General features: G+C 35.5%; 20 protein-coding genes, 1 non-coding gene and 1 pseudogene across 32 annotated transcripts; 12 read left to right on the top strand and 10 right to left on the bottom strand.

The window, feature by feature from the left end:
* Positions 1-101: 101 nt before the first annotated feature.
* LOC130725607 (nuclear transcription factor Y subunit B-5-like) lies at positions 102-551 on the bottom strand. The gene has a single exon (XM_057576822.1). It carries the CDS (start codon positions 549-551, stop codon positions 102-104), a length of 450 nt encoding a protein of 149 aa, XP_057432805.1.
* Positions 552-3366: 2815 nt separating this feature from the next.
* Positions 3367-6043, bottom strand: LOC130726726 (uncharacterized). 5 transcript variants are annotated; one of them, XR_009014958.1, is made up of 6 exons: positions 5523-6040; positions 5206-5400; positions 4919-4948; positions 4488-4548; positions 4266-4321; positions 3367-3546 (listed from the first exon to the last, which is right to left on the bottom strand). XR_009014958.1 is itself a non-coding variant. In XM_057578025.1 (5 exons), the coding sequence occupies exons 1-4, from the start codon at positions 5739-5741 to the stop codon at positions 4537-4539; spliced, it is 456 nt and encodes a 151-aa protein (XP_057434008.1). In that variant the 5' UTR covers positions 5742-6041; the 3' UTR covers positions 3367-3546; positions 4488-4536. The 5 variants fall into 5 exon arrangements, 2 of the variants coding, with proteins under 2 accessions (XP_057434008.1, XP_057434006.1); XR_009014959.1 differs by having other exon boundaries at positions 4259-4321; XM_057578025.1 differs by lacking the exon at positions 4266-4321 and having other exon boundaries at positions 5523-6041.
* Positions 6044-16543: 10500 nt separating this feature from the next.
* On the top strand, positions 16544-18859 carry LOC130723787 (F-box/kelch-repeat protein At3g23880-like). Of its 2 annotated transcripts, none has more exons than XM_057574917.1 (2): positions 16544-17880; positions 18474-18859. In XM_057574917.1, the coding sequence occupies exon 1, from the start codon at positions 16679-16681 to the stop codon at positions 17861-17863; it is 1185 nt and encodes a 394-aa protein (XP_057430900.1). In that variant the 5' UTR covers positions 16544-16678; the 3' UTR covers positions 17864-17880; positions 18474-18859. The 2 variants fall into 2 exon arrangements, with proteins under 2 accessions (XP_057430900.1, XP_057430899.1); XM_057574916.1 differs by having other exon boundaries at positions 16546-17880; positions 18484-18859.
* A 146-nt stretch (positions 18860-19005) lies between these two features.
* Positions 19006-21799, top strand: LOC130723788 (uncharacterized). The gene is made up of 2 exons (XM_057574918.1): positions 19006-20628; positions 21156-21799. The coding sequence occupies exon 2, from the start codon at positions 21161-21163 to the stop codon at positions 21797-21799; it is 639 nt and encodes a 212-aa protein (XP_057430901.1). The 5' UTR covers positions 19006-20628; positions 21156-21160.
* A 109-nt stretch (positions 21800-21908) lies between these two features.
* On the bottom strand, positions 21909-23310 carry LOC130723786 (protein FAR-RED IMPAIRED RESPONSE 1-like). The gene is made up of 2 exons (XM_057574915.1): positions 22350-23310; positions 21909-22263 (listed from the first exon to the last, which is right to left on the bottom strand). Exons 1-2 carry the CDS (start codon positions 23261-23263, stop codon positions 21909-21911), a joined length of 1269 nt encoding a protein of 422 aa, XP_057430898.1. The 5' UTR covers positions 23264-23310.
* A 14597-nt stretch (positions 23311-37907) lies between these two features.
* Positions 37908-39389, bottom strand: LOC130723616 (uncharacterized). The gene has a single exon (XM_057574725.1). The coding sequence runs from the start codon at positions 39235-39237 to the stop codon at positions 38089-38091; it is 1149 nt and encodes a 382-aa protein (XP_057430708.1). The 5' UTR covers positions 39238-39389; the 3' UTR covers positions 37908-38088.
* A 2006-nt stretch (positions 39390-41395) lies between these two features.
* LOC130723266 (uncharacterized) lies at positions 41396-43545 on the bottom strand. Its single transcript, XM_057574245.1, has one exon. It carries the CDS (start codon positions 42895-42897, stop codon positions 41710-41712), a length of 1188 nt encoding a protein of 395 aa, XP_057430228.1. The 5' UTR covers positions 42898-43545; the 3' UTR covers positions 41396-41709.
* A 95-nt stretch (positions 43546-43640) lies between these two features.
* Positions 43641-46538, top strand: LOC130723268 (uncharacterized). Of its 2 annotated transcripts, XM_057574250.1 has the most exons (4): positions 43641-44027; positions 44763-44887; positions 45590-45923; positions 46321-46538. In XM_057574250.1, the coding sequence occupies exons 1-3, from the start codon at positions 43856-43858 to the stop codon at positions 45878-45880; spliced, it is 588 nt and encodes a 195-aa protein (XP_057430233.1). In that variant the 5' UTR covers positions 43641-43855; the 3' UTR covers positions 45881-45923; positions 46321-46538. The 2 variants fall into 2 exon arrangements, with proteins under 2 accessions (XP_057430233.1, XP_057430231.1); XM_057574248.1 differs by lacking the exon at positions 46321-46538 and having other exon boundaries at positions 45590-46293.
* A 59-nt stretch (positions 46539-46597) lies between these two features.
* Positions 46598-50198, bottom strand: LOC130723267 (mitochondrial thiamine diphosphate carrier 2-like). 2 transcript variants are annotated; one of them, XM_057574247.1, is made up of 8 exons: positions 49990-50198; positions 49691-49849; positions 48811-48927; positions 48472-48583; positions 47948-48075; positions 47385-47537; positions 47010-47150; positions 46598-46860 (listed from the first exon to the last, which is right to left on the bottom strand). In XM_057574247.1, the coding sequence occupies exons 2-8, from the start codon at positions 49811-49813 to the stop codon at positions 46642-46644; spliced, it is 993 nt and encodes a 330-aa protein (XP_057430230.1). In that variant the 5' UTR covers positions 49814-49849; positions 49990-50198; the 3' UTR covers positions 46598-46641. The 2 variants fall into 2 exon arrangements, with proteins under 2 accessions (XP_057430230.1, XP_057430229.1); XM_057574246.1 differs by having other exon boundaries at positions 49952-50198.
* A 4660-nt stretch (positions 50199-54858) lies between these two features.
* LOC130724279 (protein SRC2-like) lies at positions 54859-56049 on the top strand. Its single transcript, XM_057575475.1, has one exon. It carries the CDS (start codon positions 55034-55036, stop codon positions 55919-55921), a length of 888 nt encoding a protein of 295 aa, XP_057431458.1. The 5' UTR covers positions 54859-55033; the 3' UTR covers positions 55922-56049.
* Positions 56050-58069: 2020 nt separating this feature from the next.
* On the bottom strand, positions 58070-60355 carry LOC130725608 (serine/threonine protein phosphatase 2A regulatory subunit B''beta-like; annotated as a pseudogene).
* A 4876-nt stretch (positions 60356-65231) lies between these two features.
* On the top strand, positions 65232-65303 carry TRNAK-UUU (transfer RNA lysine (anticodon UUU)). Its single transcript has one exon. It is a non-coding gene; the product is annotated as a tRNA-Lys (tRNA).
* An 8787-nt stretch (positions 65304-74090) lies between these two features.
* On the top strand, positions 74091-74862 carry LOC130723364 (flowering-promoting factor 1-like protein 3). Its single transcript, XM_057574371.1, has one exon. It carries the CDS (start codon positions 74195-74197, stop codon positions 74519-74521), a length of 327 nt encoding a protein of 108 aa, XP_057430354.1. The 5' UTR covers positions 74091-74194; the 3' UTR covers positions 74522-74862.
* A 5779-nt stretch (positions 74863-80641) lies between these two features.
* Positions 80642-83191, bottom strand: LOC130726453 (vesicle-associated membrane protein 724). The gene is made up of 5 exons (XM_057577712.1): positions 82905-83191; positions 81572-81713; positions 81359-81479; positions 81104-81166; positions 80642-81025 (listed from the first exon to the last, which is right to left on the bottom strand). The coding sequence occupies exons 1-5, from the start codon at positions 83092-83094 to the stop codon at positions 80876-80878; spliced, it is 666 nt and encodes a 221-aa protein (XP_057433695.1). The 5' UTR covers positions 83095-83191; the 3' UTR covers positions 80642-80875.
* A 2589-nt stretch (positions 83192-85780) lies between these two features.
* LOC130726407 (uncharacterized) lies at positions 85781-88371 on the top strand. Its single transcript, XM_057577665.1, has 6 exons — positions 85781-86062; positions 86162-86251; positions 86329-86382; positions 87659-87712; positions 87796-87867; positions 87992-88371. The coding sequence occupies exons 1-6, from the start codon at positions 86018-86020 to the stop codon at positions 88112-88114; spliced, it is 438 nt and encodes a 145-aa protein (XP_057433648.1). The 5' UTR covers positions 85781-86017; the 3' UTR covers positions 88115-88371.
* Positions 88372-91994: 3623 nt separating this feature from the next.
* Positions 91995-93160, top strand: LOC130725609 (heavy metal-associated isoprenylated plant protein 36-like). The gene is made up of 3 exons (XM_057576823.1): positions 91995-92042; positions 92158-92233; positions 92445-93160. Exons 1-3 carry the CDS (start codon positions 91995-91997, stop codon positions 93158-93160), a joined length of 840 nt encoding a protein of 279 aa, XP_057432806.1.
* A 416-nt stretch (positions 93161-93576) lies between these two features.
* On the bottom strand, positions 93577-98024 carry LOC130723374 (probable protein phosphatase 2C 40). Of its 5 annotated transcripts, none has more exons than XM_057574387.1 (5): positions 97893-97983; positions 97559-97804; positions 94688-95892; positions 94069-94333; positions 93577-93964 (listed from the first exon to the last, which is right to left on the bottom strand). In XM_057574387.1, the coding sequence occupies exons 3-5, from the start codon at positions 95834-95836 to the stop codon at positions 93837-93839; spliced, it is 1542 nt and encodes a 513-aa protein (XP_057430370.1). In that variant the 5' UTR covers positions 95837-95892; positions 97559-97804; positions 97893-97983; the 3' UTR covers positions 93577-93836. The 5 variants fall into 5 exon arrangements, with proteins under 5 accessions (XP_057430370.1, XP_057430373.1, XP_057430368.1 ...); XM_057574390.1 differs by lacking the exon at positions 97559-97804 and adding an exon at positions 96487-96539 and having other exon boundaries at positions 97893-97968; XM_057574385.1 differs by lacking the exon at positions 97559-97804 and having other exon boundaries at positions 97893-98024.
* Positions 98025-100003: 1979 nt separating this feature from the next.
* Positions 100004-101293, top strand: LOC130725610 (uncharacterized). Its single transcript, XM_057576824.1, has 2 exons — positions 100004-100777; positions 101264-101293. The coding sequence occupies exons 1-2, from the start codon at positions 100004-100006 to the stop codon at positions 101291-101293; spliced, it is 804 nt and encodes a 267-aa protein (XP_057432807.1).
* A 2660-nt stretch (positions 101294-103953) lies between these two features.
* Positions 103954-105534, bottom strand: LOC130726712 (40S ribosomal protein S21-2-like). Its single transcript, XM_057578009.1, has 4 exons — positions 105416-105534; positions 105210-105304; positions 104971-105103; positions 103954-104170 (listed from the first exon to the last, which is right to left on the bottom strand). Exons 2-4 carry the CDS (start codon positions 105257-105259, stop codon positions 104105-104107), a joined length of 249 nt encoding a protein of 82 aa, XP_057433992.1. The 5' UTR covers positions 105260-105304; positions 105416-105534; the 3' UTR covers positions 103954-104104.
* Positions 105535-106663: 1129 nt separating this feature from the next.
* Positions 106664-107421, top strand: LOC130724512 (translocator protein homolog). The gene has a single exon (XM_057575753.1). It carries the CDS (start codon positions 106720-106722, stop codon positions 107224-107226), a length of 507 nt encoding a protein of 168 aa, XP_057431736.1. The 5' UTR covers positions 106664-106719; the 3' UTR covers positions 107227-107421.
* Positions 107422-108333: 912 nt separating this feature from the next.
* On the top strand, positions 108334-110604 carry LOC130723607 (xyloglucan 6-xylosyltransferase 2-like). The gene has a single exon (XM_057574713.1). The coding sequence runs from the start codon at positions 108591-108593 to the stop codon at positions 109917-109919; it is 1329 nt and encodes a 442-aa protein (XP_057430696.1). The 5' UTR covers positions 108334-108590; the 3' UTR covers positions 109920-110604.
* A 1921-nt stretch (positions 110605-112525) lies between these two features.
* On the top strand, positions 112526-119388 carry LOC130724252 (probable histone-arginine methyltransferase 1.4). Its single transcript, XM_057575447.1, has 15 exons — positions 112526-112935; positions 113137-113199; positions 113434-113536; positions 114219-114365; positions 114466-114569; positions 114910-115008; positions 115102-115171; positions 115417-115513; positions 115828-115882; positions 116641-116724; positions 117610-117687; positions 117925-118028; positions 118137-118309; positions 118402-118553; positions 118911-119388. Exons 1-15 carry the CDS (start codon positions 112759-112761, stop codon positions 119010-119012), a joined length of 1608 nt encoding a protein of 535 aa, XP_057431430.1. The 5' UTR covers positions 112526-112758; the 3' UTR covers positions 119013-119388.
* The last annotated feature ends 2508 nt before the right edge of the window (positions 119389-121896 follow it).

Raw genomic sequence — 121896 nt, forward strand, 5'->3', positions numbered from 1 at the left:
TTCTCAAATACAATATAGATTAACCAAATTGCAGTCAAAGATGAAGCAAAACAAGTAATAAATCTTGTTCTTGACACACTTAACAATATTTTTGTTACAACTTAATTAACTCCTCCTCGAGGGTGCAATTTATGTAGTTCATGATCTTTCTCTTCATGATGAGGGCTATTTCCTCTGTTTTCTTGATTACTATTGAGCTGCTTATCCACCTCTAACTCTCTGTACCTATGCAAGTACCTCCTCATTGTATCTGCATACTCATCAAAACCCAGTGTTGTCAGTGCCCAGCAAATGTCCTCACCATTCACCGTCTTCCTCCTCTCCTTCCGGCACTTCTCCGAGGCCTCGCTCGTCACGAAGCTTATGAACTCCGACACGCATTCCTGCATTGTTTCCTTCGCCTCCTTCGAGATTTTCGCGTTCTGAGGTAAGCTCTGCTTCATTATCCGACCAACATTGGCTATTGGCAGCAACCGCTCTTGTTCCTTCACGCCGCCACCATTAATGTCGCTTGAGGAACTGCCTCTGCCTCCGATGTTAATATCAACCATTTTCGATATCCTAGGAACTATTTTTTTGTACTATGATTTATAGACAGAGTATCGAGGTCGGATCAAATCCCACTATATATAGACAAATACATGTATATGTTATGCACATGCACTCCTCCCATTATACACACGCATGAAAATTAAATAATGTTGATGAGTGTATACTATATACATCTTGTTTACTAAAATCAATTATTTAAGATATGTATAACATCTTTCAACTTTAACTCCTAGATACTGAATTACTAATGATATTGAGACAAACATATACTAATACTGTAGATATCAAATAAACATTTGATTTTTCTCTTTATATCTCTTTTATGTTCTATCGTATATCACACCATTAGCTCAACTTTGTCTCTTCTCTTCTTTTTTTATTATGTGTGTTACACAATGCAAATGTTTATCAAACATTTTTCTTATTATGTCTCATTGTTTTTCTTTACCTCTTTTCGTGGCACATTATCAATTCTATCTTTTTTTGCGGTCTCTCTTTTTCTTAATTAAATCAAATGCATGAATAGTTGTCGATTTCAACAAACATTTACATTGTGACTTACATTTACATTCCTCGAGAGGACGAGTAAGGGTCTAAACATGCAACCTGTCTGGTACAAGATTGGTATGGTCCACTTCTTGGCCAATCCACGGGGTTCTCCAACTTAATTACCATTTATCCTCGAGCCTTCTCTCATTCGTCATTCTATTAACATATCAAGTAAAAATTACCATATAAATTTATAACTGTCTCACTCATGTATTTTTTTAATTGACAAGTACATATTTTATTGGTAGGGCAATAAATGTAGACATTATTTAGAAATAGAAGATACAAATGATAGACACATAATTTTCAACAATACCATGTTATGTTAGGTTTTCACATAAGTTGAGTTTGATCAATCTACTCTTGATACGTGTTCACCAATCAATTTCTAATAACTAATGTCTTTTTTTATTATTCTTAAATAATTTTTTATACTTTTAACTAGTTGTGCTTATAATAACTTATGAATTCATTCAAGAATCACTCTCTTATATATTCGATATGACATGTCACTTATATGTGGTGCCAACCTAGCCGGCTACAAGAAGTGGATTCTGATCATAGTGCAGGCAGCAATCAACAATAATCCGGCCAATTAATGGAGTGCACTAAACGTAACGGTCATTTTCCCTAAGCAAAATGTAGATGAAGTCTAACCTAAGAAACCTTTGCATTTCATTGGCATGCAAATACTGTATGCTGAGAAGGCTAGCTTTTGGGGCCATTGAAAAGATCAGTTAAAATGAACTATAAGGAATAACCCTTGGAAAAAGCTGAGATACAAATCACTTGACGGGTGTTATGGTAATAAAAGGTAAAGATTATCAAGAAAAAGTCCATTTAAGTGAACCACCAATAAGGCTGAACTAACATGGTTTAAGAAATGATTAAGACTTTTATGTGTATAAGGGTTATATTATTATTGCACTTCGCCTACAAGGTGGATTGAATCTAACTCAATCTCTGAAAAGAAAAGGGGTGGGGAAAAAATAATCTGAGATGGAAAATTAAATAAAGCAAAAATGTAGAGGAAAGTGAACGAGTGATTGATTTTATTTTAGTTTTTATGTGATTTATTGAAGTTTACGTCATTCTATGCGATAGCTAGCAAAGTTTTTTTCTTTTTGTTTATAGGAATCGTACATGTGATCATTGATCTCCCAGGTTGTTGGGAGCTTAGTTATAACTAGACTAAGACCCGCGCGTTGCGCGGACAAATAAAATTGAGACAATTGTCATAAGTCATCCGGGGTTTTGAAATTTTTTGTTTGAGTAAATCAACCATCATTAAGCTCAAAGTCTGTTGTCCCTCACTTTTGATTGGTTATACGCTCAGTCTGTTATCCTTCACTTTTGATTGGTTATAAGGATTGTGAGTTTGTTAATTATTGTTATTGATTGGTTGAAAAATATTGATATTGAGAGTGATTGGATTGTGAAACAGATGAAAAGTTCAATAACGCATAGTTGAAAAAAATTTGGCGCAATAGAACTTCTTCATAAAAAATAGGCTATTTTATAACATATGCATAATTTGTTAAAGGAAAATTCGAAATTATTAGTAGAAACTTTTGGGTAGGAAAGTTGGGTCTCGACTCTCAAGACAAATGTGATTTAGGCCCCATTTGGGAAGAACTTAATTGAGAAAAAGTTTATGCTGGTAGTGTTTGAAAGAGTTCATAAGTTTGTAAATGTGAATAAGAGTTTATGCTCATCTACAACTTATTTTCAACTTTTTTAAGAAAATTCTCAAATTGGCTTATGGATAAGCACTGATTTGATAAAAAAAATATTTTCATAGACACTTAATTAAGTTGTGTATCCAAATGCACTCTTACTCTTATTTGAGAGAGTACCCCTATTTCATGAAAAATAAGGGCGCAAAAGGGTGATCATTTTTTGTTTATCATTGGAATGGGAAGAGACATTGCACACATTTTGTCAAACTACATGCATTTCCAGTTAATAATGAGTGCAATGTCTTATTTAAAATGGGAATAAGACTGAATTAGAGTTAAAATGGCTAAAATTAGGTCTCGACAGTCACACTTTGTTTACCGCTCTTGAACCATGCAACTTACAAAATATATAGAGTTGAACTGATGATAACTTGAAACTTGAAGTGCATGTTTCAGGGTGCTACTTAGTAGAGGAACAAAAAACATGTTATGGTGTAGATTTTCATAGTAGCTTTGCTCATTTTCAATACTCCCCTAATTAAAATAGCAGAATGCAACTGCATTGGTTACATAGTACAATTTAGGCTGTTTAGCAAAAGTAACAACTTAAAATCAAAGGTCATGTAAATTCATAAGTAAAAAAAAATCAAATATGTAATCACAAGAGAAAAAAGAAACAGTTTTATTTGTCCAACTTCAATACCATAACCCATCCCCATGTGCCTGTCACCAAATGGTAGTAAATGAGTCGTGTATGCAATCAGATCTGCACCAAAAGCAAAATAGATGTGAACATATATTTAGGTCAAATAAAAGGCAACATCCCTTCTCTGTTAATGTACTAAAGTTGAATGCCCCAACAAAAATAATTGAATTAGATAGCCTTGTTCACTTTAGACCTTCTTGTGTGTGAAGATACTTACTGGTCCATCCTGTACATTTTCTTTTGAATGTTATTATATAATATATATATAATAGGCAAGTGAAGAAAGAGCTTATTGTCATCACAACATAAAAGAATGTCTTTTTCAAAGTGAGATTGTGGGATTTAGATCATCTAAAGTGAGAAGTAGACTTTAAAGGATAAAATGGAGGTTAAAATCATTATTTGGAAATCAATTATTGAGATTTCAATAATTCCATAGTTTGAAATATATATGCATGCATTTTTAGACACTCTAAACCGCTAATTTCTCAATCAATGGCTATAGCTATGTTGTTCACCCTCTAAAGTGAACCTTTGAGACAAGCTAAATTCTAAAAAGGTGACGCATTCCTAATGTTTTGGTGCTTAGTTTTTCATTTTCTTTGTTGTTTGGTTTATTTGGACTTGTGTTCACTTTCTGAGATTATGACTATAACTATTTATACCTTCAGAAAGCATGTTAGCTCCATGTTTGACATGATTTACACTGAAGAAAGGGTTGGTAACTCTTTATTGAGATGCATTATGGTTTGTTTATGTGAAGAGATCTTACAACTTACATGGTCAGCTACTATGCAAACTCCAACAATGATATCATACTTCTCCTCTCTCTTCCCTAATTTAGCCATTCAACACAAAATTTGGTTAGAATTTTTAGCTTCTTTGAAGATAAAGATATCAGAAATAGTGTGTGATGAAAATCAACATCACAAATTAGTGAAAACAAATTTAATATATTGAATATAATCCACAATTGGATAATAGGCTAATAGCACACTAACCTGGGAGTTCTGGCACACCACACACATTTCAGAACCAGAAGCTACTATATCATTCATCTTCCTGCACCAGGGAAAAACACTGATGAAAAGAGGTTATGTAGATATATGCCTTAAATGATACATACAAGTTCACTTTACACAAAGTGCTCAAAGAGATAATAGGTATAATAATGTGTCAAGTACTATAATACGAATAACATCCAAGAAGCACCACCCTCTAGCTGGGGACCTATAAACTTTCATGATAAACTCAGTGTGAAAGAGGGATATGATTCATAAGTAAATAAGAGGCACATCACCAAAATAACTGAGGTGGAAAAATTATATCATAGCAAAGAGGTGAGATGACAAAGATGAAGAAGGAACCTAAGTTTCATAAATTATCTAGGCGAACACAAATCCATAAGAAAAAATGGTTAACGTGAACATACCATTTCCAGTTTGTAGCTGATACAGATACTCTGTCCAAATCAAAAGTAAAGGTCAAAGAAAACAGCAGAGAAATTAAAAAAAAATACGAACTGATAGAAATATATTAGCCACAGGGGTGACTAAATAAAATTGTGCAGTAAAAGAAAAACGATCAAAGAGGATTGAAGCCAACTTTCTATAGCCCTGAGTTGATTGGTAAAATATAACACCTGAATTAAAAGTCAATAAAAAGAATGCTAAACAGAAAAGCAATTAGGCATCTTTTTGTATCTAAAGTAAATCTTACTTGTAAGTGTGTTCGTAAATCGCAAGTGAAGAACTTCAACAGCAGAATTATAGACAATTTGAGTACAATTAGTGTTGTTCCCTTTGAACATCCCATGGAAACCTTCAGTTCTCCATATGTAATTATGGCCTGGTATTGTTCCAATGAATATATATTATGACTTATGAGGATTATGAAACTGCATGTAGCAAGACTCTGTGACATCAAATTTAGCAATTAGGATACATTCAAACAAACATGTTCCGATACAATTATTTTGACGACGATACACGAGCAACAAAAACTAATAGATAATGTGAACAACTTATTAAACTAACCTGTAGCAGAATTTTCAATCGTTCCAGTGGAGCAATTCGTTCAGGAAACAACATAAACAATATGCAGGGAGTGGATTTTCGGAGTTTGCCGGAGGTGCGTACGTCAGTAGTGGCCCCATCTCGGAGTCTCCATCTTCGTTTCTGAATTGGATGCTTTGGGGGAAAGGTGTGGCGCCGCTGCTGCTTCGGCGAGAGGTCGCGATTTACAACGATAACCATGGGGTTTGAAGGCGTGGGTGAGCTATCTTCGCAAGAAAGGGTTTTGTGTCGTCATCGTCGGGATGTGCAGCGACTGATATCTCGGCGAAGCGATGCAGGTTCTATAGGACGATGACATTGCAGACGTGGATATGACGGCGGTCGAGAAAGCGTGGCGTGGAGAGGAGCCGACATTGGTGCACTCAGAGCTTAGAGGAGAGATAGATTGATGCTATTGCTGGAGAAGGTTTCGTGATTCAGGATTTTTAATTCTAGTTCTGAATGCTTGAGAAGAATGGAACGTGACACATCAGCCAAAATGCTGAGCTGGACATTGTTGTTAAAAGAATAAATGATGAGGTGTCGCCGTTAGATTGCGCGCTTCACAATTTATATATTATAAATAGATTTGTAACATTGAAAAATGAAAGGAAAAAAAAAACTTACAAACAAATATTCTAATTGATCAACGTATACATATATAAAGTTACATTCCCACCAAGAGTTGTCGATTAGATTTAAGGTTTTCTTAATCATTATATATGGTCCAAGTTGACAGTTACATGCATATTGCATACTAGAATTGTTGCCGTCCTACTTTAGCTTAATGCTCCATTCAAAAAAAAAAAAACTTTAGCTTAATGCTTGGGGGAATTAAATAGTTTTGGTTGAACAAGGTAGTCTCACATTCCATATTTATGAAACTAACTAGTATTTTTTACCCGTGCGATGCACGGGGGATATTCATTTTTTTATGGCGTAAAATTTTAAAATATGTGTTATTATTGTTATATGTATTAAAAGATAATGGACAATGATATTAATATCACCCACACCTATCATTATCCTCCCCCATGTGTATCACACTTTAAAGTGTGTTACATTTTCTACCGTTACACATTAGGGTGGTTGGTATTAATAAGAGTGTGTGTAGTACTTTTAACAATGACCAAAGATAATTTACAGATTAATAAAGGATATAGTTTAATTTTAGATGTAAGAACATATTAATTTGTAAATACTTTTTCATGATAAATGTGTTGGTTTTTGTCTTGCAGAAAAGAAACTATTATATATATATATATATATATATATTTATTTATTTATTTATATGTGTTTTTATCTTATTTATGTTAATCAATAAACATATAAAATGAAATCTAAGAAATAAAAGGGAGTAAAAAAAGAGAGAAAAAATGAAAATATATAAGAGTTTTAAGCTAGGCAAATTTGATGTGAATTTAGATAATTTTCATATAGATTTTTATTTTTTGTTTCATGTAGAATGAAAGTAACCTTCCCCTAAGAGAGATAAACTCATAATGATATGAATGTTCTCGACTCGAATCCTTCAAAGAAAGACGTCTTACCCAAAAAGAAAGTAATTTTCATTTTTCTCTGTGGAGGTAACAGTAGTTTTCATATAGAGTAATTGTTTATTGAGCACAAAAACATTAAAAAATGGAAAATATAAATAGGTTCTGACTCGGGAAGTTTTAATTCAATTCCTAGTATTGTGATCCGTGAAATACATGGAGATATTCATTTTTGTTTATAATGTGTATTTTTTCATATTCTTAGTTATTTTTATAGATTTACTAAAAGAAGAATCATGAATTAAAAGAATACAATTCATTTTAAATATAAAAATTGTTGAATCTGCTTCACATTGGTGCTGTCATGCCTGAAGCCGATGAGTTTAGTGGATGTTCTTGGAAGTTTATGCATCTTGGAGTTCTGGCGGATTTGTTTTGCGTTTTTTTAAGGCAGGAAAAGGTTTTTACTTAGATATCCAAATAACTTTACTATGGAGTATGTATATGAATCTCACATAGAAAAGAAGAACTTACCTAGAACAAATTGGCGCCCTTGACTGACTAAATCCCAAAATAATTTGTGCACTTGGTATTTTCATCATTGCACCTTGAATTAATCTCAGTTGCAAGGTCTTCAGAACTTACACTTAAGCTACTTAACGCTCAATTCCTAATATGCTTCCACCAAACATGGTTCCTTTCAACTGTGTACCCAACCTCGAACTCCATCATCAACATCGCAAGTTTTTGGTCTTACACGGATGAACTAAAACAACTAAAATTTCTTCGTTATTTTCTTGGCTTAAGTACACCACCATCTGGTCTGCGTATAAGCCTCAAAGTGTACACACCAGTTGATTGCCTCTGCAATTTTTATTCTTATTTTAACAAAATAAACCTAATGATTTAGGGGAGTCTAAAAAATTTAATATAATCAATCAATGTATGAAAAAGACTCACGCCGAATCGTGTAGCGCAACATTTATATGCATATTTGTCTTCCCATCCTTTTCACTTTCTATTAATCCACCTTTTTTCAACCAAATGCCCATTAACATCTAACATAAGAAAAGATAAAGATTAATAATAAACTACAATGTGGAGCATGCAATTGCTGTTGTATGAGAAGTAACCTAGCAAGTATTAGTCATTAGCAAAACCCGTTTTGCTAGATTTTTTTAACCGTTTGGTTAGGTTTTGGTTAGGTCTGCAGAATCCTAGAGGGTATTTTTGGCTGGTTTTGCTTTTTGGATCCCCTTTGAGGAGGGTGAATATCATGTATATCTCCTCATCTTTATTTCAATACATTTTCACTTTTAAAAAAAGTATTAGTCATTAGCGGTTGTCTGAATTTTAGGAAGTGGTAATTATCATATTTTGCTCCATAAATTGTGTCACTTGTAGTCTCTTTAACTTTAGAGATGTCCATTAAAGTAATCTTGTATTTATACTTTGTGACTCTACATTTCTTAGCAGATGTTTGAACCATAAAATTCTGAATCATATAAATTTGTCCTTCACACAATGTGTCACTAAACTGTGCTATTTGAATCCGGCCAAAGGTTTCATGGATCTTCGGGTGCTGTTTTATTTTCAAAATGAAAATTTCCAATTATAAAAATTCATGGTTTTGTATGGTAAAAATAAATAGTTTGAATTAGGTACCATGAGAATGGGAAAAACTATTAAAACAGAATACATGTTCATGGATTAAGAGCAACTTAATACTATTAACAACTTGAGATTTTTTGAAATCTCTTATTTCCCACACATGGAGCACACAAACTCTGAAATATTGGATACCTCATACAAAGTTTGGGCCATCAAAAAGAAAATATTTTGTTAGGTGTTTCAATTTTACATGATGAAATCAAGTTGAAAATCATCATGAAAAAAAAAACATGTTAGAACACATATAAATATTATAGGCTAGTACATCAATAGTTACCCCTTGAATATATGTACCTGAGAAAAGGGCTTGAACCTTGTGCCTTTGAAAAAACAAAAACAAATACATAAACAAAGATTATGTGAATAGCACATGTTGAATGAGTATTGACACTTATTTATATACTTTTAGAGAGAAGGGTTATCGTATTATTTTGGTTAGATGTTATTTAATATTAAGTTTGTCTTTTTGAATTTCATAACTCATAAGAAATAAATAATAATAAATTTATTTAAAATATTTTTGAAGTTAATAGTAGAACTCTATAGAATGACATTGATGAAGGAAGTTCAAGAGGAAGAGATATGAGAATTTTTTTTATTGAATGACCTTTAACTTTTAAAGTTTAGTATTACTATTAATTATCAGTTGATTAGAGCTTAAACAAATCTAAACTAATAAAATGTATCTTATGGAATGCCCTATATTTTTTAGTGATATCATATTTAATATTAATTTTGTCTTAAGAAATTTCATAACCAATATGAATTAAATAGTAATAAATGTTTTTAAAATAATATTGAGATTAATAGTAGAAAGTTATAGACTAACATTGATAGAGGAAGTTCAAGGGGAAATGGATAGGGATGTTTTTTTTTTTTCTTTTTCTATCATATGTTTGGGATATTTATTTTTATAATTATGTATATTTTTATTTAATATTAAATTTGTCTTTTTAAATTTCATAACTCATAAACAATAATAAATTTACTTAAAATAATTGTGAAGGTAATAGTAGAAGTCCATAGAATGACATTGATGAAGGAAGTTCAAGAGGAAGGAGTATATGAGTGTTTTTATTTATTGAATGACCTTTAACTTTTGAGGTTTATTATTAATATTAATTATTAGTTGATTAATGTTTCAACAAATATAAACTAATAATATGTGTCTCATAGAATTCCTACTCTCAAGCGGTTAAAACTATAAAGACGAAGAAATGAATTGAACTTGAAACCGAAAGTTAGTATTTAAATAACATTTAATATACTTATATTATGGTTGAGTTATAACATAAAAAATTAAGATTCAAATAATTTAACTTGAATGTCATTGGTCCTTCAATTTCAGTCAAAAAATTAAGGATTTCATTTCAATAGGGAAATGAACAAAAACAATGAAGTACACTCAACCAATATAGTTGATATTTATAAAAAAAAAAACCAATAGAGTTGATAGATAAAAGAAATAAGAAGGCTGACCAAAACCAAAAATTGAAAAAATAATGTAAAATTAGTGCATTTGTAGTGTAAGTGACACCTAAAAATGACAAAATAAATTAAACCTAATGTATTCGAAGAGAAGAAGGACGATGAAGATGACAATACTGTATAAAGTGAAATAAAATAAAGATGACTCTTATTCAGTAGACCAAGTTGACAATCAAACAATTAAAAAGTACAAAAGATGCAAGAAACTTACATACTTTCAAGATAGTATATTGGAAGAACGGTAACAATAGCAGTAAAACCTAAAAGAAGAAAAAATTGAAATGAAATCAATTAAATGTAAAATAAGAACAAAGACTTCATTGTTTTAGATTAGAAGAAAAGAAAATCAGTTAGTTGATTTAGTTGATAATGAAAATGAAAAGAAAAGCAAGAAACTTACATTAACTAAAGATTGAACTGTCAAAGAAATGGGAATAACATCATAAAATTGTGCATGAAAAAAAATGAAACACAATAAGAGAAATGATAAAGAAGAAAACATAATAGAAATTAAGAAAATATCATAGTAATTTTATTAATCCATAGAAAACTCTTACCGGATGGACGATGATGATGGAGAAGAACATCAATGCCTAAAGAATGAAAACTGATGAAGAAGAAGAAGTGACTGATAAAAAAGAAGAGATGAAGTAGAAAATTTTCTAACCTGACAGAAGATCTTCTTATGTAGGGGATGATGCTTTTGGAGAATTCAAATGAGAGGGATTTCTTCCATAGAAATAGAGGTTCTGGAGATCAAGATGGGAAAGATGAAAGGAATATGAAAGTGGAATGAAAATGTGTTTCATATATGGGAGAAAAAGAAAGAGACTCTTGCTATTTTTGTCACCACATTCAAGAGTTACAAAAGCAATAAAGAAAACAACCAAGAATGTCAAAAGGTTTCTCAAAGGGTTTTGTAAGAAAATGATGCACGGTTAGGATTAGAAGCAATCAACGGTCAAGATTGATTTTATAATTAATTATTCACAAATTTACATATATGCCCATGAAAAAATATTCACTCATGTGCATTGATTTATTGAATTACTATCTTACCCTCAAAGTTGCAAAAACTCTCCTTTTATATAGTTTATAGATAAAGTTCTGAGATCATATTACGTGAGTAGATCTCTTTTAATTTAATAATTTTTTTTATACACATTACTCATAAATTGAACTTTAGACTAAATGCTTAAGAAACTAGATATCTATCAACTGTGTATTGGACCTTGTTGGTGGGGAATTATAAAGGTGGTGGAAAGAAATTAATCAAAGTATTGTTTATAAATGATATTCTACTTGTTCCACGGGTTATGGAGGCGCTTGGAGTTTCGGTTCTTCATTGGGTGACTTTGGTGGCAGTGTTTCGACTTTGGCTAGTGGTGAGGTGCTCGTTTTGCCCCCTAGTCAACATGGTTCTATTTTGTTGGCACTCTTTTCTACTTCTTTTGCTTCTTATTTGGTGAGGTATGGAAGATCCAAGTTGCTACTGAGCGTCGATCGCCAGGGTTTTCATTTTAGGCATCTCAAGGTTTCAATTGTTTGCATCTTGCTCGGCATGCCTCTTGTTGTTTCTGTTTTGATGACGCTCCTCTCTTCCTCTTTTGCTTATGGTGCTCTTAGAAACTGCTTTATGGTTTTGAGGTTCTTTTCTTGGGCTTTTTGGTTGTTCTCTTCTTGTCATGGTTTGTGCTGCAAAGAGGATGTTTGATCTTGTTTTTCTCTTTTAGTTTCTTTTTCCTGTCTTTTATTTTCATTTCCTTTGGTGTTTCTCGTTACGGTTTCTTGTATTTTTGGGTCGGCGTCTCGTTGTTGGTCTAGTGTTATTTCAATGTCGACATGGGGCACTGTTTTTGTAGGGTTAGTGTGGCTTGATTGGATCCCGTTTTGGTTGATATTGTCACTGCATCTTGTTCCCCTATAGGCCTCCTCTTGGTAGTTGTTTGGTGCTTATTTTTCAATCCTTGGTTCTAAGGGTTGTTTGTTGGGGATGTAATTAATATGCATGTCATGCTGGTGGGTTTGTGACTTTGAAGGTTTTTGTTTGTGTTTGGCTGGATTTTAGTTTTTTTTATAAGCAATACTTTTAAGTACAAGTGATACTTCAACCCAATACAAGAAGATAAAGAACATAGTTGTTTGCAATTTTTTTATTTTTTGTGCTTTTAATAACTATAAAATTAAAAAAATTATTTTTTCGTAACTTAAAAATGGTTCTTCTTTTCAGGCTTTAAAATTAAAATCTCAATATCTCAGACATATTTTATGTTTCTGTTTTTTATTTTTAAATTACAGTTTTTTAACATTGTAAATCATTTCATTCAATTTTTTTTTCTTTTTCAAAAACAAATTTTTAAAATTGATTTTTTTTAATACATAAGCAAAAAGTACCCCACGATGTCTTTATTTTCCCATTTTTTCTAACAAAGATCCACACGAGTTTAAAGTTTGAGGGGCCAAAAAATAAATTTCCATGGATGATATATTAAAAAAAAATTATATAATGTGTTCTAACTTGATGAGACAAGTCTGACTAAATCGCTTGAATAGTTTTGAAAGTGAGGAACGATAAAGGACTGTGGTTCTTCTAGTCAATAAGGTGCTTCTCCAGGCAAAGAAAATGCTTATTCGTTGTCGTTGATGGGGGGGACCTTTAATGACACGCCTTTTAATCGAATGAGCAAGGTTGAACTCATGTATTGTTGCAAAACCTTCCAGTGTCATGCCTATTCCTTGTAGAGAGTCATTGACTTCAAATGGGAACGTGACAAATCAATGCATGACAAGTTATTCTCTCTGCGTAGATGAGTAAGTAGCCATGAAGACGCAATCAGTTGAAAAGTCGTAACTGGTCGTGAGTAATTGGTGGTGACACGCCCGACTATGTAAGGGGTCCCATTTCCATGACCTTGCGATAACCTATTTCTAAGTATTCAGCCATGCATTCTTAAGGGTCATGAAATTGATCGAAGGATGATCATCAAGATTCAACCGTTAACGGAGTATAAGAGTTGCTGACCAATTCTATCGGCCATGCCTTGACTTGGGGAGAACGGTAAACCTACCCAAGTAGTCATTAATGTAGTATGTGACTTGTTGGTTGTCGAGTCTAGGAATTGCTAATGATTGAGTCAGATCTCAAGGTGGTGATGAAAACCGCTGAATGGTGAAGGTTTCTCATTGTCGGGTGGGTTATGTCCTCTAATCACCCAATGCTTGGACAATATTCCTCTAGCTCTAGTATTCGAGAAGAGGATGTTGAGAGGTATCAGGTTTTCATAGTTGTCAAGTGATGTTTCCTAAGCATACACCTGAGGTATTTTATGGAGTACTGAAACATAACCCTTGAATGAAAAATTAGAAAAATTGAAGGTACAAGACTTTTTAAATTGAAAGTTCTTTATAAAGGAAATAAATTAAGAAGAAAATAAATTAGGATGAACATGTTTGAATGACACTACAAAACTATGATTTTCTTGAATGATTAAGATTAGGTCCATGAAACCCTAACCCTTTCTTTATCTCCATTTCTCCAATAGTGCCACCTTTTTCCCCTTGTGTTTTCCTTTTTTGTCTTGACCAACAACTCCCCCTATATATGTTTTCTAGTATTGTCCACCGAACCTTCACACTTTCCCCCACTCCAACTATTCATCCCCACATCCATATCTCATTCCCTTGTTCCAAGCCCTAAGGCGGTGACCCACAACATCACCATTACCACCTCCACAATTGAACTTCCATCCAAACCCCCACGTTGTCGTAGCTATCCATGAAATGCCAAATAATAACAATGTTACATACACCAAAAACCTCTGTATGGAGGGACCTTCAAGACCCTAAATCGCAAGCCCAAACAACCATGAATCACAGAAATTGTAAATTTGAAGCACTCTAAACCCTAAATGTAAAAAAGAAGAGAAAAGAAAAAACAAAAATATGAAGGAAAAAAAAGATGATTTGTAGCGAGAGGAACATAAGATATAAGGGTAATGGTTCATCCACACCTTTCTTTTGAGGTGGAGAGGTGGAATGATAAAAGAAATAGAAAGAAAAGAAAAAGTAAGAGAGAGAAAATATGAGATGTGATAGATGATAAGATGAGAGAAATAAAAATAAAAAGAGGTGAAAATGAAGTGTTTAAAAAATGATGTGTGTATATATCATTACTCTAAGATTTAATGACTTTCTTTTACTAAAAAACTCTACTATTGCCCTCTCTGCAAATCTCTTTCTTTTCTCTCCATATTCTCATTTCTTCCTTTACCTTCTTTCTTGTTTCAAGGTTTATGGTATCTTGGCCTTTTTGTAAGTTTCAAGTATAACTTCCACTACAAAAACCCTATTTAATTAATTACGGCACTTACTTGTTGTGGGTTAATTTTAAGACCATTTACATCCATTTTAATGTCATCAATTCTGAAAAATACCCTCTAGTTGCATCTTATTTCTAATAAATAATTTTTTATTCAGATTACATCATCTAACAAATATCTTATTTCTTCCTAATCTGACCTGATTAGCTTCATCCACGATTATTTTACCAAGGCAACAGATTATTATTTCCATATCTAACATTCGAAAATTTTCATGATACCACAACAAATTTTTGGTTTTGTATTTTGGGTTGAGTACCCCATGTACTCACATTAATGCAATCTTTTGGCTTATAAAAAAAATCATCTACAAAAATATCATCAAGTTTACCAAGGCAACAAATTATTATTTCCATATCTAACATTCGAAAATTTTCATGATACCACAACAAATTTTTGGTTTTTGGTTTTGTATTTTGGGTTGAGTGCCCGATGTACTCACATTAATGCAATCTTTTTGGCTTATAAAAAAAAATGCATCTACAAATAAATCATCAAGTTTGTGTGCATGTATATAAGAAAATCATGACCCATGATCCAGAGGCAGTAAATTTCTTTAATCAATGAAACCAATCCCTAACATGTGATTGCCTTGATTAAAAGTATTCAAAGAATCAAATGCTGCAGCTAATAACAAACCGAACAGGAACAAACAAAAACTAGGGTTTAGTTTCAAATGTGACCCAACAATGTGCCCGCAGTTTCAGAAACAGAAACAGCAGACGAGTTTGCTGGACCAGAACCACCACACAAAGGTGGAGGAACCTTTGTCACTGTCGCAAACGAAGAAATTGCCTCAAAACATTCGTGTGAAACACGGTTAAGGGACAGAGTGCGTTTGCTTCGTGAAATTCATTGAAAAAATCAGATCGAAAACAGAGGATTCAAAATCAAAGATGTTGCAGAGTTTAAGGGCCTGAACAATCATGAAAAAATCAAGTTCAGACGAGTGAAACTGCTAGATTTGGTTTCGCAAGGATGTATAAGAACATAAGTGACAGGACCGTAGAATTTTCAAGATCCAATCAAGAAGCTGACCTTGCTTTTATCATAGAATCAATGGAGTTTCAAAAACTAGAAGCAAAAAAAAAATTCAAACATTCATAGAGATCAAAGATTCAGAAACACACACAAAGCACTGAGAGTAAGGGATAACAGTTGCAGAGAAACACAACGCTTGTGATCTTTATAAAGGGAATCACGCTAGGGTTTTCTTCATTCAGTGGGCTTTCTGGGCCTGTCATGGCCAATTAATGGACTTACTGGCCCATATTTTAGCAAAAATAATTTGTCCCAAAAATTTAAGCAAAAAGAAAGATTCACAATATTTATAGTAAATTAAGTTCAAAATATCTTTAAAAATTGAAAATAAAATTACCTATTATTACGACTTAGGAAAGAATTGGACTTACAAGTATCAAACAAAACTTCTCCTCTTTTCTTTTTTATAACTAAAAGTTTGGGTGAGTTCAACTTCGATTACCATCACAAGCTAAGATAGTTTTGGCCTTGTCAAATAGTTTTACAAAAGCATGTTTGTAACAATAACAAGGAGTCGCCCTATTGGTGATGTGATCAAGGTAAACTTTGTTGCTTCTCTCCCGACTTCGCACATGGATGTTCTTAGTTTGATTGCTCGTGATTGCAATGGAGGCCTTGTCCCTTGTTTTGGCAAAGGCTCTTGGCTTTCGTTGGGTTTTATCTATTGCATATGATTTATGTTTTTGCCAGCTTTACTTAGAGACGGATTGTCTTCACTTGTTTGAGGCATGAAAGCGTCCATCTCGTAGCACTTCTTATTTTACTTCCGTGCTACGTGATTATCGTGACTTAACTGCTAGTTTCGAAAAACATCATTATGATGTGCAAATTTATAATGACAATCTCAAACCCCCTAAAGTAAGTCAAATCCCTCTATAGATAAGTCCACCCGACTCAACTTGGATTAATCAAATTGCAGTCCTACTCTCGCGTACCAAAAGGCCAAAACTATCATTTGAAATTCAAGTTAATGTTCTTATTAAGAAGCAAAATAGGATTTACCCTTTCTATTTGCAAGTACATATAAATAAATTTTGCTGCAACCGCATCTTTATTCATCGAAATGGCGACACGGCAGCGGTTACTACCGTCCTCTTCCGACGACTCACTCCACGCGCCGCCGCTTCCACCTCTTCCGTTCGACCTTGGTGTGGAAATCCTATGCAGGCTCTCGGTGAAATCGCTGTTGCAACTCCGCTGCGTTTGTAAGTCCTGGAAAACCCTAATCTCTGATCCCAAATTCGCCAAACACCACCTCCTCCGCTCTTCCCCGACGGACTTCACCCGCCACCGCCTCATCTTAGGCTACAACATCCTCCCAAACGACAGATTCAAATTCCTTCTCAAGGATTACCCGCTCCTCTCCGTTTTCAATGCCGCCATGCCTGCACCCGCCACAGAGCTAGGTTACCCTCTTCGTGACAACTTCAATTTGATCATGGACTCTTGCGACGGCATCGTCCTCGTCTGCGCCAATTACAAGAGATGTATTGTTCTATGGAACCCTTCCACTCGGAGATTCAAAGAGTTGCCGCGTTTGGAAATTCCAGAGTCAGAAGTAGAAGGTGCTAGTACTTTCATAACATATGGGTTTGGTTATGATAATCTTGCTGATAGTTACAAAGTAGTTGCAGTTTTCTACTATGAAACTGATACTGGGGGTTACAGAAAAAACAAAACTAATTTTGAGTTTTACAAAACACAAGTGAAGGTTCATACTTTAGGTACTCATTCTTGGAGGGAGATTCAAGAGTTTCCTTCTTGTGTCCCTTTTACTGGAGCAGGAAGATTTGTGAGTGGCACTGTTAATTGGTTGGTTTCTGATGAGTCCAACTGGTTTATTAATTCTCTTGATTTGGGGAAGGAGAGTTATCAAAAACTTTTGCCTCCTAATGATGGAAGTGAGCCTGAGAATTATTTGGGGGTGTTGAGGGATTGCTTGTGCGTCCTGTGTGGAGATTCTAAGGTTTGGAATGTTTGGCTTATGATGGAGTATGGAAATCAAAAGTCTTGGACTAAACTATTCAGTGTTGCCACCGAACTATTCCCCTATTACAAGGGACAGGGACTTGGTGCAATTCATATTTCTGAGGATGATCAAGTACTGGTGGTGCAGTTCTGTTCAGAGTTATTTCTTTACAATTCCAAAGACGGCACTTTGAAAAGTCTCCAAATACAAATTCCCGATGCTTGTATTTCTATGGTCTCATGGGTCTATGTAGAAAGTTTGGTATCACCTTGCTTTTGATATTAGGACGCAAAATGGTATGTTTTCAATCCATTAAATGGACCTTTCTTTCTAATTACTTTTGATCATTGTTTATTGAAATCATGCATTTCATTAGGTGGTCAATTTAGTTTTCTAAAATTAGAATAGGATCTAGATGTGATGCCAACTCACTAGTATGCTTATTTAAATGTCACTTAACTGCTCACAAATTTCATGTTTGCTTCAAATCCTGCATAATACATTATGCACTAAACAAACTAAATCTTATCATGCACATAGTTCTTAATCAGCCTATCATTTACTTTTTTTCCCTTTTTGGGCATAAATTCATAATAATAGCACAAGAACTTGTTTTGATGTTTTTGAATCACTAAAATAGACATACACCTTTCAGTTGATTGAAAAATCTTTTACTGTGGTAGCATATTTTCCTCAATAATTTAGACTGCACAAGTTCAATAATTCAATAATTTTACACAAAAAATTCCCTTTCTTCATGTCATCTTCTTGTGTAGCTTATTATATCCCTTTTCCAGAAATACTACACAAATATCTACCTCCTGAGGTACTTGTTTGCACTTTGTCATAACTAGTAACTGACTAGGAGCTTCTGTTCTGACTTTTCAAGTATTTTTCAGGTGGGACAGTGGGAACTTATTTCTTAAGTATATTTTTTGTGATGACCAAGAGTAGTGGAAGATGTGAAAGCAATGAAGCTGATCCCAGCTGGGGCGACACAAAGTGAATTATATGTTTTTATATTGTCATATCAAAGCAGTTGACAAATGCCAGTTATCCTATTTCTCTTCAATACTAGTTAAGGATCCTTAAATGCCTTTTGTTTGAAACTATAAGTTTTCTTCCATTTATAACTTAGATTGCTTTATTTGGTATCTGGAAATGATTTAATGAGAGGGGATTATGGATTGATCGACAGACCAATGGCCTGCATTAGCAGTGCATTGTATAGTTAATGATAGCCTTCATAGCAATTACCATCTGATTAGAACATAATCTGCTTCGGACATGCTTCTAAGTCTGATTGTGTAACCTTTACTATGATAATTTGAGTTTCTTTGTCTGTAAGTTGCTCTTACTTTGCTAAATACCAGGAAAGCCAGGGGAACTGGATTACAGAAATCATTGAGTGTTTATCTCCCACTCTTGTTCTTGACTATAAAAGAACACTGGTTTGGTGCCAAAAGAACCACTGAACCTCATGCAATTGTTCACTTCAAAAATTATTGAAGTTTATGAGACATCAACGAATGCTATTGCTCCCCAGTCCCCACTTATTTGCCTCTGCTTAAACTGTCCTGCAGTTCATTTTTACTTTGTTGTGCATGGTTCATTATGTTTGCATGGCGCCCCTACTTTGTTGCTCTAGTTTTTCCCGCATCTGAGTTATTTTGGTGTTTTGGTTTAGTTGCGCTCTCTCACATCTGGCAAATAAGAAAAAATGTGCTGACGAAGAGTGTGTTGTTTCTTTTTGGTTTTAGATGGTTTTGATTGTCTTCCAAAAGGGAACCCGTGACCTGCATTTAGCTCCCTTTTCCTTCTATTATCTTACTTTTGTTTGTTTTTCTTTCTGTATTATCATTGTCTTTAGCACTTTAATCATTCAGATTGTTCTTTTGTCTTTCTTTTTTCATCATTACTAATGTTCTTATTCATGTCATTAGCACTAGAAGTTCACGGTTCTTGAAAATCTTAAAAAGAGCTAATTTTTATTATTGTTTTTGGTTTATCAATATTATTTCAAATTGTGGATTCGATCTCTCCTTGTACTTTTCATACATGAATAAGTTAGATTGACACCTAAAGTGGGGGTGGACACCCAAAGAAGGAGAAATGAAGAGAAAAGACCAAAGAAGGAGAAATGAAGAGAAAAGAGAACGTAGTTAGAGATAAAATGAAAATTATGATGTATACAAGGTGTCGACATTATTTGTGTGTCTGAAAAATGAGATTGTTTTGATACATACCAAGCCAATTTTAAGTTATATTTATTTTGTTACTTGTGTATGTCTTCTCTTTTACTCTGCAATATTTGTTACTTTGAATTTGTTCACCATCCAGCACAGTGTTGATATTTTCTTTAGTAGGTTTTCCTATCTTGCTTATATCTATGACACATACATTACACAATACTTTCTTCTACGATACTGTGCTCTTTTGTTGCATATATCTTTTTGTTATTGTTCTGGTTTGCCATTGTGAGGGAGAGTGGCTTAAGGTTCATGTGCTAATATATGTCCGTGGTTTCTCCTGTTGAAACATCCGTGTTCAAATCTCCATTTTTCCTCCTCCATCTCGTATATATTAAATGTGATATCAATAAGTTAAGAGATGAGGCTTTCTATGTAGTAGTACCTTCTAAGCCAAACCTTATACATAATTTTTTGCAGCCTCCGCGCTTCCTTTGTTATGTGAAAGGTGATTCCTCATATGGGTTTTGTGTGGGAGTTGGGTTTGGGGCCCTCTATGGGGCTCCCCGCCCCACTTAAAGTGGGGAAATTACAGGAACGTCCCCCTTTAATAGAATATGGAAGCAACATTTCCGTATTCAATACGGAAGTCTTATATCCGTATTATATTAGTATGTAAACCGGCAAGGGTTTATTCAAACCCATTTCAAACTTCATTCCGTATTTTGCCAAGCTCTTCTCCCCTCTTCAACCTTCGATCTCTGTCGCTCCCCTTGCTTGAACCGTGTACTTGAAAGGTTCCATCATCTCCATCAAAGCTCTTCACAACCCCATTCTCAGAATTGAAACCTAGAGGTAAGGATTTTTGGATTTTCCCCATTTAACTTGAAATTATGTTAATCATTGAACCCTAGGGTAGTCGATTGTTGCTTGTGTAGAGGTATTGTTGGCTGAAATGTCTTGAATGTGGTTTGGGTTTAGGGCCGATAGCTCATTGTCGTTAATGGCGTTTCTGGGTAAATACGGATCACAGGTTTCCGTATTGAATATGGAAAATGGTTTTCCGTATTCAGTATGGAACATGGTTTTCCGTATTGAATACGGAAAAACGTTTTCCGTATTCATCTCAGAACCAAACTAACACTTATAATTGATCCCCCAGAATCAATTATAGAAGGTTTCCAAAGAATTTGTGAGTAGTTTCTAGATGCCATAATTGATTATTAGGAAAATAAAAGTTGATCCAAGCATGCATAATCCACAGAAGATCCGATTATCATCTATGTACTTATAAAATTCTAGGAATTTTCCATTTGCTTGCATCATGTTTCTGTCTATGGCTGAAATGGTATATATAGTGAATGTTTGCTCTGAATATATAGTGAGAATGAAGAACAGAAAGAGGTCTCATGCTTCTAGTGAGGATGTCGGGGCTACTGAGGATAGACACCGGCGGTTACATGCTTCTAGCCGGCGCGGCGATCATGCTGCAACCTCTCAGGCGGTGGAGGCTTCAGCTCCAGTTGTTTCTCCGCCGTCTCCCATGATTGAGGTTCCTCTGGTTGATTATCCGCCGTCTCCCACGGTTGAGATACCTACAGTTGTTTCTCCGCCCTCTCCCATGGTTGAGTCATCAGGCGAGGAGTCCTCAGGCGAGGAGTCTTCCGGCGAGGAGTCATCAGGCGAGGCCTCATCCGGCATGGGAGGATCTGACGAGGATAGTATTCCTCCGCCTACTGTTGATGCTGATGTCCTGCCGCCAGAGCAGGGGGCACAGGGTGGCGAGGAGGACCTGATCCAGAGGTTGCCGCCGTTTTCGGGGGGGCCTGTTGAACTATCGCTCCTCACCCATTATGCTGATCACAAGGCTCCCTGGGCGTGGCATGCACTCCTACGCACAGACGAGCGGTATGTGGACCGTCGACAGTTGAAGGTGGCCACAGCTGGGGGGAAGGTTTGGAACCTTGCTTGTGATGGTGATTCAGACATGCTCCCAACTCATGTATCTGCAACAGGTTGTTGGTAGTATCTGCAACAGGTTCAGGTACATGCTCCCAACTCAGTCTCTTCCAGAATGGATGAATTGACTCATATGGAATTCTTTCATAACCTGCAAGTTCACAAAAGTGTCACTTTCAATAACAAATAGAATTAATTGACAAGAGAGTGGTTGACCGGTGACCTGCAAGTTCACAACCGCAAGGTAGTCCATGAGTCTCTCTCAACAAGCAATCGCATCCGCCGTAGGACTTCATTCTTATATGTTCATCGTCGATGAGCTGCAGGCATTTGTTTGACACAAATCCTCTAATATTTGTGTAAAATGGGAACATGAAAATGTGATCAATTCTGTGAATACTGCGCTCAAACGATGCTAATATTTTAGTATGTCGATTACATGTCAAACTATGCGACGCATCCCATGAAGTGGCCAGGTCACCCTTGCAATCCCGTAACATCTTCTTCAAACTGGCATGTGCACCCTCAGCCCTGCAAACAACAAATAGATATCTTATTAACAACAATCTATCAAATGAACAAACAACGCATAAATTAAGCTCATGTAATTTTTTTACCTGTTACTTGTTGTTGTTCCAAAGTGCATCACATGATTTGTCCATGCCTTGGCGAATTTCTCCTTGTGAACCAACCATGTAGTAGAACAATAGGAGGTAAAGTTGCTGTATTTTGCCTTGCACATATTAAACAATTGCATCCATTTCACTTCAAATTCTTCAACTGTTGCAGCATCCACCACCTCTGCCCACTTCATCATAACCAACTCAGCAAAATCATCTGTGCCAACATAGAGTTTGCACTTTGCCAAAACACACTTGTTGATGTGCCACAAGCATAATAAATGTGTAGTGTTAGGAAGGCTTTGCTTAGCAGCACTCAATAAGGCAAGATCCCTGTCAGTAACAATCACCTTAGGCAACATGGCTTGATCAGCTAATAGAGACTTCATACACTCCAGTGCCCAAACGTAGTCATCTGTGCCCTCATTAACAATGTAGCAAAAGGCTATGGAGTATGTCTTATCTGTGGAAGTCAGTCCAACAATCTCAAGCAAGGGAATTGCATATTTGTTTGTCTTGTATGTGCAATCCATAATCACTACATATGGAAATGTGTTGAACAGTTTGATAGCATTTGGATGAGCCCAAAATACATCCCTAATGACTTCCGATCCAGGCTCATGTCTTTCAAAGTGGACATACTTGTCACCGTCCAACTTCTTCAACAAGTGTTGCATTTCTGTCAATCCCCCGCGGAGGGATTTTCTTAACCTCTTGCAAACACCATAAATCTGAGATATGGTAGTCAAGTTTGAAGGATTGTTTTCCTTCAAAGTCAACAACATCTTTCTCGGTGGAACCCAACTCCTTGTCATTTTTCCCACTTGCTCCTTCTCTCCGGGTTTTAGACGACCAACAAAATTGTGCCCAAGTAGTGACCTAGCTGGTTCATGGTTGTGTATACCTTCCATCACCTTTAGCCGCCAATCTCTATCTATGCCATTTTTCCTAGGTCGTCCTTTTAGTCTAAAAGGACAACCTGTCTTTTGTGATCTCGTCCCTTCAACAAGGTCAGGGTCTCTATAAGGAACATATTTACCATGCTTCTCGCACCCCAACATGACATAAGCTTTTCTGCTTCCATTCCCACCATAATCTGACTTTGTGATCAACGTAACATATCCATTTTCAATCGCAATTCCATGAACCCAATTGATAAGATCATCACGGGTAGGGAAAATCTGTTATAATAATAAGAATTGATTACAAGGGTGATCAAGACATAATAAGAATTGATATATTACACTCTCAAAACAATGCAAAAATATGTTCAAAGAATACCTGATCAGTTGCAAATAAATGCGAGACATCTATACTTATACACGGGGGCACAAATGCTGGTGGTGGCACCTCTGTAGTGGCCTCTTCAGGTTGACCATTGTGAAATCCAGCTTCAATCAATTGTGACTCACCAAAGAAAAATGAATCTGTCATCCCTGGAAGAGAATACGGAAAGTTACATTCCATACTCAATACGGAAATATACTTTCCATACCGAATACGGATTGTTACTTTCCATACTGAATACGGAAAGTACCTTTCCATATTCAATACGGAAGATAACAATCCGTATTATATCACGACTCAGAATTCAAAAACCCATCCTTCTAACTACTTAAACTACTTAATCTAACTACTTAAACTACTTAATCTAACTACTTCCACTACTTAATCCTACAAAATAACAACAAATAAACACATAGACTTACCTCTACTACAACACTTGTTGTAGTGGTGGAGAGCTTGGGAAATGAAGGAGTGGATGGTGGTGGAGAGCTTGGGAATGAAAGTGAGGTAGGAGAGGGTGAGAGAGAGGGTGGTCTGGAGGCATTGAGGAGGTTCAGGGGGGCTGGTGAGGGGTTGGTGAAGGTTGGTGAGGGAGGAGTAATGGTGGAAAAAGGGAGTTGGGTTTGGCACCCCACCTATGGGGCTTGGCACCCCACTTTATCAAATACGGAATTTAAAGTTCCGTATTCTCCATATTGAATACGGAACTTAAAATTCCGTATTGTATTTAAGCATGCGTGTCACATTTTCAACCACTCATTATATACTAAAACAGATACGAAATTTTATTTTCCGTATTGATACGGAAATTTAAATTCCGTATCTATTTTAGTGGGGTGCAAAGCCTAAGGGGTGGGGCTCCAAACCCGACTGGGGAATCCTGTCAGAGTTAAATACGGAAAATACCTTTCCGTAGTCATCAAAATATAATACGGAAAGTATCTTTCCGTATTCAGTTAAATTGAATACGGAAAGTACCTTTCCGTAGGGCACTTTTGGGTTTAAAAAAAAGGGTGGGGCGGCAGCCCCATTGGGGAGGCCCCAAACCCAACTCCCGTTTTGTGTTGGTTTTCCTTGTCAAAATCGGTGTTATGATTGGAGATTTCGTTGATGTCCTTTTTTTTTTCCTGTGAATGAAGCTTTCCCAACCTGGTTAGTAATTTTCTTCTAGAGTATGAGTTCTTCCATGTTATATTCGGAATAAAATTATCTTAATGTGTAATTGTTATTTTGAACTTATTTTAGAATAACAATTATATTTTGGCTTAAAGGGTCCAAAGGCCCCTGAAATTACAAAGGGAATTAAATCCAGACCTAGAAAAATATTTCATCAAATTGGGTCACTAAATTTTTTTTTTAATTCAATTAAGGTCAAATGTTGTCACAGCTAAATTTTGTCCCAGTCAACAATTCCACGTGGCTTTTTTATTTTATTTTTTTAATTAGAAAAATTATTAAAATTTATTTTTTAATTTCAACTCATTTATTTAAACAGAAAAAAAACTTAATAAATTCCCTAATTTAAATAAAATCTCTAATCTAATTAATCCCTAACCTAAACAAAAACCTAATCTAATAATTACAAATCCCTAAATTGAAAACGTGGTGTCAACAGCATCCACCTTCATTCCCGTGACTCTACCACCGAACTCCTTGGTATAATACCCGCAGCCTTCTGCACCTTCAGTCACCAGGAGTAGCTTGGGGTTAATTTGGATGGAATAATCTATACAGGTCTTCACCCTTTGTGAGAAAAGCGATCTCTTCTTCACTTATCTTAATGATATAATGCTCATGATTCACCTTCAAAAATCAAAACCCACTTTTCAAATAAGATCTACTCTTCAAAATCTCGTAAGATCAATATTAAGCATAAGAGTAGAAGAAGAAAACTGGGACCCAAAGCACCACACCCACGACCACCGCACCATACCCATCGATCCCAGAACCGACAACCCCCACCGTACCCATCGCATCCCCCACCCACCGCAACCCAAAAGCCACAACTCGCAACCCCCACCCCTGCCCACCGCAATCCATAAACCGCTACCCCCACCCACCATACCCATCGCCACTCTAGAGACCAAATCGACACAGAAGAGAGGCAAATTATCCATTTTTACTCAACAACCAAGCAGGTTTGAGAGATTTGGGTGGTGATATTCGTAGATCTGAAAGTTGGATTTTGAAGAAGAAGAGATGATGAACAAAGGTGAAGAGTAGATGATCGATTTGAATGGTTAAGAATGAACGAGGGATGAGGGAGAGCAGGGAAGGGAGTGGATGAGATTGACTTGAAAAAGATGATGATACATATGAAGAAGAAGATGATGATGATGATGATAAGGTTTTTAATTATTTTGTTTAGATTAGGGATTTATATTTAGATTAGGATTTTATTAAGTTTTTTTTTTTCTGATTATATAACTGACTTGGAATTAAAATTTTAATTTTAATTAATTTTTCTAATTAAAAATAAATAAAAAAGCCACGTGGTAAAGGTGACTAGGACAAAATTGAGCTGTGGCAACATTTGGCCTTAATTGAATTAAAAAAAAATTTAGGGACCTAATTTGATGAAATATTTTTCTAGGTCCTGGATTTGATTCCCTTTGTAATTTCAGGGGCCTTTGGACCCTTTAAGCCTTATATTTTTTTTTTCATGAATTGATTACATAATTGTGCTTTAGAGAGAATTTGGAAAACAAAGAGTAAGAGCGACACTTCATATTTATAATTGATGCGGAAAATTTAGTATTATGTGACCAAAGTCTATTACAAAATATATTAATGGCTTAATAGTTTTTTTGTCCCTAACGTTTCACGATTTGACAGTTCTGGTCCTTCTTGAAATGTATTAGCCTATAGCGTCCCTCACGTTTACTAACCGTTGCAGTTTTGATTTTCCGACAACTTTCACCCAATATTTAACGGTTTTTATTAAAAAATTAATAAAAAAGAAATATAAAGAAAAGCCAGCATCTTCATCATGTTCATCAATCTTCATCATCTTACCCAGGAAAAAAATCATCAACCAAAAGGTTCAGCAAAAATAAAGAATAAAAGTGTCAATTTTTCGACATCTTCATAATTTAAAAGAGAAAAACATTGCTTATTCAAAGATGTGGAATTCTAAAAAAAAATATGTTGACATAGTTGCCTCTCTTCCTTCTTCCCTCCCACCACCACTCCAACCACCACCACCAATCCCATTTCAACCCCACCAGAACCACCTCAAATCCCCACTCCAAAACTCCACATCAAACACCTGAAGTCCTCAACCTAGAAATAACACTTTTCATTGAAAACACCAAATCGAACACTGAATCATAGATTGAGATAATCAGAGATGAAATCAAACCCAAAAATAAGGAAATCAAACCCTGAAAACAATGAAATCAAATCCCAAAAACTCTAATATGCAACAACCCTCATAGCATGAAATGAACCAGAGATGGGTCGTGCTCCCAAAATCCCTAATCCTCCCCTGTTGGCTCTGGTGTGGCAATGCTCCCTACTTCAACCACATCACATATTTAGCTCATCTTCCACTATTCTGATTTCTGAATGTAACTTCCATTATAATTAAATACAATTAAAATGTATATATAAATCTATGATGGTAATTTAATTTCTTAATAAAAATACAAATAATACATTATCTAATTGATTATGAAATTTGAAAATAATTACAAAAGTATTATTATTATTGTTGTTGTTGTTGTTGTTGTTGTTGTTGTTGTTGTTGTTGTTGTTGTTTTTTTTTTTTTTTTTTTTTTTTTTTTTTTTTTTTTTTTTTTTTTTTTTTTTTTTTTTTTGTTGTTGTTGTTGTTGTTGTTGTTGTTGTTGTTGTTGTTTGTTGTTGTTGTTGTTGTTGTTGTTGTTGTTGTTGTTTTTTTTTTTTTTTTTTTTTTTTTTTTTTTTTTTTTTTTTTTTTTTTTTTTTTTTTTTTTTTTTTTTTTTTTTTTTTTTTTTTTTTTTTTTTTTTTTTTTTTTTTTTTTTTTTTTTTTTTTTTTTTTTTTTTTTTTTTTTTTTTTTTTGTTGTTGTTGTTGTTGTTGTTGTTGTTGTTGTTGTTGTTGTTGTTGTTGTTGTTGTTGTTGTTGTTGTTGTTGTTGTTGTTGTTGTTGTTGTTGTTGTTGTTGTTGTTGTTGTTGTTGTTGTTGTTGTTGTTGTTGTTGTTGTTGTTGTTGTTGTTGTTGTTGTTGTTGTTGTTGTTGTTGTTGTTGTTGTTGTTGTTGTTGTTGTTGTTGTTGTTGTTGTTGTTGTTGTTGTTGTTGTTGTTGTTGTTGTTGTTGTTGTTGTTGTTGTTGTTGTTGTTGTTGTTGTTGTTGTTGTTGTTGTTGTTGTTGTTGTTGTTGTTGTTGTTGTTGTTGTTGTTGTTGTTGTTGTTGTTGTTGTTGTTGTTGTTGTTGTTGTTGTTGTTGTTGTTGTTGTTGTTGTTGTTGTTGTTGTTGTTGTTGTTGTTGTTGTTGTTGTTGTTGTTGTTGTTGTTGTTGTTGTTGTTGTTGTTGTTGTTGTTGTTGTTGTTGTTGTTGTTGTTGTTGTTGTTGTTGTTGTTGTTGTTGTTGTTGTTGTTGTTGTTGTTGTTGTTGTTGTTGTTGTTGTTGTTGTTGTTGTTGTTGTTGTTGTTGTTGTTGTTGTTGTTGTTGTTGTTGTTGTTGTTGTTGTTGTTTGTTGTTGTTGTTGTTTTTGTTGTTGTTGTTGTTGTTGTTTATAATCTCTCAACCCTGTTACATAGTAATTATATGCTCATGCATTGCGCGTGTCTTATTTTAATAATCTATATTAAATCTGAAGTTGAGATGTGGAGCTGCCAAATCAAAAAAATATGCTCTCATTTCATATCACATAAGCAATTTGTACCGTCATGGACTTGGATTGGGCCAAGCGTGCTTCCAAGCAGTACGACCCAAGAACCAAGCAAGGAAGCCCAAGAGGTAGACAACCAAGCATGAAGTGGAGTCCAAATTCATCCCCCTTTTCTCCCCAAGAATAGTCAAAGTAGTTATTATAATTCCCCTTGATTTCCTCCATAAATCATGTAACCTAGTCAACTCATTCAATGCATTTATTACTAGGGTTGTGGGTTCACCATCTATATAAGGGGAAGCTTATGATGTATAATACAGGTTCTCTATTACCGCAATAATACTCTTGAGCTTCTTTGCTCCACCCTAGAATTTTATTCGAGAACACTGGCGCCCACCGTGGGGCCGATAAAACTTTCCCTGGCCCCAAGTCATCTTGACATCGACATACCACCTCCAAGCATCTGCACGCCGCACCCCTTCCTGATCATGTTTCTATGCTGGGTTTTTTCGTTTTCCTCATGAATTCACTCTTGACTTGATTTTTTTTGTTTTGCTGCTTGCTTCATCCTTCTTTATTATTATTACTTAAATAACTAGATGAATAATTTTATTTAACTTCCTCTGGTTTTTATTATGTCCTGGATAAAGAAGAGGGACATATTGGCATGGACGTTGGGAGGAAGATGTTGTTCGACCGCACATCTGTGAGCGGCTGCGGAAGCATAAGTAGTGTGGGGGAAGACCTCCATGGAAAACCACTGCTGGAAAAATGATTGGTTGGCCAACACATTTTTTATCTCTCCTTGATCACATTCACCCATGCTTAGGGACGATTTCAATTTGTTGCCCTGTTGAGGAATTATTTGGTGTCAGCAAAAACAGGTTCTTTATCTTTAATTAAGAATGACATTTGCCCTGGTTTATTATTATTCTTTTATTGACAGAGAAGACCGTAAATATATCTCACTAAAATATTCCATTTGAGGGTATCATTTTATCCGTGATTTGTTGCTTTGAGTTCAGCCACACTAATATTGTAAAACTCTCATTCAAGACAATTAAAGTGAATTAAAGTTGATTGCCACTCATTCAACGGTTACAATAGTATTTTGAAAATTTATTCTGTTACTATTACTAATTGGTATTATTATGATTGCTACCCATTCAGGTTTCACATATTAAACGGTCTTAACTTTTAATATTCATTTCAAATTATTATTATCACACATTGAAGTACATAATGGGTTTCAAAAAAAAAGTACATAATGAATAGCTTTTAATATTTTTCCTATTTCTCCCCTTTATTTTAGTGATTGAATCCATCCATTGCAATAATAATTTGTGGAGAATCATTTATAGCTACTATTAATTATTCGCCATTAACACTATTTATCACAGTCTGTGTATTTTAAACAAAGTTTAACATTTTCGTTAGGTTTTGTTGTGCGTAAGATTTAATTAGAATGCAAATTTTCTCCTCATTAGGACATTTTTAGCATGTTGATAAATGTTTTGGATCTTACAACGTATGGCATGCTTGAGATATTGATCCCACAGCTTGAGAAGGATCTCTATATGACGGCTTCACGCATGAACCTTAAACATCAACAAGTTATTCTTGGCTTGTGATGAGACTAACTTGGAGCTTATATTTTGGAAATGGTACTGATGAAGATTAAGACACATTTGAGGAGGTTGCATATTTAGTTTGCCAAAAAACTTTTATCACCGTACCAAATATGTTTCTATTATCCAATCAATCAACCAAGAGACTGAGTAAGGCACAAAGACGTTCCGCAAACCGGCCGGGATGCCGATCCTCTTTCGTAAAGATCTAACCAACCAAAATAAGTCAAGGCGATCTACACCCCGGAAAAGTGCGGCGTCAAACAAAGATTGTCGAGCTAGCTCACATCTCTCTGTCGGACATCTCACCACTTGACCCCGTGTCAAGTGCGTTTAATCTCCGCCCAACCCCGTGTTGCGCGTCGACCCTCACCACTTGACCCTGTGTCGAGTGCGTTCAATCTCCGCCCCATCCCGTGTTGCGCGTCGAGCCTCACCACTTGACCCCGTGTCGAGTGCGTTTAATCTCCGCCCAACCCCGTGTTGCGCGTCGACCCTCACCACTTGACCCCGTGTCGACTGCGTTCAATCTCCGCCCAATCCCGTGTTGCGCGTCGAGCCTCACCGCGTTTAACCTCCGCCCAACCTCGCGTTGCTCGTCGAGCCTCACCACTTGACCCCGTGCCGAGTGCGCTCAATCACCACTTGACCCCGTGTCGAGTGCGTTTAATGTCCGCCCAACCCCGCGTTGCGCGTCGAGCCTCACCACTTGACCCCGTGTCGAGTGCGTTCAATCTCCACCCGACCCCGTGTCGTGCGGTTAAACTTCCGCCAACTCCGGTTGCGCGTCGAGCCACACCACTTGGTCCTCGACCAGGTGCGTTAAATCTCCGCTGACCCCGTGTCGCGCGTCGAGCCTCACAGCTTGGCCTCATGCCAAGTGCGTTTCAACCTCCGCCGACCCTGTGTCGCGCATTGAGCTTCTTCGCCTGGCCCCATGCCAAGTGCGTTTCAACCTCCGCCGACCCTGTGTCGCGCATTGAGCTTCTTCGCCTGGCCCCATGCCAAGTTCGTTTCAACCTCCGCCGACCCTGTGTCGCGCATTGAGCTTCTTCGCCTGGCCCAATGCCAAGTTTGTTTCAAACTCCGCCGACCCCGTGTCGCGCGTCGAGTTTCACCGCTTGGCCCCGTGCCAAGTGTCAAGTAGGATACGATGCAAATAACTTTAAAGAGGAAAAAACGACTAGTTCATTAAAGACACCTGACTTAAAGCAACATGTGCCCAATTCTAAAGGCTTTTGTGCCTAGTTCCTAGCCACAAGCCTTGGGGGGCTGTGTACCATCATGGACTTGGATTGGGCCAAGCGTGCTTCCAAGCAGTACGACCCAAGAACCAAGCAAGGAAGCCCAAGAGGTAGACAACCAAGCATGAAGTGGAGTTCAGATTCATCCCCCTTTTCTCCCCAAGAATAGTCAAAGTAGTTATTATAATTCCCCTTGATTTCCTCCATAAATCATGTAACCTAGTCAACTCATTCAATGCATTTATTACTAGGGTTGTGGGTTCACCATCTATATAAGGGGAAGCTTATGATGTATAATACAGGTTCTCTATTACCACAATAATACTCTTGAGCTTCTTTGCTCCACCCTAGAATTTTATTCGAGAACACAATTTTAAATAGTTTGAATACTCTCCCCTATTTATTTTTCAACTTCCAAATGATCATTTTCAGTAACATTTTTAACTCCACCAACATCTAATACATGAGCCTCAAATAAGAAAAAAGTTTGAGATATGACCGAATGAATATAATTAACCTTTCATCTAACGACTCTTTAAAATACATTTGCACACATTTGAAGTCACATTAATCTATTATAATATATAAAGTTAAACTGTAAGTTACACATATGACATTCATTCCAAGAAAAACGGGAATTACTGAGAGACAAAAATAGTCGCTAAGCCCTAAAATTCGTGAGTAAAGAAAAATCACTGACGGTTAAATATCCATTGTTGTTAAGCTTCTCAGTAATATTTACCAACAATTTTCAAAAGCCGTAAGTAACTTAGCGACAGCCATAGTTGTTGGTAACTTACTAACAACCTCAATCGTCGTTAAGTTACTGACGACACAGACTGTTAGTGATATGCCAATTTGAACGAAAACAATACATTACTAGGAAAACGGGAATTACCAACGGACAAAAATCGTCGCTAAGCACTAAAAGTCATGAGTAAAGAAAAATCACTGACGGTCAAATATTCATCGTTATTAAGCTTCTCAGTAATATTCACCAACAATTTTCAGAAGCCATAAGTAACTTAGCGACGGTCATATCTGTTAGTAAGTTACTAACGACCTCAATCGTCACTAAGTTACTGACGCCATAGACCATTAGTAATATGCTAATTTGAACGAAAACAATCCATTACTAGGAACGAAAGCGTTTCATCGGTAGAAAAAATTTTAATTTTTAATATATTGCACTCTTCGTGACAATATATTAGAACCTATTTACAGTTTGATAAAAATTACCTATATTATTAAATAATAGGGTTAAAAACTATAACCGTCCCTGAACTTTGAGCGATATTTGAAAACCGTCCCTCGCCGGAAAATTATCTGAAAACCGTCCTCAGACTTTCAAAAACAAATTGGACCCGTCCCTCCGGCCACCATAGCTCCGGCAATCCCCTTATGTGGCATTCCACGTCATTTAATGAGATGACATGTATTTTTTTTTAAAAAAAAAATAATATTTCCTAATTTTTATTCCTAATTAACCCTAAATCCCTAGACCTAAATCCCTAAATATGATCCCCTTTTTCCCCAATTTATAAGTTAGGGTTCAACATTCATCTTCTTCCTCTTCTTCTCAGTTCTTCTTCTTCTTCTCCCATCATTTTCTTCTTCCTCTTCTCCTACGTTCTTCCTCTTCTTCGACCTATGTTAATTTTTTCCCACAGAGACCATCAACAACAGAGGCTCTGAAGCTCTGCTTCGGTAAGAAAGATCGGAGAGAAGAGGAAGAGATCGAGAGAAATTCGGAGACAACGGTGAGAGATCTAAGATGGTGAGATCGAGAGAAATTCGGAGACGACGGTGATAGATCTAAGATGGTGTCTTCTTCTTCTTCTTCTTCTTCTTCTTCTTCTTCTTCTTCTTCTGGGTTTTTGGGATTTTGCTTCTCTGCTCTGGTTCTCTAAAAAAGCTTCAAACTTTGGTCAGGCAATGGATGTTTCCAGGATGGAGGCACAACAGTGTAGGTGAAGGTTGTTCATTGGTATGAATTTTGTGGTTTTTTTTCTAGGGTTTTTATGGATTTGGGGTTTCAGGGTTGAGATTATTGGGTTGTGGGCTTGGGATTTTTGAGTCGTTGTTTCTGGATTTGGGATTTGAGAGTGGTGGTGCGGTGTTGTTGGGGTGGTGGTTGGATAGGGGTTGCAGTGGGGTGGGGAATTGGGGTTGTTGGGACGTGGTTTCTGGGTTGGATGATTGTTTCTGGTTTCTAGATTGTTTATGGGTTGGATGGTGGTGTTTTCTGAGTTTGTTCTTTTCACTAAATGCTTGGATTTTATGTATCAAGACTAGATTTACATTAAGGTGGTGATGGTGCCGCTGTGTATGTTTTGGTTGCCTTTGTGAAGGTATGGTTCACGAAAATCATATATTGAAGAAGCAATATATTGAACGTGGGACAGGAAGCAATATATTGAAGAATGAACATTATTTTCTGGACATTGATGAACATTGATTTTCTGGGCATGGATGAACATTGATTTTCTGATTTTTTGGTTTGAGGAAGTTTGAATTTGTGGGTTTATATTTTTGGTTGGTGCTTGTTTGTTGGGGTTTTGAAATTGAAGTTGTATGATGAAGATGATGAAAGCTTAGATGGAGAAGATGGAGGTTAAGATAAATGAAGATGATAAAATGATGAAGATTCAGAGTTTTACTTATTTAATGTTAATTAATATGTTTTGTATTTTAAAAAGAAAAAATTAATTAATTATGATAAGGAAAATTTATAATTTAAATGAAAAACAAAGATGAAAGGTTTAATAAGTTTAATTAGAATTAATAAAATATAATTAGGATTTATGAAATTTAATTAGTTTAATTAGGATTTGGAAATGATTAAATTTAATTGGAAAAGAAAAAAAATCCAACTAGATTCATTAATTGATGTGGCAGTGCCACATAGAATCGTTAATGACAAATAAGCACGGCGGTCGGACCCATGGTGGCCGGAGGGACGGGTCCAATTTGTTTTTGAAAGTGTGAGGACGGTTTTCAGATAATTTTCCGGCGAGAGACGGTTTTCAAATCTCGCTCAAAGTTCAGGGACGGTTATAGTTTTTAACCCTAAATAATATCATTTGAATATAAAACTTTAAATTCAATTTTTATATTTAATCATTTTTAAATTAATAAAATAATAATAACTACTTAATAAAAAATTTAAAAATAAAATAAAATATTGAACATTAAAATTATTTAATCAGAGTTCTATTTATTTATAATTATAATATAAAATATATTATTAATATTAAATTATTTTTTTACGTATTTATCATATTTATAAATATAAACTCTAAATGTATCTAGACACTTCTAGATTATCTCAGAGTCTAGGTCCTTCCATTCAAGAAACATATAATGCATGTTTATATAACATGCTTATAATGCATGTTTATATAACCAACATATAATACAAATTTACTATTACTATATATATGTGTGTGTGTGCATATACGAATATTTTCACAATATTTTATGAAATGTATACTTTTATTGATATATTTAGTAAAATTAATAATATGAAAATATTACATTATATTTTTCATTTATTAAAATTCTTATTAACTAATTAAGTTTCATTAAAATAATTCACATTTATTTCATATGTAGTTATGTTAATTGCATGAATTAATTTTAGTTCTATTTCTAAGTTAGCTTTTAATTATTGCTAAATACTATTGGATAAAAATCCTGAAAATAGGCCCGCAATAATGGAGGTGATCAATCATCCCTATTCTTTGTTTTTAAACGAAGCTAGCAACCGATTACAAATGGAATCTTATAACTCAACTTCTCTTAGCGATCTGCGTCAACGTAGCAGTTAGGTTTTCAGCAAAGACTGGTTTGTAATGATTTACCAGCAACTTTTAAACATTAGACATGACCCTACAAGCCTTAGATCCTTATTGAGATGCTTAAGGATCAATTATCAACACTACAATATTGCTGAATCGAAGGTTGGAACTCTCCATAAACAATTCTATAATTGTTATACTGACAAATTTCCTGGATCCACATATCAAGGCAGCATTTGGACACTATCCGGACGCGTATTAACACTATTTTGAAAATCGATTTCCAAAGTTATTGATCGACGTCTACGAAGTTGTCTTCAAGCATTGGAAGAACAACAAAGGCTTACAAAGATTTTTTGCAAGCTTGGATTAGTCTTTTTAATATGATTTGTAGGGTACATAACATTGCTCATGTTCTCCAATAGAACTTTTTTTTTTGAAAGATCCAATAGAACTTTCTAAGAACACATGATTTGGTTATAATTAATACTCATGCAATTTTATTATTTTCTCCTTCCACGATTTCTGTAAAAAAAAAAATTGTGTAAAAACACATGTTGTGCATGTGTCGTGCTATATGGCGTCGTGTCATATAACATTGTTGTGTAAATATTATAACTGTTGAAATGTTTTATCGTGTGATCGTGCAGTCTGTATCATCAGTGCCTCTTTCTGTCCTTCCTAGTGGATTTGGAACCCCTCATATGTTAATTATCACATGATCATGTCTTGTGAAAATTTGAGCCTTTAATTCTATTTCAATGAAATATGAGCCCTTAATGAATATATGGAGAGAAATAATTAAAATTGTGCTAGAAATAATATTGTCCATCAGATTTCATTGAAAAAGTAATTAAATGTCTAGATCTTTCACATGACATAGTCATGTGAGATTAACGCATGAGGGAATCCAAATCCCCTTCTGGGACATGTTCCGCTCTTTCACAAATATGTTGCTACTCTTATCTCCATTTGCAAGCTTCTTCAGTTGGATTGGCAGGCCGTGTTGTAGCACACGCTCTGTGGCTGACTTTATGGAAAAGGAAGAAGCGCGAGAGTCTTCAACCTCGGTCTTGTTTGCTCATGCATCAGATGACATCATTTCTGCATTGATTGAGGATTATCGGGGCACCTCGTTTCTGAGGATTTAGTTTGATTCTCTCTGTCTTTTGTTTTTTGTTTTTTGAAGCATTTATGTATTAAAAAAAAAGGTAACCTTAAGTCCTTAACTTTTATCTATTCTACTTGCCAATTTTGTATGTATTTTTTTTTCCCTCAAGACATAAGAGGAAACAAAAGTCTGAACGAAAGTGCCTAAAGCTTGCTCTGTAAAAACTACCTTCTAACTCCATAAGTTGACATTGGTACTATCACTACTATGTTATTTGCAAAATCCTTTTGGTCCATGTTTGAATAAACTATTTCAGACGTACTCATCGGAGAAAAGCTTATGAGGAAGCTCTAATGTGAAAACCTGTTCTAAGGCTTCGTTAGTCTCGCTATTGCATGACCTTAAAAGTGTTTTTGATGCAACCAAACACATTAAATAAGCTATTTTGTGCCTTTATAAAAATTATATAAATGCTCACTTAAAATAATAAATGTAATTTTACTGTAATTACATAAGCACTTTGATTGGAAAAGAAACCTCAAATTGTTTCTTTGATTGGAAAAAGAAAAAAAGGCAATTTATGGGAGTTGCAAACCTCCAGAAATTTTGTTTGGATAAGAAAAAAAAAAGTACCTTACAATTTATGGATGCGCACAAGTGTAAAACGAGCAGTCATATAGACAGAAATTCTTTATCAAATCAGTTTATAACTTTGATGAACTCTTAAAATAATTACATACAGTTAAAATGTAATTATTGGTCTCTGCAAGGATCAATATAATCTTGATGAATTCCAGCAGACAATTACAGTATCTCTAATAAGATGTAAAGATGATATGCAAATTTGATAATCATATCATATGCATTTTGTACTCTTATTTTTCTAGAAACCTAAAATCTATAACCTTGACTCATAGATGTTACCAAGTCATAGTAACACCTTTTTTACAAGCCATAAAATCACAGCAAGCATCTTAAAGCAGAATGCAGAATCAAACATCAAAATTAGCATAATTAACTTTAGATCTCATCCTTCTTGATACCAACGGTTAGCAACTCAAAAACCAAAACTGAACTTTAGAAATCCCAAAACTTTGCAGCACACAGAGCCAATAAAATAGAACCGTGTTTACCATGATTCAAAGCTATGCATGAAGCTAAAAAGGAAGATGGGAGTAGAAACACATACCTGAGCTATGTTCCACGAAATCAAGGGTTTAGAGCCTTGATTTTTCAGTTAAAAACAGAAACACTTGGCTAGGATTAATTACATGGACGCAAAACAGAGAGAATCCTTTTAAGCATAAGGGAAAGAGGATTAAAATAGCTTAAATCTTTGTTTACAACTTCTAGGTTCTCTTAATAATAACACTACATAATGGCTATTGGCTACCAAATTCATCCTCCCACTTACCACCTGATTGCATCAACCGACACATGAATATTGCAAGAGTTCATTACACATCTTAAGCCTGTACATTATGGAAAACAAAACATACTCGGAGCAGGTATTATCATTGATATACAGCACAAATGTGACTATAACTGAAAACAACGAAAAACACAAAAGGATAGAACATAATAACTCAGAACTCAGAAGTAGGATTATCCCTTCAATCCAAGTATAGACAGCACATGATATAAATTAAAAAAAAAAATGTAGAAACAGGTTGATTAGTTTAAATACACCAATTTTTGAAAATTGATAAATTTTCATGAACATTAAAGACTACATGCCTGAGTTCTTCCTGTTCTATGACTCTACACTAGATTCAGGTTCATTGTTACCCATACAGAGATTTATGAAAAGGCTCCTCCATAAAACATTTTACAAACTTTTCAGCAGTGAAATATTTTAGGAACATGACACGTCACGGTTGCCCTGTGTTCTCATTTTACCTAGATATAACTTCAACAGCTGAGAAGATTCCTCCTCTTCGAAGCATGTCACGTACCTTTTCAGGAACAACTTCTCAGTTATAAAAAATGGTGAGGTCAAGCTGATCCTCTCACTTCTCAAACCTTTAGATAGAAGATAGTGGACAACCGAAGCCCTAGGAATTACCCTTTTCTCCAAACTATATGAGAAAATGCAAGGTCGCTTCATAAGGTAAGAAGAATCCCAACCTAACTGATTAACCCAAAATAACATCACCCTATTGATTTTGTCATTGGATGCTACCATACAAAGTGGCTGTTTCTTAAATGCCTCCAAAATTGCTTCTTCAGACCAACCCCACTTCTTAAAGGTATCAACTTTCTCATCCCACTTGGATTTGCTCATACCTCTTTTGGCAACCATTGCTAAACTGAAGTATGCTTTGGAAGGGTCAAATCCCATGTCTTTCAATTCCTGCACAGTTTTTTCCAAGTAACTAGAGCATAAAACACGAGGACTCAGACTAAGGATTCTGCTAATGCTGGAACTGGCCACACCATTATCCCCCAACAACTTGACATTAAGCTCGAAATAAAGGCTACAGAGCAAAGATGGACACCGAATAACAGAAGCAAGAGTCTTCTTTTCAGATTGGTGGAATCTATATACCAAGTTATATGCTGGGATTACACTATTCTCCAAGCTACTCTCCATGAATTTGGGGTTACTTGTCACAATGCGAACAATGTCAGAGGAGGAAGCACCTATGGATTGTAAGAATTGAAACTTTGGCAGGACCCTTTTGTCAACTTTGCAAGAAAGGAGCGAGGGTTGCCTTGTGATGATGCTGCGAGTGTCTGATACAGTGAAACCGTGGTTCCTGAAGAAGGTGACAACTGAATCAGGCTTTTCCGAGGTTTTGAAACGAGCATGCTTGGAAGCTTTGAGAGCGGATTCCGGTGAGAACCCCAGATTGTTGATGAGGTAGGACACGGCGAATGTGTTAGGATTCGAAGTGCAGAATGTGCGAGACAATGGGAATGGCAAAACAGGGTCAAGCAACTTTAGGGTTGTTGATTTTCTTGAGACATCAAAACCAGATTGGCAGAGAAACGCTCTGAACATTGTACGGAGTTAGATGTAATCCAAATCAAATGTAGGGTTTTGCAGGGAAAGAAGATTCGAATGTTGTCGGAGAGAGAGACACTGCGAGGGGTTTGTGTTTGTGTTTGTGTTACAAACAAAAGTTTTCATAACTTTTGTGAAGTGGTAAAATGTAAAATACATAATTAAACACTCAAATTTTTTTGACAAAATTTTCCGATGTACAAAAAAAAAATTTTGACAAAAAGAAATATTCAAATTATAAAATTGAGCAGCACCTCCCTCGCGTGAGACAACCACTAACTTTTGCGATTTTCCTCAGTCTCATCCTCCCCGAACCTAGCCTTGTGAAGACCTCTTCATGGCCACAATTCACACCTTAGTAACAAGCACTGTGCATGGTCAGTGATGTCGTCGCGCCGCCCCTCTAGTTCTTTGAGCTCCTCTCTCGCATATGTGATCTCTCGTGAATCTCACACAGTTGTGTAGTGTGCTTGTGCAATCAGTGCATTTCATCATCGTCTTCACCAATGTCCTTTGTCATATTTGTCGTAGAAGACAATGAATAAATAATACAGTATTGGGGATAATTTTATTTTTGTACAATGATTGTTAAGTGGTTCATGGGTGAATCACTATTGTCTTGGTTCACCCTGGAATTTGCTTTTAAAAAGTAGGGTTGTCTTGTTAGGAGGTGCTAACGTGGACAATGAGTATGGTGGTCAGTGGCAGAATTAAGGGGTGGCATGGTCATGCAATGGTCACCGCCATATTCTTAGTTTTAGCACAATGACTTTGAAGTTACTTCGGCTGTGGTAACAAAAATGGCGTCGACTAGATAGGGCGTCGTGAGAGAAGGATGACAAAAGAGAAAATGGAACAACAACAAAGGGGTTTTTAAATGGCTCATGAATGGAAGCTCAAACGAAGGACCCAAAAGAGGTTGTGTCCTTGTTGGAGATTAAGCTCTGGCAACTTTGCCAAGTGTCGTCACTTGTCCAATGTGGCGCCTCCACGACTTAAACTTAGACTTTTTATTTCATTTTTTCTTCTTCTTCCATTACCACCTTAGACTCATTAACTTAACAGAATTGGTTCGGGGAAAGTTTCTTATTGAATTAACGTGGTCACTTGATGCAAGCATACACTACAATACAATGGTTTATTGGTCGTACCTGTATTTATTTTTTGGTGTGATACTCATATTAGATGGTCTAGTAGATTAATAACAGGAACATGAGTCAGATTTTTATCAATGAAACAATATTTTTAATACATTTTGTTGTGATAAGTTGAAGAATGAAAAAAAAAACTCACATTTTCCTAATTTCTAGTATTTCTAACAATTTTAAATACATTGTAATTTTTTAGTTTTTTTAAATCATAGGAAGCCAATTCATCTAACCTACTAGCTCATGATGGATTGAGTCGGGTTATGACTTAAGAGGTTCTCTTTTCTTCCAACTCATGGTGAGCCAGTTTAAGTGAGTCGGATTGACAGGACTAGTAAATATGTGATCACAATTTTACAATTGTTGATTTTTCAATTACCATAATGATGCACTTTACCATATCCATCATCTTACATTATACTATCCAAATACACACATGATTAATCCAGTGAAATTTGTCACTCGATGCAAGCCTACATTACAATGGTTTATATTCCACCACCCAAACTACTACAGCTATCAACTTTCACATCCCACCAGGTTTCTGCTTACAAGGAGATGGTTTTGGTAATTACACTCCAGTTCAGTATCAGACGAAGACATGTTAGAAACTGGAAAGGTCTACCAAGCAATATATCTTTTTCAAACTTCACACCTTTCCAGAATAGTATGTATGGTAGTAAATGAGTTTTGATACATACACACTTCATTTTCTTTCTCATCTCAATTTCACGCACTTTCTCTTCCTATCTCTCTTATTTTTCTATCACATATCTTATCATATCACTCTTTTCTCCCTATTTTCTTCATATATCACTTAGGTGAAGGTGAATTTCATATGCGAAGATAAAAAAATTTCCTAATATTTTATCCTTAAGAAGGAAATCTAAGGGGTTATTTTATCCTTAAGAAGGAAATCTAAGGGGTAGGTAAGATATTCTCTACTCATAAGTCCTAAATAGAAAATGAAAAAAAAAAGTGAGCCAAGATTGGTCAAAATTCAACAAGTTCACATACTGTTTAATCACATTATGCATCAGTAACAGAAACACAATGTGTAATGCTTAAAGCCAAAGAAGAGTAGTGAGAAAAAGTACTTGCTAGTGTAATGCTTAAAGCCTTAATCAAGGTGGAAGGAGAACTAATACCATCAGAAAAGCATTCCCTGACCATGTGCAGGACAGATAGAACTATTACAAACCAACAGTAGTCTAAGTTAGCAAATTAAACAAATCAGCTAAACTAGCCCCAACTATGGACTATACAGAACAAGCATGTAAGATCAAAGAAGATGCAAGTGAGGCTAAACTACAAAAGAAGCTTAAGGAGGTACATGTTTGGTCAATGGTATAACAGTGCTCTCCTTGGTGGATGCAAGACTCATTTTATCCTTATACAGCTTCAATAGACAAGCAGACTCCTCCACAAAACAGAGAACAAACTTGTTCAGAAACTCCTCCTCTGGCATGCTAAATGGCTTAATTAAGCTTGAATTCTTTTTTCGCAAACCTTTCTTAAGAAGAAATTGCAGAACTGCAGCCCTTGGAATGATCCTTTTCTGTAGATTATAAGCAAAAATTCCTGGCCCTTTGACAAGAGCTAAGGAATCCCAACCCATCTGATTAACCCAAAAACTCAAAACCAAATTAATCTTATCACTAGATTGCAGCATCATATGAGGCTGCTTCCTAAATGCTCGAAGAACAGACTCATGAGACCAGCCCCATTTCTTAAAGGTATCAACTTTCTCATCCCATTTGTTTTTTGTGACAACTTTCAAAGCCCTCAATGCCACACCAAAAGTGGTTTTTGAAGGATCAAACCCCAAACCCTTCACTTCCTCCAATGACTCAAGCAAGTTATCTGAGCTCAATACACGCGGCCGCGTGAGAAGCAATCCGGCAATGCTGGAATCACACACACCATAATCAATCATCAAATTGAGATTAGCCATGAACGCCTTATAATGCAGGGAAATCGAGAAGCGAATTATGAAAGCAGTGGTTTGCTTATCAGATTTCAGAAACCTCTTAAACAACTCATGCTGAGGGATTATACAGTTCTCCAAGTTTCTACGTAGGGTATTTGGGTTCGCCGTCAACAAGCGAACAATGTCAGAGGCTGAAGCGCCTTTAGAGAGGAAGAATTCAAACTTAGGCAAAATGGAAATGTGGGGGCGTGACGAGAGCAGCCATGGTTCCTTTCTGAGGATGTGGCGTATGTTGGAGTCTGAGAATCCATGGCTTCTGAAGAGGTTGAAGAACGATTCAGGCCTCTCTGGGGTGTTGAAATGAAGTTTTTTGGAAGCTTTGTGAGCAGCTTCAGGGGTGAAGCCTAGATTGTTGATCAAGTAGGACACTCTGAATGACTCTGATTCTGATTGTGAAGTGGTTGTACTTGTGCAGAGATTCAAGTTCAGAGAAGATGGGAATGGAAATGGCAAAAGGGGGCATGGTTTTGGGGGGTTGAAATGGAGAAGAAGGGCTCTGTAGCGATGGAAATTGAACATGGTATACTATGCAGATATCAATGGTGCGTGGATTTTGCGGGGGAAGAGAGTGAGAGAGTTCTCAAAATGTGATTTCAGCTCTGCTCCCTACTAAACCCTACGAAACAAACCTTATATATCATGATTATTCAAAATATAATAAATTATGTAATTGTTTTGAGTTTCATTTTGATGCATGATGGTGTAAAGATTTTTTACATAGTCAATAAATCTGATTACAACCTTCATTAATCAAATTGACCATAATGTGATAATCACTTCGACGACAATTTTGGATAGCCGATGGTCCAAGCATGACTTGGGGTAGTGAAGATTTGTTCATAACTCAACCCAAAGCACATTAGAAGACTCAATGTTCCGACAAAAACTAAACACTCACCTACCATCTGAATCTCGACACACACCACCATAGGCTACGGTGTTCGAAGGTCCTTTCACCAACCCATCCATGCACACTCTGGTAAGCATTGCTCGTTGTGCGCATAGAAGGGTGCAGTGCCCTCCTGCATTGGATAAAACCCAACTGACCTCACATGGTTGTGGTGAGAATCTGCTGCAAACCAAAGCCTGCTTCGTTAAACATCATCCGAGCATAGAAATTAAAAACATTAATTATTAAATTAATCCTTAATTTTGCAAGCTAGTTTAATTTCATTTGCGGAAAAATGATGTTTAGTTGCGATCATAATTGATTGTTAGCCCTCATAAACATTTTTCATGGTTGTTTGATTAAGAGTTGAGACCCACTCGATCCTTTGGTTTGTAGTTTCCCACGCCACTTTGTCATCTTCTTCTTATTCTCTCATTCCACTGTTTCCTCTTAAACCTCTGCACCAACAAGCCACTGGGTTTTGCAAAGTCTACTCTTCTATCAATGGGGTTCGCAGTAATCAATATCATCTAGTTATTCAGGAGGAACAAGATCCACGAGGCTGCGTTTTCTCATCAAACGACAACAATGGGTCAGGCATTTCGTCGAGCATCTGGTAGAATCCGAGCTGCATCCGAAGCTGACACCTCATCCTTGTCCAGGCCGAAGCCCGCCGTCGATCACCGACCACCGACCAAGGTTGCCGCCGACAAGTCGGCTGAGATCTCGAAGGCCGCCCAACAAGACGTGTTGGAAGCTGGTGAGTCTCTCTTTCTCTCTATGTTTCAGGTTTTTGGTTAGGAGGTTAGGGTTATTCAATTGCAAAAAAAAAATCTCATTTCACATGCTTTCACTTCTTAGAATGCCGCAAACGTTGTTGGGTAATGAGGGTTATCTTTAGATTGTGTTCCAGTATGTTAGGAAATTCGCAAATAAAATCCTGAACAATGTGAGTGTTTGTGATTAGAACCGTTTATTTGAGAGGAAAATTTTGATTTTGAAATTGAGACATTTGTTCTAACCATATAGAAATTTTTTAGGAATTTATACCTTTAGTGCTTGGTTCAGCTGAAAATGAATAGGTTGAATATGGGGGAGTGTTTCAAATAACTTACACCTTGCATGTTTCAATCAAATTGCATTTTAGCTCCAATAGCACTATTTCTGGCATTGCATTGATGGTTAAGAAAGTGAGCTAGAAGAGTAGATTTTCAATTTTCCACCCCCTCTATGCCAGTGAGCATCTAAATCTTCCTTCCCATTCCATTTCATTCCTTGTTTTCTGCTTTGCATACTGAGCATATCATCAGGTTTTGTGGTCTTATTAGCTGTAGCTGTTATTTTAGCTGTGAGGCTTCCCTTCATCTTAATTTGTGTCTGTTTTGCAGTGTGTTTGGATAGGTATTGCTAATAATTTGGTGTGTGTGTGAGTTTTATGATACTGTTATGATAGTTCATTGTTGCTGATACAGCTGTATTTTGTTATTGTCTTAAGATGATCGTCCTAGAGTTAATGTGGACAACATTCTGGAAGAAAGAGACCCCTCATATGATGCTATGCTTGGTCAGATGGTTGGCAGGATTAAGTCAAAGCCTGGGGGGAAATCTGAGATGGGGGAGGTGAGTTTTATGGAAACTATCTTTTCTCCTTTTGTAGAATGGCTGTTGGTGCAGAAAGGTTATCTTAGTTGGTGTAATGTATGCTTATCCATTTCAATGTTTACACCTTAGAATTCCCAACATTTTATGTTGTTTTGCTCATCACACTTCTCCTCTGAAGTTTGAAACTGTTTTAAATGTTGATCTGTGTATGCTTGCTTAGAAGATGGTATTGTTCGCATTAAAGAGTGTGGAGATCCCATTTCTGTATATTGGCTTGGCTTGTTCATCTCCTATCCGATGAAAGGAAATCTGCCAAAATAATGCTGCATGCTATGAATTGATATTTGCTTGATATACTTTTTTGCTGTATGTTTTAATGTTCATATTTTATACACTAATACTCTTTTTAACATTGCCAATGTTTTATAACTCCTGATTGTTTATGTTGGTATTAGTATGATCCATGGGAACCTAACAACTTTAAAGCATCCTTAGTATGTGTTTGGATTACCATATTTTAGAGGGGGTGGGGGAGCACTTTATTGGTTTCTTTTTTAGAAAGCTTTTGGCAAAAGGCAATTATAAGAAGAATAATCAGATTACCAAATTAAGACTGACACAGCATCAATGGACAAAGTTGTGTCACTCTTTACTTTTTACTAGTGCATATTTTACTGAGCTAAGCTCATCTCAGTATTCTCACTGTCTGTATTGTTACAGGCCTTTCTGGTTGAGAAGTATAGGAGGCCCATGCCAAGATTACGAAATACAAAACCAGATTCTGGCGGTTATGAGGAAAGGCCAGTCCCGACAGGCACTTTGAATGTAGCACAGTTGCGCCAGATCATCCTCTTGCATAATGGCAAGGCTGAAGATCACAATGGGCCAATGGATGCCCATCAGATTGCTGAAAAATTCCAGGTTGATGTTGTTCAGATTCAGAGGATCTTGCAATTCCTATCTGAACCTCCAGAAGGCAGCAAAGAAGATAAGAACAAAACGCCGAGATAAATAGCATTACCAGCATTGCTAACCGGTCCCTCTCTTACAAAAGGTGTCTTTCTCATTGAAAAATATGGTTATCTTCTACCGAAAGTTGATGCCAAAGTTTCTGGCCTAAGGACTTCTTTCAACTTGTATTTTACTGTATTAAAAAGTGATAGTGTGGCCCAAGTACTTAGATTTTGTTAGGACCTTATAATATCAACAGATTAAATTACCTTGTGATGGAAAATTACCTTTTGTGAGAGTTGGAATAAGGGTTTGTAACCCAAAAGTCGAATATTTGTTTGTTCATTTTTCAATGCTTCACAGCAATCTTCCCTATTCAAGTCTTTATCTCCAATAAAACAGTAGCAGATTGAGATTTTGCTCTAAAATATGTAGGTTATGTTTACATTCTGTATAATTTCTTCTACATTTCATGATTGGCCTTTTTTCCTTTCTTTCAGAGATTCATGTCCTTAACGTACCTGGTTGAGCTTCAATATTGTCACGTTAACAAAAACAACAATCAGAACTCAGAAGAGCTGGAGCACCACTCCTTCTAGAGAAGATAAATGATTGTGCTGTGGTAGATGTTAGCTTTTATTAACCTATTTTCTGTGTTAAAAAAGAGATTGAATATTACCAACTACAGCTTCAAATGTATTTAGCATAAATAAATTATCACATATCTCGTGCTTCCTTCCTATCCTGAGAACTAATTAAGTAGAAAAGAATGAGATAAAAAAATCATAATAATCTCTCTCCCTTCTGTTAAGTGATAAAAATCAAGTCCAAACAGACTCCAACCAATCTGACGTCAATTCATATGCAACAAATGTTACAGCACCAGCTGGTGCAGCTTTTACAGTTGATGGGAATAAACCCTTATATAAACCAGCCCAACCCTCCATCTGTATTATCCGTTTCATCGCATCAAACATGTTTTTGTATGCACGATGTTCAACCCGAGCTCCATATCTTGGATGCCTTTGTAGACCTTCAATCTGCAGCAAACAAAGAATAAAGATCACACATTAAGTCAGGGACAGAATAGCTGTGCAGACACCATTTAACCAGCATAAGGCCAGAACAAGTTCAAGTTTTCATGGGGTCGGGGAAGGTGGGTGGGAGCGTTGCACATTCTAACGTCTACCTGAAATCTTTTCTTGACTACGTCCAGCGGATGACATACAAGCTTGGCACATGTTCCTGCTGCCAACCCACAAAGGAAAAGCTGAAAGCTAGAGAGGCTATCATCAGCAGTAGCATTTGAATAGTGGCGATGGTTCCACACCTACAATTTTTCCACATGATGCATACATGATAAAAGAACAGTTATCAGAGAATTGCTCATTAGAAAGTAAAAGTAAAGCATTTGTTTGCCCTGTAAACGGATCCAACTCTATCTTTGCATGATGTTGCAAATTAACAAGTGAATCAAATTTGTATTGACATAGTTTCATAGCAACCAAATGATATCCAACAGGTGCAGGGTATATTTATGTAAATAGAAGGACTAAAATTTTACCATGGCCCAACGTTTGAATGTATCATAGGTGCCGAATTGTAGGCCCGCATAAGGTATAATCTCAATTAGTGTCGGTGTCAATCCAGCATACAAGCCTGGGAAGCCACGAGTCCGGAAAATGTCAATGGAAGCTGACCTCATGTTTGGATAAACCTAAGTGAGAGGAAAAATTTAGCATGGCCTAGTTACAAGATTAACTAACTCCACAAGGATCACAAAAGCCTCAGACTGCACTTAGACAACTCAGACATAGACTCTAATACCATGGTAAGTATTCCAAAATCTTAAGCAGTTAGGTGCAGATAAATGAATAGTTTCATACCTAACAAGTCTAAAAAGAATGAACAAAAAGTAAAAAGTCAAGATAAAGCTTCCATGGATAAAGGACTGAGAATGTAGGTTCATCATGGAAATCGAGAGATAGAGCAGAAGTAAATGGACTGGATGGAGGTGTTCAAAAGGAAGGCCAGCAATTTCCTTCACTGATCTTCAGAACACTAATTTATATCACGGTAATTGACTTCAAAACTGTCAAATATCCTTAAGAAAAATTATGCTCATACCTTTGGCTCACCCTGAGAAGCTAATATGGTTCGAAGAAGATCAAAGGGATATGACCCCACAGTAGCTGCACACCCAGCTAATGCCCCACTTATGTAGGATAGGTAAGGGCTCAAATTAATATGATTCTCTGCAGCAACAGAAGTAAGACCATGATCAAAAAGAAATCTAGAATCGGAAATTTCCTACCAATGAAGTGCAAATGGACACCGGTTGACCTGTCATGTAAACTATGTATACATCCATTAACTCCAGACAACATTCTCCCATTAAGTGCCTTATTAAAGTAAATTAGTGAATCGCATAAAAAACTATATTTAAGTTAGCATTGTACAGTAATGAATATCAATAACTTATGGCCCTAATATTTAAAGTTATAATGTTTTGATAAAACTCATCCTAGTTCTCAGCAAACAAACTTAGTATACAGATACCTAGGACAGGAGATAAATCATAAATTTGTTGTGCTCGTCAGGCTAATATGTGGTAGGCTACAGAGCAACAATTGAAATGTGAAATAGGATACCTGTCTTTGAAGAACCAGAGGCAAAAGTCTTTAACTTGTGTAAAACAGTAAATTGTATAGCTGTATATGGCATAACCATGAGCAAAGCCGGCACATTACCCCGCCAAAAACCCTATAATATGTAAGATAAAAAAGGTTAATACAAACTGTCCCCAGAAAAAGGGTTGACATGAAACTTCGAGAAGATGTTTTTAAAAATTCAAGCATTATAACATAAACTAATGTGGTCAACAGCCAATAAATTTCAAGGGATATGGGAATAGAGGCAAATTACTAAGGGAGAGAAGAAAAAAGTAGGGTGAAAACTAAACAATGATTATAGAAGCTGAGTTACAATACCCGAATGCCTTCTTCTCTAAAAATGTCTTTGGTTGCTTGAAGCATGCCAGTATATTTTGAAGGTTTAGACAAATCCTTGCGTAGTAACGCCCACGAAGATGTGGGCTCTAGCTGAACCTGTAAATGAATGAGAATAACAGTTTATTTCAGTTCACTGCTCACCTTGATAATGCAGTAGGCAACAACGAATAACCATGAATCAAAGAACCCTAAATCTCATGCAAAAGTTAGAAAACACTATATTGTACACACCAATTATATTTTGCAGCTCCCATTTCAATGCAATCATACAGAGACCTAATAATTTTAAGTAAAATGATGGCAATCGCTGAGAAATAGCTGATATAGTAAGTAAATCAAAAAGTTTTTGATCACCAATAATCAATATAAATTGTTTAAGTAGTCAATATACCTCTTTTCATCTAAGGGTATGTGGAAAACCAAAGAAAAAAATGGCAAATAACCCTATTCAAATCAGATATGTAAGATAAAATTAGCTTTCTATTCAGAATCTCCAGACTCCTGCAGACAAATCACCATGATCCATATATTTTAGAGCAGATTGTATAAATTATGAGATACAAGGTTGCATTCAAGCAAACGCTAGATAGCCACAGTCCTTTGACATATACCTATCAAATTTAAACTGTAAGTAACCCCCCATCACATCAGGTAAAATTAGCTCAATAACAAGGCCAGCATTCTCAAATCACAAATAAAGACACATTGCTGCATCAAGTATGTTGTTCATAAATTAAATATTGAAAATCATTTCAAGCAAAAGCTTACAATTGACCAACTTAATTAATTTCCAAAGTGAGATGTATTTTCCTAATAAGTACAAAGATGAATTTGAAATTGTTATGACAAAAATTCATACCTGGAACCTAATCTTAATAACATCAAGAGGAGAGGTAACTGTCCTTGATATCCCACCAGAAATAGCCCCAGCAGAAGAATCAATCATGGCACGCTTCATCTGGCTGGGCTCCTCCTTCTCCATTGCCACCACTAACACCCTCCCCTTTCCAACTACAACCTGCACCACACAATTCACACATATCACAACAAAAAAACACAATTACAGATAAAAAAAAAAAGTAGAACCCTTCACGAATGCTCAAGAAAAATTAGGGTTTACCTCAAATTTGCCAGAAACTGAGGGAAACCAGCACGTACCAGGAAGTGAGAATGGAGAAGGAGGCAATGGAGAAAGGAACAGACATTGGGGACTTAGAGAGAGAAAGTAGAGAGAGAGAGAAGGACAAAAAGCGTTGCCGCCTTATTTGATTGCGAAGGTTTTTGTGAGCAGAGGATTCTCCTCCTGTTGTCTGAGGTTTCGCAGGGAATTTAGCGGAGTCCGAGACAGACGAATCGACAACTAATTAAGTGATTATTAAATATTATTAATAAATTGGATCGTCTCATTCCAATTCCCATGGTTTTGCCTTTTTTAAAAAGAGAAAAAAGAAGGGGTAATCAACTATTCCATGATTGGGACATTGTAATTGATTTTTTTGGCTAAAATCTTATTAGGTTTTGATTTTTCCTTGTCTCACCATTGTCGGTTTCCGTTTTTAGCCTTTGGAAAGTTATCATGATGTATATTGGACAAAAGTTTCTCCCAAACATGGCTTTGGTAAGTGGTTTTTAGAGATTGTCTTATGTTTCACCCAAACATGCGTGGGTATGATAGAAGAGAAAAATATGTGAATACTCTAATCTTGTTTTGTTGAATTTGAAGAGAAAAGACTTATATAAAATGACAATTTAATCTTAAATATAAAAATATTTCTTAATAAGATGGTAATAATGAAAGGATGAAAACACACTTTTCACCAATTTGCAATTTCTCTTCAAAGAGACCAATTAAAGTAAATGGGCCACGTATTATATGGGTCAACTCATATATGTAATTATGATGATAATAATATGAAGTTTTTTTTGTAATACTAGAATGGGTGGTGGTTTGATTAGTGACAACTATGTGAATTGGTTAGTGAGGTTTATGATATTACATATTAGACACATGGTGGGAAGATATTAGAGTTAAATACATTATGAATAGGTTTCTTATGCAATCATGTATTTGAAATTTGACGGAAAACCATCTATATCCGATCTTGGTTGGCTTTTCACCCCTAGCCGCAAGTCATCCTCATATTTGCCACATACATGGGTTTGATTCTCTAAGGCATGTTTGAGCTCTCTTCAACCTGCTCGAGATGGAGCTGGAAGCCAACCTAGACTTTCAAGGAACTTTAGAGCTTTACCCCATCGACAACTAAAAGGGAGTGTCAGATACAAATAAATCTCTAACTACTTTCAAGCACTTGGCTACGCCAATGCGACATCTAAGTATAAAATCAAGACAACTTTTAAAAGAGATCACTCAAACCTTCAATACTAACTATTCCACTCATAATTTAAAAGGTACACATTCTATCTCATCCTATTTAGCGTTCTACGATCACATATTGATTGAAATTACATCTTACACCATTTACTATCATTTGACTAAGAGTATCTCCAATGGAGTCCTTATTTTGGGACCTTAAAATAAGATCTGGATCTTATTAGATCTCACCATTGGAGCTATCTTACATGGCATGAGATCTTAGCAAAAGCTAAGATCCATGTCTTAGCTCAGGTACTATCAAATGTAGGATCTTAAATAATATAATATTTTTTTTTTCTCCTTCAATACCATAACCAAAGTGAAAATTAGGGAGGAAAATAAATAATATTAATATATTTGGTACCGTGGGTCCAATCAAAAGTAAAATAAGATCTCAACCCCTAGAGTGAAATGTGCATGAAGACCTTATGAATGTCTTAAATCCTATGTGACAATTTGGACCCACAAAAATTGAGTTAAGTCCCAAAATAAATTTCTACCATCGGAGATGAACATTAGTATTTGCTAGGAAGCAAGTCCGTTGATATTTTGTACTATTTGTAATTTAAATTGGAGCCACTCCTAGTGCTGGTCCAATACCAACACATAACATTGTAAAAGAAGTCAATGCGCGCAAAATAAATAATGAAAGCTTAAGTCCCTTTTATCTTTGTTTTAGGGGTCGCATAAGTCACTTTTCTCCTACTTGCCCATGTGATTTAGTCCCCTCCTCCAGTATTAATTAAATTTGCAAGTTGTGATTTCAATTCTTATATTTTCAATCACACTTGTAATTCTTTTTGGAAATATCTCTGACTTTTCCTTTTTCTTTTTTGAAAGGCGTCACTTTAGCTTTATCCATAATTTGTAAAATTCAACAATACATTTAATAACTATATAACTAGTACTATATATATGTACCAAAAAAATTAAAATAGTCATGATACAAAAATCTATATATATATATGTAAAGCTCACTTGAGTTTTTACATTAATTACATATTGTGGTTATCATTTAATGATTCTTCTTAATATTGCTACTTTTATATTTTTTATCAAGTAATTATTGATTATAATAGAGTAATTTTTCTAATTAAATACATATATGATAATAAATAAATTAAATATATTAAAAATAAATTAATAAAATTAGAAGGTATATTTAAAATATTATGCATATCATATTTTTTATAAAAAATAAAAGAATAACTCAAATAAATTCATTTTTCAAAATAGTTTAATTTTGAAATTTTTGGTTGATAATAATTATAATTTATATTAAAAATATGTTTTGGGTAATAATATTTAATATGATTTTTACATAAATATGGGCATATTGCACTAACTTTCCCTGAGGTTTATTATTGTTGCACTCACCTATAATAGGAAAAAAAAGTAGTATACAATAAAGTGTTTAATGAACTTCCTAAATGCAATTATATTTGGTATACTTAAAATTTTTCTTAATTGATAAAAAATAAAAAATATTCTTAACCAACTTCCACTTATTTTTATCTTTATATTCATAGTAGACAAGCTTATGAAGTTTTTTAACTAAGTCTTTACAATTTTTGTTAGTTTTTTAGCCACATGTATCATCTACTGAGGAAACCATGTTCTACTCGAGTGTGATTAAAGTCAAAGGTCTCCCATAGAGTACAGTTCTTAATGATCGAACCTTAGGGATTAAAGAGTTAATTTTAACCACTATGATAGATATACATCAGATAGAACGATTTGTGTTTGTAAATTGCACTTATAAAGTTTTTTCAATTTTTTACTATCTTCAAAATTGTAAAAAGTTTATATTGAATAAGATAAATTATTATCTGTCATCGAATGATAGCTCAAGTGGCAAGAGCTAGAGGACATGTGTGTAGGGTGGGGGAGGTCAAAATATCAATCCTTGAAGGGTGCAATATATATTTCCGATGTACCAAAAAGATAAACTATTATCTTAATTCATTTATCAACAAATTAAATTAAAAAATATAATTTCTTACAAACTGCATATTAACTAATTAAATGCTTATTAAACAATAAATAATATAATTTTTTATATGCATCACTAAAAATATTTTTCATAATTAAACATTTTCTATACCATTGTTCCCATAAAAATTCAATTGCAAACATTGCTTTCAAGGTGAAAACATGCATAAAAGTAAGAGAGAAACATCATTTTGCACAAAACACAAACTAAGTTATTCAACTCTAATTATATATTTCCCTCCTTTTACTTATTATAGAGAGTGTACTATTATGAAAACATATGATCACGAAATGAATTGAAAATTAATTTTAGTAAGCAACATAAAATATTTTTTAATATACTAAAAAATTAGTTTACAATAAATATTTTATTAAACTTTATCAATGTAATTACATTTTATATATTTATCTTATTTTTAATTATCTACTACACAATACATTTACTATATTATTACATATACGAAGATAAATTTAACATATAACTTAAAAAAAACCCGTGCAACGCACGGGTTTAATTTCTAGTATTAGGATAAAGTTGATACATATGGAGTATAGAGCATTTAATGTCAATATCTCCTTTCTTAATTCATAGTGCAAGTTGTTTCAGTCCTTGGATGCCATATTGCCATGGCAAATAATGGAAGATTAAAAATAAAGGGGAATCTGAACAGGATTCCATTAACATCGTCCAACTTTTCATATTTAGGAATGGAAAATAAATTAAAAGGATAATATGGTGTTTTTAATAATATCTATTCCTAAAACAATAACGTTTTAATTAGAAAGAAAAAAAAAATCTCAACGATGGAAAGACTAAAAAAGGAATAGTATAGAGTAGTATATATGCGTATACATCCCTATCAAGTCCGCGTCCAATCCGTGGCCAAGCCCCACATTACAATGGTCATGATGCATGCATCTTTGAGATTAATAAATATCTCGAACATTCATGAAATAAATATAAATATAAATATAACTTTAATTCACATATAAATAAAAAAATATTTAAAACAAATATGATAATTATTAATTAATAAATAATTTTTTATGTCGATAAATACATTTTCTTATAATATAAAATCAGTTTTTTAATCTTTAAAATGATAAAATTAACAAATCAATAACATTTTTTTTTGAAATGAACAAATTAATAACATTAATTCACTTACATGATTGTCCTTAATATTATGATTTATTAATTTATTTTAAACTAAAAATAAATTCAAAAAATATTTCTAAATTCATAATAAAAATACGTAATTATTAGGAAAAAAACTACAATAATTCATACAAAAATCAGTAGTAAGCAAACTATAACTCGTAAGAATAAGTGTACAAGTTTAAACATAGAAAAAATATTTTATCAGAAAAAATCATTATAGTTTCTCAAACCGATAAGGACATCCCGATCAAAGACCACGTAATATTCTTACCTGCAAATCCCAAATTCTCATTCTACCAAAAAAAAATTCCTAAATTCTCATTAATTAAAACAAATCACGCTCAATAAAAACAACTTGACTAAAAAAAAACTTAATGATTAAGAATATACAATGAATATATAAAAACACATAACCGCCTCAAAGGACAACTAGAAATTGAAAAAATAGTACTAATACAGAAATAACGCGTCAAAAATAAAAAAGCATCTACCTGGAAGATTCCTAAATTTCTTGTTTCCCCCAATATTTCTCAAACTTATATATACAACTTCATCCACTTACCTTGTTCTTATCCTTCACAAACCAACTATTTACCTCAAAACAAACAAACACTGTTATAAAATTCTCCTTCTTCTTCTCTCTTTGTCTCTGAATTCTGATCATCATCATCATGGATTACAGAAAGCTAGAACTCAACATCATATCTGCGAAAGATCTCAAAGATGTTAATCTCTTCTCTAAGATGGATGTCTACGCTGTTGTCTCCGTCTCCGGCGATCCGCTTCATCCTCAGACCGCCACCACCCATGTCCACAAAGACTCCGGCACCTCCCCGACATGGAACTTCCCGGTGAAATTCGTCGTCAACGAAACGCTCGCCCAGCAGAATCGTCTCTCTCTCGAGGTCAAGCTCCTCTCCGACCGTACCCTCGCCGGAGATACTGTCATCGGCACCGTCCATATCCCGATCAAGGAGCTTCTCGACAACCCCGGCGGTGGCGGAGGCGGGGACTCGTTCCGGCAAGTTAGTTACCAGGTGAAGAGGTCATCAGGGAAGGCTAAGGGAACGTTCAACTTCTCCTACAAATTCGGCGAAAAGGTCGACGCTCCGGCGACCAAGGCGGGGAAGACACATGAGCCGGTGATGGCTTATCCACCTCCGGTGGCTGGATCTAGCTCGGTGCCGTACGGGACGCCGCAAGCTCCGGGATATGGCTACCCGCCTCCGGCGTACGGTGCTCAGCCGGGTCACGGTTACCCACCGCAACAGCCGGGTTATGGTTATCCACCGCAGCAAGCGGGTTATGGATACCCACCTCAACAACCGGGTTACGGTTACCCGCCTCAGCAAGCGGGTTATGGTTACCCGCCTCAGCAAGCGGGTTATGGGTACCCGCCTCAGCAAGCGGGTCAGAAACCGAAGAAGAACAAACTCGGAATGGGATTGGGAGCAGGGTTGCTTGGTGGTGCGTTGGGAGGGATGATTCTTGGAGACATGGTGTCTGATGCTGGTGATTATGATGCTGGATTTGATGATGGTGGTGGTTTTGATTTTTAATTTCTTTGGTTTGATTTTTACTGTTGTTTTATTTTGGCCTGTTTGATCCTTTTGGTGTTTGGAGTTAATCTCTGACTGAATGTTTATATAACATATTAATGAAACACTCATATGCTAGTTTGTGACAATTCTCTATTTTTTGTTTTGGTTTAGTCATATCTTTGTGTGTTGTTCACTTTTTGACAAAAAGTGAATGAACACTCTTTATCAATTATGGTGAATGTGAATTTAGATTAACTCAATGTGATATTCAAATATGAACTAACATTCAAAGTAACAACATTTTTGTGAATTAGCACCAAGTGCCTTAGGCTAGGATATATTTCAATACATGTTGGCACTGGTGCTTAGGTTGCTGACTTTCAAGCAGAAAGTATCATGGTATTTAAATACACACTTAGAAGTTAGAACATACTCTGTTATATTCTAGAAACAGGAAAAAGTAAGTTTCATGTTTTGGGAATCAAGGATTTGTGGTTTATAAGTTTATAAGTTTATCTTGATCATAGAACTCTTGAGAAGGCTAGGAGCTGCTAAAATCAAATAAACTCGCAAATAAAATAAATAAATAAACATTTGAGATGTGTTTGATTTGCTGTTATTGCTAACAAGGCAGGAAAACATTGGACTTCCAAAATTTTACTGATTTTCTGTGTTTTGCCATAATGTTGGTTCTTTTGTTTTTGCGATTTTTTTTATGCTTGGGAAAATTTGTTTTTGTGATTTTAATTCTTCGTATAGTGATTGTGAATACGATATTTTTCTTATTGTTTTCCAGCTTTAGTCCTAAAGTTGAGTGATTTTATGATTGTGATTTCCTATCTTTGCAAAATGTGTTTTATTTATTTTCAACTTTTTCATGTCATTTTTTGCTAAGGTTGTCCTACTTATTCATTTGGTGGTTATCTTCTATGTTTACGTGTGTAGTGATTAAGATTTCAATTATTTTATGAAATTAATAATTAGGTTGTAATTACTTATTCAATCAATGTTTGCCACGTAGGAGAGAGAGTTACATTTATTTTTAATTTTAATTAAAATAAAATCATATTTGATTATTTGGCGGAATTCAATTGGATGTCTATTTTACACTGACAGTGCATATCCATTAAATTCTAAAACATGTGATATTTAGTGAAAACATTTTTTATTCTACACACATAAATGTAATTAACTGTGATAAGAAGACCACCATAGTAGAAAAACATAATTATTTGATAACTCGGTTTACATATTTTCGTAAACCTCATCCGATCAACACGCAATTTTTGTTACCATGACTACTGTAGTATTCTCAAAATGTTAGAAAATATTTTTCTTCTTTAAATATAGTGCAGATTGTGTCGATGAGGAACTGTCACAATCTGCATATGTCGTATCAATGTCGCAATTAACCACCGATGTCTAACAAACATTACCGAACAGGTGAACAAAGTATCAATACGAATTATTGTTTTTTTTTATAAGCCAATACGAAACATTGTTGGTATGTAGATAACTTATCCGGTGCTGGCTTATCCGCCTCGGTGATGTCTAAGAAGCATTATCGAACAAAGTATCAATACAAATCATTGTTCGTATGTAGGGATGACAACGGGTAGGATCGGACACGAGTTTTATAATTACCAAACCTAAACTCAAATCCCATAACTCAAACCCAAACCCAAACCCAAACTCAAACACTTATGGACGGTAAAATGAAATTCATGCCCAAACCCATTGGATTTTGGATTTACCCGAGACCCAAACCCAAACCCACACTACACCAAAAATGGTCTTTAACAGCGGTTCAAAATTGCCTTTTACAGCGGTTTTATGTGGTCCAAAACCGCTGTAGATCTCGCCGCTGTAAAAGCCTTAACAGCGGTTCTAACCGCTGTAAAAGACGCTTATTTACAGCGGTTGATTTAATAAAACCGCTGTAAATACAGACATACAACAGCGGTTATTCTAGAGAACCGTTGTACTTGAGTCTTCTTTTACAGCGGTTTCAGCCGGTAACCGCTGTAATTGATGATATATATTAAAGCGGTTCCTCCACGTAACCGCTGTAATTTCTTTTTTTTTTTTGGTTGAATTAATTACCACTCCTGTTCAACCAAAAGATCAACATTTCTTTTTTTTCTTCTGAAAAGAAGATATATTGATCATAATTTAACCGAAAAGGTACACATTTCAAAAGCTATATATGAAATTAAAGCTGACTGCAAAATCAATACACATCACCAACTTGGATTGTCATTTCTCCAGGACAAAACACAATTTTATAAACTGCTCACTAGATTGCATCAATTTTCAGCTATTGTGACTCCCTGACAACACAATGAAATATGATTAAACAATCAATTGAAGAAAGATTGAAAGACAAACCTCAGGTCCAATCATGTCAATAATCTGGCACAATATATCCTCAAAAAGCACAGGTTCTTGAGCCATGCACTCCATTCGATGCAATTGCTCCTCATAAAAAAATTGCAGTTCATTTCGTGTCAAAACTCCATTTCCATCCAAATCAATGCACTTGAACCTGACAAGTTAAAGTGAGTCAAAGTCAGACATAGCTAATAAGAGTCAACCACAAAGGTCAATTTATAAATGCTGGCCTAAGGGTGAGCTTTGTGGGCAAGGTGAAAAATAAAGGGCAGTGGAAAAAGGTAGAAAGCTTTTAAAAAAAAAATCAAAAACAAAAAAATAAATTGTGCAATTTCCCTACAATCATTCCAGGTACCAACCAGCCCAAAGTTAAAATTCAATCCATCATTCCTATCCTATTTCTCAGCTGTGCCTTTTCTTGACACTGCTATTGAGTATAATACCCTACGACACAAAGCTTGCAATATCACCGTCCTTGAAAGGAAAGACTTTGGATGTGTTTGGAACTATTTGAAAAACAGTTATTTGAAAAAATAAAACTCTTCCGTTGGATTGTTTATACCGTGCTAATATAAAAACAGTTTATCTATTTTGATGTTTTCTTGATTTTGTACTTTGAAGTCACAGGAAACAGGGGAAACAATTCATGAAAAACTTTCTCATCAATGGTAAAACTGAAAATAATATGCAAATTGTTGTTACCTACTTTTGTCTCTTTCAACAACTGTTATAAAAACAACAATTTTAGTACATCATACATGAAAATTGTTATTTCTAAAAATTGAAACTCTGGTCTGTTTTGAATAGGTGAAGTTTCAGCACCATGCCTTTGAGACTTGAGTATGCATATGTGAAGTCCAAAATCCAAATCAAATATGTCATGAACCAATTATCCCAAAAGCTTAAGCTATTGGGTAATGTTTTATATTATATTTCTAACACACCCCCTCACACAAGAGCCCATTAGGCTTGAAGCGTGGAGAATGCGGCGGGCTGCCTGCCATGGGCTGAAATTCAACTTTTTATTAGAATAATGGAGGCAACAAGGATCAAACTCTAGACTACTTATCAAAGAGGCTCTGATACCATGTCATGAACAAACTATCCCAAAAGCTACAGTTGTTGAGTGAAGAACATATGAATGGTTTTATATTATATTTCTAAATTCTAACAAAAGAAAACATGATATCTACGTGGTTAACATAATGAATCATCATCATATTTGCATCTTAGACATCAACTAATCCGGTGACATCTTATCAAGAAGGGTGAGAGGATAACAAATGAAACGGAAAAATGAATGAGAAAAAGTTACCAATACTCAAGACTCGGCTCAGATGATTTATCCTCTTCTGACAGTATGAAATAAACAAAATCTTCATAACCCATCTTTCCCTCAACCTTACTAGTAAACCTTCTTGCAACCCGTGATTATATTTAACTGAGTCAAAATCAGTATCTTCAACAAATAATCTGATAAGTCATGAAAAAAAGTGTACAGACATTGTATGTCTATTAGAAGGGGCAGGGTTGGAGGCTTGGATTGTTCGTGGCTGAATACCGCTATTTATCAAATATCAAGACAAGCAGTACATAATATTATATCCACACAAACCTGAGAAAATATTCTATCGACAATTCGATAGGTGAGCGCATGGTTACCATATCTGATAAGATTCTCTTTGTCTATCAAGAAATCGTGATCTGTTTCCAGCTCCCAAAACTTGCAGTATATAACATAGAAGTGCTCGTAAGAGAAGTACCTGCAAACAATATTTAAGGAAAGGTATAAAAGATCACTGCATTTTGATATAAATATATTTAATTCATTTGAATAAGAAACCAAAATCATTTTTTGAAGTTAATGGTAATGACATTTTCACAATATATCTACCTCAAAACCTTGTTGATGTCTTCTTCTTCATCAGCATGCAGCATTGCATCAATTATATTTCCACGCTTCAGCTCCCTCAGGGTAAGACGACCATTTGCAGATCTATTAATGTATTAATGTATTCTATATATTACTATCAAAATATGATGGTTTTGAAGGTTTTTCATTTTTCATTATGACATAAAAAGTAGTCACTTAACAGTAATAATGATCCTAATCACAACTCAAAATCTTGAGGATGAATAACCATAAAACTCACCTAAAATCACAACGCAGTGAAGACAAATAATGGAGAACTTGGAATCTAATTAGGTAATTTGTCAATTCCTATAATTGAAGGCTCTAGTATTATTTTTTCATCTAGTGCTGGTACCCCACAACCACAAAGAGAACAAGAAAAGACAACACAACATAACACACTTAAGTTAAACAGTTGCTATTTTATTTGTATATTCTTAGAACATGTTAAACAAGTTGCTGACACTTATTTCCCGAACCTACCCTGTTTCTGCAGCTAGTGAGGCTTGGTTCCAAGTCTTTCAATATTTATCATCCATTGCTTTATTCACCTTTCAAACCTCACACTTTATCTCACTCTTCTGACTTCTGAGTGTGTGTGTGTGTCCCCTTTCTCATCATCATGATTCATAACCAATATCTTTTACAGCATAAACTACTCCCTCCTCCATCCGGTCTGTGGTTTTGCTATTTACCCCTATGCTAGTGCAACTTTCCCCCATGCCCCCCACATAGAAGATTTCAGTGAATGATTTGAAGCTACCTAATTGATATTTGAACTGATACTCTTAGCTGTAAAGCCAAAATTGAAGCTACCTAATTGATATTCATAACCAAACACAGTGTGAATAGAACAAACAAAAGATTAATAGCATAGAGTATGGAGAAAATTTCAGGAAATTTCAACAGCAGCAAAACCAACTCAGACCCTAGGCTGCAGTTACAAAAATGAAGAACATCATAGCATCAGATCAAAGTATTACCTTATGAGGAAGAGGAAAATTGCTTGTGGAGAGGATTGAGGAACAATGGAAGGTTGATAATGAGAGCAGGACAACAACCGTGCAGGAAGCGACCCAAAAAAGAGAGGCAGAGGCGGCGGCAGCGGAAGGGATGGAGGCGGCGGCGGCAAGGACGACGGAGGCAGGAGGTGGCGAGGGCTTTGAGAGAAGTAGCAGGTCGAGAATAGTCGTGAGGTAGCAGAGTGGTGAAAGATGTAACTGGTAAAAAATAAGGGTTTGCAGTTACAGATGTAATTTTACAAAATCAATAAAGAAAATAATACTTATATTTAAAAAACGAATACACCGACAAAAACCGTGTAACAGCCCAGTGGAAAGGACTCATACAGAACATTTTCTGAACCATTTATTAAAGAAATCAACTAAATCTTATATTAATACTATAAATTGTACAAAACTATCATAAAGTGAATCTAGCCTAATGGAAAGACTATTGTGTTTTTCTTAAGGGAACCTGGGTTCGATCCCATACGAAACCTGAATTTTGGATTTTTATTATTTACGTTAATTTTACAGCGGTTAGTTTAATAAACGCTGTAAATAGTGGAACCTATTTTTTACAGCGGTTCAGTATATAAACCGCTATAAAAGCCTATTACCGCTCCGTGTTTTTGTGTTTACAGCGCCTTCTAAGAGAACCGCTGTTAAAAGGTAATGCTTTTACAGCGGTTAATTTAATAAAACGCTGTAATAGCCCATCATCCGCTTCGTGTTTATGTTTTTACAGCGGCTGCCACCTTTCATCCTCATCCATCACCAAAGTGAAACAACAATAGCTTAGAGTTTACTTTCTCAAACATACAAAGTACAACTAATCATCAAACACTGAGAACAGAGTTCATAAATATATATATCAGAGTTTTTTGTGTAATTTTATGTTTCAGGTATCTTTAGGTTCGGGTTCGGGTGGGTATGGACACGGATTTAACCAGTGTCAAACCCAAACCCATAAACTACTACAGTAACAGGCAAAACCCAAATCCAGTCAACTCGAGTTTTGTCCGTCAAATCGGACCGGGTTCGGGCGGGTACCCATGAGTTTGGGCAAAATTGCCATTCTCGTAGATAACTCATGATGAATATAAATGAACTACTATAGACTGAAAAGATAAAAAAAACAATGGATTGGTTATTTTTCTTTAATTTAAAGAAGATTATTATTTTTGTGGAGTTGTATTTTATTAAGTAGAGTAAGAACCACTTATGGGCATGCGATGTTGTCAGGAGAGTTAAAGGCAAACTCAGTTGGGAATGGTGACTAACGAATCTGCATGTTCCTCAAGAGAGAAATACTCTATAGCAGACTCTTTGACTCGCCAAACTTCAAGAGAAGCGCTCCACGATGCATTTAAGTGCAACCTCCCTCTCATTTGGTTGCATTGCTAATTCATGATGCCTTAGTTTAGTTTATTCTTTACTTCTCTTTCCATTTGTAAAAAGAAAGTAGAGTAAGAACACAGCTGTTGATTTTCTTGCCAAACTTGATTTCTCTATTCCAATTTGTAATTGAATAGAGAAAGGTCATGTTGGCCTTACTCCTTATTATTATTTATTTTTTATGTAATCTTCTGTTTTCTTACGTTATCTATTGAATTCTTCTATCATGGTTTTTTTAATGAATTTCATATTCCACATTTGTAAGATTATGTTTTTATAACTATAGTACCATTACATCTTACTTTTATAACATTCTTAATAATCGATTAATTAGTTATGTTAACATATTTTGGGTGTTAAAGGAAAATAAAATGACAACACTAGGCCGAGTGTACCGCTTAATAGAAGTGAGAATGAAAATTAAACTCTCCGAAGGAATAGATCAAGTCTGAAAATGATAGTATAAACGCAAATTTAAGGAAACTAACGCAATTCCACAGAAATCAACTTCTCTACAATATGCACAAAGGTGACACGTCATGAGCGACAAGAAGCAATGGAGAGATTCTCATTCAGAATTAGTTAATTGGTTGACTGTTGAAGAACTTAAATGCCAAGAGGTCGCAAACCTGGCCAGGAGCCTCCAGAGGGTTGTGTGGGTTTGGTTGCGGTTGATGGTGGAGGTCCTTTCTCGAGTGCGATCTTGCCCTCGGTTTGTTCTTCTCCGCTGGTTTCAGAGAGCACTCATCGTGGCCGTTATTGGACGCGGGCCACGAAGGCGTGGATGCTTGGTAAGCTTGTGGGTTGTTCGTTTGACGGTGGGGACGAGGCCGCTATCCGTGGTCTGGCTGAAGAAATGGAGGAGTGGTGACCGCCTTGAGCAATGATATGCTCTTGATGTTGGCTTTTGGTTTTGGTTTAGGTCTTCGCTTTTGCATCCATTTGTTTTTCTCTTTTTGTTTAGGGAGGTTCTTGTTGTTTATATTTTTCAGGGATGGTTAAGTGATTGTGTATTCTTGTGGATGATTGAGGACTTTTGTTTTTGTATTCCTCTTTGTCATATTCTCGAGCTTAGCCTCTCTATTATTATATATATTAATATATTTGAATTTTCAAAAAAAACTTAAATGCCATCTAGATTATTAAAAAAAAATTCTTCTTCCAATTAACGTATTAAGTTTTTGGTCAAAAGAGTATTAAGTGCCTGTTTGGCATCCCGTTAGAAACTGGTGTTTGAATTAACGTGATTTTGTTAAAACGATTTTGAGTAAAATTGTGTTTGAGTAAACGTGATTTATGTTTGGATGATTTGTAACAAACGTGATTTTAAAATAATGAATACCGTTTGGATGATATTAATTGAACTCATGTTTGGAACTATAATTTAAAAAATAGATTATATTTATATTATTAAATATAGTTTTAAATAAATTATGTATAATAAAATCATAAATTATACTATTTCTTTATTATGAATATTTTTCAATTTTCATTACTAAATATAAAATAAAAAAATAAAAAGGAAACAAGATACACGGACACCAATTTTCATTTCAATTTGGTTAGATATGAAACTTCTCATCTCCTCTTCTTCTTCGTTGGCTATTCTCCCAATTCAAACCGAAACAGAGGAACCAAAAACAGAGCAAGAAATGAAATAGATCTGAACAGATCCATTAGATCTCCAAAATTCCCTTCTTTTTAAAAATCACCAACAGAGGTGTGTGAACAGAAAACGAACAGAGAAAGGACGGCGGACCGGTGGACGCCGGAGCGCGAACGGCGGAGGGAAAACGGCACAGTGCGAACAACAGTTTGGTGGATGGATCTGAGCAGAAAATAAACAGAGGTGAGTATTTTCTCCCATCAACGCCGAACGCCCAACGCCAACGCTCGAATTTTTAGATTCCAAAAAAACGTGATTTTGATGCAAAAGAGCGTTAACGCGTTAAGGAAAACGCAGATCCAAACGGCTTGGCGAAACGGCAAAACGGCGTTTACGGCAACGCAACGCACGTTTGGCCTCTCCAACGCCAATCCAAACAGGCCCTAAGTTGTCAAGCAAGAGAAAGACTAGCGGGCTTTTGTTTTTGTCAAAGACTTGCGGGGGCTTCAATAAGAAAATATTTTTTATTTTTTATTTTTTTTGTTTTTCATTAATGGACAACAATCTTGATGTTTGAAGATTGGATCGGTAGCATGGCCCAAATTAGATTCATGCCTGAGCCAATTTGAGGATCACACACTTTACATAGTATGAGGAACTAATGTAGTTTGATAATGGAGCATTGCTAGCTGATACGAAGGTAATAGAGCAAGAAACTAAAGAATGAAGCTTCGCTCCAATAAAAAAGCACATTTGTCTGAAATCACAGAGTGCACCTATTATAGAAGACAATTTTAAACCAATCAAAAATGATTCTTGCATTGTTTTTGGGTGTTCAGTTCGTAACATTAAGGATTTTCCTTGAAGAAAATAAATAAATCAAAATCTAGAGCAATACTCAATTTTCGGGACCCTACTTACAACATCAAAAAATACATTATAACATCTGCACAATAGAATATTTAAAAATGAAATAAATGATAACAACATAAATATTAATGTCAATAATTGAATACCAAAGCCTTCTTAGCTCAGTGGTAGAGCGCGTGGCTTTTAACCACGTGGTCGTGGGTTCGATCCCCACAGACGGCGTTTTTTAAATTATATTCAATCTTTAAATGAGTTTTCTTGTTCCTATTCGGCCTAGTAGACCACTAGCGTAATCACTCATTCACCATAATGGTCAAAACAACATTTTTTCCCCTAAGGTAACCTAGAACCGACAATTATGAGACTAATTCTCTCAAAACTCACATTTCAAAATTGGATAATCTTTCATATTTGTCCACTCTAGTTCAAGACTGCCTGAGTCTTTTATGTTGTTGCAAATTTCTTAACTAGGAAAGCGTTTGTGTTTAGGTTCTATATTTGAGCAAAAGATTATCCTTCAGACCTTCTACCTTTATGATGCTCTTTTTTTAGCCCACCATAGAGGAGGGTTGGACTCCTGATGACCCCATAATTAAAGAATGTAGTGAGTTAACCACTACGCACACCTCATGATTTCATACGATACTTTAAATCTACATGAATATAAGAGAGAATTCAAGTGTTTTATATTCAAAACAACTATCTTAATTAGCTTGTGCAAAGAATTACATCATTAAGTCTTTAATAACCATAGTAAAATAAAATAAAATAATAATAATGTGAGAACATAATTCAAAACAATCTAATTTAATCACTTGAATAAATGATTAATTCATTCAACCAGTGACCAATTTACTCATAATTCTAACATTTATTATTTTATTAATGTATTTATTCTGAAAAATGGACCCTTTTAATTGTAAACAAAATGATAATATCAAGTTTTATCATCTAACTATTAATTTTAATTTTTTTTATTTCTTTATTTTTTAAACACACAAAAAATAATAATTAAATGGTGAAACTTGACATGGTTATTCTTTTTAACAACTGAGAGATCCATTCCATTTATTCTATAGCAGTGATATAGCAAAAAGAATTCCCTCCTTATAATTAATGGTTTCATGAAGAACCGATCCTACATTCCCTATGTTTAGCACTTTATTCTCAAAATAAATACGCAAATGGCCTAATTCCATTTAAAAAAAAAAATTAAAGTTAGGCTTAAACCTAACAATATATAAACAAAAATTTCATTCTCCCTTAGCTTTAATCTGATTCTTTCCCTCACCGTTCAATTCTCTCCCCGTTGAGAGAGATACTGAACCCATCAGAAAATAAATGTGCAATAATTTAGTAAAACCATGGGATTTGTTTGATTTTTAACTCGCAGTAGAATGTGGAATATATTCATATATACCCATGCGGATCATGATCACTAGGAATACGTAAAACCACGTTGGAGGGAAATTCCTCTTTTGAGACCAAAATTAATATTTATTGGCTGAAGAATGATGTTTGCTTGATATTTTAAAATAATCAAGTAGATACGTTCAATGAGGTGTGAGTTTAAGACAGACTCGATTATAAAGATATAACTCATATTGGCCCGAAAAATAAATTGAATAACAATTTTAATATATATTCACCAAAGAATTATATATACTCTCAATTTTATAAAAATTAATTTATATCCTATAATGAATTATAATACTCCCCCGTTCCTTATTAACTGTCCACTTTGAAGAAAAAATTGTGTTCCTAACTGTCAACTTAGAGTTTCAAGAGAGTATTAATTGATGTTTTTCCAAGAAATGCCCATACATAAATAATGAATGAAGAAAGATAAAATACATTCTAAAAGGTTATATAGGAAAACAAATAATACTTTTATGAAAATTAACACAATTAATTATTTTCCTTAATTTGTGTAAATCTTTTCTTCCTGGATAGATAAATAGGAATAGAGGGAGTATACAATTATTATATCATAGATACATATTGGATTGTTGGAGGTTTGAAGCTACTATCACATGAAGTTTTGTGATTTTAATTTAGAAAATTGTAATCTTGCTGGACAGTTTCGACGAAGCTGTTTTAATGTTAACGGGTTGGAACGAGTTGTACTTGTCTCTCACTAACCCTAATTATTGACCGAATCCACTTTTTAATCCAAACCCATCCTAAACTTGATAAAACCTGATGAAGTGCGAGTTTAATGAGTTTGGGTCAAGAGTAGAGCTGGGTATGCGGCCTAGCCAGCCCCGCATAGGCCCGCACGTTAGCGGTCTTGCCCGTGTAGGCCCGCAAATAAATGAGCATGTATTTAAGTTAGCCCGCGTCCGCCCCGCTTAAACCGCAGATAAACGAAATGGCCCGCGGGCCACTATTAGATTTCAAAATAAAACAAGCAAAAAAACCTAAAAAAAATAGAGAAAAAAACTGATTGCCAAAACAATTCTCCAAAATCCACATTACATAATCAAACTTTAAATGTTCAACAAATCCAAAGCAAGAAGATTTCATGGTGGCGGTGGGAGACTTGAGAGAGACGAAAACCAGAAGAGAAAAAGAGTAAGAGAAGAGAAGTAGGGTACATAAGATAACTTGTCTAGTAAGTGGTGAATGTCTCACTTCACTTGGGTCTCTTGGGTTGGTTTTTTTTTTGCCACTCTATCAAAAATTCAAGACCAAGTAAAGTAGTTCATGGACTAGGAAGATAATTTTTTTATGTAATTATATGGCCCGCGGACAAGCCCGAAAAACTGCGGGTTCAACCCATTTAAACCGCGGGCTAAACGAGCCAGCCCAGATAGGCCCGCATTTAAGCGAATCACCATACACCGGGATATTGGCCATGCGGATTGGTCCGCGGACTTTGGCCTGCTTACCCAGCTCTAGTCAAGAGAGAGCCTGATTCTACACAGTTACTAGCTATGACTTATTAGTGTGTAAATGAGGCATGACATTTTCAATTTAGGCCTATCTAAGAGAAATATGTTAATTGTTAAATCAAAGGCTTAAATGCATTTGGTGCCCCTGATGTATTTCAAAAGTGCAAATGATAACCCTACTCTTTTTTTGTAAACGTTTGTACCCCTTTTGTTTTGAGAAAGTACACCGAATGCCCCTCCGTCAGGTTGACGTTAAAATCCTAACGAAGGAGCTGACGTGGATATTATTTTTACTTTTTCCTTTATTTTCTCTAATGTCACGTGGATTTTATCAACTAAAAACAAAAAAAAGGAAAAATGACAAAGGCTTCAAGAAATTGGTCTTCTTTCTCAGAACAAAGCTCGCCGGAGAAACGCCAGTGGCGGTGGTGGCGGCCGCCGGAGTGACGGTGGCCGATCGTCAAATTGATTGAGGGGTTTTGAAGCGGATGATGAGGGGAGTTTAGCCATGGTGTTGGTTTCTCCAAAAGGTGAGCGGTTCGCCGGAGATCGGAGGTTGAAGGTGGCGGCTAGGGTTTGGTTTCTCCTCTATTTCTCTGTTGTTTCTCATCATGTTGGTGATGATGGTGCTCGCGGTGGTGCTGGACGTTGGTGGTGTGCTCGTATCTGAACCAGAGGTAAGGAAAAGAGGAAGATGATGGCTTGATGGTGCTGGTTCGTGAGGGAGAAGGTGGTGGTGCTCTGGCTCGCGTGAGGAGGGAGCGGTGGTGGCGGCTGGCACGCGGTGGTTGCTGGCGTGAGAGGAAGGAGGGAAACATGGTGAGGGTGATGATTCTTGCTGCTGTATCAGAAGAAGAGGAAAATGATGGCTTGATGGTGCTGGTTCGTGAGGGAGAAGGTGGTGGTGCTCTGGCTCGCGTGAGGAGGGCACGGTGGTGGCGGCTGGCACGCGGTGGTTGCTGGCGTGAGAGGAAGGAGGGAAACATGGTGAGGGTGATGATTCATGGTGCTGTATCAGAAGAAGAGGAAAATGGGTTTGGAGAAGAAGAGAGAAAGAGAGATGTCGAGTGAGTGAGAAGAGAGAGAGCGTGAATGAGGGTAATATCCACGTCAGCTCCTCCGTTAGGATTTTAACGTCAACCTGACGGAGGGGCATTCGGTGTACTTTCTCAAAACAAGGGGGGTACAAACGTTTACAAAAAAAGAGTAGGGTTATCATTTGCACTTTTGAAATACATCAGGGGCACCAAATGCATTTAAGCCTAAATCAAATTAGCAGAGTAATAGTGTGTTTAGATTAACTTCTATTTCTTCAAAATTAATTGTGAAATTCAGAATTATACACAGATTTTTCTACTCATAATTGATTCTAACTCTAAAATCAATTATAAAAAAATTTCAAATATATACTCAGTGGCGGAGCTTCCTTATGACATAGAGGAGCCCTGGCTCCCCCAACATTTCTCAAATCTTTTGGGGAATATTGGGTTTTTCTTTTGAGCACCTCTGTTTTTGCTCTTGCTCTGTTGCTCTTTCTTTTTCACTTTCTGGTTCTTGTTTCTTTTTGTTTTTGTTTTGTATGAGCACTTCTTTTAGCACATCTGGTGCTGCTATATATAATATTAATTGGCTTTCCAAAAAAAAAACAAGCCTACGATTTATTACAGCTCCCCCAACTATTTCTTTGAAGCTCCGCCACTGTATATACTGAGTGGTAACTATAGTAAATATAATTATAAAAAAGACATCTGAAATGTGATTCCAAAAATTGATGATCAAAGCAACCAATTATATTATATGACGCAATGCCCTAGCAAGTAGCCAACATCGATCTCCCTTTGACTTAGAGTCTTTAAATGGATTATAGCCCTTCTTTTAAAAGGAGAGGCTAATATATATAAATATGTTGCAAAAGCTATATATATACAAAGGATTCTGATACGAGCAAGTATCTTGTTTTGTTAAATATAGGACTAAGATTTTGGCATTTCTGTGGGACAATCACATGGCTTACTGTGTGTGTAGTGTGTACATGTATATATGATGTGCTGCTACAGAAGTAGGTTTTCCATATGCTGTGGACCCGACTGCTATAAGATTCTCAATGTTACGCGGGATTGATTAAAGAAGCATGTTTAGAAAGGTAGCCATGTTCAGTTTATAAGCATATGTTCTCTAGATAACTTTATTGCATGCCCAAATAAATATGGGCGAAATCCCAAAGGTAATGGCCAATGTTGACATGGCTTATCAAGAAAGCTCAACATGAGAAACACCATTGTTTAATTTGGATGTTGAGAATCAAAAGAAAAACTTTTTCGCACGCCTCTTTCTACTTGTTGCATTCTCTCGTAATTGATCAAGAAGTAATTGTTTAGTGTGGTAAATGTCGTGTTAATATACTGTCATGAGAGATAATAATGGTGTTTTGGCCGTCCTAAATGGTCATAAGACTCAATGTTGTTCTTGACAGCACAAAGGACTCACGATCGAGTGAAAGCTGTATTGATCAAGACATTCTTGAAATATGTTGAGGTTGAAATTAGGGCTTCTTATTGAATTCTCCATATCCATTCTTGAAATATATATGTCGAGGTTGAAATTACTGATTCATCTTCAGATCCAAAATTACTATCAACATCCACTCTTGAATATAGTTTTTTCTTTATTTTAGAATTCTTGTTTATGATTTATCTATTATTGTGATCATTCAGATGCAGATCTTCGTCAAAACCCTCATTGGAAAGACCACCACAGTGCTTGTGCGTTGTGATTGGAGCGACGAAGGGCGTGCAAAGGCTCTAGCCATTATGCCCCAAGAACGACAAGAGCGGTGGTCAGACAAGCATGAAGGCCAGAACATCGTTGATTCGGTTCAGGGTAGCTGCCACCGCTCACGTTGGTTCTATGACAGTGGAGGTATGGTAACGATAACGTTTGGGAGGAGTCATGGTGGTTCAGGTTTCCATTGTTGATGGAATCAGGCGACAAAGATGGGGCTTTGGTTTGTCGGGTATTGTTATGAACGGGATTTAAAAGAGGTTTGAGTTTGTTGGCTAGTTTAATTAAAGGTGGTCACAACTTGGAGGTGAGGCAAGGTTCTTGAACATGGGTGTAGATTGAATGAGGGCGATTGAAGGAGGCATGGTTTGGGGTGATTATGGAGGTTTCGATGATGGAGGATGGTAGTTGAAGGGAGGCGATTAACTAGGGAGTGGAAGAGAAAGGAAGAGAGAAGAATTTATCAATTTACATTTTTACTCTTTTATCATTCATTCAATCTTAACAATCTAATTAAAAATATTCCAAAATTCTGAAATTCAATAATATTTAATCATAGTGAATGTTATTTCAAAAAAAAAATATAGTGAATGAGTGAACCAAAATATTAATGATACACCCTAATTTGATCCATATTAATATTGTTGCTATCATGAGAATTTAGACAAGAGCATATATTGCCTTGAATTTATATTGTGTTATCAATTAATTGACGGAAATAACAAATTGAAGAATGAAGACACTGACATTATCCAATTGGCATCAAAAGGAATTTGAGCTAAAGGAGAAGTCCCCATCAAAATCTTGGTCATGATAAGGCAAATGAATGCAATTTTGGTCAGTGTAGTTCAGCAATGTCGCAGTCACAGGACCATGTGGCACGAGGAGATTATGGCAAATTGAACTAGGGTCACGACCATGGTGTTGGGTTAAAGAGAATGTGTGCCCTAAAGCCCTACAATTTTGATGACTCAACTTTGATTTGGTTGGGTGGGATATAGCTAGGTGTTGGATATATTGATTCTACCTCTACTTTTATTATCTCCCAAGTTGGATTGGGCTAACAATATTTTCCCATCTTCCAGAAAATTCTATTGGTATATGAAACCTAGAAGTCCCAGACATTTTATCAACGGATAAAAAGGACAAACGTAACACATAATTTGTAAACCACATATCAAACTCTGCCTCATATTGTAATTTTTTTACTAACTCCAAATAAACAAGAACTATGGTGTTTTAGTCTAATCTTCTCTAAGTCCTGCTGGGAAGCTAAGCTTTGGTTTACAGAATCATGTTACAAGAAAAATGAGCTACCTAATTTTAGAGTATGAGGGGGACAACAATCAAAGGGCATAACTCTATTAATGAGTTTATATTAAGAGATAAAATCAGAATAATAATTCAACAACACATCTGGATATAAAACCTTGCAATGAGCAATCAAAGTCAAAGGGAAGAGCTCTATTAAAGGACTTAAGAGATATGATCAGAATAATAATTTAACATAATATCTTAACTTGAGCCTTCACGCTTATATTATTTTTGAATAACATTCTCAACCAATGTGTGATCACTCACACTTGCAATTTCCAACACCTAATTCATTCATTGTACTGCGAGAAAGAATTGGAAAATGATATAATTTTATAAGAATTCAAACGAATGTATGGTTCGTATCACTGGCGGAAGGAGGGGGACACATTCATGACCCTCTCAAACTTTTCAATTTTAGTTTTCTTACATATGATACATATGAATGTGAGCTGTATAATCCATTGTACGTCTACCATATTCTTTAATCTTGACCTCTTTTTTATCTTGGCCCTTTTAGTCTCAAATTCCTCCCTCCGTCACTGATTTGTATAGTCATTTTTAAAAGGATTTCGACATAAGGATTTGGTTTGAATTGGAAAAGAAGTTTGTTATTCCTTGTTATCCCCTGATCCCAAATGCAAATCGTAGGTAATGTAAATTTGAAGGTGGCGATTAGAATAGTCAAAACAAGTTTGGCAAACAAAAACCCTTTTACCGAAAGTAACAATTAGCATATATAGAGTGTTAGGCAGCATAAACAAAAACAAATGCTTGGAAAGCCTCACCCATACACATGGATGTCCTAATGAAAATGAACATTGTTAATTTCCACACCTAACCAATTATTTGAGATCAGATGATCCTTTCATCTTTGGTCCCCCCCACACCCCCATTATGCACTTCTTCATATCCTTCCCCCACAAATCATAAGAAGACTTTTTTAAAAACAGCATATTTTTCACTTAAGTCTACCTCGCCACAAGCATCCTTCTTTCTTCTTAAAGAAAAGAAATTTATTCCCCAACCACATCCATGTCCAAATTATTTTTCTCCACATTCTCTCTCTCTCACATGCATATATTTTCATTTACCGACGTTCGTAGAAGAGTGATTATATGTAAACATACAATTCATTGACGACATTGCCAGTTTTTAATCGCCGCAAACATTAATGACAGTTAGAAACCTCCGCTAACATGTATGTTGATTGCATGTTAAGCAAAAACTGTATGTTTGAGAATCATTTTCATTTGGTAAAATCTCTGATGCTGGCAGATTGAAGTTATTGCCTTGGTCTGATTATTCTGGCCAATCAATTAATGTACTAAATTTGCTGTATTTCACTTGCAGATGTTTAAATTTGTCAACACTAACAGACTAGTAATTAAGCTGATTTAAATCCTTGTCAGCATGTGTGTACACACTATCAGTTTTATTATTATACAGAGTTCTAACTATCTGGGTTTTGCATGTTTCTAGAATCAACTCTTTCTCCTGCAAATCAAAACAAAGATTCTCCAAGGTGGAGTTTCAATACTTTGGACAATGGTTATTGGAATCAGGATTCCCCCAGTCCAATTAAGGCCAAGCTATGCAAGATGAAATGCACCCCCCAAAATGAAGTTTCTTCAAATGTATACTTAGAGTTCAGTACTCAACCCCACCAGGACCCACCTTATAGCTGTACTCACATCCAAACATCCCTGTACTCCGCTCATATTCCCCCTAGGATAACTATGTTTCACGAGAGTTAATTTGTTCGAGCTGAAAACGTTTACATTTTAATTAAGCTACCTTTTCAAATTGAAATTGTTTTTCACATAAAAATTGAACATGAAACATTACTTAAGGTGAATTAAATACCAATCACTCGATAACTCGATAGTACTTTACTCAGAGTCTTTGCTACTTGGTAGTCTCTAATCAGAATCTTTTGTGCATATGTAATATACAAAAAGAAAAAAAAAATTAAAAAAGTAAGCCATCTTACACATGTATAAATACCCTATCCACCCCTCCCCAAGACTCATTGCACAAACATCTCAACACTAGCAAACAAACCTTAAAAATCTCATACTTTGCTCTTCTTTCTTTCTTTCTTTCTTGTTCTGATTGCTGAGAATGTCAGGGGTGTGGGTATTCAGGAATAACGGGGTGATGAAGCTGGTGGAGAACCCGGGTGCGGAGGCTTTGGAAAGCGGAAGGCGGCGCAAGGTGCTGGTTCACACGGCAAGCAATGAGGTGATAACCTCCTATGCGGTGCTGGAGCACAAGCTTTACTCACTTGGGTGGGAGCGTTACTATGATGACCCTGACCTGCTTCAGTTCCACAAACGCTCCACCGTGCACCTCATCTCACTCCCAAGGGATTTCAGCAGGTTCAAGTCCATGCACATGTTTGACATCGTTGTCAAGAATAAGAACTCCTTTGAAGTTAGGGACATGTAGCTACCCCTGCTTCTGTGCCCTGCAGATTGAAATTGAACTCACTCTTCATGATGTCTTTGCTTCTTTGTGTGTTGATTTGATTTAGACTAGTGTGTGTGTCTCTGATGGTGTCATCAATTAATTTGAAGTGTGTGTTTTGTAGATAAGTTTGGGTTTTCATTGCTATGTATGTAGAGGGAGAGTGTGATAGGTGCATGGTTAATGGTGTGTGAAGCTGACAAGTTTGTGTCATTTGTGTGTGCATGGTGCTGTAACCTTGTAAGTATTTGTTGTCATTCTAGTTTAAGTTGGGTTTTCCCAAACTTGGGTGTTAAATATATTATTGTGTTACTTTCAATTTACATTCATGCTCACTAATATTTTAATGCGTGTTTGAATACAAATTAGATTGCTCTAAAAGAATCTTATAGCTAAGAAACGCTCTAGTTTCATTTATCTTTTCACTTATAACTCGTGTGAATATGCTTTAATATTGGGAAAAAAATTGGTTCTGAACCATAATCTTATTGTTTTTTTATTGATCCAAAAAATTACAAGCTTCTACAATAAACTTTTTTTAGAGCTACAATAAACTTTATTAAAGGAAAGACATTGAGGAAAAATAGGGTAGAGAGTAAAATAAAACTGTCAATTACATAGTGAGAGCTAAATCATGCTTCGTTAGTGCATCCGCCAGAGTATTTATAAAGAAATGCCCCCAACTGATGAACACAAAACTCTCAAGAAGAAGACGAATCTAATGAACCAAAGCAACATAAGGATGAGAGCTTGCACAAGCCATATTCATGAATTGAATACCACATGTAGAGTCTGACTTAACAACAACTTTCTTAAAACCCCTCTCCTTGAACAATCTCAAGACAATCAGAATCTCCCACAATTTTACATGTAGCAAAAGCAAAACCGCGCCAAAGTGATTCTTCACTATTCTATTGCAGAATCCCCCACATACTCTTATTTTGATGAGTGTTTGAACAAAATTATCTATCAATGTATTGTCAATCTTTTAACATCTACAACATTTTATGGCGGTTGAAAAAACCTAAAAAAAAACATGTCGGAAAGATGGACCAATAAATGTTATGTACGTAAATCATTTTCCTATATAACTAGTTTTCTTGGGTATAAATCACATCCACTTACTTGGTTCCCTTCTTTATTTGATTCTTTCTTCTTTCCCTATGAAAGAAAAACTCAACCGTACATGAGAAATGTGGATTTCTGGTGATTTGGATATTTTATTTCAAGTTTTATGCCACTTTTGTTCTTATTTCATGTCAAGTAATCAACAATAATGTTATCTTCACACCTCTCTTTGAGGTGGAGAAAGGTGGAATGAAGAGAAAGATAGGAAAAAAAGAAAAAGTAAGAGAGAGAAAGTATTAGATGTGATAAATGATAAAAAGAGAGAGATAGAAATAAAAAGAGGTAGAAATGAAGTGTTTTAAAATGAGGTGTGTATATATCATTACTCAGCAATCAAAGACCTGTATTGACAAGTAAAATTGATGTGACATAACAGATTTTAGATTATTTAATGTTATCTTTTTGAATTACATCATTTCTAATTCTATACTTCTCAATTCTCATTGTTAAATAATAATAACATAAGTTCATTGCAAAATTTCATTGGAAATTTTTTTATGAAATTATATCATAATATCACTAAGAAAAAGCGGCTGTTGGAGAAAGCGCTGTCAGATTACATTTTGCATCGGTTTTTATCAAGGTTATCAGAACCGAACCGGTAATAAAATCGGTAAGGGTACCGATTTAAGGTTTATTGGTTCAACCGTAATTGAACCGTGGTCTAACCGGTTTTATCGCTATATATTAAATAATAATGTTTTAAAATAAATATATATAATATATAAGGTATTAATATTTAATATTGAATAAAAATTGATAATATCTATAATAATAAATATTATACAACATAATAAGAGTTACTTACTCAAAAAGAAAAACATAATAAGAGTCACACAACCAAAATTGTAGTTTCAATATATTAATAAATACCATTAACAATATTCATTATCTAAAATTTTAAAGAGACCAAAACATCAAAGACTATAACTATCATAACAATATCAACATCATATGCCAATAAGTTGCATTTTACCTGTAAAAAAGTTGAATTTTCACTAGTAGAATCACGTGGCAGGGATGGCTATTACATTGACATGTAATGTAAAGTTAAAATAAAATAATAAAACAAACAAACCTTTCGAAAGTCAAAACCACCTTGAAGAGTGTGACGGTGCCCATGGTTTTTAGCCTTCAAATATTAAATGGAGCAACAAAAAGGTGCATTCACCATAACTTCTGTAGAAGCTACCGTTGGAAACAGAGAAAGAAAGCCAATGAGGAAAAAAAAAGATCTATATTCACGATGCTGCAGAACGGCATTTTTCAACGAAATGGTAAAAGAAGCGCTTGTGAGTTGTGACATCGCTTCTTTTCATTTCGAGCAGATGAGGGATCATTAGGCAAAGGAGGACGCAACACCGCGGAGTGGCTGAGTTTGGAGTTGTGGACGCTGGTCTTGGAAGAGAGCGCCAGTCATGGGTATAACATGTAAACCGCTCTAAACCGGTCAACCGCCGGTTTTACCAGTTTTTCCGGTTGTTGACCGGTTTTTCCGGTTGTTGACCGGTTTTATGACTTCCCGGTTTTCTGGGCATATCAAACCGCTGACCACTCCGGTTCCCGGCTCAACCGGTTCGACCGCCCGGTCCGGTCCGGTTTTGACAACCATGGTTTTTGTAGAGTTGCTGTAAAATGTCCGTCTCTAAGTACTATTTTTTTTAGTGTGTCTCTAATATCTTCTTTTACTTTTCCTTGAAAAAATGTGCTATGATATTTTATGTATAAAAATAACAGTTCTTTTGTCACATAATCAATACCATATGCATGATTTATTTATTTTTAAAGAAAATGGGAGGATAGAAAATTGAAAGAAAAAAAGAAAATCACTTGTTGGGAAAGGAGAATCAAAAGGAGAAAAAAAAGGAAAATTCACAATATACAAGAGTTCAAGATAATATTAAAATAATTTTACTAAGAATTCTGATGTGTTTTAATACTCTATGTGTCAAAATAGTTAGAAACAAATGAAGTATTATTTTAATTAATACATTCTGAGATTTAAATTTGATATACCATCAAATATTGTGGCCCTCATCCGAGAATTGCTCAAGACAAAATGAGTGTGTGGGCGCGCGCGTGCGCGTTATATAACAAAAAATATCCTGATTAATAATTTAATCTACAAAATTAATCATTAGCATGTAATATTCTGATTTTCCTTTGAAATATGATGTTATATTTATCGGGAAAAATATTAAATACCCGCATGAAATTAAGAAAATCACGTGTGAGGAGGTTCAATTGTTGTCCATTTGACTTTCCTCCATAATTAAGAGAACAACTTTTAGATGAAGCCGCAATTCAAGTGAGCATGGTGTGTCCAAGAAAAATTGAAGTGAGTATGGTGTGTCCCATATGTGTGGAATATATACAAGATTTTCTAATCCTTCTCTTATTTTCAAAAATTAAAATAATCATGTAATTTGTTTTTGAAAAACAATGAAAATATTTCAATCTTTACTCGGAAAAAAAAATCTAATTTTCAGATTAGACAAACCATCCTTTGTCAAAAAAAATACTATAAAATAAGGGTGATGAAAAGGAAAAAGAAAAGGAAGGATCCCATAAAAGAGGTGAACCCCTCAGTGCACGTGCATAACACATGTCATACATCAACACTCACAGGGGGTGAAGTCCACCGTGTATTATCTCGTTTGCATTTGTTATATTCTTCTTTTTTTATACAAAAACTCGTCTCCAAAATTATAAAAAATTTCAAAAGTTGTAATTTATTTTTAGTACTATATTCTCATACGATATCTTCTAAGTTTTTAAATTCTAATATACTGCCAGCATATTTAATTTAATTATTCCACCTTTATTATTAATGACAAAGGATATTTCACTAGGAAAAGCAAATAATTTTTTTGCAAATATCTGCATGAATGAATAGAAGCATTTCTCATCAACAAAGTATCGAATGCCTTCATTAGAAATGATTTATAGTATAGTATTTGTAATATTCTGTCTGCAAGCAAAGAAAGAATCTTTCTTTAGTATCTACTTTGAAAATCTTCCATACCTAGAAATATTTTACCCAAGATATTACACAAAGATCATGCATTGGACCAAGCAATATGGCACCCCTTGGTTTGGAATTTGGAAAATGGATCACAAGGATCTTCAATGCCCCATGCTACAGTGCCCTACTCAACCAATTGAAAAATGGCATGAATTTCAAGAAAATGAAAAAACTCCTCGAGGATAATAAGACCACTATCCATTACCCCCCACCTTTGTGGAGATATGCCAAATGAACAAAACAAGAGAGAAATTGTAGAGCTAGATTAATGCAGTCTTGTCAATCATATGGTGCGGTACCTGAAGCCCATTCTGTTGTTGAATGGGCTAGGATGCTCTTTTTCACTGAGTGGTCAGTTTTGTTGTGAAAGCTCAAAGGGATGAAGTCATGGAGGGGAAGATGTATGTATGTCACCTTTACCTCACTCATATCCAAGAAGAATGGGGCAAATTAGTCCTCTCATTGTCTTCTAGTAAGTTTGCCTTTTTTTAGACTAGACCAGTCCACTAGAGCTCATGTCTTGTCATGCACTTTGTTCACATTCAATTGAAAGGTTGTGAGTTGAAAAGTGTTATATAGATGTGTTTACTTTGACTAGAATAATGTTTTGGGTACACATGTTGGAGTTGATATTTAGGCCAATCTAAAGTGAGATAGGAATGAAAGAGAGATAAATAATAAATTTGATAAACGATTTAATGTGACTGAAAAAAAGAGAGAGTGAGAGAAAAAAAATGGTGTTTGTCTATTTAGAATTTGTTTTGTGGTCTATCTATTATGAGTAATGGAAAAAATCCATTCATTACCTAAATCCACTTCCTCCTTAAATAGATATAAGAATAAAAAAATATATATATAATAGGTGATGTGAAAGAAAAGAAGAAAACTATGTAAAAATGAAATAGAAGAAAAAATGAGTATTTACAGTGAATCAATACTCAACACTTAAGAAAAATAGGTTTTGAAAACAAGAGAAACACAACGTTGGGTGGTTAGAATGCGAAATAGGATCAAGAAAATTTTGTCTTTAACAACCAGCTTCATATGGTAATCGCTTATTAGCCTTGGTAATTGATTACCAACATTTTCAATGGCTAGTCAATCACTCATCTATAGTAATTGAATATAAGATGAAAGAGATATAAAAAAATAAAAAAAATATAATTGGTGATGTGATAGAAAAGAAGAAAAGCATGTGAAAAAGAAATAGAAGAGGAAATAAGTATTTAGTTTACAATAGGAAATATAGGTTTTAAAAACAAGAGAGGAACACGAGCTTTGGGTGGTTAGAATGCGATGCTTTTTTAACACCCAACTTCATAAGGTAATTGCTTATTAGTCTATGTAATCGATCAAATCTGGACCATCTTCAATGTCAATGGCTAGTCAATTACTACCAAAACATTTTGTCTCAAATATGGACCATTTTCAATGTCAATAGCTAGTCAATTACTCATCTATGGTAATCTAAAATAATATAAAAGAGATAGTGAGTTCGAATATATGAGAACTGCTTTAATGGATGGCTCATATGTATAGTCGTATATCTTGTGTTTGAGGAGTTTTAGTCATTGCTAATTGGTGCTTTAAGTTCCGCATCCTCAAAAACTCTAGACCAAAGTTTGTCGTTAGTTCAATTACAAGGTATTTCTATTTGATCAGTTGTTACTTAGTACTTACACACTTTTGTGACTTATTCACTAAATAGTAAATACATATCTGGAAAATCTTCTATAATGGACTCTTGAAGCCAAAATCAATTTTTGGGGGAGATTCTGTGAGTAAATTTTGGGCGCCAAAATTGATTATGAGACAATGAAACTGATCCAAACATGTTATAACACAATATGAAACCCGAAGCTCAATGCGAAACAAAAAATGATGGAAATGTAAACAATGCTTTGCCGAAGAAGGTTGCATGCTAAGAGGTTGTCAACCAAGATTGGTAGTAAGAAAAAAGGACACATATATTACAAATGAAACTTACACACATTTTGTAGATCAAACAGTCCATCACATCATACAATGACAGTCCCCTCTCCCTCCCATCAAGAATTTCCAAGAACATGTACACCCTATATCATCATCAACCAGCAAAGAAGGAAGATTTTCCCCCTCTAATTGCCAATTATCCACTTAAAAACCACTTATAAATAAATAAAACTGTGAACTTTCAATTCTTGCTAGTTTGAACAGTCAAATCCACCACATATAGAAAGCCAGATAACCAGGACCAAAAACAACAAAATTCCAAAGACAACCAATTTAATTTTCATGTTCTGATACCACATCTTCCGACGAACTTGTGTCCCTTGCTTTCTGAAATCTTGAGCCTGAAAACCATAAAATCTTTCAGCCGTAGAAAGCTTAATTTAAAAACAAAAACTTGTATAACCTTAGTCACAGCCTACCTGTGAGCGCAATGTCTCTGTCTTGTCTGCTAGAATAGTCATATTTTCTCCCCTGTCAATAGCCTGAAGTGAAAACACACATAACAAAAATAAGGTGACAAAGTATACATAATATTGCAATCAATTCATCCAGCTTAAATAATGCTTCAAACAACGCAACTGAGAAGAGTATAGTAACACATACAAAAAAGAGTACAATGCAAGGAATTTTTTTTAATACAAAATTCCAATTCTTACTCCTAAGCAATTCAGTACCTTGTCTATATTCTCTAACATGATACTTTTAACTTCTGAAACTTGAGCCTTCACTTTTATCAGCTTTTCGATCTCTTCAGCATGATCAATGATATATTTCATGTGCTCTTTCATAACTGGTCTGCAATTGTCATCAATATTATCAAACTTTCTATACATGTCTATCCAAGGATTGAGGTATCAACACCATGCCCAGAACAAAATGAATATTACCCAAACTCCTTGTTCAGACTTTTGGCAACAGCTGTATCAGCTTTTCCACCACCATATCTTTTCTTAAAGTCAGCTTTGACCCGTTCAAGGAAAGCAATAGAGATTTGCTTGCTAACAGATTCCTTCGCAACAACACAGTAAGCTGCAATTTACACAAAGCCCAAATGCAAAGCATTAAAACATCAATTATGCTGCAATTCAATGTTTCCAATCTATCAGTTTGTTTGCTTCAGCATTTTCCGTCTACAAACTAGTGTGTACAGCCTAAAAGCTATTCTATATTGCTTATGTCATACACGATTTCCACTGAGCAATTTTGTAATAAGTTTATAAACATGCATTAAGAATAAGTTTGCAAAACTACCAGAAGTCAAATATCTTTACATATTTACACAAACACACACAGGCAAGAGGCATATGTAGTGAGAGGCAATAGACATTAATCTTGACCATCAATTTATAGTTGTATGGTCAAGATGAGTTCCTCTAGTGAGAACATACTCTCACCTAATACACTCCACACACACACACACACAGTAGGTTGCATTGTTTGTTCTCTTACATTCATGCTTCCACTGTGAAAACAGAGAAGACGACTATAGATCCCTCAATGACACGCACCAGGTACACAATTACTTTACAATATCTAAATCTTAACATGTTGGAATTAGTCTCTACATTGATCTTTGTATTCATTTAAATTCAGCAAGACTAACAATAATTTCGATATTATTGGAATTCAAAGTTGCAGTGTCTCAAGTCCCAAAAACCCAAAACCCATTGACTATCCATTTCTATCGAAGGCTAAACACAACTACAGAACTCATACACAACTTCTTAACATATCTATGGCATTACAATCTCTAAACTATTGACAAAATGATCAGATATCCTACCAACACCCCTCATCAGTGATGGACAAGGACACAAGCTAGCTGTCATTGAAATGAGGCATGTAAACAAAATATAACCAGGGAAAAGCAACTGTCTAATATCAGAGGACATGCAACACAATAAAGGACCTTTACCCTTCTATGACTCTTACAACTTGAGTAACAAAACCTTAATTAGACCTCAACAAGAACCCAAATTTTGTTTCTCTAAGCAAAACCCACTAATTCAAATGACAAATGAACCCAAAAGACCAAAACTTTAAGCTCACACAAATCCCCCATAAAGTAAAAAACCAGTTGCAAGATTAGATCCAGCACTTAGAAACTACCAATTCAAATTCCACTTCAATATCTGTTCAGACATAACACATCATCATAGAAATGCAGAGAATACCAAAAACAAGAGAAAGTAACAAGAGATCAGAAGGCTGAAGCATTACCATAACCATCTTCCACCAAGAAATTGAAGGTGTGGTGGTCACAGTTGTAGGTGAACTTGTTGTTGGAAGAGGTTAGTTTCTGGAGACACTGAGCTGCAATGGCAGGGAAGTTCCCAGTGAACTCGGTGTACTCAGCTAGCACCATCGTCCCACGAGCCACGAAGCTGTATATGAACGATTCCTGACTCATTGCGCTCTGCAACTGAGTTAACTCGCTCGCAGCTCAGAGGGAAAGAAAGAGAGAGCTTGGTTTGGTTGCTCTCTACGTTAACTAGAAATTTCTAGGCCCCGTTTGGTTTTGTTCTATTTCTGTTTTTTCTTTTTACTTTGTTATGAAGAAAGAATTTTTCCTTTTTTCTATTAAAATCAAAGAATCACGGATCACAAATGAAATTTGGATTACTCAGGAAATTACCAAGGAAAAGGCGAGCCATTAAAGACACATTGACCCTTTTATAGCATGACGTTTTGTGGATTTGTGGACTAGTTAGGAGCTTTCCACATTATGAGCCGGTCTTGGTGACGCGTGAGTGGTGTAATCTCTCTCAAAATGGTCAATAGTCATAGCAAGTAAAAGATTCGCTAAAGTTGACATAAGGGTGAGCCCCTCAATAATCAAGGCATAGCTTGTGAGTCCTTCATGCACGGCGAGTTGGTTCATTGTTCAGATGCTTCAATTTCATTAGGGCGAGCCAAATATAGTTATCCGTATGCAAATGCTCTTGGGTCGTTGTTCTATGTGGTCCAAGAGTTCAATTGAGGATTAAATTTAGGGTTTTATGCATTTTCATATAATATTAAAAAATTCTTTATAATGGGTATTTTCACTCGATTGGTTAGGCCATGAAATCCCTTCCGACTTAACAAGTTTTATTGTCTCACTAAACACTAAACGTGAATATATTTATATTTTTCCATTAGAATAGGCAGTTTTTAATGAATGAGTAAGAAAATATAATTATTCTAAATAACTTTGCAGCATGCATGCGTTCTGTTCAATTTATGATTTGTGAGCTGTCATTATTGATCTTTAGTAATGACTTTTGAATTATGATGACTGTGTTTGATGATGTATGAATGGAGATCTACTACACTACAAATATCTTCTTTCGGCGGTGTTAAAATTCAATATTAATTTGTGTTTAAATAATGTTGTAAATAAGTATCAAACCAAGGAATTTAACTAGAGTATAGCATTATGATTATAAAACATTAATGCTATATAAACTGTGTTATTAAAGTGAAAGTGAGTGGGGATTGTGACTGGCCGCGACTGCTTTATCTCTTGCTTGCTTTCGTTGATTTGCTGGTTTCTTTCTAAAGCATCTAAACTTGTCTAATTACTGCTTGGATGCATGCTTGAGGAGATATGTATCTCATCAAAAAAAAAATTATATCATTTTCTTCACTTTCCTTTTAATTAAAGTCAAACTCAACTTTAAAGGATTGCAACCACACTTGATCAAACATTCATTTCTTTCTTTAACCGTATAATAATTAGGACTAAAAGTTATTATTTCATGTAATTTTTTGTTACAAAGGAAAAATCATTTCATGTATTTCAGTATTTGTTATCAGAACTAAATTGAAAGTATAGTTTGGTTATTTTAATAAGAATCAACTTGATTTCTGGCTTTAAAAAGAACTTGAATTATGTATTGAAAGTCTTCACTCTTCTAATGCAGAAGAACAAGAAAATGAAGTGGAAAGATGAAAATGAAAAATGTAGGTGCTTGTTTGAAAAAGATGAAGAATGAAAATTTGAGACATCGAAAGCAATAAGAAAAATTAGGTTTTATTATTGTTTTTTAATTTAGTGTCATAGGAGTTATGATATATACACATGTTTTCACTCTTTTTCCACATTTTTTCTCATTTATTTCTATTTTCTCTATCAATCAAATCACCTATTACATCTTTACTTTCTCTCTCATTTCTTTCTATCTCTCTCTTCCTCCACTTCTCCACACCTAAAAAACGAGGTGTGGAGAAATAATTATTCATCATATAGTAAAGTTTTACTTAACCACTATAAGACTTCCTTTACTCTGTGGTAGCAAATGTTGAGCTATAACGAGATAATGTGAGAGCAGAGTTGAAGTACCATAAATGAAAATGTTAAGATAGATGAGTGAACACGCAATAAAATATATGATACGTAACGAGCAAATAAAAGAAGGTACAAAGATGACTTATTGAGATACGAGTGAGAAGAAAGACGATAACATAATATTTAGTTATGTGAAGAGATGTAGACCGTAAAGCAATTCAAATAAAGCATTAGAGTATATTGTTAATAATAATATCATCTTGTTGTATCCCAATAATCTCATAGTTTAGTTTTTTATCGAGTTCAATAGTTGAGTGTGATCCATATAGGTCACCTCACTTGTTGGAAAACGCTTTGGTTGTTGTTGTCACACAAGATTAAAAAGCCATGCAATGTCTCGTTCATGACTAACTAATGATGTGTCAACTACTGTGTGTATCTCTGTTAGCCACCTTTTTTCTGTATCAAAGGTTAAAGATACGATTAAAACCACCACATTTCTTTAAGCAATAATTCATAGACTACCAAACAGTGCAGACACATTGATACGTCATTTTTTTCTCTTTATATATATTTCTTCCAATCACATCACATCATATATCACATTTATCACTTATTTCTCCGCTCTTCATATCTTTTTCTAGTGATCTACGCTCTTTGAACGTACACTACTAATATTTATTCTATTTCTTTACACGGACACTAAAACCAACAGAATACAAATGTAGGACCAAAACCAAAAAAACCTTATTTTGAAGAACTCCAACAATTTAAACCTTTATATTTTATTTAAATAAAAAATGATGCAAGTAGAATAAAACAGGGAAGAAAATAGGGAAATGGTTGCATATCCCGCCTCTTCGCATATGCTTATGGCAAGTTTTGAAATTTGAGGTTTTGTCTGTTGTGCTGTTGATTCACTCACCAACGTTGGTGTTTTCCACCAACTGCAGCAACCAATCACACTCATCATTCACCAACAACATCGAAAAGACACACCCAATTCAAACTCTGTAGTCTGTATCTCAAACCCTAGAAGAAACCCGACCCGATTCGATCATCGATGGCTGACCCTGATTCATCTGCGCCATCTCTTCCTCTATCCACTGTCAGTCTTCTTCTTCTCTCCATTTCATCACTTTTTTCTTCGATTTGCCATGTTTTCTTCACTATTAACAGTAACCGACTCTTCCTTTTTGTTTTTCAGAAGGAGAACATCACTCCCATTTCCTCCAAAATCGCCGAACTCAATGAATCTAGATCGGAGCTTCTCGGAAGAATTCAGGGTTTGAAACAGGTGACACTTTATCAATTCGCACTAGTTTTACCTGGTTCTTACTAGTGCTTGCTAATTTTGTTTGGATCTACTTTCAGGATTTGCAAGGTTGGAGATCAAAGCTAGATACACAGGTCAAGGTGTATCGGGATGTAAGTGATTAATTCATGATCAATTTCACTATGCAAAACACTGTATTTTGCTTTTGAATTTTTTCTGAAGATTACTCGTGTGCTGCTTTGTATAACTATTTGCCTACTTGGATGTTGGGAAAGATAAAATGTGCGGATTGAACATTTTTTTTAGTTGCATTTGAGGCAAATAAGTTAGATTGCATTGAAGGTAGCTAGTAACTTGTTTCATATTCCCTTTTTGTGATGTTTTTAAGTTGTTAGCTGTTCCATTTGCTATGTCTTATCAAGCAACATATAATAGCCTGTGATGTTCTGACTCACTTTTGTATGATTGTGCTTTTATTGGCAAATATTAGGTAGCGCCTTTTCTTTCTTTGCATCATTGCATGTATTGATGTATGTGTGTTCATTTGTTTATGCTGGCTCTGCCCTGTGCTGACTCATGTATTGGCTTCTGTAAGTTGTATGAATTGGTTCATTTCCATATTCACATCACATCTGGTCGTGTATCGTATAGGTCAGTACATCATATATCTCGTCATATCCTCCTTAACCACCTTAATAAACACAATAGAGAAGTAATACTTAAGCAGGAAACATAGACTTAGGATTACAATATATATTCACACAAGGAAATTGTGTTAATATGGTTTTGTGAAGCAAGTGATTATTTGCTACCAATTGCATCGGGAAATCTTTCTTTATTGGCTGTTTCAAACTGAGGAAAATTGTGGTTCTGTGTACATTATATTGTCTTTATCTTATTGATTAGGGGCTAGATAATCCAATAGTTAGGGTTAGAGAGAGACCTAGGAAAACCTTAGATCAAATCATTAAGATGGATTTAGGAGTAAACAATCTATTTATAAACTTATGTATGACTGAACATTATGGCGGTGTAGGCTGATTCACCCGGCCTAGTGGGAAGACTTTGGTAGTTTGGTTGTTATTGTTGTACCCTTCTTTAAGTATAGCTTGTTGGACGGAAACCCAGGTATTGGCTTTTAACATGCAGAGTTGAACAACTGACAAGAAACCTGTAATGTATTTTATTATGCTAATTGATGGCTTTTTTTTGTGCTTATTTCAGATAGGGTTCATGTCATTCATGATGTAGTCTAACTCATAAGACTTAATATATGATTTTCTCCTTATTGTTTCTTTTTATGGTTATTATAGTAGCTGAACTCTTCTTTTATGACTGGTTTGGATGTTAATTAAGCTTCATTACATATGCCTGTAGTAAATTTGTTTATCAATTCTTTATGTGTTTTGTTTTGTTTTGTTCATGCAGGAGCTGTCAGAACTAAAGAAAACTCTTAATGTTGAAGTGGAGCAACTTAGAACAGTAAGTCTGGTTTTGGATTTTTTCCTCAAGTGTTCTCTTTCAAATTAAATTTGTGTAACATTTGTTTAAATACTCGAAACTAGGAATTTCAAGATCTGAGGACCACTCTACAGCAGCAGCAAGAGGATGTTACTGCTAGCTTAAGAAACTTGGGTGTAAGTTTTTATGAAGATTGATTGTTTTCCTTCACAATTCCTGTGATTATATTTGAAAGTTTATTCCCAATGTGTGTTGTACTCAAATTATTAAATACACTTAACATCAATGAATGCAATGCAGCTTCAGGATGTCTCAACAGATGTCAAGAAAGCTGAGTCCCAGGAGGCTAAGATTGAAGAAATTGACCAGAAAGAGCAGCAGGTGTTACCCGAAGAGGATAATTCCAAAGTAGCTGAAAATTAAACAGGCCTAAGTTTGGAGTATTTGCTACTACCAGCAGTGTATAACCTTCGGAGAAGCTGAATGTCTTTCTGTGTGTCTGTATTAGTAGTTCTACCTATGTATTGTTTAATTAGTAAGGTCAGGTAATACATGACTCAAATCAATCAATGGTAAATTTTGATGTTGCTCTTCCTTTCTGTTCAAACTTTATTTTCAAATTGTGGTACTTCTAGGACTAGTTGAACTAATCCGAAATAAATAAAAAATTGTTCTCTCTACTTGCTGATGATTTGTTTGGGGAACCCTATACCTTGTTAAGGCGGCACATTTGATTATTCATTATAATTAAATGCAACTTCTTTCTAAAAAAAATCAGTGAAGTATTAGTTTTGGCACATGGATTACGATTATGAATTTCATATCTGAAATTAATTCAAAGTGTTAATCCTTAACTAAAAGTCTTTGGTCTGTCATGCATTCACTTAATCTTCTGAATTTTCAACTCATGTTTCGTGAATTTAATCCAATGCAAGTGTTGGATTCTGTATAACATCACACATTCGTCACTCTTTTTTGGCTAAATACGAGATTATCCCCAACTAAAAATGCTGACATTGACAAGGTCGTAATTGTTACCAAAACATAACAAATTTAAAGAAACATTTACTTTGGATTTAAATGTTCAACCAACCATGACTTGCGACGTTAGTGTAAGGTTTAAGTCCACATGCTACTTAACATACCTGGAAAACACTTCTAGGCTCCTAGCAGTTCATTTTGTAAGAGCAACTAATCTTCAAATTTTGAGGTAAAACAACTTTTTAAATAAATTCAAATAAATCTAATTAATTTGATATGAATCGAGCAAACTAAGTAACTTCATTTTAAAAGAAGTCAAATTTTTTTTGGAATATTTTAGGGTGCAGGCCAGCTCTTGATGGAAAGTCTAGAATCTTATGGCTGATTTATTCAGTTTACCAACTGCATTATCATTCATTCATTATAGTACCATCTTGCCATGCCTTGGAAAAGTGCGGTTTTGGAGGGGAAATGGTGTTGTGATCTGTTGTCTCGTCCTTGTCCATTCTTTAATTTTCACTACAGTGAAATATGTGCAGCCATTGTACTACCTGACCAGCTAATCTTTATGAGAAAAATGATCTTTGTTGGGTAATTTTTTTTGAAATCTTTCAATTAATAAATTATGTTTACGGCATAAGTTAAAGATTTGTGTGAAAGGATTCTGACATTGAAGAATCTATTCTAACACTTGCAAACTTGAAACCCATACATGCTATATAACTTCTACCATATTAACATTCCTACCATGAAGTCAAGAGTTCCAAGTTAAGTGCCTATTATTTCAGATAACTTAAATATTAAAACTTGTTCTAAACATGTTCTAATTACATATTCATCAGTTTTTGTTTTCAAATTAGCCCTCAATAACATCTGCTGGAGAGTGTCAACTCTTACCTGAATGGTGTGCAAATGCACATTACTTGAAAGCTGGGATTGGATGTCATTCTCAGGTGAAAATACATGACATGCTGATTTTCCTCGATGGAAGTGGGCATGCAGACTCTAGAGATGGAAGGACTCTTTGACCAAGGTTCAAGGGGTTATGTTAAATTTTGGTGATCTAGTACTGGCTAGAACAGATCAATGTTCAGATTGGACTTTTTCTACCATAAATTTTGCTGCTCTCACCTCTCTCAAGGATTACTTCACAACAGACTAGTACTTTCTTTTCATGGCAGTAAATTGGGTGAAGTGGACTGATTTTGGTTCAAACAAGAAGCAATCTAGAGGCCCTTTTAGTTTTGCTTAATTTTATGCAGGGCATTTATTCTTCACTACCTCTTTACCCGCAGTTTTGGCTCTTTTACCTTGTCCAACTGTGCATTATTATTTATTGCTTCACTTATGCCTCCTAGAAAAAAAGGAGAAAAGAGAGACTAACTTGACATATCAAAATGTACAAAATAGTTTTGTGACAAAAAAAAGTGTTTTTTATATAAACATGACATTTCTTTATTCACAAATGCTGTTTAAGTCACCAAGTGACAGTCAGAGTTAAATAACATCATGAAGTTCTCTTGAAAAAAATATCTATATAGAATGTAATTATTTTAACTTTGGGAAGGTTTAAAAACTGCATTGCATACACTACTTTGTACTAGAGTACATGTAATGTATATCTCTCTCTTAACCTTTTATATTACTTATGGTGCCCACTAGGGTAGACAACTTTAAAATTGGTCCACCGATGGACCAAGGGTCATAGTAGTAAATTACAAAATAAAAATATATAAAAATACAAATTCTAACTCAGTCAATCCATACTCATTCGTCAAGAACTTCTTGAAATCACCGTGTTTCATCTTGTGTTTCACCTCAATGTTCATGTACTAGAACTTCTGCTGACAATCCACGAGTGCAAAACCCATTCTCTCAAGCATTAGCTTCAGCTTCTTCATCTGATTGTCGCTCCAAGTCTTCAACTTCGTGGCAATGTAAGAAGAACATAGCATCGAATCGAAAAGGTTCCATTCTTGCAACAGCATAAGAGGGAGAGAGGTTTATTTACTCTATTGTCCTTTTATTATCCATCAAATCCTAACCATCCAATAAAAAAATATTCCAAGATTCTCAGATCCAACGACATATGATGATGATCCACCGGTTGACCAATTTTAAAGTTGCCTACCCTAGTAAGCACCATTACTTATTATATATCGTTTTCCCTCCCTCTATATTTCTACTTTATATTTCTACTTTATAAAGACAGAAGAAAATGAGGAGGGAATGGGGGATGGTCAAACTCAAAGTCTCAAATAGTCAAACCCTGATATTTTGTTGCCATTGTGCAGGGAATTTTTCCTCATGACAAGAACTTTCTAGCATCAAGTTAACTTTTTTCTTCTTCTCTTTCAAGGCAAATTGGAAAGATAAATTTCCTAATTCAAAGCTAGCTAAGAATAGCTCATATACACAAGAAAATCCTATGTACAATGAACTCTAAGATCTTAGACAAAGGTACTATTATCCATGAAAAATATGGTAGAAGTGTCGATTAATTTAGTTAACAAAATTGCAATAAAGAATCTTATCTAGAATAACAAAACAAATAGCTCCCTAGAACAATAAACTAAATAACTAATACTTGCAAATGAAACAAAAGCCAAGTACATCAATAAGAGACAAGAAAACAAGAAGAGGGATTATAAAGCAATAGAGAATAGAAATGATCATAATACATTATATCAAAAAGGGTAGCGGACATATACATTAGTGACGACTTTTAATTGTCGAAGATATTTCTAGAGGTTACAAATTGTTGTTAACGTATATGTCATATGAGCGTCATGTAAAGTTTATATGTCTATATATCATTACTCGTAAAATAAAGTATGAATAACTATTTCCCCTAGTATCCTACTTTTGTTTTACAAATTTAAACTATTTTGCATAACAACAGAGGCTATAATTAAATGTGTGTTTGGACTTTGGATGCATTGTAAACCGACTTTCATTTCAATACAATTTTGTTTATTTATTATCTCGAAGTGAGTGTTAATAAATGTTTGCATTTGTGCTAACGAGTATCAAAACACAGCGAAAATCAAAATTACAAGAATGAAGGTAGAATCATGCTCAAGGGCAAAATAATGCAGCAGCATTGTGTCCTTCTGTCATTGTCACGTTCACGTTATACTTTGATGGCCAATTCCATCCTTACCTGAGTACTTTGGTCCCCTGTAGAGTGAATACACCCCAAGTACATTCTTGGCATTTTCCCTTCTTTTTGTCACACTCACTCCTTTATCTTCTCTCAACTTCCCAATCCCTCAATTCAAGTTCTCACAACTCACAAGCATCTTCCACTTGCCTCTCTCTAATGGATGCGAAAACTGCTGAAGCTGCTCCAGAGCCTTTGAAGTATCAGGTAGTGAAAAATTTACCATAATTGATTCCTCCAAGTTCAACTCAAGAATCATAACATGCATAAACATATCTTTGTTCTTTCACTCCACTAAAACTCATTCCTCTGTTCTTCTCAGACTTGGTACTTGAAAGTTTCCATCCACTGTGAAGGTTGCAGGAGGAAAGTAAAGAAAGTTCTGAAGAACATTGATGGTACTACTCTCTAAAGCTCTTTTTCCCCCCTAACTCTGTTTTGACTCTGTTTTTATAGATTATTCTTCCTTTTTTCTATCATGCATGGCTATGTTACACTGTGATCCATTCTCTACATTGAGTACATTCCATTTTCTTCACAAATTCTCAGCCAGCAAACAGTGTTGTTTTGTTTGCGCTGTAACACAGAAGAGAATGTTACACGTTTCAGGTGTTTTCACCGCAACAATCGACCTACAGCAGCAGAAAGTAACTGTCACTGGAAGTGTTGGTGTTGAGACTCTTCTCAGGAAGCTGGTCAGAGCTGGAAAACACGCTGAGATTTGGCCGGAGAATCTCGAGGGGAAGGGAAAAAGCTCCAGCAAAGAGAAAAAGGAGAATAAGAGCGGAACAAAAGAACCAAAAGGCTTAGAAAACAAGGGAACTGAAAGTGCTGCAAAGTGTGGCAAAGAAAGCAAGAGCAGCAGCTCAAAAACCGGCGGTGGCTCGCCGGAAAAGCCTCCGGTCTTCAACCAGGATCCGCCGGAGGGTGGTGGCGGAGGGGGTTCTGGTAAGAAGAAGAAAAAGAGAACTCAGAGTGGTGGCAATGGGTTGAGTGCAGGTGCACCATCCAGGAATGCACATGAGCACAGTGGATTCCAGTTCCAGAATCCTGGGCAGGTTGTGGGCCAGGTGAATCTGGACCCTACACGTCAGCAATCATTCTCATACCCAGAAGCACATTATCCTCCTCCAATGGTTTATTATGTTGCATCTCACAACAGATTTTATCCCATGGGAAGATTTGGTGGTTCTTACTATGTTCCCCCTTCACCCTACATTTCTGCAGGCATAGATCAAGATGGTGCTTGTCAATTTCAATCACCACCCTTGGTTTCCTTTGAGATATTCAGTGATGAAAATGCTAATGGATGTTCCATTATGTGAGACATATTGTGAGTTGAATACCAGTTGAGTTAACGTAAAAACACTTTCATCTCAACTCAATCTACCAGTTGAGTTCTGCTGACTTTTTATCTCGAAGTGAATGCTAATTTCAGTTAACACTAGTGTTAATGGGTATCCAAAAGGAATTAGACTGTGAAGAGAATGTTGCAGTGTTATTTATTAGTCTTTTTTTTTTTTGATAATTTATTAGTCTTTTTTTAATGGTGCTAGGTAGTTTTGCAATGATAAGTTTGTAAGAGAGGATATATCAGAACATATGCTCATTTGCAAAATTAGTTCAATTATGATATATCAAAATGGTGAATTATGATTGGACATCTTTGAGCAGTAACAATTAGGAAAATGTTTGGCGTACACCAAACATTTGTATACACATTTGTATACATCCAAAGGAATGAGTAATGAGTGTGATATATATTGCGACGTGATCAGAAAAAAGAGATCAAAATATGGTGTATGAGAGTGTATATACTGTTTTGGTGTTTATGAATCATGACTCATACAATTATTAGACTCAGTTCAAATACCAAAGGAACTCATAATCAAAGTTCAAAAATGTTATGTACAAGGTTGAGTATCATAACTTTCTCTGAGACACTACTTAACCAAGGTGTCCATTGAAAAGCTTGAGATGCAAATTTTCTTTGGCTTGTCTTTAGATGCAAATTGATGCCTTTGAAGTCCGTTGATTCATCCCAAGCATGACTACCATTACGGTCACATCATCATGATACTTCCTCCTCCTCCCAGCTGGAATATTCATCAACTCTTCCATGCTGAAACCTGCAAGAGAATCACTTAGGTAGTTAGGTATCAAATAGTAAAACAACAGAAATTTTTATCCATGCAAACAAAACTAAATTTAGCATGAGATATTGAAAATTGACCTGCAGAATCAGCTGCTCTCACTACTAGCTGCTCAATAAGAAATTTTGCTGGATCACCGTAAGGATTGCTTAAGATATAAGACTCTACAAGCTTAACTGCTTCATCATTGCTGAAGAAGTCGAATAAACCATCACTCCCAACTATAACAAACTGATCAGAATTTGAGATTTTGTGCACATTCACTGATGGATCGGTTGAAACATATGGCGGGCTTTTAAGATTACTAACTCGAAGGATTCCCATCAATGCATCATTCAGATTTTTCTGCATGAGGAAAAAATCATGTTTATTTGTTAAGTAGGACAAATATACTTTTTGCAATACATAGTTTTATAAACCAGAAAACTCAGAAAATGCACAACACTTTTCAAAATAGTACATGTTTGGAAATTCTTCTACAATTGGAAATTTTAAAGCCATAATCAATTCTGCGGAGAAGCTTCTGAGTTTCAGAATTGATTATGGAAAAAAAAAGCTGATTCAAACATGTTAATACTCACCGTTAGAAGCTTGGGTGTGAGTATGAGTTTGTAATATATTTACCTTAGCTTCTTCAAAATAGCACTATCCAAAATCTTTTGGAAACTTATTGTCTTTAATATAAAGACGAGTACCAACCTTTTTCAAGTAGCCAACCCCGAAAGCGCGAGTGACCTTTAGTTTTCCTTTTACTTTCCCCGCTACAATAGTCTTTGGATCATCAGGATGATTGGCAAGAAGTTGAGCTCTCTCAGCTTCATCGTCAACTGTATGACTATTCGTAAGCTGGATAGCTTTCAATCTCTCATTCCCATTCATTCTTCCATCTGTACCGCGCGTAGCCAACACTGCTCTGCTGTCGCCAAGATTAAGTGTATACAAATAATTCCGATGAAGAAGAACAAGTAGAACACAAGATCCAACACAAACTAAATCTGGACGCTCCTCCATTTCCTGCTCAACCATGCACAAGAAATCATTCTCAACCTGAGCAAGAGCATGTTGCAGGCTTTTAAGAACTGCATTTGAAAATGGTGCTTCTGATTTGGCAGGTGGACTAGAATTGGTGCTTCCCTTAAATCTTGATAGAGATTGGTGCTCATGAAGAGTGTGACTATTATCCAGATTACAATGAAAGGATCCAGCCAAACCCATATTATCAGTAGCTTTGATGGAATCTGGTTCAAGATCCCAACATAACATGTTAAAATAAGATATGATAGTGTCATAAAGAGTACAAGCCAGAAAGTCTGCTGCATCTCTCCCATTAAAGCCATCATAAATTGCACAGAAGAGCCATCCATTTTCTTCAGAACAAACTGCTTGAACTCTATCTTCACCAGCAGCTCCTCCCGCTACTTGTACTTCAGTACCATTAAGAAAACCTTCACTTCTGGAAGGAGAACTCATGGATTTTAATGTGCAAGGGTCACATTCAAGCATTTCACTTGGAGTAGAGGGGCTGCAACTCAGGTTTGAAAAACTACTGTGGAGAGAAGATGATAGTATGTCCAACTTTGCAAGACTCGGGGAAGAGGGTACCCGGCGAAAGGATTTTGGAGAGTCCAAACTTGGAAGGATTTCTTCTCCTATCACACCATTGCAGATGTTTGTGTTGGCTAGTGTACAATTTGCACTTAAGGCAGCACCAGACAAGCAAGAGAAACTGCTTGTTCTCTGGATTTCCGGAAGGATTTCATAGCCAGTAGCAACCTTGCAAGGGATACCTCTATCGCTATTGCATTGATAGCCAAAACTTACTTTAAGTTCTCCTTCCGGACTCATCATGCTTACCTCTGCTTAATTTTGAAAAATCTATCAGCACTCCCCTTGTTTCCTCACTCCTAGAAGAAAAAACAAATAGCGGTTAAATAGTATGAGTGATAACCAACATGAAGTGAAATCTTCAACCATTGGAATACATAACAAGAATCAAACATGATAGACTATAGTTTATAGACATTGGAATGAAAATTTCACAGAATCAGTGTTGATTTATGTAAAATATTGGAAAAGATATTGTAAAATTGAAGTTCGACACTAATATAAACTCCAATTCCAACATTGCTGGCAATACATATTCAACCTCATAGATCACCTCTTTCAATATTTGCATTTGCATATAATGGCATAAAATTCTCTTGTTGGAAAGTCTAGACTAGTTCAAACAACAACAGCAACAACAACCAAAGCCTATCCCACTAAGTGAGGTCGGCTATATGGATCAGTGGATCACACTACGCCATTGAGCTCGACCATAAACCAGATTATGATGGAATAGGTTACACAATTTAAGAATAGGTTCTTTGCCAAAACTCCTTCTTTCTTAGTTCAAACAAAAGCTGGACAACAAGATATCCTCACAAGCAAACATAACAAGAAGTCTACAATAAAAGGAGATATATGGTATCAACATAGTCTTTACAGAAGAGGCTAACCAGACTATGAAATTGCACAGAAGCTGAATGCTAAACATCTATACTTGTATATTCTGGCACAACAGAAGAAAGGACATTAATTGATCATCATGAATAAGCCAAAATGTAAATTCATAGAGAGAGGTCAGAATCTAGAAGACTACTTCCAATTTATTTCTCTCTCACACACACACTCAAGCTTTATTCATATATTGACACTGAAAATGACAATTATACAAGATTTAAAGTCTTAAACCATTGATTGTCACCTAACTAAGAATCTAATTAACTAAAACCAACACTTAAAGGAACTTAATATCAAATCACACTAATTTGTATCAGATCCCAGGCATAAATATTTCACCTGGGTTTCAATAAAAAAAAAAAAAAAAAACTTTGACTTGGAATTCTAATAGGAAACACGAAAGAGAAAGACCCAGAACTGACATAGGAAACACAGAACACAAAAACTCCTACACAAGCTTAATGCAAAAAAGTGAAAGAAATTAAAAAAAAAACAAAGATAACCCACCTACCAATTGATCCTCAAGAAGCCAACCAGACACAAAAGAGACCAAAAGAGCGCAGAATGTAGCTGCTATACAAACACATAGAAACACAAGTACATATAGAACAGAGAAAGTGGATAAAAAAACGAGAAAGTGCAGCTTTTGCTTCCAGTAACTTATCACAACTAGCATCACCATTCTTTGCTTTTGATGCCCAACAAAGAAACAAACAGAGGAATAGGTTTGAGTGTTCGACGCCCTTGAAGCACAAAACAAAACAACAGGGGAAGCAATTGCAAAGAAAGTGAGAAAATTAAGTAATATACATGTACAAATGGTTTTTTTTGGAAAGGCCAAATTATATATATATAAAATAGTATCAATTGGGATGCTATAAACCCATGTACAAGTATAAGAGAAAGCAAGAAAACATGAACCAGGTAGCAATCTGGTTACCCTACAGCGGCACAAGCCAAAGGAAAAAAAAACACTATGTAACAGTATCAAAGATAAACCAGTCACAATCCCAGCAAAAAGACCAACACCCTACAACCTTCAATCTCAATTTAGCAAAGAAAAATTACCAGCGCTTGCAGGAAGGAAAATAGCACAGCCAGGAGACCAACTCAGTGAAAAACGATCACAGCAGCAACTCAAAGCCTCCAGAATTAATGATTAAAAAAGAAGAAGAAGAGCATAACACATTTGATTTTGTTGAAGGAGCAATTGCAGAACCACACAAACAGAGAGAGAGGAAAAACGAAATAGAAGAACCAAACACCCAAAAGGCACAGAAGAGGAACCCAGAAGAAGAACCACAACTTACTTCACTGAATCATTGAGATCACGTGAAATAAGAGAAGATGAGGTGAAAATCCTTATGGCAAGAGAAATAGATGAAGAGGAGGAGCAATTTACCTGAGAAGGAGAGGAAGAGGGCTGGCGGCCACTCATAGTGAGAGCGAGAGAACGAGCTTGCTAACCGAGAACGAAAACCCCTATTTTCTAATTTCCAATAATGACCATTACTGCCATTAATGAGAGAACATAAAACAACATGTTCTCCGTGTTTTCTCAAATCTAAAACAAAAATTAAAAAATAGAGAACAAAAACAACTTTTTTCTGTTCTGAGTTTTTTGCTTTAAAAACAATAAAATAGGAAACAGTTTTTAAATTAATTTTTTAAAAACAACTTAACCAAATAGGATTTTTTGTTTTTTAATTTTATAAAACAGAAAACTGTTTTTAAAAACAGTAATCAAACATGCCCTTGTATTCCACATGTTTTTTGCATCAGCACTTTTGACCTTCACGTCTATGTTCCGTCCAAATTGTGACGAAAGTGGCATGGGTGACTTAGACATAATTAATTTACCAGACAAAAAAAATCCAAATAGATAATTATTTTACATATCATTTCTATTTTTCAAATAATACATTAGAACGTGAATTGCACATGAAGTAGAAAAGAGAGAAAAGGGATCAAATTGAAATTGAGAAATCAATTACCCCCCTCATGAAGAACCCTAAATCACGAAAGAGAGAACCAAAGTGTGAGAGCCATCGAAGTGGATACTCACATTGAAGGGGATACATGTTAAACTATTCGAATGGTTGTTCCGTGGGAGGAGAAAGCTTCATTTAATCTGTAGTGTGATGGTCCCTTCCAGAAGAAGGTTATCAATGTGGTTAAAGCCCCAATGATTGTGCCATGGATGAAGGAAAATTCGAGAAGACATATCTATGGTCATGAAAGATATGAGGTAACAACATTCGAAAAGAGCACGAACAATATGTTGGTTGGTAAGAGACTCTACATGTGGGGAAGTGTTGTTGGTTCATTTTTCTAGCGAATTTAGCGAGATAGAAGATGTTCACATTTTTAAGTTGGACATGAGTGACTCCAGATGGATAGAGGTAGATAGTTTGAATGGTCGTGCCTTATTTGTGGATTGTGCAGGGGTTCAAGTTATCTCCACTACAAACCTTAATGGTCCACCAGAGTTTATCAAAGGCAATTGTGATTTTTTTCTCACTTTATGGGTACGATAACCATCATCTGAGGGTCTTCTTTTTAAAGGAAAAGAAAATTCGGCACTTGGGTGTTGATCTCTCAAAATTCGCAGGCCAAAGTGTTTGTGGTTCACTCTCTATCCTTGGTAGAATTATGTGGTATTTGATTCTCAGAAATCAAAATCTAATATTATTTATGACTTCATTGTAGTTATGAATTTCTGAACACTCCCATTAGAAAATCTATTTAAGAAAAATCTATTCACAAATCAAATTATGTATATTTGATTTGAATTAATTTTTCTTAACTATTCTTTTGATGTATTTTTATTGAGTCTCGATTCGTGTGCACGATAATAGTAACAAGATTCATATTCATATTTTTTTCCCTCTATAATTTTCTCATATCATATGAGACCAAAAATATATATATATATATATATATATATATATATATATATATATATTTCATATGAGAAAAACGATTACACATATCTTTATTGATTCTTTTTTTTTTATTTAGACACCAATTGAATTTCATTATGTTAAAAAAAACAATAATTTGCAACTGAATTTTCATTATCTTCAAAGAATAATAAGCTAATCAGGAAACAATTTAATAACTATTTTTTCATGAAATCTAACTAAAAACACGTTATAATTATCATTGAAATTTAATTAGCTGTTTTTTCAATAAAAAATCAACAATTTATTATTTTCTGCAACTAATTAACAATATAAATACCTACATTAAAAAACATATAATGTCAACCAACTATTATATATATGAAACATTCGATATAATCTATTTGAATGGTGATTTTAAAAAAATGCATGATCTACTAATCATGATAAAGCATTTCAAAAAACAAAACTAATCATGATAAAGGGATTTGAAATCAATCCTTAATTATCAGATATAGATATATATAGATGTGAAATTTGTTATTAAAGATATGTTTACAGCTGTGTTTTCATACCTTAGAGGCTAGGTCTACAGCAGCCATAGTGAAGCATGGCGGCAACACAGAGAAGGGGTTGGTCAGATCTGCAACCAGAGTTGTTGGAACTAGTTCTACGGAGGTTAGTCGTGAGGGACTACCTTAAGTGTCGAGGAGTGTGTCGGTCGTGGCGAAGCATTGTTGTCAATGCAATCAAGAACAAATGTCCATCTCTTCCTCAATTCCCATCCCTCTTGTTGATTCCAGGTAAATCTTCTTCTGACAACAAAGTCCCTGCCACCCTATTGGACATCACAGGGAACAACAAGCAGCTTCAACTCACCCCATCTCGTGCATGGGAACGTTACTTTGATTGCGTTCAGTCAAAAGAGGGATGGTTGATGTTCAGACAATGTAGAGCAATAAAAGATAACAACATATATCATACTTTGTTTTGGATTTTCAATCCGGTGTCTGGTGAAGAGTATAAGCTCCCGCTATTACCATGTAGCCCGCGGTACAACGCCTTTACGAGGGATATAGTTGCGATCTCTTCTGCACCGGATTCTCAAAACTTCTTGGTGGTGGTTCTGAAATGTATTCACCACCGTGGTGATTATATCCAGCCGCCACTATGTTTTTGTAAGGTCAATGACAAGTCATGGACTCGCATTGAAACAAATGAGTCTCGGTTTGTGGATATCATGTTTCTGGGATGGAAATTATATGCTGTGAAAGAAGATTCTGTAACTATTTTCAATCTCAAGGATCTCAATGCTATTACAACTGAAAGATTGGTTGTGCAGTTACCCGAAACGAACTGGGAAAGTCAGAAACATTGGAGGCTGGTAAGAGACTACTCTACATGTGGGGAAGAGTTGTTACTTTCTGTTACAAGTAAGTTAATTGGGTATATTAATGATATTCTCATTTTTAAGTTAGATATGAGTGGCCCCAGATGGATAGAGGTAGATAATTTGAATGGTCGTGCCTTATTTATGGATTCTCAAGTGACTCAAGTTATCTCTACGGCAAACCTTAACGGTCCGCCAGAGTTTATCAGAGGCAATTATGTATTTTTCACACTTTCTTCCAACTATTATGGAGTCTTCTTTATAGAGGAAAAAACAACTCAAACATTTCATTTCTCTCCCTCAGCAATCTCAAACGGACATTTGTGGTGCAATCTATCCTTGTCCTTGGTAGGACTGTGAGGATAAATAATTGATTAACAAGATAGACTATATTCACATCTTCAAGTTGGACATAAGTGGCTCCAGATGGATAGAGGTGAATAATTTGAGTTGTCCGTGCCTTGTTTGTGGATTGTGCAGGGTTCAAGTTACCTCCACTACAAACCTTAATGGTCCACCAGAGTTTATTAGAGGGAATTGTGTTTTTCTCTATGAATTTGATAACCATCATCTTAGGTCTTCTTTTTAAAGGAAAATTAAATTCAGCACTTGAGTGTCGATCTCTCAAAAATTTCAGATTTGTGAGTTTGTAGTTCATTCCTTGTCCTTGGTAGAATTTATGGTATTTAGTTCTCAAAAATCAAAGATCTAATATTGTTTATGAATTCATTGGGGTTGAGTTTCTGAACATTCTCATTAGAAAATCTATTTAATAAAATATGGCTAAAAAGCACTTTTGACCCCTGATGTTTCAAGCTTGTGCAAATTCTGTCCCTACTCTATTTTTGTCGATGTTTCTACCCTCATGTTTTCAAACAGTGCACCGTCTATCCCTCCATCAGTCAGACGTTAAAAAACTAACAGAATGAGCTGATGTGGCTTTTTTTATATATTTTTTATACCTGTCACGTGGAAATTACAAGTGAAATTGGAAAAAATTGGCAAGAGAGATTCAAACTCAAGACCTGTAAGTAGCAAAACATGCATTTAACTAGTTCAGTTACATACATAATTGATATATACATCAAGTAAATTTAATTTATATCATTTCCTTGATCATCATTAACTTCATATACTCATCTTCATCTCTCCAATCCACTCAGGGACGTCCCCTGAGAAAGTCTGACTGACGGAGGGGTAGACGATGCACTGTTTGAAAACATGAGGGGTAGAAACGTCGACAAAAATAGAGTAGGGGCATAATTTGCACAAACTTAAAACTTCATGGGCCAAAAATGTTTTTTAGCCATAAAATATCTATTCACAAATTATGTATATTTCATTTGAAATAGCTTTTCTTGACTATTTTTTTTGGCTAAAAAGCATTTTTGGCCCCTGATGTTTCAAGTTTGTGCAAATTCTGCCCCTATCTATTTTTGTCGATGTTTCTACACCTCATGTTTTCCAACAGTGCACCGTCTACCCCTCCGTGAGGGGTAGACAGTGCACTGTTTGAAAACATGAGGGGTAGATGGTGCACTGTTTGAAAACATGAGGGGTAGAAACATCGACAAAAATAGAATAGGGGCAGAATTTGCACAAACTTGAAACATCAGGGGCCAAAAGTGTTTTTTAGCCATTTTTTTTTATGTATTTTAATAGACTCAATTCGTGTGCAGGATAATAGTAACAAAATTTGTATTCATCTTTTTTCTCTTTTTTTTCATATCAGATCACATATCATATGAAAAAAATGGTAATGATTATTGTCACTACACATATTTTTATTGATTTTTATTTTTCTATTAAGACATCAATTGAATAAAATTTCATGATGTTAATGATTAACAATAATTTGCAACTGAATTTTCATTATCTTCAAAGAATAATAACTTAATAAACCAATAAGGAAACAACTAGAACTAATTTTTCATGAAATCTAACTAAAATCACGTTATTTAATTAACTTTTCTCTAATAAAAATCCAACAATTTATTATTTTCTGCAATTAGTTAACAAGATACATACCTACATCAGAAACATATATCAACAAGATGTGTATCAGAGAGGGTCTAGTAGGGGTCACGGCCCCCCAAAATATTAATTTCTTAGCTGACTATATGTATTTTGATATAGAAATATTCTCATGATATAATTAATGCTTTAGATCTTATCAATGTTAAAAATACTTGTGTTCTAAGTCTGATTGGAGGAAAAAATTTGTTGCAAGAGAGATTAAGGGGAAAAGAATATTTATATTCAATTTTGGTGCTTTAGATCTTATGTTAAGAATACTTGTGTTAAGTCTGATTGGAGGAAAAATTTTGTTGCAAGAGAGATTAAGGGGAAAAGAATATTTATATTTGATTTTGGTTATATTGCGTAAAATCTAACTCAAATGCAAATCACTTCCTAGTTAGCTTAGGCTTGGGTCATGAAACTTGGCTTCGAAATGGGTCATGAAAGCTTTGAAATGAAACTGGTCAATTCAATGCCTTAGGGGTTCAACAATCAAGATCAATGATTTTAGTTAAAACTCAAGGGCAGAGATGGATCTATTGTAAGCAATCTTGCAACGCATTCGCAAGAGGCTGATGAAATTAAGACCAACATTTGCACCAAATCTCATTCCAAAATCAAATTATTATTGACACTTTTTAACTTGAAAAGCATGGATTCGAGAACAAAAATTGTGTTAGACAACTTCTTAAGTGACAATGTTGGAATAGATAATACAGCAAAAAAATGATATATTTGGGATTCCCCACTGAACAAATAACCCTATTATCGTATAAACGATAGCCACAGATGCAAACCCAATGGAAAAATATGCATGACAATATAAGATTGTATGTCCAATAATTAAAATCCAACTATTTTAGATATCACCAAGATGTTATTCGTTCAATTCAAAATTGCAATCCTGCATCTAAATTCCTGAAGGATTAATTCGAGTTGAAAATAATTTTAAAATGCGATCATATTTATTTCATACAAGCGAGTCATGAGGTGATGATTTAATTCAAAAAACTTGAATATGTAGAAATTAACAGAAATCTCCTCAGAAATGGATTGCTAGCCTAGACAGAGTAAAATTCTGCAGCAGCAGCACTAACTCAGCTACAAAACACAAGGTTATGTAGCTAAACAAGCCTCTCAAACGCTTCAAATTAGAAACAACCAAATGTTTTTCAATGCACTATTATAGCTGAAGGTACCAAAGGAGATTTAAAACTGAGTATTGCAATAAGTAGAACATCATACTCAAATATATCTCTGACAAGAATCGAACTAGAAAATGTAACAAACTATCTTTCGCATCTAGTGTTGCTTAATCTCAGCCTTCTTTTTCTGCCACAGGCGATCTATTGCACTGTCAGCATCCCCCTGAAAATGGAAAACAAGAACATATAATCACAACACTGGAGATGCAATTCTTAAAAATAATTCATCAAGGTGCCTAAACTTAAAAGAACATTTCATATCAGCACATTCCAGGGAGAAAGGGAACCAAAAATGTTACAAAACACATTTTCCTGACATAAATAAATATAAATATAAAACACAAACTAACTGCCACAAACCCCACAATCTATTTTCCTATGTAACAAAAAAAAACCCCACAATCTAGTTCCTAATTAAATCATATCAGATATCTTCACTTCAATACAAAAATTAAAACACATGCTCATCCAAAAATGCCCAAAACTCCATTCGAGCCGCTATCAGTTAGTCAAGACAAACACAGCATTGGATTTAAATTTACTCTACTGATGTGGAGTTTAACTTAAAAGGCATATTTCACAATCAGGAAAATCAGACAACTTAAAGAACACATAAAAAGGGCATATTCTATACGAACACGGGTAATAGACAAATCAAGTTATAATAACAACAAAGGTTTTGATTCATTCACACTCCAGTTTCTATTTCTCTTCCGTCTCATTTCCACTTAGTGCCTGTGTTGGACTCCCGTTGAACTCAACGTATCAAAATCATGTTTCCCAAATCCACATTAAACTCAACGAGTCAAATTCTTACTTACGTAAGCTCTAACCCAAACCAAACAAACACTTAATTTCTCTTCCTATTTCTCTAACATCATCAATCATATCTTTCATTTCTCCGAACAATAATAATGAAACTCCGAAACACGATACAACAAATGGAAGCTAATGAAACGAGACCTGTGCACGGATGTAACCGCAAAGGGCGTAGGTGGAGAACTGGCCATTGTAGACGCCGCTCTCATCCAAATGACCAATGTTGATCTGAACCGAAGCATGGTCCTTTGCAGTTATCAATCTGTTTGTGGCAGAGCTGCAAAAAAAAACTCCCATAAATCAGTTCAAATTCCAAAACCTAACAAAAAAAACTAAACCCTGATTCTCCAACATGAAAAACAGAAAAAAGCAAGAGTGTTTACCATTTCCTGGGAATGTAAAGCTCGGTGATCTGACCCTCTTCGTTCTGCATCTTTTCCTGCGCTGTAAATCTCGTTTCGCGAAGATATCTATAAAGCTGGATCAGAAAGAAAAAAAATGTTTAGTTTACAATCAAACAAACAAAAATGTAAAGCAGAGAAATCAAAAATTGATGAAGTTTCGATGGAGATGGAGAGAGTGTGCGTACCAGAAGAGGTGAGGAACGAAGAATAGGGCTTGTGGAAGAGAGTGATGGGAAGAGACGATTGTAAATCCTAAAAACCCTAGTGTGGTTTTGGGTCAGGCTTTCAAAGCCCAATTGAAAATAAAAACTTCAATTTATTTTTGGACCAAAAATTAAGCTTCAATGTATTATAGTTTTTTTTTTCAAAATATTTGAGTTTGTTTAATATTTGTGTTTCGATAAAATTAAAAACATGGAAATCTTCAATGATGCGAAACTAATTTGAAACGTAAAGTACAATATTCAACTCATTAAAAATTTCTGAAGTTCAATACTCAAAATATTATCTTACACATTCAACTCATTTCAAAAAGTGAAGTCTTTATCGTAAGTAATTCAATATTTGTAAGTGTGTTATTGTATTTTAATTTATATATAGGGGGCAGGAACTCCACGGGACAGGCAAAGTGATCTTCATCCTCATCTCCAAATTCTTATCGAGATGATTTTTTATGGACGAGTTTATGCGAGATTGGCTTGGAATTTATATAAGAATATTACACCGGAAGCAAGGAAGTCAAATGATGGGTAGCATAAATAAGTGTTTGGGCGGCAAGACTTCAATTCTTGAACGCGCTGCACAACAAACTAAAGTGATTTATTCATGGTGGACGGTGCACATGTGAAAACCAGGGTTTTAGGGTAAGCTGCAAAAAGAAGGAAATAACTTTGAGAAAAAAACGTGTAAGGGCCATGTGACTTGCGTGCAAGGGGAGAATCCTTTGGTTTGCACTATGTTAGGAAACCAATGTCCAATCTCAAGTGCAAGAGGGCCAACTCTTTACAACCTCCAAGTTAAGTTTGATATATGTCTTTAAGAGACTCATCACATATGCAATGTTAGACTTTTGAAATACACATAATTTTCCAACTAAAAGCTAATCTCATCAAGATGTAAGATGTAGATGTTTTCGATTTGAGAACACTCCTTATTCTCCTTATTAAAAAAAACATGCCATCAATACCCTTCAAGTTAAAATAAAAAATCACTCCAATGATTTAACTCGTTTAAGCAAATTTTTCCTTCCCTTAAAACCCGTTGACTTGAAATAGAAACAGAGCACTTGAGTGGACAATCAAACATAAATACAATGGCTGGTATTTTGAATCATAGCCATGTATGTATGTATCTAATCTAATCAACACCAAAATCTTAATTTAACACTCCCCTAACATCACTCCAAAACACCCGTTCACCGATTTAATCTCTCGCAATACAATAACTCATAATTTTGACTCATCTCTTCCAAATTCCATTTCCAAAAACCATGGCTTCCCAAGGCCTGCATGAAGCAAAGAAGAAAACTAAAGCCAAACGAGCACTACGTTCCCTAGCAATAGGAATCTTGGTCCCACTCACCCTCACATTAACCATAATCATCCTCTTCGGCTCAGGCCGCAAGTACAACCGGCTAACCAAGCCGGTCTGGTTCGCGCCATTATGGTTCATCCACTTAGCCACATTGGGCTCATCGTTCTTCATGGGGCTCGCGGCTTGGCTCGTGTGGGCTGATGGCGGGTTCCAAGGGGAGGAATCAGATGCATTGTCTCTGTATGTGGCGCATGTGTGTTTGAGCATTGTGTGGCACCCGCTTGTGCTTGTTATGGGTGCGTTTTGGGTTGCGGCGGTTTCTTGCGTTGTGAATTTTGGGACTCTGTATCTGTGTTACTTGAGGTTTAGAAGGGTGAACCCTTTTGCTAAAGATCTGGCTAAACCGTGTCTGTTGTGGGCTGCGTATCTTACTGCTGTTAGCTTCAAGCTCTTGTTTCTTTGATTGATTGTACAGTTTTGTAGTGTTATTAACTTCATGGATTAGCAATGCGGGTATGTTTTTTTAAGGAATAGAAAAATGTGTAATTTTCATTGTTGCATGTTTTGCTATTAACCTTTGGTGTTGAGTATTTAGCAATTACAAAAATCACGATGCATTTAGCAGTGATGACTCATTTTATCTTTTAACCATGAGGTTGGGTGTTCGATTGTTACACATGAGAATGTAGTGTATTTCGTGGCCAATCATTTGTCACTTAGTGCGAACATCTGCAATGAAAAATTAGTCACGATTATCAGCAGTGGATACTCGGGTGGGTGGGTAGCTCTGGTTGAGCAGGGTGATTGTAGGTGAAGGGTCACAGTTCGAACCTTGAAAAGAGATAATTTGTACTAATTTACTAACAACTAACATTTCGGGAGTAAAAAAAAATACTCCAAAATAAAACATTAAAATTAAAAGTAGTAAAAAATTGGCAAAGTATCTAGTAAATTAGGCGATAACTCATGTAGCTTACAATTAAAAAAATTGTTTGTAATTGAATTTTAAGTTGTTTGATTGAATTATAAGTATTTCGTAAAATTAGTGATTGAAATGGTTGAAATATAAAATATTAAGCTAAAATTGTTTTTATTAAAACAAACTCCAACCTCGTAATCTGATTTAGACCTATTGACCAATATCTCTTCAATGTCGATCATCGACTTAAGAACACATGTGGGTCGACTTCCCCTTAAGAGCCACTTTAGGGGGGAATTCAAACCACATCTTCCTGTATTTTCCCTACTCGAATCTCCCAAGGTCAAATGTCTGTTGCACTAGAACCAAGCATTACGTATGAGGAAGGATTGAACTAGTGGTAGAGCCTAGATCCACCATCCCTTCATCTTTATAAACAAGGTTTGACCCAGACAAACGAAGAATTCATTGTGTCGTATGTTGTACATAGGAATCCAAGTGATGCTGAACCAATATAGAACGCTTCGAGTTACTTCCTAATTCATATTTCATATTGAGAAAATCAGGTTTTGCCCTCAGCTGGCCATGGCACTTGACTCATATAACTATTCATTTCTTGAAAATCATTACTCATTAGGTCGTGGGATGATGCTGATGAATGAGCATATTCCATAGAACATGGTAACCATACCCCCCAAGGCTCATGCCATTGTTAGCTGTATTGCCTTTCTCTCACCCATTTGAAAATAAAGTTTTTGTCCCATGATCGTAGTATCATTTTAAAATCATATGACTAGACATTATATTAAAGTCACAACATTTTATTGTATATAGTCAACAGATTTTAAAAGTGAAACATCTGAGTTCGTAATCGAGTTGGTGTCGCCGGAACCGAGTCAACTCAGACAATGCTGGGAACTCGGCGATTCCGTCAAATTCAAAGGTGGTGCCGCCGCAACACCCTCACCTTCCTCTGCCTCTTCCCCACCGTCCTCGTCCTCCGCGGCACCATCGGCACGCCGGAGCAAGACCTCAACGAGTTCCGCAACCACCTCTCCGCCGCCCGCACCCGTCGCGTACTAGAAGAAAAAACTCAACCCGACGGCGGCGACAATAACAACCACCACGCCACCTTCGACCTCTCGAAAATCCTCGTCGACGAAGACTCCGGCGACGACGAAAAGCGTGACACAAACGCAGCCTACACCCTCGGCCCAAAGATTTCAAACTGGGACGAGCAGCGGCGTGAGTGGCTCCGGAACAATCCGGGTCACCGGAGCTTCACCGGACCGAACAAGCCTCGGGTCCTTCTGGTAACTGGGTCGTCGCCCAAACCATGTGAGAATCCGGTGGGTGATCATTACCTTGTGAAGTCGATTAAGAACAAGATAGACTATTGCAGGGTTCATGGGATTGAGATTTTCTACAACATGGCTCTGTTGGATGCTGAAATGGCAGGGTTTTGGGCCAAGCTTCCTCTGATTCGGAAGCTTTTGCTGTCTCACCCTGATGTTGAGTTTCTATGGTGGATGGACAGTGATGCTATGTTCACTGACATGGCATTTGAGGTGCCTTGGGAAAGGTATAGGAATCACAACTTTGTGATGCATGGTTGGAATGAGATGGTGTATGATGAGAAGAATTGGATTGGTTTGAACACTGGGAGTTTTCTGTTGAGGAATTGTCAGTGGTCTTTGGACATTCTTGATGCTTGGGCACCAATGGGGCCTAAAGGGAAAATCAGGGATGAGGGTGGGAAACTGCTCACTAGGGAGCTGAAAAACAGGCCTGTTTTTGAAGCTGATGATCAATCTGCTATGGTTTATTTGTTGGCTACTGAGAGAGGGAAATGGGGTGATAAGGTTTACCTTGAGAATGGTTATTACTTGCATGGTTATTGGGGGATTTTGGTGGATCGTTATGAGGAGATGATTGAGAATTTTCACCCTGGTTTTGGGGATCATAGGTGGCCTTTGGTTACTCACTTTGTGGGTTGCAAGCCATGTGGTAAGTTTGGGGATTACCCTGTTGAGAGGTGCTTGAAACAGATGGACCGTGCTTACAATTTTGGGGACAACCAGATTTTGCAGATGTATGGGTTCACTCACAAGTCACTTGCTAGTCGCAGGGTGAAAAGAGTGAGGAATGACACTAGTAATCCTACTGATGTTACAGATGAGTTTGGGTTGCTTCATCCAGCTTTCAAAGCTATCAAGCTTCCACCCTCTTCTTCATGATGATGATGGAAGGCTTATGAAGGTTATAATTAGCTTTGAGTTCTTGCATGTTTGGATCAATTTATCTTTCCTCGTAATCAATTTTGACACTCATGAACCACTCGCATGAGCTTCTTCACATAATTTGATTTTGACTCCAGGCACTTCAGTCTTCAAGTGTAGATATTGGTTGTGTTCCAACTTCCTACAACTATTCATTCACCTGCTGCCATTGAAAAAGTGTGTAATTGTTAGCTTTTCATCATCATAGCCATAGCTATAGCGTCTCAAAGTTGTAATCTTCAATTAATTTTGCTTTTACTCATCATTCTTTTAACTAATTACATTTTTTTCTTGTTCATTTCTCACTTAAGTCTATGTGGGATGCTAATGCTATGCTGGTGACTCCAAACCATTTTTCTTAAGTGTAAGTTACAATTGGACAGAGGTTGAAGTTTTATGTTTCAGAAAGCATGATTGTAGCACGGGCAAATGTAAGGTTTGTTGGTAAATGTAGCATCGACCACAAATCGCCGCTAATTGCCAGCGGCCAGACACTACATTTGCTGATGATTTTAGTGTTCGTCTAAGCTGAAGCTAAATGTCCTACCTTATGTTAATTGACATAAGGTAGTTAAGTGGGTGTTTTTCCGCTAATGAGCGAAAATTGGCGTTCGTGTTGTGGATGATGCTAATTTTGAATGTTAGAGGCCTAAAACTGAGTTTTCTTGTAGTGAAATAAGAAAGAAAGTAATATTATTTTAAGGTTGTTTTAGTATGATAGAAAGGTAAAGAAAATTAGAGAAAAGTTAAGTTTATACTTATGAAATGACTTTAATGCCCTTGAATAAGAACCATATACGGTTTTTGACCCTTTTAATATTAAAAATTATTATTGATGATAGTAATATTGTTATTTTTTATTTTCATAACATGTACTATTGATCTGCCAAAAAATAATGAATAAAAATTTCTTAAATAATATTTTTTATCACTTAAACAATAAGAGCTTGTTTGTTTTTTTAAGTTTGTCACTCCAAGGCAATAAACGAAAATTCATGTCTCATAAGGGTGAAAAAGACCTAAGTTTATTGTCTTGACAAGAATGCCCCCACCATGAAACAAACATGTGCCAATTCCTCAAGAGAGATGAAAAAAGGGCGAAATTATAAATATAGCTAAATAACGCCTCTTTCACTATTTTCTTTCCGGTTATGGGTGGAAACGAGTTAGATCATACTTTGCGCGGTCTAAGCCTGACATTTATGCTAATTTTATGACCCAAACCTAGTATGTGGTCTGTCATAGGCTAAATTTTAAGACATGATCTGACCTTTTAGACGGTATGGCCTAGCCCATTAGAGTTAGGTCATATTGGGCCTAAACAGTAAACAAGCATAACATGGGCTAATAAAATTCAATAAATTATTATGTAAATTCAATACACCCAAATGAAGTAAAAATATGTGTATATATATTGAACCCTTCAACCAAAACCCTAAGAGCTAGAGCGCCGAACTAGCAAACCATCGCAGCCTCCTCGACCATGGGGAGAGCTCATCTCCTCGTGGGAGGTTTCACACCCATTTCATGTGCGTTTTATCATATTTTGTACAGATCTCTTGTGCTCATGTAACATTTTTTCTTCGTGTCATTTTTCTCATATTTTTCTTTCTTTTGCATGACAGTTTTTCACCCATTATATTTGCCATCACTTTGAAATCCCTTCATTTTGTATTTAACTAATCTTGTTTTCCATCGTCTATTCCATTTGTTGCTTATCTCATATCACAGTCTCAAACACCTCTAAAGTTTGGAGCAACTGAGACTCGATGTAGAACTTGGTGAGGTTCATGCTGAATTTTCAGAGCGTGGCCAGTGAAGGTAGCAACCCCAGGTGAAGATGAACGATGAGTGTCAGGCAAGTCACCCACCGATGCCAAATCGAATTATCGCTTCACTTCCTTCTGAATTCTTCATCAGTATTTTCGCTTTGTCAACCACAAACAATAACGACATTTTTCTTACTCGATTACCGTTAATTTCGATAAAATAATTATTTGTTAGTTACCTGGATGTAAAGTCACAATATCCGTAAGAAAAAAATAATGAAATAAGTATGAAAAAAAATACTTTATCGCCAAAAATCTGATAGAGCCAACTGAGCCCTAAAAATATGGCGCTAAGTACAAAACAAATGAATGAATATATGATAAAATATCCAAATATTAGCCTTGACATCAAATCTGGTGGAAAATGTCTTTTTTTTATTCATGTTTTATTTTGATCTACTATGTTGTTACCTGGTTGTAATTTTGTGATCGAACATGTTTTGGTTTGTAATGTCTACTTAGGTAGAATTGTGATTTGTGATATCGCTCATTGATGTAAGTGTCGTTTAACTGTCGTAGGTTCAATCAAACTAGTTTTCATTTCAACCTTAAGTAAGAGGGTTAAGAAGATAAATCCTTATGATCCTGTGATTAGCACAACAATCCAATGATTCTTCTTCATGGCCCCACACCACAAGATTCCAAAATGAGCCAAAAAATCCAAAATGTTGCAAAACACTAGATTAGTGTCTGTCAGTCAGAGTCACCACCTCCAACACACTATAAAACCCCATTCCTCAAACTAACCCCCAACTCCTCTTCCCATTCAACAATCACTCTCTCTGGCGGCTCCCAATTCTCACAAACCCAAACCCTAATTCCAAAATTTTCACACTCTCTCATTGTTTTCTCTTACACAAACTGTGATTCCACATCCTAAAAACTAAAAAGATAACATTTTTATCGAAATTAACATTAATTGAGTAAGAAAAAACGTTGCTTTTGTCTGTGTGGCTGAAGAAGAGGTGATGCTGATGGAGAATTCAGAGGGAGTGAAGCGGCATTTCGCTTTGGCAGCGGTGGGTGAGTTGCCTGATTCTCACCGTTCTTCTTCACCTGGGGTAGCTACCTTCACTGGCCACACTCTGAAGATTCAGCATGAACCTCACCAGGTTCTGCTCAACGTTGATCTTTCAGCTGTCAAGGTGTGTTTCTGTTTGATTCCTTAGTACAATTGGTTCTTTTAGGGTAGCTGCAGTGTTAAATTTGAATTTTTGTTTTGGCTAGAATCGTGGGTTTTATTGTTTTTCTTCGAATTTTGGTTCAGTTAATGATGATGAATGCAGTAAATGATGTGTTTGATATGTCTGTTTTGATTACATTGTTTGTGCATTTATGGCTTGCAGCTATTCAGGTTAGGTCCTGTTCAATTGGTGTGCATGGTGGAAGGGGCTGATGCTGGTAAACAGGTACTACTAGTGTACTGTGTACTATCTCAACTGACATTGTTTTTATTTGGATTGCTATAATTTGTATTATTATGCTTCTTCGGATTTATGTTGTTTTCTGCCTTGTGTTTCTTTTCCCTGTGTAATTGATATTTATGATACTGAGAGGGGCTGCATTACACATTGTTTCGTTGCTTAATTCGTAAATCTACTGCCTAATAGTTATGTATTTTAACTGTGCTGTTTTTGAACCAGACATCGTATTCAAGGGGAGTCGCTATACAGTTTAAAAATGAGGAAGAGTGTGAGGCCTTCCATTGTGTATTCCAACAATGGAAGAAGGAATTCAATGTTCAAGGTGCTACTTTGGAAAATTTGTGTTGAAACTTTGTTGTAGAGTGGCCTTTGGCAAACTCTGTTAATTTTGATTATCCTAGTTATCTTTGGTTTGTGTAATGGCATTTATAAACTAATTGAATATTAGTTATTAGGTGACAAAAAAACATAGCATGTAGGAGTGCAACAATTTCTCCTTGAGATATTCTTTTCTCATTCAATATATTTAGATTATTTCTTGAATCTTGATACTTAAATGGATAGTTCATTTTTTTTAATGTCAGTTGATACTGGTAAAATGTTGCTTGACCAGCATCAATGTGTACAAGAGGAGCTTAAGATTTTTTTAATTTTTGAAATTTAGTTCATTATTATATTACTTCTGATGTTGTGTTGGATATCAATGTACCTATTACGTTTTAGGGTGCCTTATAACATGCTTTTTTGTTTATGCACCTAAATTAGTGTTTGAAGACAGATTCTCTCATTAAATAATATCTATTGGCTAAAAGGTTTAAATTTTCAACATGATTTGTGACCTTATTTACTCTTCTGTGTTAAACTGCTAATCATATTTTCCAGTGTTTACTCTGCTTGCTCCTTCAAGTTTATTTTCTCTGCATGCATGATTACACTGCTTTATTGCCTATTGGTTGGTAAGATGGAATATTTGTTTAATTACTTATTTGATTGCTTCAATCCAGGGGGAAACTTACCAAATGGAACTGATATTGTAACGACTAAAAGCAAATTTGATGAAAAGATAGAGCCATCTTCTGCAAAAATGTATTTCCATTATTATGGACAACTTCTGCATCAGCAAAATATGTTGCAGGACTATGTGAGGACAGGTTATACCCAATTGTAATTTAGTAGTCTTCAATTTATTTATATATTTTTTAATTATATCTATATACTTACTTGATAAATTTTTTATAATCTTTTTTTTAGGAACCTACTATACTGCTGTTATTGAGAATCACAGTGATTTCTTTGGTCGTGTAGTAGTTGATGTTGGTGCTGGTAGCGGTATTTTGTCATTATTTGCTGCTCAGGTAACTCAATACTTTAATTGGCTATGTCTATTTGCATCACATGCCAGAAGCTGTGGGTGATTTCTTCTCATTAAATAAAGAGGTGTGCTATATGGCACAACGAGACATCAAATGAATTGGTCACAAAGCACTTGGCAGTGGTTGTTTAAAATTTTTAAAATTATCGAAGGTCAAAACTAAATAGAATCAGGCGGTGTGGCTGTTTGTAAATTTTCATCTGAAGATTCCTTGTGCCATTTATCTTTGTCCTTAAATGAAAATTCTGGGGTGTTAGTGTTTCCCTGGCCTACTCCTTTCAAAACTTCGTAATAAGTCTTTGGCTTTTTCCATTCCTTTGCAGGCTGGTGCAAAGCATGTTTACGCCGTTGAAGCATCTGAAATGGCAGAATATGCACGGAAACTTATAGCTGGTAACCCAGAACTAGGTCAACGAATTACCGTGAGATACTTAACTTAGTTTTCTGATTTATTCATTGTTCATTAGTTATCTGATAAGCCAGGACAGTATGTCATGTAATATTTATATCTACAGGTTATTAAAGGCAGAGTTGAGGATGTGGAATTGCCAGAGAAAGCAGATATTCTGATCTCTGAGCCCATGGGTAGGTTCATATTCTACTTGCTTTAGTCAATCAGAGAATGACGCTGATATTTCATGAATTAATTATGTTACAGTTTACTCAATTGGTTTTTTCTGTTGCTGCTTTGTGGTGTTGAGACTTGAGATAGGTTTTATCATAATTATTTGAAAGTGTAAGGGTTTTATGGGAATTAGGTTAAGTTCTTTTTAGCCATTTTTTTGGTAATTTATAACTCATGGTACTTTCGCTCTTGTATTTTTGTATAGGCACCTTGTTAGTTAATGAAAGAATGCTGGAGTCTTATGTCATTGCCAGAGATAGGTTTCTCATCCCTAATGGGAAAATGTTTCCTTCAGTGGGAAGGTATATTTGAACTTTGATGCACCCTTAATTTTCCTTCAGTGCATGATTCTGTGATTATAATGATATGATTCTTAAGAGGCAAGTTATTGGGATTAAGTTATTTAAGCCTACATGGCTACATTTTTGTTTTTAATTTCTTATCCCAATATGATTTTTAAATATGTATTGTTCTACATGCTACTTTTTGTGTTGAAAATGCTAAGTTTGTAGTCCCAAATTTTTAGGATTTTAAAGTTTTCATTTTCCTCCCAACTGCTTACAACTATCTAAAAATTACTTGTCTTTTCTTAACCTTGAATTTATTACTGCTGTAGGATTCACATGGCACCTTTCAGCGATGAATATTTGTTTGTTGAAATGGCTAATAAGGTGCGCAAAATACACATATATTTACTTCTATATCTTGTACTTCTGTAAATTCTTTGATACATTTCAATACATATTACGCTGACTTGTATACTTGTAAAAGAATGAGATATTGAAAGAATGTGTTTGTATATGTGATAAATATGTTTGTTGAAGTTGCTAATAAGATTCATAATTATATCTGTGCCTGCATGTACTCCCACACATATTTCTTTCAGTATTTTGTACTTATGTGATATTCTTAAACGAAGATAACATAAAAGACGCTTAGATTTGTAAAAGCCTCTTCATGATTACAAGCATCCATCATTGAACAGAACATCTTGTTAGAAGTATCTCTTACTGAGACTTGCTTCAGTTATCCAGTTAATTGGATCACTTCACTCTAAAAGAAATTGAACCATATAATCCTTTTGTGTTGTAGAATCAAAGTTGTTAGCAGTTGGTTTCATATTTTTGTTAGAAGTATCTCTTACTGAGACTTGCTTCAGTTATCCAGTTAATTGGATCACTTCACTCTAAAAGAAATTGAACCATATAATCCTTTTGTGTTGTAGAATCAAAGTTGTTAGCAGTTGGTTTCATATTTTTGTTTTAGAATTGTATTTGTGTAATTATCTGATATTCTTTTACTGAGAGTCAAGTCAACGAGAGGATTTACCTTTGTTCTTCTGACCCTTCTTTAGTCTACATCTTTTTCTAGATATACTCTTCCCATCTTTTTTCTTTTATTTATTAATCAGTGTTTTGTATCTGTTCAGGCCCTGTTCTGGCAGCAACAAAACTATTATGGTGTTGACTTGACGCCCTTGCACAAGACTGCATTTCAAGGATATTTTTCTCAGGTATCATATTAGCTAGGTTTCTAAATATCAAGTGAAGGTTTCTAATTGATACTGTAAGAGTAGGATGTATTTAGAACTTGTGGTATGAAAGGTTTGTTTGGGAGTCTCTTGCGCTGAAATGCATTCTTCATGTTCAAATTGACAACTTCGCCTGTTTTTTTTACCATTATTGGTCCCAATGCTCCTTGTTAAATTAATGATTTTAACATGGTATTAAGAGGTAGATTCTGTGATTCTTAATTGGTCTATACCCTGCTTGATGTTTGTAAATTTGTTTGTCCCAATGTTTGTTGGCCTATATTCTGTGATTCTCAATGTTCCTCTAGTTCCTTGTAGATTTATAAATTTGTTATTTTAAATAGTAGACAACACTTCATATTATTTTAAATAGTTATTGAGTAGTTTTATTTAATGAAGATAAATAAACACATAGATATGCTCAATTTTATCATTGCCAATTTGCCACATTTCTCTTGGATCCTGTACCGTAGCTGAATCTCAGGCAATGAGAGCACTAGCTTATGAAAGAAAGTTAGAAATTAATTTATGAAAATTGATGGTGTGCCAAACTACCATGACTTGGCATCTATATTCTTGAGTTTTTTTGTCTTGGAATTTTTTTGATATGATCTATTTAGTGAATTTATGTTTTGAGTTTTTTCAAATAATCTCATGGACTAACGAGAAATTAGGAGTAATATGAAAAAGGGTTGTTAGCCAGTATCAATTCTTTTCTACTCCTGGGATATCTCAAGTGTGTCATCTAGATAGTCTTTTGTTACTGGGGTAAAACTTTGACTGTTGCGGTTACTGAAATTAATGATGCGGCGGATAAATTTGATACACTCATTCCACTTTGCTTTTTTTGTTCTCTCCTCCTTGCAGCCAGTAGTGGATGCTTTTGATCCAAGGTTGTTAATAGCTCCTTCCATGCTCCATGTCCTAGACTTTACCAAAATAAAGGTAAGCATTAACTATGTTTTGCAGATTTACATTTTATTTTCTTGAGGTCCTATTTGCTCTGACAAATTTCCACTTTTTCATGAAACACGCTGATCTATTGTCATATCATTTTCATGCTAGTATTCTTTCTAATGCATTTCCTATAACATAAAATTTCTGTCCTGAAACCTTTCCTATAATAGTGTTTCAAATGAAATTTCCTTGGAAAGAGTGATCGAATAATTTTTCATTCTGTAGGAAGAAGAGTTGTATGAGATTGATATTCCTCTCAGATTTATAGCCACTGTGGGTGCCAGAGTACATGGGTTGGCATGTTGGTTTGATGTGCTGTTTAATGGAAGGTAACCATTCCTCTTCTATTAGTACATTTCTGTCTACCTCTCTATTCATGGAGGTTTCGTGATTGTTACTATCAGTTAATGTCTCATTCTAATTTTCCAAATCCACAGTACTGTGCGAAGGTGGCTTACCACTGCCCCTGGTGCACCGGTAACTCATTGGTATCAGTTGCGTTGTGTTCTCGAGCAGCCAATTTATGTCATGGCAGGACAAGAAATTACTGGCAGGCTGCACTTGATTGCCCACAATGCACAGAGTTATACAATCTATTTAACTTTGTCAGGTTGGTAAATTTCTTTTTTCTTTTCTTTCCTTTCTTCTATGTATGCTATTCTTGCACATTTAGTGGATCAATGAATTTCAATTTGCATTTAGCTAAAATGTGGGGGCCTGGCGCTGGACAAGGAGGGATTCTTCAAACATCATCCTGTAAGCTTGACCTGAAAGAACCGTACTATAGAATGTCTCAACCCCAAGCTTATGCAGTAAACCAAGATCAGCAACCTCAACCATTTATACAGACACAGGTATTGAATTTATAATCATATATTTCTCTCTCCTTGTTTACTTTGCGAGTGCCGAGTATAAATTATATGGAGCTGGGATTAGGTGGGTGTTCACACCTACAAAGTCTGTTACATGGAGTTGAAAAGGGGGTGGGGGTAAGAATGATAATTTTATGGAACCATGATGAATGTAATTCCAATCTAGGAAGCGCTTAAGAAAGTGAGAAATTATGACTATTTCACATTCATAAAGGGTTAATGATTGACTAAACACTTACTCATTATGGTAACATTTATTTCCTGAAAACAGTGTTACTAGCAATTTTTGTTTTCTTCTACTTTACAAGTGTTGTCAGTGACAGTCAGTTTCTTTGACAGGATGTGCACATTAAATCTCAGGATTTGGATGAAACTGAGATGATGCAACAGCCTTCCCCCAATTCATGTGCTCAGATTGACTCGCTCATGCAGAATTTATAAGTTGATGAAGACTAGCTTGTTGAGCTTCTGTTTGTAACATGAATCAGCTAGTTGGGGAATGCATGTCTTTATTTGGACAAACCAGACAATCTCATACTTGTAAATTCATCATTGCATTCGATATCTATTGTTGTGAGTGGTGATGCTTCAGTATTTGATCGCATCGTATTTTAGCTAGCAATATATTGAATCCTTATGCATGTCTTGAATATGCTGTTGTGAGTATAGTAGTGTCAGTCACACCCTAGTAGAAAAGGGGAAAAGTCAATCTTGTTTGTTTTAGTGTTTGAGAATGCCGATTTTGCTAACTTAAAATGTTTAAGTTGAAGCCATGTTGCTTTTCAGTATTTTAAATGATAAATGATTGCAAAGATAAGTCTTTCCATCTCCCTCCTAGCTATTTATGACATTTCCTCTCTTATTGGGGAATGCATGTTTTGTTCTTGGAGCTGCAACTTTTTCTTTTTTCGAGACTGGAATATCCATCACTGGCCATGGTGACTAATTCCTTCGCTGTGGGTGCTCCATTGTGACCGAAGCAAAGTTAACGATTTAATCAAGAGAAGATTTCCATCTCTGTTGTTGCTTCTAGCAGCTTGGTATCTAATTCACAACCATCTTATTTGCAACAAAGAGCTTGCCACCCTTTAGGACATTACACGGAACAATCTTACACAACTCAAGATCCCAACTCATCCTTGGGAAGGTTACTGTGGATTGCTTCAGTCACAAGAGGGATGGTTGATGTTCCAAGATTATGTTCCACCACATAACAACATAGCTTATAGTTTGTTTTGGATTTTCAATCCAGTTTCTGGTGAGAAGTATAAGCTCCCACCACTACCATATACTCCAATCACTGCTCCTTGTATGAGAGTTGCGTTCTCTTCTGCACTTGATTCTGAAAACTTCTTGGGGGTGATATGGTCTCTTAATGAAGATGATTCGATCCCGCGACTAAGTTTTTGCAGGCTCAGTGACGAGTCATGGACTCGGATTGAAACAAATAAAACTCATTTTAAGGATATAATGCGTTTTGAAAGCGAATTGTATGCCGTGAATGCACATTCTGTGACCATTTTCAATCTCAAATATCTGAATGCCATTACATCTCAAAGGTTAATAGTGCAGTTACCAAAGCTTGATGAGCCTATATGTAGGTTGGCAAGAGATCCTACACATGGGGAAATAATGCTAGTTCTTTTCACAAGCAAGGAGTATCAGATAAAAGATATTCACATTTTTAAGTTGGACAAGAATGACCCCAAATGGATAGAGGTCGATAGTTTGAATGGCTGTGTCTTGTTTGTGGATCGTCTAGGGCTCCAAGTTGTCTCCATTGCAAACCTTGAGGCTCCACCAGAGTTTATGGAAGACAATTTTTTTTTTTTCTCGCTTTATCCATACGAATAACCTCGTATTGAGGTCTTCTCTTTAAAGAAAAGACAATTCAGTGATGTCATGTTAATTTCCCAAAAAAACAGGTCTATTTCTGTGGTTCACTCCCTGTCCTTAGTAGTAGAACTAAATGTGATATTTGGTTTTCAAAAAATAATGTAAACAGGTTGGTGTATGATGAGTTTCTTTATACAAGTTGGTTAATGATATGAGAATATTAAGCCGCCAATCAGGAAACAACTATAACTATTTTTATGTAATCTAACTAAAAATACGTAACTTATCTTCAATAAAAATCCAACAATTTATTATTTTCTGCCATTAGTTAACAACTAACAAGATAAATACCTACATTAAAAACATATAATGCATGTGAACCCTTATATATGAAATATCCGATATAATCTATTTGAATACGGGGTGGATTCAAAAAAAAAAACTGCATGATCTACTAATCTTGATAAAAGGATTTGAAATCAATCTTGTATATATATATGGCAATTTCAGTTGTGTTTTCTCATAACTCAGAGGCTAGAGGTCTAGGAGTCATCAAGCATGGCGGCAGAACAAGAGAGAAGCGGTTGGTCAGTTGACTCAGTTCTGCAACAAGAATTGTTTGAACTGGTTCTTAAGAGATTAGTCCTGAAGGACTACCTTAAGTGTCGAGGAGTGTGTCGGTCGTGGCGAAGCAAAGTTAACAATGCAATCAAGGTACGGTGTCCACCTCTTCCTCAATTCCCATCTCTGTTGTTGATTCCACAAGCTTGGACAATTTGTAATATTACCAAATGTATAATTCGCAACGAAGATCCTGCCAACCTTTTGGACGTTACAGGGAACAACAATATTCAACAACTCAAGTTCCCAACACATGCTTGGGAAGGTGACCGTAATTTTGCTCAGTCACAAGAGGGATGGTTATTGTTCAAAGGTTATTATATTCCACCAATTAACAACATAGGTTCTAGTTTGTTTTGGATTTTTAATCCAGTGTCTGGTGAAAAGTATAAGCTCCCACCATTACAGTATAGCCCTGCTGCTCCTCCTCGTTTTAGAGCTGCATTATCTTCTTCTGGAACAGATCCTCAAAACTTCTTGGTGGCGTCATGGTCTCTTAATGAAGATGGTCTGCTCCCTCTACTAAGTTTTTGCAGGGTCAAGGACAAGTCATGGACTCACATTGAAACAAATAAAACTTATTTTGAGGATGTAACGATTTTTGAAAGCGATTTGTACGCTGTGAATTCACATTCTATGACAATTTTTAATCTCAGAGATCTGAAGGCCAGGTTGGTAATGCAGTTACCAAAGCTTGATGAACAATCTTGGACTACATGTAAGCTGGCAATAGATCCTACATCCGGGGAAGTACTGTTAGTTATTTTTACAAGGGAAGGCGACGATGTGAAATATATTCACATCTTTAAGTTGGACATGAGTGGCGCGAGATGGATAGAGGTCGATAATTTTGATGGTCGTGCCTTGT

Source organism: Lotus japonicus, chromosome 6, assembly GCF_012489685.1.
Source record: "Lotus japonicus ecotype B-129 chromosome 6, LjGifu_v1.2".
Classification (NCBI taxonomy): domain Eukaryota; kingdom Viridiplantae; phylum Streptophyta; class Magnoliopsida; order Fabales; family Fabaceae; genus Lotus; species Lotus japonicus.

Bases quoted from the DNA above. Each gene is read 5' to 3' on its own strand.
- LOC130725607 (XM_057576822.1), bottom strand. From the start codon at position 551: ATGGTTGATATTAACATCGGAGGCAGAGGCAGTTCCTCAAGCGACATT.
- LOC130726726 (XM_057578025.1), bottom strand. From the start codon at position 5,741: ATGGTTATCGTTGTAAATCGCGACCTCTCGCCGAAGCAGCAGCGGCGC. The intron at 5,401-5,522 runs GTTAGTTTAATA...TTGATGTCACAG, and splicing joins GATTGAAAATTCTGCTACAG to AGTCTTGCTACATGCAGTTT. The intron at 4,949-5,205 runs GTAAGATTTACT...TGATTTGGACAG, and splicing joins ATTTACGAACACACTTACAA to AGTATCTGTATCAGCTACAA.
- LOC130723787 (XM_057574917.1), top strand. From the start codon at position 16,679: ATGGCGACACGGCAGCGGTTACTACCGTCCTCTTCCGACGACTCACTC.
- LOC130723788 (XM_057574918.1), top strand. From the start codon at position 21,161: ATGAAGAACAGAAAGAGGTCTCATGCTTCTAGTGAGGATGTCGGGGCT.
- LOC130723786 (XM_057574915.1), bottom strand. From the start codon at position 23,263: ATGGAAGGTATACACAACCATGAACCAGCTAGGTCACTACTTGGGCAC. The intron at 22,264-22,349 runs GTAAAAAAATTA...TGTTGTTTGCAG, and splicing joins GGAACAACAACAAGTAACAG to GGCTGAGGGTGCACATGCCA.
- LOC130723616 (XM_057574725.1), bottom strand. From the start codon at position 39,237: ATGTTCAGAGCGTTTCTCTGCCAATCTGGTTTTGATGTCTCAAGAAAA.
- LOC130723266 (XM_057574245.1), bottom strand. From the start codon at position 42,897: ATGTTCAATTTCCATCGCTACAGAGCCCTTCTTCTCCATTTCAACCCC.
- LOC130723268 (XM_057574250.1), top strand. From the start codon at position 43,856: ATGGGTCAGGCATTTCGTCGAGCATCTGGTAGAATCCGAGCTGCATCC. The intron at 44,028-44,762 runs GTGAGTCTCTCT...TATTGTCTTAAG, and splicing joins ACAAGACGTGTTGGAAGCTG to ATGATCGTCCTAGAGTTAAT. The intron at 44,888-45,589 runs GTGAGTTTTATG...GTATTGTTACAG, and splicing joins GGAAATCTGAGATGGGGGAG to GCCTTTCTGGTTGAGAAGTA.
- LOC130723267 (XM_057574247.1), bottom strand. From the start codon at position 49,813: ATGGAGAAGGAGGAGCCCAGCCAGATGAAGCGTGCCATGATTGATTCT. The intron at 48,076-48,471 runs GTATCCTATTTC...CTGTTGCTGCAG, and splicing joins CTCTGGTTCTTCAAAGACAG to AGAATCATATTAATTTGAGC. The intron at 46,861-47,009 runs GTAGACGTTAGA...TGTTTGCTGCAG, and splicing joins TAGTCAAGAAAAGATTTCAG to ATTGAAGGTCTACAAAGGCA.
- LOC130724279 (XM_057575475.1), top strand. From the start codon at position 55,034: ATGGATTACAGAAAGCTAGAACTCAACATCATATCTGCGAAAGATCTC.
- LOC130723364 (XM_057574371.1), top strand. From the start codon at position 74,195: ATGTCAGGGGTGTGGGTATTCAGGAATAACGGGGTGATGAAGCTGGTG.
- LOC130726453 (XM_057577712.1), bottom strand. From the start codon at position 83,094: ATGAGTCAGGAATCGTTCATATACAGCTTCGTGGCTCGTGGGACGATG. The intron at 81,714-82,904 runs GTAATGCTTCAG...TGTAAATTGCAG, and splicing joins CTTGGTGGAAGATGGTTATG to CTTACTGTGTTGTTGCGAAG. The intron at 81,167-81,358 runs GTACTGAATTGC...TTTTCACTTCAG, and splicing joins TGTTAGAGAATATAGACAAG to GCTATTGACAGGGGAGAAAA.
- LOC130726407 (XM_057577665.1), top strand. From the start codon at position 86,018: ATGGCTGACCCTGATTCATCTGCGCCATCTCTTCCTCTATCCACT. The intron at 86,383-87,658 runs GTAAGTGATTAA...TTGTTCATGCAG, and splicing joins AGGTCAAGGTGTATCGGGAT to GAGCTGTCAGAACTAAAGAA. The intron at 87,713-87,795 runs GTAAGTCTGGTT...ACTCGAAACTAG, and splicing joins AAGTGGAGCAACTTAGAACA to GAATTTCAAGATCTGAGGAC.
- LOC130725609 (XM_057576823.1), top strand. From the start codon at position 91,995: ATGGATGCGAAAACTGCTGAAGCTGCTCCAGAGCCTTTGAAGTATCAG. The intron at 92,043-92,157 runs GTAGTGAAAAAT...TGTTCTTCTCAG, and splicing joins CAGAGCCTTTGAAGTATCAG to ACTTGGTACTTGAAAGTTTC. The intron at 92,234-92,444 runs GTACTACTCTCT...TACACGTTTCAG, and splicing joins AGTTCTGAAGAACATTGATG to GTGTTTTCACCGCAACAATC.
- LOC130723374 (XM_057574385.1), bottom strand. From the start codon at position 95,836: ATGATGAGTCCGGAAGGAGAACTTAAAGTAAGTTTTGGCTATCAATGC. The intron at 94,334-94,687 runs GTTGGTACTCGT...TTCCTCATGCAG, and splicing joins GGGTTGGCTACTTGAAAAAG to AAAAATCTGAATGATGCATT. The intron at 93,965-94,068 runs GTCAATTTTCAA...ATTCTCTTGCAG, and splicing joins GAGAGCAGCTGATTCTGCAG to GTTTCAGCATGGAAGAGTTG.
- LOC130725610 (XM_057576824.1), top strand. From the start codon at position 100,004: ATGGCGGCAACACAGAGAAGGGGTTGGTCAGATCTGCAACCAGAGTTG. The intron at 100,778-101,263 runs GTAAGAGACTAC...TGGATTGTGCAG, and splicing joins GTCAGAAACATTGGAGGCTG to GGTTCAAGTTACCTCCACTA.
- LOC130726712 (XM_057578009.1), bottom strand. From the start codon at position 105,259: ATGCAGAACGAAGAGGGTCAGATCACCGAGCTTTACATTCCCAGGAAA. The intron at 105,104-105,209 runs GTAAACACTCTT...TTTTTTTTGCAG, and splicing joins CTTTACATTCCCAGGAAATG to CTCTGCCACAAACAGATTGA. The intron at 104,171-104,970 runs GTCTCGTTTCAT...TTCCATTTTCAG, and splicing joins GCGGTTACATCCGTGCACAG to GGGGATGCTGACAGTGCAAT.
- LOC130724512 (XM_057575753.1), top strand. From the start codon at position 106,720: ATGGCTTCCCAAGGCCTGCATGAAGCAAAGAAGAAAACTAAAGCCAAA.
- LOC130723607 (XM_057574713.1), top strand. From the start codon at position 108,591: ATGCTGGGAACTCGGCGATTCCGTCAAATTCAAAGGTGGTGCCGCCGC.
- LOC130724252 (XM_057575447.1), top strand. From the start codon at position 112,759: ATGCTGATGGAGAATTCAGAGGGAGTGAAGCGGCATTTCGCTTTGGCA. The intron at 113,537-114,218 runs GTGCTACTTTGG...GCTTCAATCCAG, and splicing joins GAAGGAATTCAATGTTCAAG to GGGGAAACTTACCAAATGGA. The intron at 115,009-115,101 runs GTGAGATACTTA...TTATATCTACAG, and splicing joins AACTAGGTCAACGAATTACC to GTTATTAAAGGCAGAGTTGA.